This window comes from Dipodomys spectabilis, unplaced genomic scaffold (assembly GCF_019054845.1).
Source record: "Dipodomys spectabilis isolate Male_0828 unplaced genomic scaffold, ASM1905484v1 ptg000671l, whole genome shotgun sequence".
NCBI lineage: Eukaryota > Metazoa > Chordata > Mammalia > Rodentia > Heteromyidae > Dipodomys > Dipodomys spectabilis.
Window position 1 is genome coordinate 74,096 of NW_024871348.1, and position 127,348 is coordinate 201,443.

Consider the following 127,348-nt stretch of genomic DNA (forward strand, 5'->3'; position numbering starts at 1 on the left):
GCCCAGGGCCAAGAGGATTACCTCATACAAGCAAATAAATTAACCGGCTAAACGTAGTTACAATCCTGGCCACAGAGCCACAGAGGGTGACCTGGGTGGATCCTCACCCAGATAACCTTTTTTTGACCAGTTATAGGATTTGAACTCAGGGTCTGGGTGCTGTCCCTGAGCTCTTTCACACAAGGCCAGCACTCTACCAGTTGGAGCCACAGCCCCACTTCCCGTTCTCTGGTGGTTCATTGGAGATAAGAGTTTTACAGGCTTGGGCTGGGAAGGTGGCTCAGTGGTAGAGCGCTTGCCTTGCATGCTCGAGGCCCTGGGTTCGATTCCTCAGCACCACATAAGCAAAAAGAAAAAAGCCGGAAGTGGCGCTGTGGCTCAAGTGGTAGACCGCTAGCCTTGAGCTGAAGAGCTGAGGGACAGCGCCCAGGCCCAGAGTTCAGGCCCACGACCGGACCCAAAAAAAAAAAAAAAAAAAAAGAGTTTTACAGGCTTTCCTGCTCTGGCTGGCTGGCTTTGAACCTCTATCCTCAGGTCTCAGCCTCCTGCATAGCTAGGACTGTATGCATGAGCCACCTGCGCCCGGCCTTAGGTGGGCCAGAGGGCACCACAGCCCCTGAGAGCCGACAGCAGAGTTTCAGTCCCAGATCCTGGGGTTGGGAACTAAGGGTAACAAAAGGACAATTCCACAGGAAGGCCTGGACGTCCTCTGGGACAGGAAGAGGACTGGAGTGCCCTGCCCCAGAGATGGAAGGCAGGAGTTCAGGACTGAAGCTGAACCTCCGAGTCCTCCTGTCTGTATTCCCCTTTCCATTTCAAGAATGCCAAGGCCGGGGCCTTGGTGGAGACCAAGAGCCATTTGCTGTCCTCAGGGCCCGACACGAGTCCCTCAGCTCTGTTACTTAGTCATTAAATCCTTATTGAGATCCAGCTATATGCCAGGCAAGGTGAAGGGACTTGCTTGGGATTTGGTCCTACTTTCCTGATGTTTACAGCCCACAGCAAGAGTGATTCATTCATTAATGACACGGGCGAGTAACACTTCAGGCCAGGGCAACTTCCAGAGCAGCATGGGGCTAGAGTTCAGTGGTAGAGCGCTTGTGCGCAGTCCTGGATTCCATCCTCAGGACCAAAACGACAAAACCCTCTGGCCTGTCACTGGCTCCTGCCTGTCAGCTACTCAGGAGGCTGAGATCTGAGGATCGTGGTTCAAAGCCAACCCCAGTAGAAAAGTCCGTAAGACCCAGATCTCCAATTAACCAATTAACCAGCAAAAAGCTGGAACACCAGCTTTGAACCAAAAAAAAAAAGCCAAGTGACAGTACCAGGCTGAGTTCAAACCGCACAAAGGGAAAGGGAAAGAGAGGGAGAGGGAGAGAGAATATGCAAAGGGCAGAGTAAAAGTGTATGCAAAAGTCCTGAGGTGGAAGAGAGCTTAGGGAACTAAAAGGGGGCATGACAAAGGAAAGTGATAGGAAACCCTTTGAGCCTGGAGACCGCAATTTACATGAACTTACCTCTGGAAGCCAGGCCCCCACCCTATACACAAAAGGAAGACAAGTGAATCCAAGCAGTGCATTTAAAAGAGGCGTGCCCTTTGTCTCCTGCTGTTGTTTCTTTTATTTCTCCTTTTCTGATCGGCCTGGGGTTTCAGGCCCTGCCTCAGTTTCTCAGAGGCTTTCCTGGTGGTCCCGGTGTGTGTATGGGGGGGGGGAGTGGACCTAGTGCTCATTGGTGAAGGTCCAGAGAAGGTCAAGCCACCTGGGACAGTGCCATTGGATGGGAAGTGGCCACCCCAGCCCTACATCCTTGTCTTCTCTCCCTCCCTTCTTGTCTTCCTTTCTTTTTCTTTTGAGATGGGGTCTCCTGTAGCCCAGGCTGGCCTCAAACTTCACAATCCTGCCTCTTGAGGGCCAGGGTTACATCACACACCCTGTGAAGCCCATTTGCTTTTGAGAAGAGCAGGAATGACCAAGGACTCAGCAGGGAAGTACCTCAAGAAGTACCCACAGGAGCCAGCACAGTGGGCCGGGAAGTGTGGCACCACCCGGAGGGACTGTGTGGTAGAGGGCGCTATGTGTGCGAGGTGCAAAACCACACAGGAAGCCAGGAAAACCTAAGGATTGCTGTAGGGGATGGGGCTTCAGGCCCAGCAATGGTGACAGCCACAGATCCTCACATAAGCCTTGGTCTCCAGGGCAGTCCACCTGTACACGTACAACCTGGATTTCTGAAAGCGACTGCCACCATGCCAGCTTGCCCAAGCGCTATTAAGAGTCACGGTAGCAGCAGCAGCAAATCAGAGGTCACTCGCAAGAACTGACCTCTGTGGGAGATTCATCGCTGATAGCAATTGATCAAGAAGTAGACTGGAGAGAGCCACAGACCCATCCTTAAGAGGTTGGCAGAGTAAATTCTGGTACCTATTCCCAGAGCAATGCCTGACCAAGATAAAGGAGAAGCCTGGGGACCTGGGGACCTGCTGCAGTGGTCCTTTTGTTGTTGTTGGTCATGGGGCTTGAACTCTGGGCCTGGGCGCTGTCCCTCAGCTCTTCAGGCAAGCTCTCTTCCACTAGAGCCACAGCTCCACTTCCAGTTTTCTGGTGGTTCATGGGAGATAAGACTTTCCTGCCCCGGCTGGCTTTGAACTGCGATCCTCAGATCTCAGCCTCCTGAGTCGCTAGGCTTACAGGCATGAGCCACCGCGATGCCCAGCTGCTCTGATTATTTCTGAGACAGGGTCTTGGATTTCTTTGCCCAATTGGGGCCGGTCCCCCCACTTTTGCTCCCCACCCCATGGCTGAGAGATGGCAGGCCCGGGACACTGACATCTCACTGGTGCTGTCCGTGTCTGCAGGCCCCGGCTAGGGCCAGCTTCTCGATGAGCACCGAGGAGCTTGGCTTCAGCCTGTATCTCCTTCTCCTCTGGGCTGTCCATTCTCTGTCAGTACCAGGCTGAGGCCAGGAACGTGCTGGATTCCTTAGGTTCCTGTCATCCTGCCGCCTGGCGCTCTGCGTCTTCACTTCCTGTTCCTACAAGGACAGGGGTCACACTGGATGAAGGATGCTCTGGCCTCCTTGTAATTTAATAATCTCATTGGAGTCCTTCCTTTTTAACTAACTAATTTTTTTTTGGGTGGGGTACCAGCCCTGGAGCTTGAACTCAGGGCTAGGCGCTGACCCTGAGCCTCTTTCACTTGAACCACAGGTGTACTTCTGGCTTAAAAAAAAAAAAAATTGAAGATGAAAATTCCACAGACCATCCTGCCTAGGCTGGCTTTGAACCTCGATCCTCAGATCTCAGCTTCCTGAAGAGGCTGGGTTACAGGCGTGAGCTGCCACCACCCAGCTAGAACAATCGTATTTTGAGGTACGGTCAGGACTCGGGCATATGAATTGGGAGGGGGACAGGGTTCAGTCCCTAACAAGTTCTTAATGAGGGGGGGCCTCACACCAGTCTTCTGTTCCCTGGTTGAAGGAACTTGTGATTTGGGGAGGCAAAATAGGGATTTATTACAAAGCAGCAGACCAAGTGTAGACTTTAGCGTCCCCCCAAAACGTCTGAAAGCCCGTCTTACCCATGGTTAATAGGGCACAACCCCCCTCCGGGCAACCATTTATCGAGTGCCTGTCTGTACGGAGCTGTGGTCAAGGTGAGGCTGAGGCGTAGCAGAGTGCTGAGGATCATGGCCCATCTGTCCAGAAGTATTCATCGCGTGGTGGGAAGGTGAACAGACACAGCTTGATCCCACTCATGAGATGCAAGCAACTCACCTGACAACCAGGAGGACAGGGGCGGGGGATGGATGGTGTGGTGGAGACTGGGGGATGGGGTGTGTGCTGCTGGAATTGAGAATGAGGGAACAGCCCAGCCATTGCGGGGTCACTTGGATGGGAGTATTGCACAGGCTGCAGACTTTCTGTCCGGGGCGGTGGAAGCCAGTCAGGAGAGCTTCGATCTCACCAGCTCCAGCTCTCCAGGGTCACTTCAAGTTTCGGATGTGGTAAGACAGTGGTGGTGGCTCTTGGCTCTGCTACCATGGAACACCAAACGTGCCCTGGGCCTTTTCCCTGGGCCTCGCAGGGTGGGGCAGATAAGAGTTTCCCGGTTATAGGCAACCCTGGTCTAGTAGTGGTCCCTTGCCCCAAGACAGGTCCCTGAGCTGACACCTGCCAGCATTCCCACCTTACCCATCACCGCTGGTACAGATGTCTTGTTGAAGGCCTGAGATACAGTGGCTCACAGGGGTAGAGCTCCTGCCTAGTAGTAGTAAGTCGAGGGCCTTGAGTTAAAACCCAGGGCTGCTTAAAAAAAAAAAAAAAAAAAAAAGACAAGTTTTGCTGGATGAGATTCCAGCCCCACTCAGGCAAAAGTTTGCAAGACCTCATCTCAACGCCTGGGTCTGGTATGAGGGTGCACACCTGTGGTCCTAGGCGCTCAGGAGGCCCAGGCAGGAGGATGTCCCTCCAGGGCCCAGCCCAGGGGAAAACATACGAACTAATCTGCAAAATAAAAGAAGGAGTGGGGGAGCCTGTGCAGGCCGAGTGCCTGCCATCCCGGAAAATAAAGTGGTAGAGCGCTAGCCTTGAGCAAAAAGAGCTCAGGAACAGCACCTAGGCTCTACAGATGCCTACACAAGACTTGCCCACCACCACCTCCCCCACCGCCCAGCCAGCGCATCTGGGGTGGAGGACAGGCAGGCAGGAAAGCACTCACCATAAAGGGGGCATTTTATTGGGCTGCTTGGTCTGGGGAGAAGGAAATGGGCCAGAGACAAAGAAATTAGCATTCTAAAAGCCAGAGAATCTGCAAAGTGGGAAAGGAGAGAGGAATCCCAGCCTCGGTCGGTCCTGCATTCTACACCCAAAGGTCCACAATGGGGAGTCTAAGGCCCAAGACCACCTGGCTTGTAACTGGTCTGTACTTCACTGGCAGGGGATTGGCTAAGAGCTCCGTTTGCCCACAGCAATCTTGTAGTGCTCCAGCCAGCCGCCCTGAAAAGACCTCCGGTAGACAGACAACACCCCCACGCTTCTTTGCCCCCCTCAACCTCCCCTGAAATCCTCCTGGCTTTCCCTTTCCCTTCCTTTTCTGACCTTACTGGACAGGGCCAGACGGCTGCAGTGCTGGGACCCTGGCAGGCAGGACCCGGGACTCTTCCAGCATGGTGCCTGCAGAAATGAGGCAGGATTCTACAAAGGTCACCTGCATTTCCTGGTGGGCCTCCCGTAGGCCCAGCGCCCCAGGGACAGAACTTGGAAGGACACCCAAGATCCCTGGCAACCCGCAGGCCTCTGGGGAGGAGGAGGACACCGGCCACCAAAGTTCCAACGAATGTTCTCATCTCCACAAACAAACAAGAAGAAAATAACAGGCTGGAGGGAACACCAGGAGGGGAAGAAGAGCACGTGCCTCTCCAGGGTGTTTACTAACCTGGTCAGAAAGCAGCAGAGCAGGGGCTGGGACTGTGGCTCAAGTGGTAGAATGCTAGCCTTGGGGAAAAAAAAAAAGTTTAGGGACAGTGCCCAGGCCCTGAGTTCAAGGCCCAGGACTGACAAAAACAACAACAACAACAACAAAAAAAAAAACAGCAGGGCAAATTAAGCCGTATCTCAGCTTTGCCTCCAAACAATTTAGCATGCAAACATGGGATCTGAGCGCGGGGGATGTGAAGGGACGCAGGCCACCGTGCCCAGGGCAGGGAAGGCCCTGGCCAGGCTGTCTCCGCCCCGGACCCGGACGGTGTGGCTGCTAGGCGCTCTCTGGCATGGCCCGGAGGACCGAGTGCTCTGCCAATTCACATCCCAAGGCCAGCAGTGTTTACATGTGTGTTTGTGCCCGTATCAACCCAGGGGCATGCCTACCCAGCGAGAACCTCCTCTAGAAACCAGCCTGTGGGCAGAAAGCAGCCCTCTGGGCCAGGGAGGCAGAGCTCTCTCGGGTGGCTCCGCTTTGGTCTCGGGACCTGTGGCTAAAGTGAAGGACCAATAGGGCCCCTGGTTGTGTGGCCTTTTCTCCTCCCAGCTGCTTCCGTCTCTCTCACAGACCCGGGGACACAGAACAGCTGAGCAGATAAACAAGACACCACCTGCTCCCTCCTCCCCGGTGACACCCCTCCCGGCCCCGGCCCCAAGCCCCGCCCCTTCTCCCTCCACTCCCCTGAAGCCACACTGGCGGTGGCAGCAGCTGCAGCCTGCTCTCCCCTCCCCTCCCCTCCCCTCCTCTCCTCTCCTCTCCTCTCCTCCTCGCCAGCACCCCTTCCAGCCCCACAGAGCCTCCTACCAAGCCTTGCCTCCCTCCCTCTCCCTCTCCCTCTCTCTCCCTCTCCCCCCCTCTCTTCCAGGGCCATTTCAAACAAAACCATTGTGCCTGCAGGGAGAAAGCAAGGGAGGGAGGGAGGGAGGAAGGGAGGAAGGAAGGAAGGAAGGAAGGAAGGAAGGAAGGAAGGAAGGAAGGAAGGAAGGAAGGAAGAAAGGAAGGGGTTAATCTGGGCAGAGAAGCTGCTGCATTCCTGACTGAGAGGAGGCAGAGCCCAGGCAGCGGGACTAACTCCCAGAGGCCAGGAGGCCAAGGCCCAGTTGAAACCTCTGAGTGAAGGTCACCTTAGCGGTGTGGAATAGGAGAAGGCACACACACACACACATGCACACACACACGCACACACACGCGTGCACACACACGTGCACACACGCGCACACGCACACACGCACAGAGTTTTCACACCATGAACATTGTCTTTTGACAATGCCTCAAGTTGGCAGGCATTGCCAAAGGCCTCATTGGAGTTGGTGCTGTTGGCCCGAGTTCCAGAAGGCTCCTTTGGTGGGGAACAGGAGCGGAGCCCTGGCCCTCCCTCTGGGCGGCCTGCATGTGTCCCCAGCCTGGGTGATCCCCAGAGGCTGACCTCCCAGCAAGCCAGATGCTGCATCTGTGTTACTCTTGAGGAAGACCATGTGCGTGGAGACTTGGGCTCCAAGACCTATGCTTCTTCCTCAGAACACAGTCATTTTCATTTTTCCAGTCCTGGAGCTTGAACTCAGGGCCCAGGTGCTGTCCCTGAGCTTCTTTTGCTCAAGGCTAGCTCTCTACCATTTGAGCCAACGCACCACATCAGGCTTTTTCTGCTAATATGGTGCTGAGAAATCAAACCCAGGGCCTGATGCATGCAAGGCAAGCACTCTACCACTGAGCCACCCTCCCAGCCCCAAGTGGTAGAGTGCTCGCCTTGAGCTGAAGAAGCTCAAGAGTTGGCAGAACGCTGGGAAGGTGGCACCAAGTCCTGACTTTGTTTTATGCAGAAGGCAAAGGTTAGACTTGGGGTTTGACCAAAACCAATAAACTTCTTATTTGTCAGCTCATTTTTTTCTATGGCGTTGGGAATGGAACCCAGGGCTTTGTAGGACCCTACTACTGAGCCACCTTCCCAGCTTTCTGCCAACTCTTGTATTTGTCTGCAGGGCTCAGAGCCTCTTTTCTCTTTTTGTTTATTGATTGATGGATTGATTGATGGTCCTGGGGCTTGAACTCTGGGCCTGGGCGCTGTCCCTCAGCTCTTCAGCTCAAGGTGAGCGCTCTACCACTTGAGCCACAGCTCACCTTTCAGTTGGAGATATAAATCTCACGGACTTTTCTTGCCCGGGCTGGCTTTGAACCTCGAACCTCAGATCTCAGCCTCTTCAGTAGCTAAGATTACAAGCGTGAGCCACAGGTGCGCAGCTTCTATTCTTTTCTTTTGTGCTGATCCTAGGGCTTGAACTCAGGGCCTAGTCACTGCCCCTGGGCATTTTTGCTCAAGGCTAGCACTTTACCACTTGAGTCACAACTGACTTTTTGGTGGTTAATTAGAGCTAGGCATGTCATGGACTCTTGCCCAGGCTGGCTTTGAATCACAGTCCTCAGATCTCAGCTTCTGGCCAACTCTTTTATTTTTGTGTTTGTCCACAGGGCCCAGAGCCACTTTTGTGTGGAAAGCAACAGAAGTACTGAGCTGACTAGCCCTGAGCTGAGGCGACCTTGGACAAATTGCTTAACCTTTCTGAGCCTCGGTGTCCTCCTTGGAAAAACATAAACTGTCTGCCAAGTTAACTTCCTTTTTTTTCCTTGTTTCTGTATTATATTATTATTATTATTTGGTCGGTTGTGGGACTTGAACTCTGAGCCTGGGTGCTGTCCCTCAGCTCTTCAGCTCAAAGCTGGTGCTCTACCATTTGAGCCATAGCACCACTTCCAGTTTTCTGATGGCTCATTGGAGATAAGATTCTCATGGACCTTCCTGCCTGGGCTGGCTTTGAGTCTCGATCCTCAGATCTCAGCCTCCTGAGTGGCTAGGGCTGACAGGCGTGAGCCCCCAGGGCCTGGCCTTGTTTCTGTAATGGGGTTTAAACTCAGGTTCTTGCCCTGAGGACCACGCCCCGGTCCTTTTTTGTTGTAATCATTTTTCAGATAGGGTCTCATGTTTTTTGCCCAGGCTTGCCTGAACTGCTTTTCTCCGACCTATGTCTTTCAAGTGGCTAGGACGACAGCTACCATGCTCAGCCTAAACTCCTAACTTTCCAGATGACACTCAATGACCATGCACAGTTAATGTCAGAACTCGGTCCCCACGCTGCGGTCGCCCAGTGGGGAATGCTTGCCCGGCCTGCACAATGCTCTTCCTGGATTTGATCCCCAGCACTGCAAAAACCAGCGCGAAACCCTTCCGTAGTGACCCTCTTTCCTTAGCTGTATGATTATCTTTTTGTCGTTGTTGTTGTTGGGGGGTTGAACCAGGGCATTGTACTTGCTAGGCAAGAGCTTTTTCTTCTCCTGTCCCTCCTCCCCCTTCCCAATGGCCAAAACCACAGCCTAAGTGGGATATGTTCAGGATTTTCAGCTGGCGGCGGGCATTCGGCAGGAATCCTCCCCCACATCTCCTTTTCTTCCTTTACTCCTTTCCCTCTCTTTCTCCCACACCTCCCAAGTCCTCCTGCATGCCAGGCACAAAAGATCCTGTTTTTTTCCCTTCAAAGATGCCCAGGCTAGTAAAAGAGATTAAAAAAAAGAAAAAAGCTGGGCACCAGTGGCTCACGCCTGTCATCCTAGCTACTCAGGAGGCTGAGATCTGAGGATTTCGGTTCAAAGCCAGCCCGAGCAGGAAAGTCCGTGAAACTCTTTATCTCCAATAAACCACCAGAAAACTGGAAGTGGCGCTGTAGCTCAAGTGGTAGAGCGCTCACCTTGAGCTGAAGAGCTGAGGGACAGCGCCCAGGCCCAGAGTTCAAGCCTCACGACTGACCAAAAAAAAAAAAAATCTCATAGTATCTGACGGCTTCAATTTCAGTCAGACCTGAGGCCGAGGCCCCTCCTCCACAGACCACGGGCGTGGATCACTAGGGCAGACCATGGGCGTCGATCCCCAGGGCTCTTACCCCCAAGTTTCTCCATCTGCCAAGCAGGGTTCTGTGCCATGGGTTCCCGAAAGAATTCAGTGAGAGGGTTGGTCAGCAAGGTGTTCGGCACACTACGTTTGAAACGAAGGCGTTGTTAACTACCTGTACTTTTCTTTCAGGATGTTCTGCCCTGGGCATTGGGGATGCTCTTCAGTGCGCTAGGCTGGCAGGCCTTGGGATGTGGTGGAGACCAAGACAAGGGGAGGAGGCAGCTGAAGCTCACAGGCCAGGCCAGTGGAGAGATTCGGAGAACAGTCACAGCATCTGAGTCCATCTGGCCCCCACAGAGCCAGGTAGGAGGGGTCTCAACAGGGGCCTGGGTCTGGGCCGGCTCCTCAGAGCCAGGAGTCAAACCTGGGTGGTGCTGAAGCTGGCCAGGAAGCAAAGCCTTACCTACCACGGGGACACGTGTGCCGGGGGCCAGCACTCACCCGGCTGCTTTGCAGAGCAGAAGACTGAGGAAGGCTGAGCTGAGCGTGTGAGGCTCAGCGGTGAGAAGGAAGTCTGGATGTTGCGTCCAGAGAGAAAGGATCTGCTCAGGAAACGTTCCCTTCTTATTAGGCCCACAGTTTCCCTTTTTGATCTGCCCACTAGGCAGCTCAGAGACAGCTTTTAGATTCAAGTGTTGCTACACTTCCTCGACTACAGGTGGTGTGCAAATAAATTGTAAAATACGACTATATCCAGTAAGAAGAAAATGAGACTGCTTAGAAAGCTACAGCAAGCCGGGCACCAGTGGCTCACACTTGTAAGCCTAGTTACTCAGGAGGCTGAGGTCCAAGGGTCACCATTTGAAAGCCAGTCTATACAGGAAAGTCCACGAGACTTATCTCCAATAAACTACTCAGAAAAAGCCAGAAGTGGTGCTGTGGCTCAAGTGGTAGAGCACCAGCCTTGAGCACAAAGAGGCCCAGGGACAGCGCTCAGGTCCTGAGTTCAGGTTCCAGGACTGTCAAAAGAAGAAAAAGGAAGCTACAGCAAAATAGCACGTGTCTCTCTAGCTCTTACCTGGCACACAGTCGCAGTTTAAGAAACATCTTCTGACACGGGGAGTAAGTTGGAATGTTTTGTGGGAAGGGCAGCTCCCTACATATTACACCAGGGCTGACTGTTTGCCGGCTTGGGCGTGGCTCAATGGTAGATCGCCTAGATCAAGTCATCACCAGCCTCCTGCAAATGAAGGTGTGCGGAATGAATGACTCACAGGAGCTCACCACACTCACTTGGGCTCTTTCTTTGGGTGAAGGTAAGGCTTTGCTCTGCAGCCTGGGCTGGTCTTGGACTCTAGAGCCTCCTGCCTCAGTGTCTTGAGAGCTGCAATTTCTTTTTTTTTTTTTCGGTCGGCCGTGGGGCTTGAACTCTGGGCCTGGGCGCTGTCCCTCAGCTCTTCAGCTCAAGGCGAGCGCTCTACCACTTGGGCCACAGCGCCACTTCGGGTTTTTTCTGGTGGTTTATTGGAGATAGGAGTCTCACGGTCTCTCCTGCCCGGGCTGGCTTTGAACCGTGATCCTCAGATCTCAGCCTCCTGAGTAGCTAGGATTACAGGCGCGAGCCACCAGCGCCCGGCTGAGAGCTGCAATTTCAATTGACTTCTTTACTGGGAGCTATTTTTTGTTTGTTTGTTTTTGTTTTTGTTTTGTCTGTCATGGGGCTTGAACTCTTGGCCTGGGTGCTGTCCCTCAGCTCAGCTCTTTAGCTCAAGGCGAGCACTCTACCACTTGAGCCACAGCACCACTTCTGGTTTTCTGAATGGTTTATTGGAGATAAGAGTCTCACAGAGTTTCCTGCTCAGGCTGTCTTTGAACAGAGATCCTCAGATCTCAGCCTCTTGAGTAGCTAGGATGACAGGCGTGAGCACACACGGAAGCCTGGCTTGTTTGTTTGTTTGTTTTTGGGTCCGGTTGTGGGGCCTGAACTCTGGGCCTGGGCGCTGTCCCTCAGCTCTTCAGCTCAAGGCTAGCTCTCTACCACTTGAGCCACAGCGCCACTTCTGGCTTTTTTTTTCTGCTTATGTGGTGCTGAGGAATTCAACCCAGGGCCTCAGGCATGCAAGGCAGCGCTCCACCTCGGAGCCACCTTCCCAGCCCCTTGTTTTTGTTTTTAATAATATTTCCTAGTTGTTTTGGCTTAAGGGCCCTCCGTCCTTGAGTCAGCCTGAGGGACAGAAGCTTAGTTCTGTTCTTTTGTGACCTCCAGGACTGCCCTTGGCCTGGGGGTTCAGCAATCAGCCCCTCATAAACAGCCGTGGAAAGGACTGTCCCGACAGGCACAGGTCCCGGGTCTCCCCTCTGCGATCACGGTGCTCTCTCTAGCCATGTGCTGACCGTGTGTGGAAGAGCGTCGTGCCAGTGCGTGTGCCCCGGTGCATGTGCCCCGGTGCGTGTGCAGGTTCTCACCAGTGTTCTCTGGTCACCCCTACAAAAGGCACGGGGGTGGGGAGCCCTGCAGCAGGGCCAGAGGCTCCCCAGCCCGAGGAAACGGGCTGGAGCTCTTCCCCAGGTCTCTCATCAGTCACACCAGGCGGGGGTCATATTTAAAAGCTGGGGCACAGAACCTGGGCGGGACTGAGATTCTGGCCCCGCACAGGGCTCCCTCCACAGTCTTCTCCCTTCCTCCTCCCTTCCACCCCTCTTTTCTTTTTTCTTCCCTCTCCCCCTTTCTTCTCTTGGCCTCCCTAGAGAAAGGGCTCCCAGGACAGGGGACAGGGGTGTCGGGTTTCAGCTGTCCGTGTCCTGGGAAATCACCAGATCTCTCCGCCTTTGCCTTTCTTCTCGGGGCCAGGATTACACATTCAGCACCAGTTGGCTCTCCAGTGCCCAGCTGCTGCGGGGTGAGGGTGACGTCTCGGAGTTGGGCCACCCGACCAGAAGGTGGCACAGGTGGCAGAGTGGAAGCTTCCGGAGTGGCTCCTCTCTCTTCTCAATACGATCCTCCCTCCTCCATGGTAGGGACTCGGATGACCCTCTACTAGCAATTCCCAGGGCAGAGGGCATCTCCACAGCCCCGGCCATGCCGGGGTACACGCGGGTGAGCCCTCTCTGGTCAGGCGTCTGACGGCCCCCACTCCTGCCACCCCACAGACCACCAGAAGTATCTACTCCTAATAGACAGAGCTGCCTGGCGCCAGGGGCTCACGCCTGTAATCCTAGTTACTCAGGAGGCTGAGATCTGACAGCGTACTTGTCTTGAGTTCAAGCCCCAGAGCTGGCACCAAAAGAAAGCAGCAGAGAAGAAGGAGTAAAGGACAAAGGACAAAGGAAGAAGACCCCCTCCCCAATCAGTTTTCTGCTGCTCATATGGCTCCAATGACCAAGAATTCAGTCGAGGAAACAGGGACAAAATAAGGTCTTATTTAGGAAAAAAAAAAGTTTTCTGTTTGTTTATGTGGTACTGAGGAATTGAACCCAGGGCCTCATGCATGCTAGGCAAGCACTCTGCCACTGAGCCACCACCTTCCCAGCCCTGGAAACATTTTCAGAAGACCAAAATATTGATTTCAAATGTGAGAGACACACAGCCCTCCCGTCATCAATAATAAATAGAAGTTGGGCACGGTGGTTCACCGCTCAGGAGGCTGAGTCATGAGGATTGTGAGTTCCTGGCCAGCTTGGGCTATAAAGAGACCCTGATTCACAAAGACAAAACTAAAGCCAGGAGTGCTGTCTGCAGCCTATAATCCTAGGTACATGGGAGGCAGAGAGGGGTGGCAGATAGAATACAGTTTAGGGCTGGGATGTGGCTCATTGGCAAAGTGCTTGCCTAGCAAGTGCAAGGTCCTAGGCTCAATCCCAGTACCAAGAAAGAAAAGACGACAAAAAAAAAAAAAAATACAGTTTAAAGCCAGCCTGGGCATCAGAGTTTGAGAAACTGGATCTCAAATCTGTGGCTGGGCTCTGTGGCATACACCTGCTATTCCAAGCAAAGGGGAGGAGCAAGATAGCTTGGTGTTGTAGCACTTACCTAGCAAGTCTGAGGCCCCAAGTTCAAACTCCTCCTCAGGCACTAACACACACACACACACACACACACACACACACAGACACACTCTCTCCTAAAATAAATACATAGATGTAAAGCAGAGAAACGGGACAAGAAGGCTCCTTGGGGTGGTGTGCAGTCTCTGCCAGTCCTGAAGCTTGAACTCAGTGTTTGGCTGCTGACTCTGAGCTTTTGCTAGCCAGCACTCTACCATTGAAGCCACAGCTCCAAATCTGGCTTTTTGGTGGTTAATCAGAGACAAGAGTCTCACAGAGTTTCCTGTAGGCTCTGGCTTTGGACGTGACCCATGATCCTCAAATCTCAGCCCCCTGAGTAGCTAGGATGACAGGCATCATCCTAGGTTGGTGCCACTTGGTGCCTGGCAAGTGCGGTTCCGTTCTGTTCAGTTTTTCCTTACAAATCAGAACCAGTCAAACGCACTAGACGTACAGGTGCAATGGCAGGAGGTTCCGGAGGGACGCGTGGAGGCTGTATGGGTGCAGGGCTGATGGGGCCTGCACCTTGGGGCCGAGCTGGGGGGGCTTTGTAGTCAATTTGGGGCTCCTTTGTTGAAGGCAGAGCTGCGGAGTTAGCCTTCCTCTTCTCCTCCCCAGGTGCTGGGTCTCCAGCCAGAGATTCTCCTACCTGCCCCCCCCCCCCCCAGTCCCTTCTAGCACCTTGAGAAGGGCAGAGGGGAGTCAGGGGCAGAGAGGGAGGTCAGATTTCCTAACTCTCCACGGGACACAGTCTGAAGAAATTACCCTCTGGGCCCAGTTCTGTGGTTCAAATGAAACACAACACCCAGCCAGGCAGGATGCCCGGCTTCAGGCTCCTAAGGGTAGGAGCTGATCTTTCTCCACAGACACCAGCAGGGCCCTACCTAACCTCCCAGCCCCTCCCCTCCCCTCTCCTTCCTCCCCTCCCCCTCCTCCCCTCCCTATTCCCTAGGCTTAATGCCGGGTCTCACTCTGCTGAGGAAATAGTGCGCAACTTCCCAGGGTTAGGAGAAATAACTTTCCTAAGAATGTCACCAGCTGCAGACGCCCCTGTCATAAACCGTCCCCCGCTCCAAGCCCCCAAGGGCTTTTATCCCCTCCCCGTAGCTACTCATTACCCAGCTTAATTAGGCCAGGAAATGCTCTGGCAGAGGACACACGCGGCAGGAGGCAAAGCTGGAGGAGCAGCTCTCAGCAGCCCCATTTCCTGGGGCTGGGCTGGGGGCTGGGAGGCCGGGGGAGATGGCCTCAGAGGCGCAGGTCCTCAGTAGACCGCTGCCGGGAAGGAGGCCGCGGGGAAGGAGGCCAGGGTGCGCACTTCTGCTCCCCAAGTCCTCCAGGGAGCTGAGGGCTGCTCTTGTTTACGGGAACTGAACCGGATCTGAAAGCTTGGGAGTCCCAGCGCCCCTCCAGCCCCCCCTTCTCCACCCTGCCCCCACCAGTGGGGAAGAGGCCGGCTCAGCACCCCCCCTTCATCAAAGCCAAAGACCCCAGCCCCCTGACCTTCACCCCTGAATTGGCCTGGTCTTTCCCCAGAAAGATGGAATCCACGGTCCTCTCAGGGTTGGGTTTTATCCACCCCGGTGGGGGGGGGGCGCTTAGGACAGCGGTGGGGGGGAGGGGAGTCACACTATCTGGGTGTCCAAAGGATGTGAGATAGGACTAGCTAATTCCATGATTCTCTTTTTTATCTCTCCTCTCCCCGCCCCTTTGTGCTCAGACTGGGGCTTGAACTCAGGGTCTCATGTTCTTAGCTTTTTTTTTTTTTTTTGCTCAGAGCTGGAGCTCTACCACTCGAACCACACCTCCACCTCCCGCTTTTTGCTGGTTAATTGGGGTTGGATTCTCAAGGATTTGTTTGCCTAGAGCCAACTTCAATTTACAGCTCTCAGATCTCAGCCTACTGGGCAGCGCCAGCACCCCGGACAACCTGTTTTGTCATTGTAAACGTCAGTTTCTCAATTGTGAAGGTGAGGAGAGTAATCTCCTGGCAGAGAGACATGATCTTAATTTATTTATTCCTTTTTTTGTTGGTTTTGCTTTCTTCAGATGCTGGGGTATCTGACCCTAGCATCATGCATGTTTAACCAATGCTCTACTACTGAGCCACAGCTCCTACCTGTCCACGTGCATCTTTATATGCCAGAAACATCCAGAAAAAAAATTAGACACTGACGTGTGTGTGTGTGTGTGTGTGTGTGTGTGTGTGTGTGTGTGTGTGATGCAGCCCAATTTTGTTGCTCCCTCTGAAATTGAACTGCTCCTATCTTCTCAGTCTCCCAAGGAGCTGGGACTACAGGCGTGGGCCACCAGGCCTCCAGCCAGTACCAGCCTTTCCTGACTTGCTTCACCCCCACTTTCCTCCAGAGTGAAGTTCAGGCGGAGAGAACCAACATAGGAGCTCATCAGCTCCTAGGATTATTGGCTTCATAGATTATGTCGCTCATTAAATTCTCTGCAGAGGCTTCAGGAGACAGATGAGTAAACTGAGGCTCAGCGAGGGTCAGGGATCCCAGTCAAGGGCAGCCCGTCCTGCAGGGGCCTGCCTGCAGCCTGGGCCATGCCTGCCCACTGCCCCTGTCGGGTCATGTCCCCCATCCCCTGCCTCTCAGCGGTGGGCAGAGCAGACCTTCTCCCTCCAGAGGGGATTGTGATGTCTTGGAGTTAGAAGGCCATCCAAGAATGGCCCTGGGGAGCCACTGCCTCCTGCCCCCAGGAGTCTCAAATCTGCTGACCTACAAATCCTGGGGCTACCCGTGGCTGCTGCTTTGCTGTTTCCATGTGTCAGTGTTGGCTGAGAAAACGGAATTTTCCTGAAAAATAACCCCATTTCCTTCTCTTTGGGCAAGACAAAAGAAGTTTTTGGTTCTCAGATATCTTAAGGTGCTGTCATTTTTGACTGTTATGTATTCGTTCATTCCTTTAGTTATGCGTTTGTTCAGTGCTAGGAACGGAATTCAGGGCCCCTGTGCTAAAGCACTTGCTCTACCACTGAGCTCCAACTGCTATGACTCGAAATTGTATAAGCAGCTTTTTAGAAAGTGTTCTCTCATGGTTGGGAATGTGGCTCAGTGGTAGAGTGCTCCCCTAGCATGCATGAAGCCCTGGGTTCGATTCCTCAGTACCCCATACACAGAAAAAGCCAGAAGTGGTGCTGTGGCTCAAGTGGTAGAGTGCTAGCCTTGAGCAAATGCAGCTCAGGGACAGCGCCCAGGCCCTGAGTTCAAGCCCAGGACGGGGGAGTGTTCTCTCATGCTGGGCACTGGTAGCTCATGCCTATAATCCTAGCTTCTCAGGAGGCTAAGATCTGAGGGTTGAAGTTGGAAGCCAGCCTGGGCAGAAAAGTCCCAGTGAGAATCTTTTTTCCACTTAACCACTTGAAAAACGGAGAGTGGCATTGATCTCTCAGTACCACATGCCCAGAAAAAGCCAGCAACGGCGCTGTGGCTCAAGTGGTAGAGCGCTAGCCTTGAGCTGAAGAGCTGTGGGACAGCACCCAGGCTCTGAGTTCAAGCCCCACAACCATCAACCAAAAAAGTACTCCTCTTCCCTACCTGCCCACCCCCCTCCTGCCCCCCACGTGGTTTGGGGTTTGATTTCAGGCCCTCCTGTTGGCTATGCAGGGTTCTGCCACTAGAGTCACCCCTCAATCCTCTGTATCCTCTTGATCTACCCTGCCTCCCCCAGATTCCTGTCCACTGATTTTGGAGGTCCGTGGATTGGGGCACTCCTAGACCTGCTGGGCTGGCAAGGTGTTTCTCATTTGAAATATAGTAAGTCTAAGATGGTGCCCGGCTGAGCAGCCAGAAGCAGAAGAAACCGTGGAGTCGCAGCCCTGCTCTGGGGCGAGATCTTGAGTCCGGTCTAAGGGAGGCCTGAGTGGATCTGAGCCTGGCTGGAGCCATCAGGAGCCGGGTGTGCAGCGCTGGAGGGGACGCGGCGAGGGGGGAAGGCCTTGCTCCCCATCCCAGCCACCAGGCTGCTGTGGTGACAAACCCACGAGGGGGCTCCCATCGGGCAGGCCTTCCCATCCCAGCCCCGTTCAGGCCTTCATTGGCGCTCTGCTTTCTTCCCAGCCCTCCCAGCAGGCACGGTGGTGGATGCAGAGCCTCCTCCGCCCCGGAGCTTGGGGGCAAACATCTGCTGCCTGCATTGTTTCCTCTTATCTTGGGGCCAGGACCTCGCCAGGCTCTCCAGCGCCAATCGCGCACGCCCCTCAGCAGTTTGGAGAGCCCTCCTCCAGGCTGACCTGGGAAAACTGAAAACTCCCCTTCACTCAGACCATGAGGAGTTCCAGGATGTCAATCACAAGCTAAGTGTGGGGGCGGATGGGGAGGGGGGAAGGAGGAGGAACAGGAGGAGGAGGAGGGGGAGGGGGAGGAGGAGCAGAAGGAGGGAGGTAGAGGAGGGAGGAGGAGGAGGAACACAGGCATTCTGTAACATCCCCGTTGGTTCTCTGTGTCCCCAGTGCCAACCAGGCCTCTGGGATGTGACACCTTCACCTTTTCCCTCTTGCCCTTCCCCTCCACATCTCCTCCCAGGGGTCACTGAGAACCACCCGGACTGGCTGGAAGAGACAGCCTGCAGTCTTGGGTGTGGGCCGGCCTTTATCTCATCTCTCAGGGGCACTGGCTGAGTCGCCCTGAGCCATGGGGTGGGTAGGTAGAGCTGTGGGCACCAGCATTCACCTGTGAGGTGCTTAGGAAATGCAGAACTCGGTTCCACATTTGTGTGTGTGTGTGTGTATGTGTGTGTGTGCGCGCGCGCGTGCGTGCGCACCACTACTGGGGCTTGAACTCTGGGCCTGGGTGTTGTCCCTCCCCTTTTTTGCTCAGGGATAACCCTCTCCCAGTTGAGCCACAGCTCCACTTCCAGTTTTCTGGTTGTTAATTGGAGGTAAGAGTCTCCCATGGCGCTGGGAAGGTGGCTCAGTGGCAGAGTGCTTGCCTTGAGCTGAAGAGCTGAGGGACAGCGCCCAGGCCCAGAGTTCAGGCCCCACGACCGGACCCCCCTCCCCCGCCTGGGCTGGCTTCCCACCTCCATCCTCAGATCTCAGCCTCCTGAGTAGCTAGGATGACAGGCCTGAGCCACTGATGCCCCGCCAGCAATCGCTTCCTTCCCTAGCTCCGAACCTAGGAGCCCATGGTTTCCCACCCTCCCTCTCCACGTCAGCCCGCCTTGGCCGGGGTGGCAGCCCCCACCGGCCCTCCTCTCAACGGATCTCCATTCCAAACGCCGTCTTCCATGGCCAGGTCTGAGCAGCACAAACTGAAGGAGAAGGTTGGCAATTATCTAATGAGTTCACTCAGCGCGGACAGCCAATTAAAATATCCTTGACACGACATTCCCCTTCACTTTGTTTAAAGCCCAACTCCAGAGAGGCCTGCCCTTCACAAAATCTGCCAGGCCGGCGAGATGACAGGGCTGACAATAACCCCTGTTTATCTCACTAGCAAGTGACAATTGCAGCACCCTCTCCGTCTGGCTGCTACACCCCCAAATAAAAGGCAACTAAAGGCACCCACAAGCAAACAACCAAAAACAAAAAACAACACATGCACACAAACCGCTTTGTTACAGCTCCTGCGTCATTGTGAGCTTGAGTCCATTCTCAAAACAAGAATGCTTTGTAGCCAAGCACGGCGGTACACGTCAACAAAAATCAATCCCAAAACTAGATCTCTGTCTCCGTGTCCCTCTCTAGTGATCGCAGTGAGACTGGGATAAGAGAAAAAACAGCCCTAAAGCAAATGTTCTCTCTCTCTCTCTCTCTTTTTTTTTTTTGGTGCCCACCCTGGGGCTTGAAGTCAGGGCCTGGTGCTCTTGAGCTTTTCTGCTCAAGGCGAGAGCTCTACCACTTGAGCCACAGCTCCATATCTGGTTTTCTGGTGGTTCATCAGATATAGGAATCTCAGAAACTTCACTGCCCAGGATAGCTGTGGACCTCAATCCTCAGATCTCAGCCTCCTGAGTAGCTAGGATGACAGGCCACTGGTACCGGCTTTATTGATTCATTTAGTTTGAGGTGGGTGCTGGATAGGGGTCAAGCCCAGGGCCCCTAACTTGCATGTTACCAGCTGACCTCAAACTCCTGGACAGTCTACGCTACTGCCTCAGTGCCCTGGGTAGCTGGGAGCATGGGGAGGGGGTACCCCCACTTCCTGGCTAGGTTCAGGCTCCTATTCTATCCAGAGCAGCCCATAAGCCCGAGGCCCTACAGGGTGAAGGCATTCCCTCCTCAGTGCTGGGTTGTGTCTCCCCCAGGCTTCAAAGTCGAAGCATCCTGAACTATACAACGAGGAGAACGGCAGCCTTGCAGAGCACCTGTGGAAGTGAGCTAAGCGTGTATCATTGAGGTGAGGTTACCTTGTTCCAGCCCTCACTGCGGGGGTGTGGGGGGGCGGGAGTGTGGGGGGGGCGGGGGGCGGGGGGGGCGGGGGGCGGGGTGTGTGTGTGGGGGACTGGCTGGGGCGGGACTAGGGCACCGCAGGTTCTATCCACACTCTTTCGTGAAGAAGAGGAGTTGCACCCGGATCCAGCCAGGTCCTTCAGAACTGCCTTTAGCCTGGCTGCTTCCTCCTTCCCTGGAGCTCAGTCACCTTTCAGCTCTCCTCAACTTTTGGTCTTTAAAAATGTGTCCACTCCAAGCCGGGCGCTGGTGGCTCACGCCTGTAATCCTAGCTACTCAGGAGGCTGAGATCTGAGGATCGCGGTTCAAAGCCAGCCCGGGCAGGAGAGACCGTGAGACTCCTATCTCCAATAAACCACCAGAAAACCGGAAGTGGCGCTGTAGCTCAAGTGGTAGAGCGCTCGCCTTGAGCTGAAGAGCTGAGGGACAGCGCCCAGGCCCAGAGTTCAAGCCCCACGACCGACAAAAAAAAAAAAAAAAGTGTCCACTCCAAGGGCAGGAAGTGGTGGAGCACAGCGTAGCCGAAGGTCCAGGCCATACTAAGGCCTGCCCTGGCAAACACATGCGGCTCCATCTGGAAATAACCACAGCAAAAAGAGCGGGGGGCATGACTCAAGCGATAGGGCATAGGCCCCGAGTTCAAATCCAGTGCTGCCACAAGGAGTTAGGGTCTAAGGAGGTTACGTGAGTGTGTGTAAGTCAGGTGACATGGCAGCTCCAACATAGCAAGTTCTTGAAGATTATTTGAAGCTGGGTGCTGGTAGCTCACGCCTGTAAGCCTAGCTACTCAGAGACCTGAGGATCGCAGTTCAAAGCCGCCCAGGCAGGAAAGTCCATGAGACTCAGATCTCTAGTTAATAACTACTAAAAAGCCACAAGTGGAGCTGTGGCGTAAAGTGGTAGAGCGCTAACCTTGAGAGAAAACGCTTAGAGATAGCACCCAGATCCTGAGTTTAAGCCCTACGACTGACCAAAAAAAAGAAAAAAAAAATTTTTATAGATAAGTATTCTGGAAGTCAGTACTATTTACAGTTGGGGGTCATTTCCCCATCATGACCTAAAACCACTTTGTGGGCATGAACTATCCTCACGTTATACAAGGAGCAGTTTATTTCATCAGTCATCTAATTCAGGGGCTGGGAAGGTGGCTCAGTGGTAGAGTGCTTGCCCACCCTGTGTGAAACCCAGGTTCAATTCCTCAGTACACATAAATGGTAAAAGCTGGAAGTGGTGCTGTGGCTCAAGTGGTAGAGCGCTAGCCTTGAGCAAAAGAAGCTCAGGGACAGCGCCCAGACCCCGAGTTCAAGCCCCAGGACTGGCAGAAAAAAAAAAAAAAAGGTTACTCCATCCTTAGGAGAGCTATAACCCACAGGGATGTCGCATACTGGACGGTGTCAGAGACGGAGAGCAGTCAGACCGAGTGACACACAGACAGACAGACAGACGGAGGATCGAGAGGTCCTATGCTGCCAGGCATGTGCCCTGTGTGTGGCCCAGCAGGCACAATTTCCTTCCTTTCAGTCTCTGGGAAAAGCCTTGTGTGTAGAAGCTGCAGTTTGTCTTGCGTGGGTAGCTGGCAAAATGGCACCCACTCTAGCTGGAAGCAGAGGGTCCAGCAGACCAGCCAGTAGCCAGAAATAAAGGGAATCATCCCAGATGGAGGTCTTAGGGTCACTTTGCCCATGGGGGAGAGGAGCTGGCAGAAAAGTCCAAGTCCACACTCCCAGGCCCCTAACCTTACCCGGAGATCCGCTTCCTCGATAACCCATAAATCAGAGACTGTCTCAGATAAACGAGCTGGTTTAATTACCTCTTTACTGCTATCACCAGCCAGGTCCATTTTCCCAGAGAGTTTCCTTGTCTTATCACAGATCCCAGAGGTAGAAAACCCTAAATGAGGCTCACTAACTACGAACAGATGAGATGTCAAGTTGGTGACAAAGCGCAGCCCTTTCCCGGGCAGCACAGATCTGCTCTGAGCCTGCAGACTTTCATCCCACAGCCCACCACTCCAAGGTGATTTCCTTCATCCTCAGGTCCCCTTCCCTGCCCTCCTGTGTGTGTGTGTGTGTGTGTGTGTGTGTGTGTGTGTGTGTGTGTGTGTGCGCGCGCGTGCGCGTGCACAGGCACCGGCACCGGCACCGGCGACTGGAAACGCTTCGATCCTATGAGATTTGTGTCTTCAGCTCCCGCGTGGGGTATAAGGGACCAGCCACACACCTGGCTCCCACTGTAGAACAATATGTGGGTAGAGATACCAAAGTGCTGCTCCTTTCCCTCCTCCTGGTCCCCCTCACTGAATACCCTCACCCGGCATTCATATTCCTGTCTTTCCGCTCAAGCTAAAAACGGCCTTGAACCATCTCCCACGCAAAGCCAGCTAGGTGAGGCCAGTTTTACTTCTAAGAGTTGGTGTTGCCTTTGAAGTGTGACTTGGAACCCAGGCCATGGTGGCTCACGCCTGTCATCCCAGCTACTCAGGAGGCTGACATCTGAGGATCACGGTTCAAAGCCAGCCTGGGCAGGAAAGTCCAGTTAACTACTCACAAACTGGAAGTGGAGCTGTGGCTTAAAGTGGTAGAGTGCTAGCCTTGAGCAGAAAAGCTTAGGGACACCACCCAGGCCCTGAGTTCAAGCCCCATGACCACCAAAAATAAATAAATAAAATAAGTGTGTTTCAGTTGTGAGGCTTGAACTCTGGGCCTGGGCGCTGTCCCTCAGCTCTTCAGCTCAAGGCTAGCGCTCTACCACTTGAGCCACAGCGCCACTTCCGGCTTTTTTCTTTTTGCTTATGTGGTGCTGAGGAATCAAACCCAGGGCCTCAGGCATGCAAGGCAAGCGCTCTACCACTGAGCCACCTTCCCAGCCCTCCATGAGACTCATCTCCAATAAATCACCAAAAAACTGGAAGTGGTGCTGTGGCTCAAGTGGTAGAGTACTTGCCTTGAGCTGAAGAGCTGAGGGACAGCGCCCAGGCCCAGAGTTCAAGCCCCACAACTGACAAAAAATAAAAAATAAAACTTTAAAAAATTAAAAACAGGGGCTGGGAAGGTGGCTCAGTGGTAGAGCGCTTGCCTTGCATGCATGAGGCCCTGGGTTCGATTCCTCAGCACCACATAAGAAAAAAGCCGCAAGTGGCGCTATGGCTCAAGTGGTAGAGCACTAGCCTTGAGCTGAAGAGCTGAGGGACAGCACCCAGGCCCAGAGTTCAGACCCCACAACCGGACCCAAAAAAAAAATAAAAAAATTAAAAAAAAAATAAAAAATTAAAAACAATAATGAAATGTGATCTGAGGTGCTAGGCTTTTGTGCCTGCCTCCACTGAATCCTAAATTTGAACCATTAAACAGTTACACACACACACTCACAGAGATAGTATCATTCTTCCTAGCACATCTCCCCTCCCCCCCCATCCTGGGGCCTAAACTCAGAGCCTAGGCACTGTTTGTGCTCAAGGCTAGCGCTCTACCACTTTTGAGCCACAGTACCACTTCCAGCTTTTTCGGTAGTTAAATGCCAATACGAGTCTCATGGACTTTCTTGCCTGAGCTGACTTTGAATCCTAATGCTCAGACCTCAGCCTCCTGAGTAGGCTAGGATAACAGGTGTGAGCCATTGGTGCCTGGCTCTATATCTCTATTTTTTATTTGTTCATTTTATTTAATTTTTATTTTTTTATGTATTGTTGGTCCTGGGGCTTGAACTTGGGTCCTGGGCGCAGTCCCTGAGTCTCTTTGTGCTCAAAGCTAGTGTTCTACCATTTGAGCCACAGCATTACTTCTGGTGTTTCCTGTGATTAATTGGAGGTACAGCCTCATGGACTTCCCTGCCAAGGCAGGCTTCGAACAGCAATCCTCAGATCTCAGCCTCTTTTTTAAAAAATATTTTAGCCGGGCGCTGGTGGCTCACGCCTGTAATCCTAGCTACTCAGGAGGCTGAGATCTGAGGATCACGGTTGGGCAGGAGAGCCTGGGTAGGAGAGACCGTGAGACTCCTATCTCCAATAAACCACCAGAAAACCAGAAGTGGCGCTGTAGCTCAAGTGGTAGAGCGCTCACCTTGAGCTGAAGAGCTGAGGGACAGCGCCCAGGCCCAGAGTTCAAGCCCCAGGACCGAAAAAAAAAAAAAAAATATTTTATTGTGATTAAGTGGTTACATAAATTTCACAGTATGGTGAGATAGTGATACTTAAAGTCACAAACACATTCTAACCTTCATGGGGCAAATTGTCCTTATCGTCGTCTACAAAGTTTATGAGTTCTATAAGCTTGACAATACAGTTGTTTCTTCTACACGGGGTGATATGAACATCTCTTTCCTTTTGCTTAGTGTCAGCTGTTCCCTCTTTCCTGCTCATTCCCTCCCTCCCATTGCTGCCATTGAGTTGCTTAGTTTTTTCATCAATTTCCAGTGCAGTGGGTCCCACTGTTGTATGTTTCCCCCTGTTTCCCTCTATTTCTGAGTCCTCCTCCTGGTTTTCCTCCGGTGTCAGTAGCATGGGCCATTTAGTAACCATTCAACCAGGTCAGTGGAGGTCCTTTGTTTCTCCAGTCCTGTATACTTTGCTGTGTCTCCTTACATTTTGGATTTAACATCCACATATCAGGGAGACCATGTGCCGTTTGTCTCTTTGCTCTTGGCTTCCCTCACTCAAAATGATTTTTTCTAGGTCCATCCATTTCCCTGCAAATGCCGTTATTTTGTCCTTTCTAATGGCTGCCTAATACTTCATTGTATATAGGTACCGCAGTCTTTGGATCCATTCATCTGTAGTGGGGCATCTGGGTTGTTTCTGTATCTTGGTGTAGCACCTCTTTTTAAAGGCCTTTGTGGGAACAGCAAAGGAGCCAAAGTCAGGAGCCCAGAATACTCCTGCAGGAAGCCTGGCATGTCAGGCTTCAATTCGCCTCTGGTTCCCTGGTTCTTCAGTGGAAGTGGTCCAGTGTGGGCATCCAAGTGTCTTTATTGAAGGCTCAAACAACTAAAAGAAAAACACCAGGCAGGGTAGCAGACAGACATCTATAGTCTCAGCCAGGTGTGTGGCAAAGACCCTGTGTCTAGAGCAAGCAGACAGCTGACCAGCCCCTTACAGAACAGTGCTGGTGAAGCAGAGAGGGCCGGGTATCCAGGAGCAAAGGCATGGGTGCGCACAGCTGACCGCCACTCCCCCCCCCCCCCCGGGGGTGAAGAATCAGGGGACCACCTCTAGGCCGGGAAGTATCTGGCTGTGCCTCCTGAGGCTGCCCACCAAATGGACAATGCCCTAACCTGTCCTGGTAATCCAGCGACCTGCTTTACAGAGACATCCTCACTTCTATAAAAGCCTTCATTTGGCACATCACCTCTTCCAGCTGAACCCCCAACCTTGAAGGGATGGCCTTCCCGCCGAAGCAGAGCAAATTCAGGAGTACAGTAAGAGAAGAAGGAAAAGAGTCGCGGAAAAGGGAGAAGGGGGCCCTTTGCCAGTCCCCGCAGGCCAGGTCTGTAATGAAAGGGGTTCAGGATTTTTCTAGGGTGTCGTGCAGGGTGGAACGTAGTGCATCCATTTAACTGGTTTAGCTGTCTTGGCCACACAGTGTGCCTGCACCCAGGCAGAGGTTATCACAGCCATTCTTGTGCTCTGAGATCCCCAGCCTCCCTGGTCACACGTGACAGGTGACATCTGCAGCTCTTCAGTTGTTTTGGTTTTGTCGGTTGTAGGGCTTGAACTCAGAGCCTGGGCACTGTCCCTGAGCTCTCTTGCTCAAGGCTAGCACTCTACCCCTTGAGCCACAGCTCCACTTCTGGTTTTTGAGTGGTTCATTGGAGATAAAGAGTCTCACAGGGACTCTTCTTCCCCGGGCTGGCTTTGAACCACAATCCTCAGATCTCAGCCTCCTGAGTAGCTAGGATTACAGGCCTGAGCCACTGGCACTTGACTTTTCCTTGAAATTGGAATTGCTCTCTCTCTCTCTGAACTCAGCATCTGACATTGTGTTTGAGCTTTTTTTTTTTTTTTTTGTCGGTCGTGGGGCCCGAACTCGGCCTGGGCGCTGTCCCTGAGCTCTTTAGCTGTAGACTAGCGTTCTACCACTTGAGCCTCAGCCCCACTTCCAGCTTTTTCTGCTTATGTGGTGCTGAGGAATCGAACCCAGGGCCTCATGCATGCAAGGCAAGCGCTCTACCACTGAGCCACCTTCCCAGCCCTGTCCTTAAGCTTTTGTGTTCAAGGCTGGCACTCTACCACTTGACCCACAGTTCCATTTCCGGCCATTTCCAGCCTTTTTTTGAAGGAGGGAGGTAGTTAATTGGAGATAAGAAGTCTCATTCTTGCCTGGGTTGGCTTTGAACTATGATCCTCAGATCTCAGCCTCCTGAGGAGCTAGGATTACAGGCGTGAGCCACCAGCGCCCAGCTTATTGTTCAATCATTTCAAAAATGCTAATTTTGTCTTACAGTCAGATCAAAAGCCTCCCATGAAACGATGACGTTTTCAACTCATTGTGCTCGGAGCAATAAGACCTGGACCCTCTGGTTGGATGGTTGGAGCCGGCAAAGAGACTCTGTCAAGTTGGCAGGTAGGGCTTGGCGCAGACTCCACACTGACTTCCCCCAAAGTAAGGATCTGGGTTTAAGGCTCAGCAGAGAGACAACTACACATGGTTACAGCCACTTCCCGAACGACAAGATTTAATGAGCCAAGGAAACTTAATTATTTCCTAAAGTGCACTTTCTGGTTTAGATTATGGGTAGCCATTGCTACCACCAACTCTCTTGGAAAAAGGTAAACAGTCCTGGGCTCTGTATACTATCATTTCATCATTCCCTACTGTTACTGGCAATGAAAGGCAGTAGATTATTTCTTTTTCTCATTTCTTCTTCTTCTTCTTCTTCTTCTTCTTCTTCTTCTTCTTCTTCTTCTTCTTCTTCTTCTTCTTCTTCTTCTTCCTCCTCCTCCTCCTCCTCCTCCTCCTCCTCCTCCTCCTCCTCCTCCTCCTCCTCCTCCTCCTCCTCCTCTTCCTCTTCTCCTTCTCCTTCTCCCTCTTCTCCTTCTCCTTCTCCTTCTTCTTCTTCCTATTCTTCCTCCTCCTCCCCTCCTCCTCCTCCTCCTCCTCCTCCTCTTCCTTGCCAGTCCTGGGACTTGAACTCAGGGCCTGGGTTCTATTGTCCCTGAGCTCCTTTTGCTCAATGCTCTAGCGCTCTACCACTTGAGCCACAGTGCCACTTCCAGCTTATTCTGAGTACTTTATTGTAGATAAGAGTCTCATGGAATTTCATACCCTGCCTGGCATCCAAACAGGATTCTCAGATCTCAGCCTCCTGAGTAGCTAGGATTGCAGAGGTGAGCCTTAGTGCCTGGCTTCCTTCCGTCCTTGCTTCCTTATCTTCTCTCTTTCTCCTCTCTTTTGTAGCCTTGGTACAATGCCTTGAGTGTGTTGTACAGGTGTTGTGCCACTTGAGCCGCACCCCAGTCTTTGTAAACTATTAATTAATTAAATGAATTAGTTAATTTGCAGTGCTGGGAATTGAAAGTAGAGTCTTGCGTATGCTAGGCAAGGCCAAAGATATTTGCTCTGCCTCTCATATTTCCTAAGACAGTGGTAATGACAGAAGAGGATCTGGTGAGCTACTTGTTTTTTTGAAGTTGTGGGGCTTGAACACAGGGCCTAGGGGCTGTTCCTGAACCTCTTTGTTCTCAAGGTGAGCACTCTACCACTTGAGCTACAGCGTCACTTCCGGTTTTGAGTGGTTAATTGGCAATGAGAGCCTCACTGTGACTTTTCTGTCCGGGCTGGCTTGGAACCGCGATCCTCAGATCTCAGGCTCCTGAGTAGCTAGAATTACAGGTGTGAGCCACCAGTGCCCACTGAAGCCTGGCGTTTTTACCTGGGTCATGATTGAGCACAGCTTTGAACATTATTTTGTTATTTTACTACTCTTTTGTGGTGACCACAATTAAAAAAATCTTATCTGTTGAATTAGTAGTCAAAATTTTGTATGTAGATTTTATTACCCCTCCCTCCCTCCCTCCCTCCCTCCCTTCCTTCCTTCCTTCCTTCCTTCTTTTTTTTTTTTTGTGGTCGTGGGGCTTGAACTCTGGGCCTGGGCGCTGTCCCTCAGCTCTTCAGCTCAAGGGGAGCACTCTACCATTTGAGCTACAGCGCCACTTCCGGTTTTCTGGTGGTTTGTTGGAGATAGGAGTCTCACAGTCTCTCCTGCCCGGGCTGGCTTTGAACCTCGATCCTCAGATCTCAGCCTCCTGAGTAGCTAGGATTACAGGCGTGAGCCACCAGCGCCCGGCTCCTTCCTTCTTTTTTTCCTCTCTCCCTCTCTCCCTCTTTCCCTCCTCTCTCTCTCTCTCTCTCTTATCTGTTCTGACCTGAACTCAGGGCCTGGGAGCTGTCCCTGATCTCCTTTTTGCTCAAGGCTAGCACTCTACCATTTGAACATCAGCTCCACCTCCAACTTTTTTCCTCTCCGAGCCATAGCAATTACAGAAGATTCTATTCCCCTAGAGGTTGGCAGGTTGAGCCATACTACCCTTCTTGTAGATGAACCTGTCTTGTTTATTAAGAATGACTCAGAATGAAATAGACAAAACTGCTAAGGAAATTAGGTAGGAGGCTCAGGAAGGCAGAAGTCATGCAAACATAAAGCCTTGTGCATGGGTCTGAGCTTGCATATCAGCTGTGGTGACGCTGTGCAGACTGTACCTGGCAGGTGGTGAGCAAGCTCAGACACTGCTGCATACTTGGGCCTTGCTTACATTTTGGGGACTTTTTCAGATTTTTTGTTGTTGTTGGTCATGGGGCTTGAACTCAGGGCCTGGGTGCCACCCCTCAGCTCTTCAGCTCAAGGCAAGCGCTCTACCACTTCTGGCTTTTTCTGTGTATGTGGTACTAAGGAATGGATCCCAGGGCTTCACGCATGCTAGGCATGCACTCTACCACTAAGCCACCTTCCCAGCCCCAGGGATTATGCAGGCATGTGCCGACATAACCCTCTGTTGTTGGTTGAGATGTGGTCTTGCTGGCTTTTTGCCTGGGCTGTGATCTTGATAATCTGCCTCCTGCGTAGCTGGGATTATAGATGTGAACCACTGCATTTGCCCTTCAACAGCCATTATTTAAATGCTTACACTAGACCAGGTGCTGGAGAATCAAAGGCAAATAAGCAGCAATGCTTGACCTTAGGGGGATTTTCCTGTTGCCGGAGACCAGGTGAGCACCAGGCTGTTAGGGTGAGCTGTGCTGGCAGAGTCTGTTGGGAGCAGGGAAGAAGGGAAGGCTGCTGGAGCTGAGGTGTTAGGCGGAAGCTGACGTTGTTATCTCTGACAAGGAGTTAGATTTGCGTAGAGAGCGGCCAACAGTCAGGTTGCTGGCATGGAAGAAGATAGAGAGGAGCGGCGTCCACAGCAGTGAGCGCAGAGGGGCGTGTTCAGAGCTCCCTGATGGGTAGTTTCCATGGTGGCCACCTGCAGCTGCTCCCCAGGGCTGGGCTCAGCTCACTCCGCCCTGGATGGCCTAGCACAGGTCCAAGGCTCCCAAGGACGGACATTTGATGCCTCTCAGATGTGTATGGTCACCTTGGGCTTTCTGCCCTGTGGTGGCTCCTGCGCTGGCCTCTCCTGGAACAGAAACTCAAAACATGGTCATTCATATTTGTCCCCTCGTAAGGAACTTGCCCTGCCCCGGGTAGGATCCCCGGTGCCACACAGGCATGGTGGTACATATCTGTAATCTCAGCTACCCGGGAAACAGATAGGAAGGTCACCAGTTTCAGGCCAACAAAAGCAAAATATAACTGGGCGCCGGTAGCTTACGCCTATCATCCCCGCTACTCAGAAGGCTCAGATCTGAGGATCAAAGTTTGGAGCCAGCCTAGGCAGAAAAATCTGTGAGACTCTTTTTTTTTTTTTTTTAAATTTTATTTTATTTTATTTGAGAACATACTGTACAGAGGGGTTACAATTACATGGGCAGAATAATGCATACATTTCTTACCGAGCATTGCATCCTCCTCCTTTGTTTACCCTTCACCTCCCTTCCCAGCCTCCCCCCTCCCTCCCACCCAATCATACCCCCCCTCCTCCCCCCCTGTGAGACTCTTATCTCCAATTAACTACCAAAAAGCTGGAAGTGGAGCTGTGGCTCAAGTGGTAGAGCACTAGCCTTGCACACAAAAGCTCAACACCCAGGCCCTGAATTTAAGCCCCAGGATTGGCAACAAGCAAAGAAACAAACCAACAACAAAAACCCGGCAGTGGAACTGTGGCTCAAGTGATAGAGTGCCATCCTTGAGCTAAAAAGGGACAGTATCCAGGCCCTGAGTTCAAGTCCCTGGTCTGGCACAGAATAACAAAATGATGGAAAACTAGCTGTCCACCAGAGGGATATTTAAAACAAATAAATCACGGTCCCTTGCACAGTGCTCTAAGACTGTAACCAGAAGGTGACCCCTTGTATGCACTAGTATGCATAGCATGATGAACACTTTTTTTTCTTGGTCGGTTGTGGGCTTGAACTCTGAGCCTAGGTGCTGTCCTTGAGCTCTTTTTGTTCAAGGTTAGCGCTCTACCCCTTGGATCCATAGAAGTACTTCTCGTTTTTTCTGGTGGTTAATTAGAGATAAGAGTCTCGTGAACTTTCCTGCCCGGGCTGGCTTTGAACCACGATCCTCAGATCTCAGCCTCCTGAGTAGCTGGGATGACAGGCGTGAGCCACCAGTGCCCGGCTATGGCTGTCAAGTTCTTAAGCAAACAGATGAACTGAAGCTGGGGTGTGCATCAGCACCCTCGGGGAATGAAGTGGCTGATGGAGAGTGATATCCGCCCTCCCCCAGCTCTAAGAGAGCGAGTTTCAGCGGCCTCCCTCCTCCCAGAGGCGGCTCTGGGGGAGCTCACAGGAGCCTTTAATTGGCCCACCTGAGGGGAGGTCGTGGCACCTGGAGCTGACTGGGTGCCTGGCCGGCCAGGTGCCAGCGCGGCGCATGTCCCTCTGGCCCCAGCGTGGAAAATCACCAAGCCTCCTTTTCGCTTCCAAAGACAGTGGGAGACTGGTGGGAATTTGCCAGACTCCTCCCAAAAGCCAGGGGAAGCCAAAGGGAAAACAAACACACACAAGAGCCACAGACAGCAGCAGGCAGGTTTCAGAGCTTCGTGTGTGTGTGTGTGTGTGTGTGTGTGTGTGTGTGTGTGTGTGTGTGTGTGTGTGTGTGTGTGTGTGTGTGTGTGTGTGTGTGTACCTTACTGGGCTCATCCACTAGGCCATTTCCTGTTTCCTAAGGCCTTCCCCACAGGGACTCCTCTCCTGCCCTGGGCTGGGCCTGGCAAGTCCTCTCCAGCTGACCTGAAAGAAACCAAGAGCCACGCGAAGGGCTCTTCCTTCTCTCCCAACTCACTCAGAACCAAGAGACTTTCCACGCTCCGAGCATGGCCCTGCATCGGGCCTGGCCCCTCTCCCCTCTCCAGTCCTGCCGCTTGTCAGCCCGCACCAGGTGTTTGTCCAGCTCAGAGCTATTCTTGGTTCAGGTCGACGGAGCCTGGGCCACCTGGAAAACCTTCGTTTCCTGATGTGGTGGGTGAACCCCTGGCTGCGAGGAGCTTGCCTGGAGAGGCGTCTGGGAAGTGAATGGGAATCACACGCCGTACCCTACTCACAGACCCCTGCAGGCTGAACACACCCTACCTTCTCTTTTCTTTCCCTTCAGCGTGTGGGATGGAATCCAGTGCCTCTTGCATGCTAGGCAAGCTGTGTACCCCATCCCACACACTGCCTTTTGTCCTTTTCTCCCTCCCTTTCGGATACAGGTCCTTGCTGTTGTAGCCTAGCTTGGCTTCTGAACAACTCCTAGTCTTCCCACCTCACCTCCTCAGTACTGGGATGACAGATAGGTACCACCAGGCCCCATTCAGGCCTTACATTTTCGGCACACACAACCACACTGGGCTAGTGGCAACGTCTTCTTGCCCTTAATGGGATGATTTAGTCCTCTACCCCTTTTCCTCCCTATAGTAGGTATTGAATTTAGAGCCTGCTAGGCAGTGCTCTACCACTTGAACCATGCTTTTAGTTCTCTTTAGTTTTTAGACAGATTTCCATCACCTGTTGCCAGGGCTGGTCTAAGACCTAGCCCTGCCTTCCAAGTATCTGGGATTATAGGCACAAGGCATTATCCTGGCCTCCAGGCTCATAATCCTTGGGCCCACACAATACCCTCCGCTTATCTGAGCACTGAGAACCCTTTATGGGTAATTTGAACTATGTGTTTATCTTCATCCTCATTTTCCAAGTTGTGTAAGGGTCATGACCAGTGGCCATTCTAAAGCCATCTCTGTGTTCCTTAAAATCAGTACAGTTCCTAGTCACAAATGAGAAACTGAGGCAAATTACTCAAAATTTGGCAGTCTTAACCATTTATTTTTCACTGAAGGAAGCCCTTCTTTCCTTCCTTCCTTCCTTCCTTCCTTCCTTCCTTCCTTCCTTCCTTCCTTCCTTCCTTCCTTCCTTCCCCTACCCCTCTCTCTTTTTTCTGGTCCTGGGCCCTGAACTCTGGGCCTGGGCACTGTCCCTAAGCTCCTTTTGCTCAAGGGGAACACTCTGCCACTTGAGCCACAGCACCACTTCCAGTTCTCTGGTGGTTCATTGGAGAGAACAGTCTCACAGACTTTCTTGCCCAGGCTGGCTTTGAACCTCGATCCTCAGATCTCAGCCTCCTGAGTAGCTGGAATTATGGGCATGAGCCACCGGCTCCAGTCCCCCCTTCTTTTAAAAATTTATTTTATTTTTATTATTGCATGTGCCCATCTTGTGAGCATTGCTTGCCCAGGCTGGCTTTGAACCACAACCCTCAGATCTGAGTAGCTAGGATTACAGGTGTGCCAAACACTGGCCCTAGCTTATCCTGCATTCTTTTTGTCTCTTAGTTATTTTGAGATGTTGGGGATCAAAGTGTGTGTTTTACCACTGAGCTCTCCCAACTGCCTAAGTGTATCTTTAATTTTTTTAATGCCAGTCCTAGGACTTGAACACAGGGCCTTAGCACTGTGAGCTTTATTGCTTAAGGCTAGTGCTCTACCACTCAAGCCACAGCTCCACTTTTAGCTTTTTGGTAGTTAATTGGAGAAAAACTCTCATGGGATTTCCTGCCTGGGCTGGTGTTGAGCTGTGGCGATCCTCAGATCTCAGCCTCCAGAGCAGCCAGGATGCCAGGTGTGAGCCACCAGTGCCCAGCCTGGCTGCAAATTCTCTGTAATTACTTCAGCTCGGCTCTCATTCTGGTAGAGTTGCATCCTGGGTGTCTACCACATGTACACAGCACACCGTTGGGTTGTTCTCCCGGGACTGTGATATTGGGTTTTAGCCTGTGGTTTTGAGTCCCATGGGGGAAAGAATTTCAGTTGAAATGGAAATCTAGCCTTTTTCGTTTTGATCTGACGTTAGCAAGACATATGGTATAGAGCTGGAGGAAAAAGAAAAGAGGAGACCCATGAAAAGTATGAGAAAGGGAAGGAGACCCCTTTCTTCTCAAGGCCCAGATCTGGCACAGCAGAGGGGCAGGAGGTGTGCGTGTCTGCTAACGTCCAGACCAGGGTTGTGTATCTTCTGTGAAGGCCTGATCTGACACACAGAGGCACACAGGCCAAATAACCACGTCCTGCTTGCCTTCTCTCCCAAATGAAGGTTTCTGTGCTTTTACTTTTATTTTATCTTTTATTTTAGGTGGTGCTGGGACTAGATCCCAGGACCTCCTCCTTACTAGGTAAGTTTACAACTGAGCGGTAGCTCCAGCTCTTTGGCTCTTTATTTTTTTGGTCGGTCATGGGGCTTGAACTCTGGGCCTGGGTGCTGTCCCTCAGCTCTTCAGCTCAAGGCGAGCGCTCTACCACTTGAGCCACAGAGTCACTTCCGATTTTCTAGTAGTTTATTGGAGATAGGAGTCTCACAGACTTTCCTGCCCGGGCTGGCTTTGAACTGCGATCCTCAGATCTCAGTCTCCTGAATAGCTGGGATAGACAGGCGTGAGCCACCAGCACCCAGCTTCATTTCAGATTTTTTAAAAATGGTAAGGTAGCCAAGCAAGTGTGACTCTCATGTCTGTAATCTTAGCGGCTTGCTAGGTTGAGTCCTGAGAACTGTGATTCAGAACCAGCCCAGACAGACAAATCCATCAGGTTTGTCTCAGATTATTTCCAGTTAACCAATGAAAAGCCAGAAATGGAGGTTTGACTCAAGTGGTCAACCTGTCTTCCTTTATATATATGAGGCTCAGTTCAAAACCCATCGCTACCAAAATACTCCCAAGCAAACAAGCAATATGGGCCTGGTATGTAACTCAGTGACTGACATGCACAAACCCTGACATCCATCCCTAGCACTGAGAACAGCAACAAGAAAAGTGCTTCAGGTTCTCTGGAGTCTGGTGTACAAAAGACCTATCAAAGCCCTCATCTCCCTTCTGATGTCTTGTCCCTTTTCCTGACGTCTGCTCCCTCCTCCCGATGTCTTCTCCCTTCTGATGTCTTCTTCCTCCTCCTGAAGTATTTTCCCTTCTCCTGAGTCTTCTCCTTTCTCCCGATGTCTTCTCCCTCCTCCTGATGTCTTCTCCCTCCTCCTGATCTTCCTCCTTCTGATGTCTTCTCCCTTCTCCCAATGTCTTCTCCCTCCTAATGAAGTATTCTCCCTTCTCCTGATGTCTTCTCCTTACCCCCTGGATGCCTTTTTCTTTTTCTGGAAGACACTGGAATCATACTTGGAGCCTGATTTATTCACTTTCTTTGCTTCAAACCTGAAGGGGCTGTCTCAGCACTTGGGAGGCTTAGGCGGGGAAAATGGCAAGGTTGAGCCTAACCTGGGGTATACAGCAAAATACACCAAGTCCTTGCTTAAACACACACACACACACACACACACACACACACACACACACACACACACACACACACACACACACACACACACACACACACACACACACACACACACCCTGTAGGGCTGGGGATATGGTTAGAACACACGTCTAGCATATTTGGGATTAGGGTTCAGTCCCAGCATTGCAAAACCTCACATGAAAAACACCACCAGTGACTAACGAATGAGAAGTCGGGGTTGCCTCTGACTGCTTCCCTTCTTCAGCGTCTGCAGCTGTGTGGGTTGCCTCTCCTCAGACCCTGCTCTGCCTTCCATCCCTGCCAACCTCAACCTGAACCTCCTTTGCACGGATCCTGAAATGGCTTCAGGATCCCAGGCTGTCTTTCTCAAAAGGCCCAAGCCTGGCTTTCAGTCTACTTTATCCTCTTGCTTAAAGTCGGTCAATAGTGTCATCCTCAGGTGTCTTAGGATAAAGCTTAGCTGAACTCTGAACTGGGTGCTGGAGTCCCCTCATGCTCTGCAGAAACGCCACACAGCAGGCACTGAACAATGCCACGGCTGTGTTTATACCATTGTCTCTCTGTTTCCTCCTTCTCCATCCAGCTGGCACGGTGTCCTTCAAGCTCCCAGGAAGCAAACCCCGCTGTCCTCGTTTAGTTTGGCTTCTCTTCCTCTGGGCTTCCCTGCGCGCCGAGCTTACACTTAAAAGTCTAATCCTTGATTTATTGGCTCGATGTCCTTGCTTGACTTTAATTGCCGTGGTGCATGAACCCTGGTTTATTGAACTTTGTAAATCTGCACCTACAGGTGACTACCATACCCGGCACAGAAAAGGCTAAAAGTCGATGCTTTTTTTTTTTTTTTTTTCTTTTTTCAGGCTCAAGGGCTGCTCTAGGTGCTAGGAATACAAACATTGAACAATTCGGGACCAGGCTCAGTGGTAGAGCATTTGTCTAATATGTTTCCCGCTCTGGGTCCATCCCCAACCCTGAAAAATATGGTCAACAGAAAACACAGCAAGCAAAACCAGAGAGCCGAGACATCCTAGAGCAGCAGTGTATTGGGTGGAACAGGAAGAAATACGTCTTTGTGTCACTCTTTAACCGACGATAGCCAAGTTAAACTTAGGGGGGAGGCAGCTTTCAGTTCACTGTAGCCGATTCTTTGAACAGTGAGAGTCAATCAAATCTAGAACAGTCTGCCTCTTGCAGGAGTGACTCCTCAGCTGTACAACCGGAAGGTGGTCACACAGAGCCTGACAGCTCGGAACAGCTCCTGGGTGGGAGGTTGACCAGATGCCCTTCGGGGCAGTTGGACCATGAAGCTATATGATGCATTTCTAACTGTCTTCTTTTTTTTTTTTTTCCTAGGTGCATCTTTTTTGGGGTGGGGGGGCGGGAGGGCTGGTCTCATGGCTTGGGAGCTGAGTTTTGTTTTGTTTTTAACTTAAGGCTAGTGCCCTACAACTTGAGCTACACCTTCATTCCAGCCTTTTGGGGTTAACTGGAGATAAAAGTCTCTCAGACTTTCCTGCCTGGGTTGGTTTTGAACCAGAACCACATTTCTCAAGATTTCAGCCTCCTGAGTAGCTAGGATTTCAGGCCTGAGCCACGGGTGCTTGGCAAATCCCAGATCCTTTGAGCCCTGCAATATTGCTCTTGCTTTTCCTAGCAAATCTCAGTTTATGCTGCAGGTTGGCCTGGAACTTTTATAAATAACAAGTTTCTAAATTAACTTCCTTAATAAAATTGTATTAAAGGTTTAAAGTTCTGAATACAGGGAACCCGCTGTTTTTTTTCTTTCCAATTGGAGACCCTTCTTCCTCAGGAAATTGCAGCACACACGAAGATATTTTCTCCTCTGAGCTCTCTACAGGGAACAACTAGATTAGATTATTTCTAACCACTCTTTATAACTTTAACGCTGTGTATACTTAAGGCTTTATACTAAGTGGACAATCTTACCATTTTATCGATCGAATTAGAAACTTGAGAGGCCTGAAACTGATATTTCTACCTGAATGTGAATTTCAAAGTGAGTAAAACTAAGGGGGGGGGGGGGAGAGAAATTGAGGCACTGCTGAGGAGTTTGAGACCCAATATGTACAACCCTGCGCCGTTTGTCAACCAAAATAAAGTGGCCTTTAAACCGAGCAGGGATGGTCTGAGGCCAAGGAAATAACCCAGGAGCTAAAATAATTTAAAAGAAAGTTAGAGAAATTAAGGATCCTAGGCCTTTTGAGAAGAGATTAAAGGAAGAACTCATTAAGATTCACCAGCTTCTGAATGGCGCTGAGAATTGAGTTGCTACAAAGCTGTTTGACCTGTGTCAAGAACAAGGCGAGATGTCACAATGAGCTAGGCTGTGGCAGGACACTCAGGAATTCAGAGAGGAATTTTGGAGAAGCATAAACATGGACTAAGCAACTCAGGGGTAGCAAGAGGGAGAGAGTTCTCGTATACAGCTTGTAGAAGAGAATGCAACAACAGCTCTCTAGCAGGACTTTAAGGCTGGAAATATGGCTCAGTGGTAGAGTGGTAGAGTGCAGGAAGTCCTGGTTTCGATTGGTACCACATAAACAGAAAAAGTCAGAAGTGGCTCAAGTGGTAGAGTGCCATCCTTGAGCCAAAAGCAGCTCAGGGACAGTGCCCAGGTCCTGAGTTCAAGCTCCAGGACCGACAAAGAGGGCAGGGTTTGTTTTATTCTTTTGTGGTACATCATACATGCTAGGCAAGTTCTCTACCACTGAGTTCCACTCCCGACCTCCAGTCCTGAGATTCAAGGTCGGAGGTAGAAAGGAGTCTCTCAGCCCCTTTGGACTCTCTCCCGTTGAGTTCTAAGTTTGCCAACCTTTGTCATCTCTCTTTTCATGGCTGTGTGAGGTTGGGAGCGTAGTCCATTGGTAGCACGCCGAGACACTGTGTGAGACCTGAAGTTCTATCTCTAGTCTGTAAAAACAAAACAGAAACTCCACAGGACCTGTGCCCAGTCCACGCTGGTGGAGCCTGGCTGCCCGCTGCAGCCTCTCAGCAGGGTTGGGGCGGGGGGGGGGGGGGGGTTGTGCCTTGCAGTTCATGGCAATAACAAATTGCCCATCTTAGGGGCAAAGATCCATAGCCTTGGCCTACAGTGGCTTTGCCACTGTAGCGAAAACTGCAATTCACAGGAATGAGAAGATGTCGTTCTAAAGGGGCTCCGAGGACAGGTGTGTCTAAGGGGAGCCTGGCTACTCCCAACTGCTGGATGGATAATCCCTGGAAAACAGAAGCATACTAAAAGGGAGCATGAAAGGGTTAGTCAGAGGATTTCTGAGGCCAGATTGTCTATTCACAGTGATATACATACATATATATATATAGTTTTAATTTTTAATTTCTGACAGCATCTTGAGACAGCACAAGTTGGATCTGTGTTCACCAACCCTCCTGCCTCTCCCAAGGCATAAAGTCCACCATACCTGGTCACAGTGACTTTGGCTCCTACTTTTGTTCTTCGTACTTGGTAAGTATTCTACCATTAAGCTCAAACTCCATATACATATATATATATATATATATATATATTTCTTTTTTCTTCTTCTTCTTCTTCTTTTTTTTTTTTTGTTGGTCATAGGGCTCAAGTTCAAACTCTAGGCCTGAGCACTGTCCCTCAGCTCTTCAGTTCAATGCTGACCTCCACCACTTGAGCTACAGTGCCACTTCTGGCTTTTTTCTGCTTATGTGGTGCTGTGGAATTGAACCCAGGGCCTCATGCATGCGAAGCAAGCATTCTACCACTGAGCCACCTTCCCATATATTTCTTTTATCCTAAACTTTGTCAATAAATTATATCCTGTAGTTTCTAATACTTTCTTCCTTCAAACAATTCAGGGAAGGAGGGAGGCTAAGAGAAGGAGGAAGGCACTGGGGGAGAACGGAAAGGAAGGAGAGAGTAGAAGAGAGGAAGAGAGGGAGGGAGGAAGGAGAGGAGGAAGAGAGGGCAAGGGAGGGAGGTAAGTCATACTAGGCTTTGAGGAGTTTTGAATTTCTTGCTTTTTTTTTTTGTTGTTGTTGGTGGTGGTTGTGGGTCTTGAACTCATAGCCTGTGCATTGTCCCTGAGATCTTTTTGCTCAAGGCTAGCTCTCTACCACTTTTTATTTTGTCTCATGCAGCTTGAACTCCATAGCCTGGGCGCTGTCCCTGAGCTTTTTCGCTCAAGATGAGCACTCTACCACTTTGAGCCACAGCTCCACTTCTGATTTTCTGGGGGTTCATTGGATATAAGAGTCTCATGGACGTTCCTGCCCAGGCTGGCTTTGAACCACAGTCCTCAGATCTCAGCCTCCTGAGTAACCAGGATGATAGGCACGAGCCACTGGCATCTGGCCTGAATTTCTTATGGTAGGTGACATGACTCATATCATTATACAAATGAATCACTCAGTTGGCACATGTCAGGGAGGATCTCCCCTAAAAATGTACTCTACTAGAGAAGAAAGGGTAACGGCAGTCACGGTAAAAGGCTTGCGTACCACTGGAAGGAGGACACCGGAAGGGCTGGGCAGGAGTCAGGCAGGGCAGTCCCTCTGCGGGTGGCAGGGGACCAGCCCAGCCAGAAGGGAGGAGGTGGGGTAAGCCCCTGGGTGTAGGCACCAGTTTGGCAGGAGGAGATCAGCCCTGGGTTGGAAGGGCTGGGGAGGGAGGATGGCAGTTAGGAGGCCGGATGGGATTCTCATGAACAGAGGGGAGTCACTGGTGAGTGGCGGGATTGAGTTTGATCAGGTGTGTACATGTGCAGACGCAGATCTATGCATGGTGTGCACACCGTGTGGTGGTGTGGCTGTGACCACTGTGCCATGTGCAGACGCAGATCTGTGCGTGGTGTGCACACGCGTGTGGTGGTGTGGCTGTGACCACTGTGCACATGTGCAGACGCAGATCTGTGCGTGGTGTGCACCGTGTGGTGGTGTGGCTGTGACCACTGTGCACATGTGCAGAAGCAGATCTGTGCGCGGTGTGTGTACACGCATGTGGTGGTGTGGCTGTGACCACTGTGCACATGTGCAGACGCAGATCTGTGTGTGGTGTGTGTACACGCGTGTGGTGGTGTGGCTGTGACCACTGTGCACATGTGCAGACGCAGATCTGTGCGTGGTGTGTGTGCACCATGTGGTGGTGTGGCTGTGACCACTGTGCACATGTGCAGACGCAGATCTGTGCGTGGTGTGTGTACACGCATGTGGTAGTGTGGCTGTGACCACTGTGCACATGTGCAGGCAGATCTGTGCGTGGTGTGCACCGTGTGGTGGTGCGGCTGTGACCACTGTGCACATGTGCAGACGCAGATCTGTGCGTGGTGTGCACCGTGTGGTGGTGCGGCTGTGACCACTGTGCACATGTGCAGACGCAGATCTGTGCGTGGTGTGCACCGTGTGGTGGTGTGGCTGTGACCACTGTGCACATGTCCAGACAGTTCTGTGCGTGGTGTGCACACACGTGTGTTGGTGTGGCTGTGACCACTGTGCCATGTGCAGGCGCAGATCTGTGCGTGGTGTGCACACGCTTGTGTTGGTGTGGCTGTGACCACTGTGCCATGTGCAGACGCAGATCTGTGTGTGGTGTGCACACCGTGTGGTGGTGTGGCTGTGACCACTGTGCACATGTGCAGACGCAGATCTGTGCGTGGTGTGCACCGTGTGGTGGTGTGGCTGTGACCATTGAGGGGCCCTCCGAGGTAGGCGGGACAGAGGCGCTTGTAGGATTGCCTTCGCAGGCTGGGGCGCACATGGAGGACCCTGTGGGGATCTGGGGGTGCGCGTGCGAGTCCTGAGTTCAAACCGCACCCTCCCAGCGCGGGGCACGGCGGCTCGCGGGCCGGGGGTCGGGCCGGGCCGGCCTTCCCTGCCGGAGGGCACCTGGCCGCGGTCAGGCCCGGTGGGCGCCGCGGCCCCCCGCGTCCGGGCCGGGTCTGACTCCTTGCTCTTTCCGGCGGGACCCCGCCGTCCCGGGGCCGGCGCCGGCCTCGGCGCGCTCCCTCCCGCACGTGCGCGGCCGGGGGCCGAGGGAGGAGCGGGCCGACCCCGCGGGGCCTCGCGAGAGCCGGCGCGCCCGGACGACCCTGGGGGCCGCGGCCGGCGAGGGGGGGGGGACCGGCGCAGGCCCCGCCCCTTCCTGCCCTCCGCCACGCCCCCTTCCCCTCCGCCCCCGCTCGCGCGCGCCGCGCCGCGCCGGCTGCGCCGGGGGTGGGCGGGGTTGTTGTTGTGGCGCGCAGGCCCCGCCCCTCCGCGTGGCGGCCCCGCCCCTCCGCGGCCGCGGCCCCGCCCCTCCGGCCGCGGCCCCGCCCCCGGCCCCATCTGTTTTCCCCGGCGCTGAGTGGATTATATTGTGCGGGACCGGGGGCGGCCGCAGCGCCGCCGCGGGACGGGGCGAGCGCGGACCCCGCCGACAGCCCGAGCCGCGGCCGCCTGGGAGACTCGGCCCCGCCGCCGCCGCCGCCCCCCCCACCCCCGGCCCGCCGCGAAGCGGTCCGCCCCGGCCCGGCCCCGCCGAGCCGCGCGCCTCAGCCGCAGGTCGCGCGGAGCCGCGGGCGCCGCGGCGGGAGCCGGCGCGAGGCGCGGAGGCGCCGCCGCGGGGCCGGGCCGGGGCCGGGGCCGCGGCGCCCCGGCCGCCGAGCGCGCGCGCGGGCGCGGGCCGGCGCGGCGATGTGCCCGGAGGAGCGCGGCGCGGCGGGGCTGGGCGAGCTCCGCTCCTGGTGGGAGGTGCCGGCCATCGCGCACTTCTGCTCGCTCTTCCGCACCGCCTTCCGCCTGCCGGACTTCGAGATCGAGGTGAGCGGCGCGGCCGGCGCTCTGCGCGCCCCGGGACGCCCGGCGGCGGCGGCGCCCGCGCGCGGGCCGGGCCGAGCCTGCTTTTGTGGGGCCGCGGGGGAGCGGGGCGGGCGGGCGGCGCCGCGAGCCTCCCCGGGGCCGCCGGAGCTCGTCCGCCCGCAGCGAGGCGGCGGCGGCGGCGGGGCCCGGCCGCCAACTCCGGGCGGGGGGGGGGGCGCTCCCGGGGCCGCCTCTTCCCGCCGCGCCGGCCCGGCCCCGGGCTGCAAACTTGCGCGGCTTTTGTGTTGTTGTTGTGTTGTTGTTGTTGTTGTGTTGATGTTGTGGTGTTGTGTTGTTGTTGTGTTGTTGTGGTGGTGTTGATCCCCCCCCCCTCCCCCGCCCGCCCCCCGCCCGCCCGGCCCCGCGGGGGAAGCCGCGCGCCCGGAGCCGGGGCGGCGAGCGCCGGCCGGGAGAGGCGGGGACCCAGGCGCCGGCGGCCCGAGCTCCCGCGGCGCGCGGGACAATGCGGGGAAGTTGCGGGCTGCCGCCGGCGGAGGGGGGTGGGGGAGGAGGAGGAAGAGAGGGAGGAGGAGGAAGGAGGGGAGGGGGAGGGCGCTGTGGTACCGGGTGGTTTTCTAACGACTTTCCCTCTTCTCGGTGGGAGCCCCGTCCCTAGAATCCGGGCAGCCGAGGCTCGCGTGCCTGGAGTCCGCGGGAGGGAGGGAGGGAGGGAAGAAGGGAGGGAGGGAGGGAGGGGTGGGTGGGTGGATGTGGGTGGGTGGGTGGATGTGGATGTGGATGGGTGGGTGGATGGGTGGATGTGGATGGGTGGATGGGTGGGTGGGTGGATGGTGGATGTGGATGGGTGGATGTGGGTGGGTGGATGGGTGGATGTGGATGGATGGGTGGGTGGATGTGGATGGGTGGGTGGATGGGTGGGTGGGTGGATGTGGGTGGGTGGGTGGATGTGGGTGGGTGGGTGGTTGGAGGAATGGTTGGTGGTTTGTTTTCTGACAGTTACTCCCGAATGTTCTGAATTTCCTTAGTGGGTCAGCAGAAAAAAAAACACCCAGAGGACGGCCAGTGAATCAGGGCTGCGTCTCTCGTGGAGGCCGCCGGGCCCCGCACCCCGCGCACCCCCCCCCCCCCCCCCGCGGGCTCCCAGGGACCGTGGAGAGGATGCGCGGGTCAGGAGAGCCTTGGGGGGAACGCCCCGGGTCCCCGGTCCCCGTGCGCCCGTTTTGTGGATGGAAAAGGAGAGGTCGGCTCATTTCAGCCTGAAGACAGCCATGCTCCCAGCAGCCTGGGAATGGTTCGTCCCGGGTCCTGCACGTGCGTGGCTTCTGAGTGTTAGCGGGCTCCCTTCCTAAAGAGAAATGCAGATTGTTTGAAGAGGCCAAGTCTATTTAAAGGAGAAATGAGAAGTGATTGTAGCTTACACAGTGACTCGCGCAGACACCCGAAGTGTCTTCTAATTCTAGTCTTCCTTGGGAGTAACTTTTTTCTTTTCACTTAAAATATATGCAATTTGAAAAACACTCACCTCAGATACCTATTTAGATTCCAACATGTACGCCCTGTAAGTATTCTTCACACTTCTTTTTCTTTGGAGACGTTAGGCAACCTACTTACTTAAACGCTCTGGTTCTTGTATCTCTATCGGAGATCATGTGTATTTATTTTGATATGCCCCCCTTTGTGTGTGTGCGTGTGTGTGTGTGTGTGCGCGTGTGCGCGCGTGTGCACGAACTCCCTGAGCTGCTGCTTTTTTTTTTTTGGCTCAAGGCTTGTATTCTACCCCTTGAGCCACAGCTCCATTTTCTGACTTTTGGTATTTATTGGAGATAAGAGTCTTCTCACAGACTTTTCTGACCAGGCTGGCTTCAAACCATGATCCTCAGATCTCTCAGCCACCTGAGGAGCTAGGATGATGGGCGATCTGGATATGTTTTAAATAGAGCTTTTTTTTTTTGAAAAGTTGAGAAATGTTGAATTAGTTGTCTACCAAACTTTACTCAACTGTGAAGAACTGAGGACACTAATCAGTTTTGATTCAGTGTAATTGATTTTCATTCTTCTTAGGTAATTAAAAAATATCAAATAGTTTATTGGCCTGACTGTTTAAGAAAAAAATCTGGCTGAGAATGTGGCTTAGTAGTAGAGTGCTTGCCTAGAATACATGAAGTCCTGTGTTCGATTCCTCAGCACCACATAAAACAGAAAAAGCCGCAAGTGGTGCTTTGGCTCAAATGTAGAGTGCTAAGTCTTGTGCAAAAAGAAGCTCAGGGACAGTGCCCAGGCCCTGAGTTCAAGCCCCAGACCTGGCAAAGAAAGAAAGAAAAGAGTCCTAGGTTAGGTCCTAGGCCCTACAGTGGTAATGTACAGCAACTTGAAAAGATAGAAATGGTGGGCTGGGAAGGTGGCTCAGTGGTAGAGCACTTGCTTTGCATGCCTGAGGCCCTGGGTTCGATTCCTCAGCACCACATAAGCAAAACGAAAAAAGCCGGAAGTGGTACTGTGGCTCAAGTGGTAGAGCGCTAGCCTTGAGCTGAAGAGCTGAGGGACAGCGCCCAGGCCCCACGACCGGATTCCCCCCCCCCCCCCCAAAAAAAATAACAAAGATAGAAATGGTGAATAATACCAGGTAGAAGTTGGATATCATTTCTTCTCTAATGGCGGCTTGAACTCACAGCCTCTCAATTTCCTTGCTCACTGCTGGAGCTCTAACATTTGAGCTCTGCCCCAGCCTGGCTTTAAAATTTTTTTGGTGTCATTCTTGTGGTTTGAATTCAGAGCCTGGGTGCTGTCCCTGAACTTTTGTGCTCAAGGCTAGCACTCTGCCACTTGAGTCAAGGATCCCCTTCAGGCTTTTTGGTGGTTAATTGGAGGTAAGAGTCCTACAGACTTTCATGCCCTGATTAGCTTTTAACCAGGATCCTCAGATCTCAGCCTCCAGAGTAGCTAACAAGCCAGCCTGGCATGGTTATAGTAGAAAAGAGTCTACCACTTGAGCCACAGCGCCACTTCTGGCTTTTCCTGTGTATGTAGAACTGAGGAGTTGAACCCAGGGCTTCATGCATGGTAGGCAAGCGCTACCACTGAGCCACCTTTCCAGCCCGTGTTTTATTTTATTTTATTTTAAAGGAAGCCAGTTTTCACCTGTGGGACAGATCTCTTCCTCTCTTTTTAACTCTTGATCACCTGGCTGAACATTTGGATTTATAGAACGCTCAAGGACTTGGCTTCTATTTTATCTAATGTGAAGCAATCACTCATATTTGAAGGGCTGATGTTTTTATATTGGCATGCTAAAAATATTTTTACTTCGTTAGCAGCCTTGAATATAGAGGATTTCTTGAGGAAAGGCAACATACTTTTTTTTCCCCTGGTGCTGGGAGCTGGGAGATTGGACACATGGTCTCATGCTATCGAGGCTTCTACCATTAAACTCCTTAGCCTCTTATCATTTGGAGATTTTTTTTTTTGGTTGATCCTGGTGCTTTGAACTGTGGGCCTGGGTGCTGCCCCTGAGCTGAAGGCTAACGCTCTACCACTTTGAGCCACAGTGCCACTTCCTGTTTTCTGGTGGTTAATTGGAGATAAGAGTCTCAGAGACTTTTCTGCTCAGGTTGGCTTTGAACTGTGATCCTCAGATCTCAGCCTCCTAAATAGCTAGTATTACAGGCGTGAGCCACCAGCACCTGGCTTGGAGATATGTCTAAGGACTTCAATGTTTCTGTGCCCTAAATAAGTGTTTGTAATCATCAGTCCAGAAATCTGAGTATACGGTTAATGATCCTTTACATTGTTTAATTGTGGTTTAAAAAATAATAATATAAAATTGCCAGGTGGTAGTGGCTCACGCCTGTAATCCTAGCTTCTCAGGAGGCCAAGATCTGAGGTTAGTGATTCAAAGCCAGCTGGGGTAGAAAGTCCGTGCAACTCTTATCTCCAATAAACTATTTTAGAAAAGAGGGGGCAGAGGCTAGAAGTAGAGCTTCGACTCAAGTAATAAGAGTCCTGACCTCAAGCAAAAGAAGGTTAGGGATAATTGCCTGGGCCTTGAGTTCAAGTCCCAATATGGGCACACATACAAATGCATAAAATTATATAAAGCTTGAACGTTATAGCAAAAAAACGTAAAAATTTGAAATAACCCACTATCACCCATGAGATTAAAAACTTGTAACGTTGTAGCCTATTGCATATTTATAAGTTCATAAATATGTTCACAATGTATTTGTGTCATACAGTAGGGATTTTTTCATAGGAGACTGAAGTTTGCGGGTGGTTAAGACAGTGGATTAGTGACACTGAATTAAATCGTTGGCATCATTAAGTACCTACTGTGTGCTTTATATAGAAGTAGATAATATCAGTTAGGCTCATAACTGTCCTGTCTGAAGATTGGCAGTTAATAAGTAGCTCAGAGCAGGGTGCCAGTGGTTCAGGTCTGTAATCCTAGCTACTCTGGAGGCTGAGATCTGTGGATCTGGATTCAAAGACAGTCCCGGCATGATAGTCCCTGAGACTCTTACCTTCAGTGTACCACCAGAAAACCGGAACTGTGGAACAAGTGGTAGAGCGCTGGCTTGAGCTAAAGAGCTGAAGCGCCCATGCCCAGAATTCAAGCCCTAAGGCCAGAAAAAGAAAAAAGTAGCTCAGAGCCACAATTGTTTGTTTGTTTATTTATTGTACATGGGGCTTGGGTGCTGTCCCTAAGCTTTTGTGCTCAAAGCTAGTGCTCTACCACTTTGAGCCACAGCTCCACTTCTGATTTTGGGGTGGTTAATTGGTGATAAGAGTCGCATGGACTTTTCTGCTTAGGCTGGCTTCAAACTGTGATCCTCAAATCTTTCTTCTGAGGAGCTAGGATTATAGGCGTGAGCCACCCGGCTTGTGCCCAGCTTGTATACTATTTAATCTAGCATTATGTAATTGCTTAATATTTTAGTGGTTAGGTTGGCTAAGTTTTGTTGACTCCAAAGAGAAAAGTTAATTGGTCTCTTCTTCAAAGATTTAGCACGTTCCCCTAACCAAGTTGTCTTGTCAGAAACTAGTGCCTTACTTGATAAGGGAGATTTTTCAGTGGTCTGATCCAAGGTTTATCACAAAGTGTGTCTCAGTACCTCTAGGGAACTGGAAATGTTCATGTAGAATCATTTATGTAGTTCTTATGGTAGCAGGATAATGAAAATTAATGGATTGCTTTCTTGTATCTTTTAATGAGCTTCTTGCCTTTGAGAACCTAATCTTTAGTTTTGCTGTGTCTCTTTCTAGTTCTTTCTTTTTTGGTTAGTACTGTGGCTTGAAGTCTGGGCCTTGAATCTTACTAGGCTTTTTTGTTCATGGCTGGCTCTCTATCAGTGGAGCTGGAGAATTGGAGATAAAAGTCTCTTGAACTTTTCTGCTGGTGTATCTGGTTAGCTTGTAACCTTGATTCTCAGCCAGCAGCTTCTTGAGTAACTAGGGTTATAGATGAGCCACTGGTTGGTGTTGGGCTCTGATTGTGGTTTTATGTGGTTTAAAGTCCCTTACTGAACCCGCACGATCACCTGGGTATAATATGCTGAGTCTTGAATGTTATACTTGGTATTTCCTTGGATTAACTCCTTACTGGGAGCACAAGCCATGAATTTGCAGATTAAAATAAGTACTGAATGTGGCTCAGTGGTAGAGTGCTTGCCTAGTGTGCATGAAGTTCTAGGTTCCACTCCTCAGTTCCACATACACAGAAAAAGCCAGAAGTGGTGTTGTGGCTCAAGTGGTAGAGCGCAAAATCACCTCAAGGACAGTGCCCAGGCTCTTGAGTTCAAGCCCTAAGACTGGCTCCTCCCTTTTTGCCCCCCCCCCCCAAAAAAAAAGACTAAAGGTTAGGAGGAACTTAAAAATACAATCAACAGTTCCTAAACATGGTGCCAAAGGATGGGCGGTAGATTTTTGAGTTCGTATACTTATACACAGTCTGCTGGCAGTGTGTTTGTGGTTTAACATTTTAATCAATTCTGAAGGAGGTTAAAGTTTAAGAGGCCTCAACTACAGGAAATAATAAGTTAACCCTGATTAGGGTATTCATTTCATGATGACTAGATGTAGTGGACTGAGTGAGGAAACATGTATTTTTTTTTTTTTTTTCCTGGCAGGACTAGGGATCAAGAAAGAAGGTCTCTAGTGTACTAGACAGGCAGGTGCTGTACTGTTGAACTATTTTAATTGAAACTATTTTAATTGAAACATACTGGCCTTTGTTTTTGTACTGGTGCTCGGTGCTGTCTCTGAGCTTTTCTTGCTCAAGGCTGGTGCTCTGCCACCTGAGCCTCACAGACTTTCCTGCCTGGGCTGACTTTGAACTATGATCCTCAGATCTCAGCCTGCTTTGTAGCTAGGATTGCAGGCCTGAGCTCCCAGAGCCCAGGTGTCCTGTCCTGTCTTGTCTCTGTCTTTCTCTTCTCTTTCCCCTCCCTCTCTCTTCCCTCCCTCCCTCCTTCCCTTCCTTCCTCTCTCCCCCTCTCCTCCCTTTCTTTCCTTTTTTCTTTTGTGTATGCTGGTACTGGAGCTTGAGCACTGTCCCTTAGTCTTTGGCCACAGCTGGCACTCTACCACTTGAGCACAGCTCTACTTCGTGGTTTTTGGTAGTTAATTGGAGATGGGTCTCACAGACTTCCCTGTCCTGGCTGGCTTTGAACTATTATTCTCAGGCCTTAGCCTCATGGGTACCTAGGATTATAGGCATGAGCCACCAGTACCTGGCCAGAAGATCTTTTTTAAGCCTTCTACCGAAACTGAGTACAGGGGCAAGATCATGTTTCTTCCTCTCTCTTGTCCGCTCTCTCTCTCTCTCTCTCTCTCATTCTCTTCCTCCCTCCCCTCATCTCCCTGACCCCTCCCCTCTATCTTGTCCCCCTATCCCTGAGCTCTTTTGCTCAAGGTTAGCTATCTTCTCCAAGGTGCTAGTGGCTCACATCTGTAATACTCAGGAGGTTGAGATCTGAGGATCAAGGTTTGAAACCAGCCCAGGCAGGAAAGTCTGGGAGACTCTTACCTCCAATGAACCACCAGAAAACCAGAAGAGGTGCTGTGGCTCAAAATGGTAGAGCTCTAGCCTTGAGCAGAAAAGATCAAGACTGTATGGGAGGCCCTGAGTTAAGAAGCTTCACAATTGATTAAAAAAGTCTCCTGGATTCTCCTGCCTGAGGCTAGCTTTGAACTGCCATCCTCGGATCTTAGATTTCTGAATAACTAGGATGATAAGCATGAGCCACCACCATCCAGCTGAGTTCCTATTTCTTTGGTGGTGGTTGTTGTTGTGGTTGGTCTTGGGGCTTGAACCAGGGCCTGGGGCACGGTCTCTGAGCTCTTCAGCTCAAGGTGACCTTTTTACTACCTGAACCACAGCACCACTTCCAGGTTTTCTGGTAGTTCCTTGGAGATGAGAGTTTCGTGGAGAGGCTGGGAATGTGGCTTAGTGGTAGAGTGCTCGCCCAGCATGCATGAAGCCCTGGTTCACCTCCTCAGTACCACACACAGAAAAGCTGGAAGTGGCTCTGTGGCTCAAGTGGTAGAGTGCTAGCCTTGTGCCAAAGAAGTTCAGGGACAGTGTCCAGGCCCTGAGTTCGAGTCCCAGGACTGGCAAAAGTAAGAGTCTCATGGACTTCCCTGCCTGGGCTGGCTTTGAACCGTGATCCTCAGACCTCTGACTCCTGAGTAGCTAGGATTACAGCGGGGAGAGTTGATGTTTCTTTCAGCAAATATTTATAAAGCATCCTTTGTGTTTTAGGCCGAGTAAGTGCTGGTGTGAAACTTGTAAACACAACACAAAAAATAACTGCCTTTTTCGTAGAATGAGCCAGATAATAAGCAAATCAGTAAGTCCTGGATGAAGTCTGTCAATGGGTTGTAAGAAATAAAGCCCAGCGTTGCACACGGAGCGAGGCCCATCCCTTAGTCACTGTAGTTTAATTTATGGTGCTGCTCCTCACTAAAAGGTATATCTGGCCCCAAATAGCATTGCTGAGGAAAGAATCACAAAGATCCTGAGCCTGTTCCTTTTTTTTTTTTTTTGCCAGTCCTAGGCCTTGAACTCAGGGCCTGGGCTCTATCCCTGAGCCGCTCTCTGCTACTTGAGACACAGAGCCATTTTTGGCCTTTTCTGTGTATGTGGTACTGAGAAATCAAACCCAGGGCTTCATGCATGCTAGGCAGGCAGTCTACCACTGAGCCACCTCCTCGGCCTAGACCATTGCTCTTTTAACAGTAAGAACTACTGAGAAAGACACTGAGCCCATGTTTTCGACAGATGTGGGCTAGTGTTTGCTAGAGGCTAATATGAAGACAGAACAACAAAAAAGCAATGAACAGCACCCAGTGAAAAATGAAAATATGAGGGTGGGTGACACCATTCTCTGGAGAGGTCCCAGTTTCATACTTGAGGTTGCAGCATGGAGGATAGGCAAACCACAAACTAGACCTGGGTTTATTCTTGGTTCTATGTACGAGAATCTCAAATACAACAGAACAAGGAGGAGTGAAAGAAGGGCAAAAGATAGTATTAAGACATTTGTCCTCCAGAATTCCTCACAATTTTAGGTTTACTTGAGGAAAAGGTTAATCTTTAAGCCTCGGAAGCTATTTTAAAAGTAATTTGGACATTGAACAGAAAGAAAAAAAATCCCTAGTTCAGATGTGCCGAGGATGGATTTGTAGGTTTCATTTGGTAGAACGTTACTTGGTGGTATGGATCCTGACCAGGGTTCTCCACCATGCTTGTTATGCATGCTCAAAAACACTCCTAAAATCACGGAGTTTGGGGTCTGTGAAATACCTAGAGTTCATCTAACATAAAATTCTTGCACGGATGAGCCATCTGAAACCCAGACTCAATGGCAGAGAGATGACCTGCAGTCCAGTTGTGGTTCCTTTTCAGAGTGAGCTCAGGGACAGGGCATGTGGCAGAATGGTGCATGTGCGACCGGAGCCCTGAAAGAAAGGGTGTGTGTCACACCAGCTAGATGGAAACCCATTTGGCTGGTGGCGCGCCCCCCCACCCCCCACGTCTCTGCGCTGCACATGCGTGTTTCTTGTGCTTGGCCAGTCCTCATTCTGGACCCTTAGCACACCAGGAATCCAGCCCTGAGCCTCACCTGGTCACAGGGCAGATGGTGGCTTGTACTGAGCCGCCCAGTTGTATTTTAGGCTGTCCTGATAGTGTTCCACAAAATTAAGCAAGATAGAATTCACATCCGTGTAAAAGCAAGCCAGATGCCAACATGAGATGTCCTCGGGGGTGGGGGACTGGTCCCTGGCTCTACACTACAAAACAGTGATATCCCCCTTCCCCCCATTCAAACTCTTCAGTGTTCGCATTTAGAGAAATTGAAGGAAGTTGTGAGGCTTCCAGATTTGCATGCTGTCAGTGGTTGTACAGGTCAGTAAACCTGGGAAACAGATGTTAGGTTTTATTCCTTTCTTGGGGAATCATTAAAGAAGCGTGTTTAGGAGCAGTAGGGAGGGAGATGTGAAGCTGCCTGGCTCTTTCTATAAAGGCCTTCGCGGCAGGCTGGCTGCTTTGTGCTGTTGCGGCCTTGCGGCCATTGCCCGCCAGCACTCTTGTCAGCCCTGGAGCCGGTGCCCTGGTGGACCTGGGAGGGGGTTCAGCTCAGCTGCAACCAGGTCAAAAGTTCAAGACTTGAGTTGGAGAGAGAGAGAGAGAGAGAGAGTGAGAGAGAGAGAGAGAGAGAGAGAGTGTGTGTGTGTGTGTGTGTGTGTGTGCGCGCGCGCGCGCGCGCGCGCGCGCGCGCGCGCGCGGTGGTGGTGATAATATGTGTTCCGGACACATAACACATTCATTTTCCCATCCGTTTCAAAATGACAGAACTCTAATAATCGTTCATGATTTCTTGAATGTCGTTGGGTTTCCAGGCAAAGATACCAAGGTGGTATCTACCCTGGGTAGATGGTGTCTAGAGAGGATGGCATTGTGGTGGGGACCGAGGCAGCCTAGTGTACTTGTGCGAAGAGTTTGAGCTTCTTGAGGGAACATATTACAGAACATCAAGGCAGTATTTTCCTCTTACCCGTGGCTCTTGTCTTTTCTGGAAGCACCTATCACCTAGTCTTGTCTGGGCTATTTCATTTGGTCCTTACAGATGAAGGCCAAAGGCTTGGTGCTGAGTATTGAATCCAGGGTCTTGCAACTGCCAGGCAAGCATTGGCCCTCTGAGCCACAATGCTGTTCTCTCTCTCTCAGCTGGGGTTAAGTCCTGAACCCCCTGCCTTTGTTTTCTCTTCACTCCATTGTTGTGTTCTTCTCCTGATGTCCTGGGACTTGCTCTGGGGTTGGTGGAGGAGGGGTAGAGTTCTGGTCTGCATTAAGGTGCTAAAATCCTAGAATTTGTGTAAATAGGCTCGTGTGAAATCAGTTACTTTCACAGCCAAAAGCAGTGTTTTCTTCACAGAGCAAGTGACCCCTTACGGTAATGCTCTTGTGTGCTGTGTGGTATTTATGTATGCTGACTTGAAATTAGTATACAAAACTAGATGGAGGATAGTATTTATTTTCTCGTTTAAAGTTCCTGACACCATGCGACCTTTATGAGGTTTACATGATGTCACTTTCTTGTAAATCTTACGCTGCAGTGGACAGCTTGTAACCTTGACAGGCAGCCCGCACTCCTTAGGCAGGTTTTCTGGAGTAATTGTGTGACTTGGCAGTAGGTAACCTGAACCTAACGTGATAGCAGACTGCGCCTGGTCTTTCATGCCCCTCCGTCCATCCATAACATCCCCCCGCCCCCCAAAAGAGTGAAAATAGGGGAGTGATGGGGCCATGATGATCCTTTCTTCATATTTTATGTTAAACTTTAAAGTCCCTCAGAGTAACTCACTTAAAATTGAGAAACTTTTAAAGCTGGCTTGTTTGCTGTGTTTTCCCCCTTCTGACCAGTCCTTTTTAATGACTACCTTTTCCCTGAGTGTTGGTTCTATTAGGCAGAATAAATAGCACACTAGGAATAGTGGATTTGCTTGACAAAGTCTGTTAAATTAACAGATCTACTTTAAATCCTTTCTTCCATTTCCATTGTGTGTTCTCTTTTCCCGAAAGATTGTTTGTAAATAATCCTACTTATGGGAGTCGTTTGGTACACCTTTACGGAGGGAAAGGTGTTCAAAGAAAGATTTCTCAGGTTGCCATAATGAAAAGTTTCCCACTCCTAGATTGGTATTGATTTGAGTGAGTATCTTACACATGTACTGATTTTTATCTATTGTTTCTGACCTTCTCAATCTCTGTGTGTTACAAACGGCACCCAGACCAGCTTGCGTCATGCTGGGATCAGGAGGGAAAAGGATCTACTTGACAGCCTCCTGACTGGATTTTTCACATTAGTGATGGATAGATACCATCTTTATTCCTGTATTTCCATTTCTGTAATATGAAACTTTTTTTTTTTTTGGTCAGTTCTGGGGCTTGACCTGAGGGCCTGGGCACTGTCCCTGAGCTTTTTTCTTTTTTTTGCTCAAGGCTAACTCTCTACCACTTGAGCCATAGCACCACTTCCAGCTTTTTCTGTGTATGTGGTACTGAGGAATCAAACCCCAGGCTTCATGCATACTAGGCAAACACTCTAACCATTGAGCCACATTCCCAGCCAATATGGAACTTTTTAAAGTAAAAATGGAATTAAATCTTTCTCTTTTCCATTCTTTTCATTATTAATGCTAAAGTTGTACGGATTATTACCGTTGCCTTGGGAAATTTATCAAGAAGGGTCTGTTACAATATAGTAGAAAACCCATGTTATATCTATAAAGCAACCAGTAGCTCAGGGGGAGGCAATGATGATGAGTGAAGAGCTCCCGGGACTCAGGAGTTCGTGGTGTGCAAGTTAGCAAAGCTGGCAGGATCAGAGTTATTTCCTTATACAGACCGGTAGAAAAAGAGGTCGAGAGAGAGACCACGGAGGCATTGCTGTAGTAAGCCTTGCGTATCAGCTCGCTGTTAGTCATGTTTCTTCATGTAGTGGAAAAACTTTTAAAGTTCTAGACTAAGAACTCTTGTGTGCCCTGTGTATAGGTTAAATCTAGCACTGGTTGCCGGGCTGGAACAGAGTGAAAGAAGAAGATCGTCATTTGCCATTGAAACACTGGGTAGAACTAAATGATCGACCCTGTGCACATTGAACTCAGAAGTGTATCAAGTATGATTTTTCTGGCTGCAAATAATAAAATGTCAGTAATCACTGCAGATTCTCCTCTACCCCTAAGCTCCTGGTAGGTGTGGTGGCTCCAATGATGGAAGTCAGTAAGTATTAAGAGCAATTCTGAGCCGGGCGCTGGTGGCTCACGCCTGTAATCCTAGCTACTCAGGAGGCTGAGATCTGAGGATCGCGGTTCAAAGCCAGCCCGGGCAGGAGAGACCGTGAGACTCCTATCTCCAATAAACCACCAGAAAACTGGAAGTGGCGCTGTAGCTCAAGTGGTAGAGCGCTCGCCTTGAGCTGAAGAGCTGAAGGACAGTGCCTAGGCCCAGAGTTCAAGCCCCACGGCCGACAAAAAAAAAAAAAAAAAAAGAGCAATTCTGCTGGGCTCTGGTGGCTCACGCCTGTAATCCTAGCTACTCAGGAGGCTGAGATCTGAGGATCACGGCCAGGCAGGAAAGTCCGTGAGACTCCAATAAACCACTAGAAAACCGGAAGTGGTGCTGTGGCTCAAGCAGTAGAATGCTCGCCTTGAGCTAAAAAACGCAGGGAGAGCGCCCAGGACCAGAGTTCAAGCCCCATGACTGACCAAAAAAAAAAAAAGTGATTCTGCTCCTTGTCACAGGATTGGCATTGCTGAGTAATAATCCAGACACAGGAGAATGACAGTGGAAAACAGCCATTGGGCATTGAGGGGTCAAAGATGACTTGCAGACGGGTATTTGAGTCACTGTGGCACCAGAGGAAAGGAGGGGAGGGCTAAAACTTCTCTTTGGAAAGAACTCACTCTGGGAACAAGTTTGGGAAGGTGTTGAACTTTTTCTTTTCCCAAAAAACCACCAGAAACAGCTGAATTAGTTCCATTTCCTACGTAGTTAGCATTTTGGCAGACTGAAGAGTTCAATTGTAGGGTCCCCTTCCTGAAGCCAGCCGGGGCAGGAAAATCCATGAGACTCTTATCTCCAGTTAACTACCAGAACAAGCCGGGAGTGGAGCTGTGGCTCAAGTGTTAGAGCAGCACTAACTTTGAGCACAAAAAGCTCAAGGACAGGGCTGGGAATGTGACCTGCTTAGCATGAATGAAGCTCCAGGTTCGATCCCTCAGTACCACATACACGGAAAAAGCCACAAGTGGCACACACTGTGGCTCAAGTGGTAGAGCGCTAGCCTTGAGCTGAAGAGCTGAGGGGCAGTGCCCAGGCCCAGAGTTCAAGTCCCATGGCCAACCAAAAACAAAAACAAAAACAAAAAAGCTGAAGGACAACAGGCCCTGAATTCAAGCCCAAGGACTGGACATACAAACAAGTACAGAGCTGTGTGCCCTTTCCTAGCTGGCTGCCCAGGCTGCTGTGTGTATGTGGGGGATGTTTCATATGGTTTAAAGGGAAGCATCATAGGAAGTATAAGTCCACAAATAATACAAACGTAAAACTGCATACAGTCCTTCAGGTGCTAGTAATTGATGAAAGGGAAAGGCCCTAAGCTGTAAAAGGCACAGATAATGTGCTGAGCAAAATCTGGGCTGGGCTTTGAGAATGGAAGTTGTCTGGGTGTAAGATGACCTTACCATAAAATCAGCCAGCCTTTGTTTCATATAGATGGGCTATCAAGATACAGAGAAGCCAGGTCTCTTCTGACAGCACCGTCTAGAGGCAGGAGTATTTTTCTCACTCTGGAGAAGTCTGTGTGTGCTGACGGCAGAGGCCAGGGGTAGTGCCAGATATCTTACAGTCCATAAAGGCAGCCCTCCAAAACACAGAACTCTGACTCAGATGGCAGTGGTGATGAGCTTGAGAAACCCTGTTCTACAATACTCCTGTCTGGAGTTTGGTTAGAATGTGAATCTCCAGAACTGCTCCCAGCAATTTATACAATCTAATTGCATTATCATCATCATCATCGTCATCAGCATCATCGCCAGTCCTGGGGCTTGAACTCAGGGCCTAAGCACTGTCCCTGAGCTGCTTTTGCTCAGGGCTAGCTCTCTACCACTTGAGCCACAGTGCCACGTCCAGCCTTTTCTGTGTGTGTGGTGCTGAGGAATCCAACCCAGCTTTCTTACTTCACCTGAAGAAGCTGCGTGTTGGTGGTACGCATCATCTCCCAGTTAGTGCAGTACTATTGGGGCCCAGGTACAAAACCAGGCAGCAAGCAAGAACCAGATAAAACTAGCACAAATGAAAAAGGACTGAGATGTGGAAGGTAGCGTACCTGCCTGGCAAGCACGAGGCCTTTGAATTCAATCCCCACTCCCTTCACCATAAACAAATATAAGTAAATGAAGAGAACAGTATTTCCCACCCGTAAGCTTCCATCATTACTGATATCTCTTATTTATGGTCACCAGGCTTAAAATAGCATTCACATCTCACCTTCTCCCTGTTTTGCCAACTCATTTCTTCCTGCTTTTTCTCTTCAGTTCGTCTGTTTTCTCTTGAAGAAAATGATTCTCTAATAATATGGGTCCTATCGGCAGGGATCTTATCTCCTTCACACTTATATCCACAGGATCTGTCTGTCATCTTCTCTGTACATTGACTCAGAAAATATTTACTGACTGAATGAATGAATGAACAAGTGAAAGAAATAATTTCCTAAAAGCAGAGCTGTGATCACTGTGGGTGTAGGTATATGTCTGTGACCCAGCAGTTACTAGGGAAGTTGAGGCAGGAGGGTTGTGAGTGTGAGCTTCACCTAGGCTACTACATAGTGAATTCTAGTCCATGTAATGAGACCTTGTCTCAAAGCAAGAAGCAACAGCTGGGCCCTGGTGACTCATGCCTGCCTAGAATCCTAACTACTCAGCAGGCTGAGATCTGAGGATTATGGTTCCAAGTCAGCCCAGGCAGACAAATCTGTGAGAGTTCTATTTCCAAATAATAGGCAAAAAGCCGAAAGTGGAGGTTTGTCTCAAGTGGTAGAACGCCAGTTGCGAGCAAAAGAACTGAGTGAAAGGCCCTGAGTTGGAGCCCCAGTACTGATAATGCACATGTGTGCTTGGATGTGCTGGTGTGCACATGCATACACAGAAAAACAACAAAAACCACCAGGAACTGCAGGTTGTATATATTGATTGATTGATTTTATCTGAAACAGTATCTCATGGTGTAGCCTAGGCAGTCTTTGAAAACTTGAGGTTGTCCTGATGGATTGAGTAGCCCTACACCCCATCTCTGCCCCCAGTGACACCATTGCTGGACTCTCACTTGACGTTGAATGCTCTTTATTGTGTACAGGCAACCCCAACACGTTCTGGAGTCCGGCAGACAGTAAGAGTCGGAAAAGATGTTAGAAATAATTTGGGTTTAATGTACAGCTCACACAACAGATCGTGGCTTGAATTGGGAATAGAACCAGGAGAGAGCCAAGCCTAGCCGCAGAACAAAGATGGCCTAAAATGATAATTTTCTCACCATTTCATGACAAGTTCTGTGTCATTAGTGACCGAGTACTGTACTCTAAAGTGCCTTGCATGGTACTTTTGCTGTTAAATACAGAGTAATGTTTTAGGATTTAAAGAATAATGTGAAATAATGTTTAGTTGAGAATAATTTAATATTATATTTATTTCTGCCTTACGGGAAGGAGCTAGGTGCAGGACAAATCTTGGTTACTGGTGCAATGGGTATATAAAAAGATTTCGGAATGGGACAGATGAGATGGAGGGAATTAACAGAAGGCTGCAGATGGTGGCTTAGTGCTTTGGAACAAGTCCATCAGTCCCTGCTGTCCAATCTAGTGTAAGGGTCCATCTGGAGCTCCCCTGAGCGCAAGGATGTGATGCAATGTGCGTCGGATGCGAGCGTAGGTTTCCCTGCAAGTCATTATTACCGTCGATCACATACTTGAAATGTTAGCTGTAAGACAAGATAGGGAAATCCGAAGGCTGACGTTAGGCTCTCCATTTATCTTGTAAATTCCAGACCACTGCTAAAGTACACGTCAAAATTTAAAACAGCCTTCTCTTGAAAAAGAAGTTCATTAGAAACTTGTCAAGGTTGTGGCAGGTTGTGAAGGCTGATGCAGGAACAAAACGACGTTGAGAAAACAAAAGCAAGACATCAGTGGAGGTTTATAGTTAGGTTGAGTCTGTGTGTGTGCATGGCAGTGCCGTGGTCCAGACTGGCCTGGTGGTGGTCTTGCTCCAATGGGCTGGTACTCTACCACTGCCAGCTACCGCCAGCTTTTGCTCCCTCTTTGGAGATCCAGTCTTAGACGACTCTGATCTAGATTTGAACCTAGATTCTCTCATCTCTAAGTAGCTAGGAGTTTTTGGTTGTTGATGGATTCATTGCTTTGGTTTGGTGCTCAGCCACTCGAACCATACCCACTCTTTTTCGGGTTAATTTAGCGACGGTCACCTGTATTTGCCTGCCTGCTGGGGACTGGCTCCGTCCTCAGATCTCAGCCTCCAAGTCAACTGGATTATAGATGTGAACCACCAGTGTTGGCTAGTACTGGTGTTCTTACCTATTATAACTAGAAATGCGGAGGCGTAAAATACAAGTACTGGGCCTCACCATTGGATCTTAACAATGTGATTAAGTTTGTAACATCCCCTCCCTTCTTCTCCCCCCCCCCCCCCCCCCCTTTGTAGTGCTGGGAATGGAACCCAGGGCCTTCTGCATTTTTTTTTTTTTTTTTTTTTTTGTCTGTGGAGCTTGAACTCTGGGCCTGGGTGCTGTCCCTCAGCTCTTCAGCTCAAGGCGAGCACTCTACCACTTGAGCTACACCGCCACTTCCGGTTTTCTGGTGGTTTATTGGAGATAGGAGTTTCACGGTCTCTCCTGCCTGGGCTGGCTTTGAACCGTGATCCTCAGATCTCAGCCTCCTGAGTAGCTAGGATTACAGGTGTGAGCCACCAGCACCCGGTGGCCTTCTGCATATTAAGTATACATTCTCCTACTGAGCTACATTCCCAGCTCCTGATATTTAGTTTCTGAAATGTGCCTATTGACAGTTTTTTTGTTTTTTGTTTTTGGTCGGTTGTGGGGCTTGAACTCTGGGCTTGGGCGCTGTCCCTTCACTCCTCAGCTCAAGGCGAGCGCTCTACAGCTTGAGCCACAGTGCCACTCCCGGTTTTCTAGTGGTTTATTGGAGATGAGAGTCTCACAGACTTTCCTGCCCAGGCTGGCTTTGAACTGTCATCCTCAGATCTCAGCCTCCTGAGTAGCTAGGATTACAGGTGTGAGCCACTGGTGCCCGGCTACATTGTCTCTTATTTGGGGCATAAGGAATTCTAGTATGATGGTCAGTTAACTCATTTAGTACTCACTTGTACTGGTGCCTACAGAACGTGGAGTCTTTCCATGCAGTCTAGACTGGCAACTTGAATTCCTAGGTTGTAGTGACCCTTCTGCTTTGGCTCTTGAATAGCTGGGACTACCGAGGAATGTCATAATGCCTGGCTAAAGGAACAACTTACCTGAATTCTGCCAGTCCCGAGGCTTGAACTCAGGGCCTGGGCACTGTCCCAGAGCCTCTTTGTTTGTTTGTTTGTTTGGGTCCAGTCATGGGGCCTGAACTCTGGGCCTGGGTGCTGTCCCTCAGCTCTTCAGCTCAAGGCTAGTGCTCTTCCACTTGAGCCACAGCATCACTTCCGGCTTTTTTCTTTTTGCTTATGTGGTGCTGAGGAATCAAACCCAGGGCCTCAGGCATGCAAGGCAAGCTACTCTTCCACTGAGCCACCTTCCCAGCCCTGCCCCCACCCCCCTCCCCCCAGCTTCTTTTAGCACTCTACACCACTTGAGCCACAGCTCCCCTTTGGCTTTTTCTGTGTATGTGGTACTGAGAAATTGAACCCAGGGTTTCGTGCATGCTAGGCGAGCACTCTGCCACTGAGCCACAGTTCCATCCTAGCTGTTTTCTGGTTAATTGGAGATAAGGCTCTGATTTTAGGTGCTTCGCCACTCTGTGTCTCACTCACGTCCCGGGCTTTATAAAGCTCTTGCCTCCTTTCTAGATGAAGGAGACATCTGTCCTGCCTACCACGCTCACACCCCCCACACATGCAGACAGGCTCCAGCTCCAGGAGCTCTGGAGGCCCTCCTCCCCCAGACTTTGATCTGTGATCCTCAGACGGCTGCCAGGCCCCCAGCGCCCAGCTCACGGTCTTCAGCAGAGCCTTCCCAAGAAACCATGCAGGGGGGTCTCTCCAGAAGTGACCCTGCCTGAGCTCCCTGCTCCTCCTGCATGGCTTCCCTCCCTTCCTCATCTGGCATGTGCACCCCAGCCCCTCTTCTTCACAACCCTCCAGCAGTCAGCTTACTCGCAGCCCTGGTAGTTGATCACATTTGGTTGTCTCTGGCCGGCTCCCTCAAGCTGTGATTGATTAGCCTTCCCTGTTACGTGGCCTGCTCTCTGGGCAAGGCTGCTGCTTCAGATTTTAATACCCGGGATTAAACCCCCCACGCCTGCATGATACCGTGTGTTGGTATTGGAGCTTCCAGTCAGGGCCTCACACTCTTGCTTGGCAAGGCTGGCACTCTACAACTTGAGCCACACCTCCACTTCCATCTTCTTGCTTGTTAACTGAGGATAAGAGTCTGATGGACTTTTTGTCTGGATCCTCAGATCTCGGCCTCCTTAGTTGTTAGTATTTCAGGTGTGAGCCACTGGCGCTCAGCTGAGTGTCCCATCTTAAGACTATTGTGTTACTCCTTAGTGTTACAGGTGAGAGAAAGTTATCTGTTTGGGGAGGGGGCTTGAGGAGGAGCGGGCCCATATGGGAAGAAAGGGGTATGAATACCTGTTTAACTTGAAAAGAACATACTGAGCACAGTTCAGGATGAGTTCCCATTATTGAAGTTGTGGATGTGAAAACTCACCCTCAGAGCTGGATAGGTGATCTAGTTTGGGAGTAGGCCCGATGTGTTAGTTGGTGAAATGGAGTATACATTTTCATTTTAAAAGACCAGTCACTCATTAGCCTCTGTGGGATCTGGTCATGAACAACCATGAATCAGAATTAGAGCTTACTGATTCTTCAAGGGATGGGAAGGACTCATTTTTTTATATAAACTTTCCTCGTTTTTTTTCCCTTCAACATCAGATAACCAGTTGAAAACTTAAAAGACGAAACTGTAGACCAGATCTTACGTTTCTGCTCGCTAGTCTCTTGCAGTCTCCTATGCGTCGGATGAATTTGATTAGTTGAACAATAAAATCTCTTGAAGTTCTGAGATTCTGTGATTAGGAATGCCAGCTCCCGAACTGGAACTCACTGTTTTCTTTGGTGCCAGTCCTGGGGCTTGAACTCGGCCTGGGCGCTGTCCCTGAGCTTTTTCACTCAAGGCTAGTGCTGTACCACTTGAGCCATAGCTCTGCTTCTGGGGTTTTTTTTTTTGGTGCTTAATTGGAGACAAATATCTAACTTTCCTGCCTGGGCTGGCCTGAGTGGTCATTTTTCTTTTAATCCATTAAAATTCTAGAAAGGCCACAGATATGCTCTCCCTATAATAGATTCATTAGCTCTTTTTCACCCTCAAGAAACTAACAACTTAATCCATCTCAATCCAGCAAAATAGTGATTTCTTTTTTCTCCTGGTGGTCACATGCCGTTAGAGTATAAATACCTTGCTGGTGAGTAGTTATTAAATCTGATGTTCAGAACCTACAGTAATAACTTAGATCAGGCCGGAGCATAAGTTTATTTATTTATTTAGTTTTTTTTTTGGTCGGTCGTGGGGCTTGAACTCTGGGCCTGGGCGCTGTCCCTCAGCTCTTCAGCTCAAGGCGAGCGCTCTACCACTTGAGCTACAGTGCCACTTCCGGTTTTCTGGTGGTTTATTGGAGATAGGAGTCTCACGGTCTCTCCTGCCCGGGCTGGCTTTGAACTGCGATCCTCAGATCTCAGCCTCCTGAGTAGCTAGGATTACAGGCGTGAGCCACCAGCACCCAGCTAGTTAGTTTTTTTTTTTTTTTAATTTTTTTTGTCGTGTTATACTTAATTGCAGGTAAAGGTCAATGTGGCTTTTAAAGTTTTCTGCACAATAATACAACATATTATTATTGTGTAACAGTAACTTTAATACATAATGCTTTATTTTTGTTGGTTGTACAGCCTGAACACAGGGCCTGAGCGCTGTCCCTGAGCTGCTCTTGCTCAAGGCGAGTGCTCTATCTCTTAAGCCACAGCCCCACTTTTAGTGGAAATGACTTTCACAGAGCTTTTTTGCCAGGGCTGGCTTTGAGCCGCAATCCTCAAGATCTCAGCCTCCTGAGTAGCTAGATTGTGGGCGTGAGCCACTCGTGCCCGACTTAATGAAGGACTCCTTCATGCTGCTTGCTTGTTCCTGAACGTGCAGTTTTAGGAAACTTGCTTTACTATTCTTTTATCACACGCTGACTGCTTGATGAATGATTCACTATCCTTTGGATAGCTGTTTTCAAGGCTGGCATTTATACCACAGTCAATTCTGATAACATTTTTTTTTCAATTGGAAATGCCTTATGTGCTGACTTATGAATTCATAGTCTGTGTTGACTGAGTGTCATCATCAGTAAAGCTCCCCAGCAGAGAGGTCCTGTGGAGCCAGCCAGGGTTAGTCCTCTGTTAGGAAGAGTTGTGTAAACAATGACAGCATGGGAAGAGGAATTGAAATGATGGGCCTCCCATGTGATTTAACATCTGTCTGTCTGTCTGTCTCCCTCTCTTTCTCTCTCTCTCGATGGCAATGGATATTTCCTTAATTTGAGCATGAGCTTTCAGCTCCCGTACTTTGACTCAGTTCTGACTCAGCAGTCTTTAGTGTGCTCGGGGCATTGAAGGAAGGAAGGGACTTTGTATTTAATTCCATCCCCAGAACTCAAATGAGCATTATTATTATTTTTATTATTACTATTGTTATTATTTTGGTCAGTCGTGGGCCTTGAACTCTGGGCCTGGGCACTGTCCCTCAGCTCTTCAGCTCAAAGCCACAGCGCCACTTTTGGCTTTTTCTGCTTATGTGGTACTGAGGAATCGAACCCAGGGCCTCATGCATACAGGGCAAGCACTCTACCACTGAGCCACCTTCCCAGCCCAGACAAGCAGTATTTTCTTAAGTTTGGACTTGGAGGTAGAGAATAGAGGTCTGGGAAGGTGGAAACGTTTTCCTTAAAGTCCAAGTGACTTGGGAGGGACCAAACTAGGTCTCTTGTGACATGGTAGCATTAAGCTCCAGTTTTGTGTGCTGTGGGGTTTTGCAGGGTTTACTCCTAAAGTGTTCTGGTCAGGTGTTTGTGTGACAAGGAGGTGGTGCACCTGTCTGTCACTCTGCCTTCCTCCATTTCCCCTGCCCCCCAGGCCTCCTAAATTAGATACATTCCCCTTCTGCTCCCAGACATCTCCATCTCAGGGTCCCTTGACAGAGCAGTCATTTATCACATTGTCTCACCCAGGGTCGGGAGGGGCCGTCCCTTTGTTGCAGCCCGGCAGGATAACGCAGCTTAGACTCCAGCCAACTGCTGAGAGTCGCCGGACCCGGAGCAAATGTTGGAGAGGCCCCCTTTCATCTACCACTGCAGTTTCAACCTTCATTTTAAAACTGCAGCTTACTGGGTCTGTAATCACTCTGTACTAGAACACACACACTCTCGAGATAGTGTGGCTTATTTTTCCCCACAAGGTTCTTTCTTGTCTTTAGTCATTGTGATCTGGAAATGGAGTTTTATTCTTTCTTTGTATTCCTTTCTGTTCTCCAGGGGTAGGTTATTACAGGTTTCTAGCAGGAGTGCTTGCCTTTTTTTTTTTTTGGTTCCAGTTGCGGGCCTGAACTCTGGGCCTGGGCGCTGTCCCTCAGCTCAAGGGTAGCACTTCACCACTTGAGCCACAGCACCACTTCCGACTTTTTTTTTCTGTTTATGTGGTGCTGACGAATTGAACCCAGGGCCTCATGCATGCAAGGCAAGCGCTCTACCACTGAGCCACCTTCCCAGCCCAATTACCTGAAAATTTAAAGTCTCCCCTCTCTTTTTTTTTTGTGGGTTGTGGGTCTTGAACTCTGGGCCTAGGCACTGTCTCTGAGCTCTTCAGCTCAAGGCAAGTGCTCTACCACTTGAGCCACAGCACCACTTCTGGTTTTCTGGTGGTTCATTGTCAGTTAGAGTCTCATGGGTAGAAAAGCCTTTCTTGCCTGGGCTGGCTTTGAACTGTGATCCTCAGATCTCAGCCTCCTGAGTAGCTAGGATGACAAGCGTGAGCCACCAGTGTCTGGCAAATCTCCCCCTGCCCTTTTTTTGTTTGTTTGTTTTTTGTTTTTGGTCCATTGCGGGGGGCCTGAACTCTGGGCCTGGGCGCTGCCCCTCAGCTCTTCAGCTCAAGGCCAGTGCTCTACCACTTGAGCCACAGCACCACTTCTGGTTTTCTGAGTGGTTTATTGGAGATGAGTTTCATGGACTTTTCCTGCCTGGGCTGGCTTTGAACCGTGATCCTCAGATCTCAGCCTCCTGAGTAGCTAGGATTACAGGCATGAGCCACCGGTGTCTGGCTATGTCTTCCCTATTTTTATGACACAGAACTGTGCATGTGTGTGTGCATGCACACACTAGTTCTGGGGCTTGAACTAGGCCTGGATACTGTCTCTGAGCCTTTGTGCTCAAGGCTAATGCTCTACAACTTTTAACCCACAGTTCCATTCTGTTGGTTTTGTTTTTGTTTTTGTTTTTGTTTTTGTTTTTTTGGTCCGGTCCTGGGGCCTGAACTCTGGGCCTGGGCGCTGTCCCTCAGCTCTTTAGCTCAAGGCTAGCGCTCTACCACTTGAGCCACAGCGCCACTTCTGGCTTTTTTCTTTTTGTTTATGTGGTGCTGAGGAATCGAACCCAGGGCCTCATGCATACAAGGCAAGCGCTCTACCACTGAGCCACCTTCCCAGCCCTTGTTTTTGTTTTTGATAAGTTAATTGGTGCCCAGCTCTATGACACAGAACTTTCCTTTCCTTTTCCCTTTCCCTTTCCCTCTCTCTTTCCCTTTCCCTTTCCTTTCCTTCTTTCCCCTTTCCCCTTTCACCTTTCCATTTCGTTGGTTGTGGGGTCTGAACTCTGGGTCTGGGCGCTGTCCCTCAGTTCGTCAGCTCAAGGCTAGCGCTCTACCCCTTGAGCCACAGCGCCACTTCTGGCTTTTTCTGTGTATGTGTGCTGAGGAATTGAACCCATGGCCTCATGCATGCAAGGCAAGCATTCTACCACGGAGCCACCTTCCCAGCCCTTTTTCTTTTCTCTTTTCTTTCCTTTTCTCTTCTTTTCCTCCCTCCCTCCCTCCCTCCCTTCCAACCCCCCACTCCCTCCTCCCTCCCTCCCTCCTTCCCTTCCTTCCTTCCTGCCTTCCTGCCTTCCTTTTTTTGTGCCAGTCTTGGCTTGAACTCAGGGCCTAGGTACTGACCCTGAACCTTTTTTTTTTTTTTTTTTTAGCACTTTACCACTTGCTTTTTTGATGGTTAACTGGAGATAGGAGTCTCAGAGGCTTTGCTTCCCTGGGGTGGCTTTGAATCACGATCCTTAGCTCTCAGCCTCCTGAATAGCTGGGATTACAGGAGTGAGCTGGTGCTTGGCTGACACAGAACTCTTAGGAAAAGACGGGAACTGCCTTAGATAAATGATGACTGTCTTTAGGACATACATGATATAAATGATGGAACTGAAATTTGTCTTGAGTCTAGGTCTGTCCTTACGCTCTCCAGTGCATAGTACGTTGTCTGATGCTTGTCTCCTGACACTCTAGGGCTTCCCTTTTAATCTGGTACACGTGTATGTAGCTTTCCTTGTGAAGAAATAAAGAGGGAGTTTACGTAGCAAAAATGAGAAAAGGAAGAAAAATTTAAACTTTAATAGTTCAAATACTTGCCTGGCTGACGTAGCTCTCAGATTCATGTTGTTTTAGTGAGAATCTCTCCTTGGTGTACGTTTACATTTGCATTGAGTGCATTATGCACAGCAGTGAACCCAGCGAGCTTTGCCTTCACGCATCTGAACGACAAGGCATTCCAAGTTTTGAGGGAAGAGAGTGGTAATGCAAATATCTCCAAAATGCTGGAGGGGGTTAGGGTGAGGGGCACAGGTTTTGAAGGCCAGGATAATTTTAGGTGTAGCAAGTTAATGGACTGAGAAGGGAGTCCAGGTGTAAGTCAAGGGAAATAGCAGGAACTGGAACCAGAAATTTGTGGATACTAGATCATGAGGACCTTGTAAGCTACAACAAGTTGGAATCTTATTGCAAGTGGGGGCAATCATAAAGCAAGGGCCATTGGATATTTATCACATACAAAATGATCAAGATGTTGGCAGACTGCCCAGAACAGCAGAGGAAAATCACAACAGAAGCACGGGTGTCTGTCTGTCCCATCACAGGCTAGTTGGTTTCTCCAGCCTGATCTGCCCTCTGGCCAGCCGGTCATTCCTCACCCAGTTTTACAGGTGGGGTGAAGTAGTATGTACGTTTATTTTCCGAAGCTTTAGTAAATGGAATACCTCACGTTCTGGTGAGTTTACGGCGTTTGGAGGCCTTTGGCGGCAGGCTGTGGAGGACTCCAAGCTCCCCGCCTGTGTGCCCAGGTCTCTGCGCAAACTCCCAACCTCACCCGCCTCCAGTGCCTTCAGACACCATCGAAACAGGGATGTAGGGACAGGGATGTAGGGACTAGGGTCCCAACACATCTAACTATAATGGGGAGAAATGGTGGGAGACAGGGTGAGGGAAGGAGGGAGGGAGACACACAGAAGTACACGAGCGAGTGGGGAGGGAGGGAGGGAGACACTGAACTACACGGAGCGAGTGGGGAGGGAGGGAGACACTGAAGTACACGGAGCGAGTGGGAAGGGAGGGAGGGAGAGACGGGGAGGGAAGGGAGGGAGGGAGACACACTGAAATACATGGAGCGAGTGGGGAGATAGGTAAGGGCGATAACAGTGCTTCTGACTGAGCCTCTACCACATGGGGTAAGGTGCCCTTGGTGCGAGGGAGAGGAATGCTTGTGATGTGATACCTGTTGTTTGTTTACCCTGTGTTTCCTGTCTCTGTAGATCAGCTGTGTGCCCTGTGCTATCTTCTTCCTCCTCTTGCCTTCTGTACTGAAATAGTACTTTTGCTCATTTCAGATGAGCATGTCTGATATCAGTGATGGTGGGAAATAAACTTATGAGAAAACCAGTTAAAAATTGGAACAAGAGGGGCTGGGAAGGTGGCTCAGTGGTAGAGCGCTTGCCTTGCATGCCTGAGGCCCTGGGTTCGATTCCTCAGCACCACATAAGCAGGAAAAAAAAGCCGGAAATGGTGCTGTAGCTTAAGTGGTAGAGAGCTCGCCTTGAGCTGAAGAGCTGAGGGACAGCACCCAGGCCCAGAGTTCAGGCCCCACGACCGGGCCCCCCCCCCCCCCCAAAAAAAAAAAAAATTGGAGCAAGAGTTAGATCTCAGGAGAGCTGGATTCGAGTAATGTACTTATTGGCGCTAGTTAAACTATTAAGACCGGATGGTAAGCCTCCTTAGTGATTAAAGAAATAAATAGAAGGAGACAGCTCTAGTGATTCCTTACTTCAGTAGTTTCCAGATGAGACTCATCATCCGATTTACTGTGCACTTGAAAAGCACAGTCAGGAGTCTAGAACCCATTCGTTGTATTTCCTGACCAAACTTTACTTGAGCAACTTCAGGAAAGTTCTAGGGGCCAACTAGTAATAGGAAAATAGAACAGGGTGTAGAATTACAAATCTGCCATTTGAGGACGTGGTAGAGAGCCAGCCTTGAGGGAAAAAGCCAAACAAGAGCAAGAGGTGTGTGTGTGTGTGTGTGTGTGTGTGTGTGTGTGTGTGTGCGCGCGCGCGCACACACACACATTTGCACGTGTGCACGTGCATGCATGCACGTCCTGTCCTCTGAAGTGTGAAACTGGGAAATCAGACAAAATTTGATTCTGCTTTCCAAGGTGGTTTAAGTTTCGGTCGCATCTAGTGTCACCCAGTTACAAGAAGGTAGAGGAGAGACAGAAGAAAGGAGGCGATTGGCTCAGTGTAACGGCTGAAGGCCCAGGAAGGCAGTTCATTGATAAGTCCAGAACAAAGGCTGCTGTGGCACTGGCAAAGCCTTGCCTTTGCCTTTGCCTTTTCCCCTTCCCCTTCCTTCCTTCCTTCCTTCCTTCCTTCCTTCCTTCCTTCCTTCCTTCCTTCCTTCCTTCCTTCCTTCCTTCCTTCCTTCCTTCCTTCCTTCCTTTCTGCCAGTCCTGGGGCTTGAACTCAGGGCCTGGGCACTGTCCCTGAGCTTCTTTTCCTCAAGGCTAGCACTCTACCACTTGAGCCACAGCACCACTTCCCACTTTTCCTGTGTTTGTGGTGCTAAGGAATCGAACCCAGGGCTTCCTGGATACTAGGCAAGCACTCTACCACTGAGCCACATTCCCAGCCCTTTTTCTTTTCTTTCTGATTTCTATTCTAATTTCAGCACATCATGGTTTTTTCCCCCCTGAAATTCACAGCTAAGTACTGGCGCAAGTCTGTTACGTAGGGAGATGAGGGGATCTTGCATTAAAAAGCAAGTAAGACCCCATCTCAACCATTTCTTCAGCCTGGCAGCAGATACCTGTCATTGCTGGCAATATGAAGCCCAAGTAAGAGGATTGTGGCTCATGCTGGTCTAAACCCTATCTTGAAAGTAAACCAAGGCAGAAAAGGGGTTTGGGGCATGACTCAAGTAGAAGAGAACTTTCCTCACCAGCACGAGGCCCTACGTTCAACCCCCCAGTACCACCAAGCGGGGAACGTCTTTGTCTGGTTAAGGCCTTTGTCCATGGGAGCACTCAGCTTTAGTCAGTAAGAATGTTTGCATCACCACTGAGTGCTCAGCAAATGTTGGCTGACTAGCACCTGCCCTTGGTTGTGCAAAACCTGTTTAATGTGGCGCTGTGGCTCAAGCGGTAGAGCGCTCGCCTTGAGCTGAGGAGCTCAGGGACAGTGCCAAGGCCCATGACCGACTGAAAAACAACAGTGAACAAACCTCCTGTCTGTGTCCTGTGCACTTTGCCTTCTCTAGTCTTTCTTTCCCCAGCGAAATCATCTGTTCACCAGTTGTTTTGAAAGTGGTCACTCTGATTATATTATCCACCTAGTTGAATGTCTGCTAAATGTGTCTTGCTCTATCACGATTGCCTTCAGATGACTAAATTAGTCCCTGAGCTCTGTAAGTTAAAGTTCTTGTGCCAGATACGGTAGTGAGCTGCCATCACCGACATGAGCACCTGTAATCTCTGCTACAGGAAGGCAGAGGTGAGAAGATTCTACTGTGAGACAGTCCAGGACGCCTGAGCCTCTACCAGACCCAAAATTGACCAAAGCAAAAAGGGCTGGAGGTCAAGTGGTAGAGCTCGAGCGTAATACCCTGAATTCAACACTCCAGAACCACCACCAGCACCACTCAAACAAAAATGCCACTTTTTCCTTTTTTGTGGGACAGACTATTTATTTAAAATACATAGGCTGCCTTTGGTGGCTTTCATGTTCACACCTGCCAATTCAGCACAAGCTGTATTTCTAACACAAGACCTGCTTACTAACCAGAATCAAGCATACTAGTGTTTTGTTTTTAATATTTTTTGTTTGTTTTTGTTTTGTCGGTCGTGGGGCTTGAACTCGGCCTGGGCGCGGTCCCTCACCTCTTCAACTCAAGGCGAGCACTCTACCACTGGAGCCACAGAGCCACTTCCGGTTTTCTGAGTGGTTTATTGGAGATAAGAGTCACGGATTTCCTTACCTGGGCTGGCTTTGAACTGTGATCCTCAGATCTCAGCCTCCTGAGTAGCTAGGATTTACAGGGGTGAGCCACCAGCGCCCAGAGTTCAAACCCTACAACCAATTTAAAAAAAAAAAAGAAAAAAGAGGTAATATGCAGAGGGGTTATAGTCACATAAGCCAGGTAAAGAGTACATTTCTTTTTGGACAGTGTCACCCCTTCCTGCATTTTCTCAGCTTTGCCTTCCCATAACTACCCACAGGTTATATAGTTCATTTTCAACAGTGTCTAGTGAGTACTACTGTTGCATTTACTCACCCTCTGTCCCTCTATTTCTGTGCCCTGCTTTACTCTCCCAAAGGCAGATGAAGTAACAAGACAAAAAGAAAACAAAAACAAAATCTCTTGTTTCCATTTCCTGGAGTTCATTTTGATAAGTGTTATGTGATCAGATGCACATTGATGTGCCTGTGTATTCATCTACTAGAGTCCTGTATAGTTTATCATGTCCCCGTGTATTTTAGGTCTAGCTTCCTCATGTGGGAGAAGACATGCACCATTTGTTTCTCTGAACTTGGCTTACCTCAGTTAACGTGATTTGTTCTAGAGCCATGCATTTCCTGCGATATTCTTATGCCTGTGTAAATTTCCATTGTGTATAGGTACCTCTTATTTTGATCCATTCCGCTATTTGTAGGGCATCTGGGTGGTTTCTGTAGCTTGGATATTGTGAGTCATGCAGGAGTGAACCTGAACGTGCAGGTATCTGTATGGTATCCTGGCTGGTGAGGGTCGGGTAGGTGGCCAGTGGTTATGGCTGAGTGGTAGGGAGGGTCTGACCTCCAGACTGCAGTCCAGAATAGTTAGACTACTTTCTAGTAGTTAGACAGTGCAGTAGGGTTCCCTTTTCCCCACATCTCCCCAGCATTTGTTGTTCGAAATCACAATGCTGACCAGTCCACCATGGGTGAGATGGAATCTCAGAGTTGTTTTGATTTGCATTTCCTTTATGGCCAGGTCTGATGAGCATTTCCTCCTGTGTTTGTTTACCATTCTTACCTCTTCAGAGAAGGTCTCTCCTTAGCTTCGTGATTGGTTTATTAGCTTTGGATGGGGTTTATTCCTTGTATATTTTCAATATTAGGCCTTTGTCAGATGTATTGTGTTAAAAAGATACTGGTTTTGAGGGAATAATTTCTCCCAGGGCTGATGAAATAGTTCTCCCCCCCAACAAAGCATCTCTCCCCCAGGATAAGGTTGGATAAACACTGCCAAGTTGTTTTGTTTTTATCTTGGGACCTTTTTGGCAGTGTAGATAGCATGCATCATATCTGGATTCTAATAATTCTTTTTTTCTTTTTTGTGTGCCAGTACTGGGGCTTGAACTCAGGGCCTTGCTTGCCTGCTTTTGCTCAAGAATGGCACTGTACTACTTGAGCTATTCCTCTACCTTAGGCTTTTTGCTGGCTAATTGGAAATGAGACTCTCACAGACTTTTCTGCACAGGCTGGCTTCAAGCTGAGGTCCTCAGATCTTAGCCTCCTGAGAAGCTAGGATTACAGGTGTGAGCCACCATTGCCTGGTTTCAGGTTTTTTTTCTTTGGGTGCTGGTTGTGGGGTTTGAATATACTGTCCCTAAGCTTTTTCACTTGAGGTTAGTGCTCTACCATGAAAGCCACAGCTCCACTTCAAGTTTGTTTGTTTTTCTTTGAGTTTGAGATATGAGTCTCGTGCTTGGTCTGGCTTGGCTTTGAACCGCCCCCCTCAGATCTCAGCATACTGAGTAGCTAGGATTCCAAGTTTGAGCCACCAACACCTGACGGTAATATTAACATTTTCAATACTATCTGTGTTATTAGTTAGCATTCTGTCTCTGACCTGAGATAAGCAAACTTACAAAAGAGGATTTGTTTTTGCTTTTGAGTTCCGTTTATAGTCATGTGGCCCTGTTGCTTTGGGCCTGTGGTGTAACAGTCCATCATGGCAGGACTACCTACCTACCCAGCAGAGGGTGAGAGAGAGAGAAGAAAGGACTGGAGTCCTGCCCATCTACCTCCCTCACCAGCCTCCCTCCGCTGTCTTCCACTACTGCAGTGCGGGGGCTAGGCCTTGAACACACTGCAGATTCAAACCGTAGCACCGTTTTCTTAGAATCATATCCTGGTGATTCCTAGTTCACATTACTGTTCCATATCTCTTGGAGTTCAGGCATTCCTGAGAACCTCCAGTCACACACATCTTTTCAGAATGGTTGCTACTAATGTCCAGTTTGTTTGCTTGGTGAACATCTGTGACCAATTGTTCTGTGAAGGCACTGGTCAGTACCAGAATTTAAGCACAGGATTTTTTTTTTATTTTTTTTTTAACTGTATTTTTTTGTCTTTTTTGGTACTGGGGATCGAACCCAGGACGTTGCACTTGCTAGGCAAGCGCTTTGCCACTGAGCTACATCCCAGCCCAGCACAGGATTTTTAAAAAAGTATTTATATTTATTTATTTTTGGGCTGGTCTTGGGGCTTGAACTCAGGACCTGGGTGTGGTCCCTGAGCCTCTTTGTGCTCAAGGCTGGTGCTCTACCACTTGAGCCACAGCGATGCTTCGGGCTTTTGCTGAGTAGTTTATTGGAGACTTTCCTGCCTCTGGCTGACTTCAGACTGAGGTCCGAGGATCTCAGCCTCCTGGGTAGGTAGGATGACAGGTGTGTGAGCCACTGGCACCTAGCTAAGCATAGGATTTTATTAGTTTAAAACATGGTTTGTCTGGGTGCTGGTGGCTCTTGCTATAATCCTTAGCTACTCAGGAGGCTGAGATCTGAGGATCGTGGTGTGACGCCAGTTTGGAAAGAAAAGTTCATGAGATCTATTAACCATCAGAAACGACTGGAAGTGGTGCCGTGGTTCAAGTGGTGGAGTGCTAGCCTTAAGCAAAAAAGTTGGGGACAGTGCCCAGACTTTTGAATTTAAGCCCCAGGACCTGCACATAACAAATGCGAAGAAAAACACTGTTTCAATATTTCATTCTTGGAGGTGACTTGTGTGTCACTAAGTGCCTTTCTGTTGTCAGCCTGTGTCCACTGCCGGCTCCTTATTCACCCCCACAGTGCCATTCTGACAGAACCAACATTGTAGTGTCCTTCCATTGAATTGCCAGCCTTACCTTGCCTTTCTTTTCTTTTCCCTCCCTCCCTCCCTCCCTCCCTCCCTCCCTCCCTCCCTCCCTCCCTCCCTCCCTCCCTCCCTCCCTCCCTCCCTTCCTTCCTTCCTTCCCTTTCTCCCTTCCTTCCTTGCCCTCCCTCCCTCCTCCTTTCTTCCCTTCCCTCCCTCCCTCCCTCCCTTCCTTCCTCCCTCCCCTCCCTCCCTTCCTTCCTCCCCTCCCTCCCTCCCTTCCTTCCTTCCCTTTCTCCCTCCCTCCCTTCCTTCCTTGCCCTCCCTCCCTCCTCCTTTCTTCCCTTCCCTCCCTCCCTCCCTCCCTCCCTCCCCAGAGCTGAAGACTGAACTTAGGGCCTTACATTTGCCAGGCAAGTGTTCTTCCATTGAGCCGAATCCCATCCCAACCTTTCATTCTTGATCAGTGTCCCATCCCAACCTTTCATTCTTGATCAGTGTTATGTGAGAGTAGGTTCTCTTTTTATCCTTCACATACACACAGTGTGTGTGCGTGTGTGTGTGCACGTGTGCATGTGTGTGTGTGTGCGCGCGCGCGCGTGCCAGGCACTGTAGGTGCCTTTCCACAGTTGAGGGAAGCACATCTGATTGCGTATGTTTTCATTCTTACACAAGAGTCTGGGACGTGAACAGCTGAGGTTCAGTCGGGTGTGAACAACTGTCTGTTCAACACTACACGATTACATCTCACTGTACACACTGAGAGGACTTTTTTCTCCAGTGTAATTCTTTGTTATCACTGCCACCCCAATCTAGCCTTTTCCTTGTTTACACTTACCTAGCTCTGTTTTTAGACGGAATTAAAACTCAACCTAAATTTTCTTGTCCTTTTTTCTTTACCTACAAGTAGGTGCCAAGCTGTTGGCTGTGCTTCTGACATGCTTCCCTTTCATCTCTCATTGCCTGTTCCACTGTATCCCTCCAGCAGTAACCAACCTATCACTTCTCACAACGACTGGGGCTCTCCCTTCACCTTCCTGCCGTCCCTCACAGTGTCCTGTGCATACCAAACGTAGATGCAGATGCAGACCAAACATAGATAAACCTTTGGGGTTTGGTCAGCCTTTTTTTATTTTGCTTTGTTTGTTTGGTCATTTGTGGGGCTTGAACTCAGGGCTTGGGTGCTGTCTCTGAGGTGGTTCCCCCCCCCCCCCCCCCAAGGTAGCACTCTACCGCTTTGAGCCACAGCTCCACTTCCAGTGTTTGAGTGGTTAGTGGGAGATAAATCATAGGAACTTTTCTGCCCAGGCTGGCTTTGAACCACAACCCTAGATCTCAGCCTCCTGAGTGGCATGAGCCCCTGACACCCAGCTCCAACCTTTGTTTTAAAAGTCAAGAATTTGAGAGGATGGCTCTGGGAATGTGGCTCAGTGGTAGAAAGCTTGCCTAGCATGCATGAAGCCCTGAGTTCAACTCCTCAGTACCACATACACAGAAAAAGCCAGAAGTGGCGCTGTGGCTCAAGTGGTAGAGCGCTAGCCTTGAGCAAAAGAAGCTCAGGGACAGCGCCCAGGCCCTGAGTTCAAGCCCCAGGACTAGCTAAATAGATAAATAATCTTAGAGCATCTACCTACTATGGGTGCTACCTCCTAGAACTGCAGGAAAAAAATGAAAATGTGTTTCTGAGCAACAAGCACCAACAATAAAACAAAAAGGCAAATGACTCCAGGAAGCTGTGCTGTTTTTACCTCCTGTCTTAGGTGTGGAGCCCCGATGGGAGACCTTTGGCGGCTGGCGAAGGCGGGCGTCCAGCTGGACCCGCATAGAGCATGTGTGTCCTGGCTGGGATCGGCCTTTCCAGATTTCTTTTCTGTGTAGCCATGCTTGTCCAGCTTAGTGCCTCCCACCCCAGCCTGGTAGGCATCACACTCCCTGCTTTTTCAGTCATTGGGCATTGTTTGTATCATGATATTTTTGTGTGTGTGTGTAAGATTAGGCAATTTTGAATACTTTTTTTAAACAGCCTTTGGAGCCACTATTCCTAATTGAAACATTTGCAGAAAAATCATTCTAGTTTCACACATTTATTGTGTAATTAACATTTTTCCAGTTGATGACTTTGAGTTATAGTCCACACTGAGGGAAGGAGCTGTTTGGTTTCCACAGCATTGTAGCCGGTGACATAGCCGAGTCTGGTCACTGCATACAAAGCAGCAGAACAGACCTGCTCGCCTTTGGGGGCTGTGCAGATAAAGGTTTGCCCACTGAACGTGTTACGTAGCTGATTTCAGGCCCCTCGGCAGTGCAGTTGCTCCGGCTGATTTATACGTTCCTGCTAAATTGGCATGCCACATGCCTTTGGGGTTAAATTAACGTGTACCAAGTTAGAAAGCATCAGCTGCCAGTCTGGGTGCCTTCTGGAGGCTGGTGTGCCTCTCCTCCATGTCCTGAGCCGGCACTCCAGGCAGTCTCTGTAGCCAGCAGCTGCGAGAGTCCCTCAGGGGCCCGCTGCCCCGCCTTTGTGCATGAGGGGTTCTGGTCCCACAGGGGGCTTTCATCTAGATGTACATTGTACTCAGTCCTGTGCAAATCAGGAAGATTTGCAACTCCAAAAGCAAATACAACCAACATGACTTTATTCCTTAGCCACTCCCCCCCCTCCTCTAAATAAACTCAAAGGAATTATTGTGACCAAATGGCGGCAGTATAAATCTGTATATTGATTCTTGGAAGTTGAAGAAAAGAAACAAATTGGTAAAAGGTTAAAGAAAACTTACACAGGGAATAGGTACGTGTTACAAAGGGAAAATGTCTAGAGTGTTATTTAAGAAAAGCTACAGTCGAGTGACTGGCTATATTAAGGAAATTTCATGTTCCGTATGTCATTAGACTGTCCTTGGTCTGGAATCCGGCTGTAAGGCGGGCAGGACTTTTTAAAGTGAGCAGTTGTTCATCCTTAGCAAGCATGTTTTCTAACCACTGTCTTCTTCCCCTTCCCCAAGAGGTAGTCTGGGTGTCCCTTGCTCAGTCCGGAGAGATTTGTTTTCGTGTGTGTGTGTGTGTGTGTGTGTGTGTGTGTGTGTGTGTGTGTGTGTGTGTACGTGTGCACACGTTAAGCAGGCTTTTCCCTAATGAGCTGTGGCGCCAGCTGCAAGAGAAGCAAATCCTGTTACTCTCCGCAGCTCCTCTGAAGCCACAGAGCGGTGGTAGGAATGGAGTCTCCTTTCACCCCTTTCTGCTGTTTTCTTTCCCCGTCCTCTGCTGTCCCCGAGCATCTTGGCAAAGTTCAGATTTCTGTGCTCACAGTTCAATGCGCACAGTGAAAGGAGAATACAAAAGGCCCAAGGAGAGAAAGTGAGAAGAGGAAAAAAAAAAGCTTGGGGTGGATGTCTTTAGGAGGAGGGTCCCTTGTGCCTTAGTCTAAGACTTAAGCTCTGGGTTGAAACCTTAAGTAGTAAAGCTTTGAATAACCTGGATCTCTGGACTCTCTTTGGAGACAGTTTTATCCGTACTCAAAGCAGTGGGTTATGTATGAAGAGAATTGAATTCCTTATTCCAAAATTTGTGAAATTTATGTAATTTGAACGGGATACTGGTATCTCCTCAGTCTTTGCTCTCTTTCCATAGAGGAAGATGAGATAAATGTAATATTACTTAGTGCAGCATTTGTTTTGTGTATCACGGGTGGTATTTACCTCCCTTCTTTGTCCATACCACCCCTTGGAGACCACATACTTCTTGTGAGGAACACACAACATCTTGCTGTGAAAAGTATTTTTTAATTGTGGTAACAATTTTAAAACATTTATATCGTTGCTACAATTAAAAGTTAACCCATTAGTCGGGTGCTGGTGGCTCACACCTGTAACACTAGCTACTCAGGAAGCTGAGGTTTGAGGATCACAGTTCAAAGCCAGCCCGGGCAGAAAAATCCCGGGGCTTGAACTCAGGGCCTGGGTGCTGTCCCTGAGCTTCTTTTGCTCAAGACTTGTGCTATACCACTTGAGCCACACCTCCGCTGCTGGCTCTTTCTGTGTATGTGATACTGAGGAATCAAACACAGGACTTCGTGCATGCTAGGCGAGCACTCTACCACTAAGCCACATTCACAGCCCCCTATGAGATTTTTTTTTTTGGGTCCGGTAGTGGGGCCTGAACTCTGGGCCTGGGCGCTGTCCCTCAGCTCTTCAGCTCAAGGCTAGCGCTCTACCACTTGAGCCACAGCGCCACCTCCGGCTTTTTTTCTTTTTGCTTATGTGGTGCTGAGGAATCGAACCCAGGGCCTCAGGCATGCAAGGCAAGCGCTCTACCACTGAGCCACCTTCCCAGCCCCCCCCTTTGAGATTCTTCAGTGAACCACCCAAAAACCAGAAAGTGGAGCTGTTGCTTAAAGTGGTAGAGCAAAAACCAAAAGAAAAAAGAAAAATCATGAAAATGACTTTTTTTTCCTGTTAACAAGTTTTCATTGTACAGTAATTAATTACCATTAGCCATCAGTGTGTTTCCGTAGTATTATTTTCATTGTTATATTCAGTAATGTATTTTTGTGATTGTGAAACAAACATATCTCCAAAACTTTTCGTCTTGCACAACTCAAACTACTCTTTAAACAGGGATGGGGAAAGTCTGGCCTGTGGCCCACTGAAGGCCTAGGAAGTCAGTTGGTGAATGAGGGGACAGACAGACAGGAATGTATCTGCTCTGATTGTACTGATAACCTTGTGTGGCCCATGATGATGTTATAAAAGGCCATGTGACCTTTGGCAGGAAAATACTTCTCCACCTTTGCAAAAGCTTCTTTTTTTTTGTTGGTCATAGGACTTGAACTCTGGGCCTGGGCACTGTCCCTCAGCTCAAGGTGAGCGCTCTACCACTTGAGCCACAGTGCCACTTCCTGTTTTTCTAGTGGTTAAACTGGAGATAAAAATCTCATGGTCTTTCCTGCCTGGGCGGGTTTGAACCCTGATCCTCAGATCTCAACCTCCTGAATAGCTAGGATTACAGGTGTGAGCCACCTAGGCCTGGTTTGGGTCTAATGATAACTTAAAAAAATTGTTGTTACAAGGGTGACCGGTTACATTTACATAAGTCAGGTAATGAGAACATCTCTTTTGGACAATGTCACGCCTAATGATTTAACCATCTTCTTAGCTCAGGTCTGCATTTGTGCGTCCATGCCTGCATGCCTCTCCCCCACCCTAGTATATTTCCAGGTGGCCTGCTGTTATATTAAACATAGTATTGTAGAATTACGTTTTAAAAGGCAGTCTTGTATTTGAACCTGTTTGTCTACAGACTGTACTGAGTTATTTACCATATTCTAGGACCTATGGTGAGGGGGGGAAATGGGAGGCAAGGAAAGGGGCTGGAATATTGTTTGAAAGACAGCATGGGCCTGTTCATTTCTCCTAATCCAACAGTCCAGACGCTGTATCCTTCTATTGTACTTATCCTATAAGAAAGCAAACTTTTCTCCCAGGGAGAAGCCTGAGAAGCCTCTTGTCTCACTTAATAGTTGACTGAAGATCATTTATGATTTTGTTCCCCCTTCATCTTGATTTAGGGAACCTGGGGGCGAGCTCAGTGGTTGAAGCCTTCTCTACAGGTGCCAGGCCCAGGAGCTGTCCTCAGCCAAAAAAGTTAATGCACATCTTACATTCTACTCCAGATCATGATTATTTTTTAAAAATAAAATGTACATTAAATGTTTTCCAAGTCTGGTCTCTAAGAGATCACGCATATCCTATGTTAGACTTCTGGCAGTCTCTCTTGAGCAGTGCCCTCCTGGTTCTTGCCTTATGTTCTCAAGTGTGGCTGTTAAAACAACTTAATTTGGTATGTCCTCTGTGTGTGTGTATGTAGACACACTTGCACGAGTGCACATTTGCCTGGGATTTGAACTCAGAGCCTGGGCATTGTCACTGAGACTTTTTGCTCACGGCTAGTCTAGTGCTCTGCCACTTGAGCCATAGCTCCAGTCCTGGCTTTTTGGTGGTTAATTAGAGTCTTATGGACTCCTGTCTGGGGCTGGCTTTGAAGTTCAGTCCTCAGATCTCGGCCTCCTAGGTAGTTAGATTACTTGGCAGAGCCACTAATATATTTGGTAATAATATAAACTGTAGGAGACGTTAAATAGTTCAGTCTAAGCACCTCTAATGAAAAATGAGCATTTTTGGGCTGGGACTTTAGATCAGTGGAATAGTACTTGGCATGTGCAAAGGCCTGGGTCCCATCTCTACCATTCTTCAGAATTAGAAGCCACACTTAAGAGCAAGCAGGTTGCGCTTTTGATGTACTCTGGGAGAGGAGGGACTCGTAGGCAGGTGTGTTGCACGGTACATAGCTACTGTAGTTCAGGCATCGAAATTGGAGGATTGGCAAAGTGAAATTCACCTGGGAAGACCATAGAGAAAAATCTTTGTGCCTGGTGCTGGTGGCTCACGCCTTTAATCCTAGCTACTCAGCAGGCTGAGATCTGAGAATTGTGGTTCAAAGCCAGCCCAGGCATGAGAATAGTCCATGACACCCTTAGCTCCAGTAAACCACTCAGAAAACTGGAAGTGGCACTGTGGCTCAAGAGGTAGAATGTTCACCTTGAACTGAAGAGCTGAGGGACAGCACCCAGGCCCAGAGTTCAGGCCCCACGACCGACCAAAAAAAAAAAAGTCTTTGTGTGATGTACAGTTGGCCCAGAAAAGGGATTTACAGGCCCTAGACTGTACACATGAGTGCTTGGAAACGTAAGCAAAACAAATGCATCGCACCAAGGCATTGCTCTCCAGATGATGTAAGAGCCGTCTTATTCTAGCAACCTCCTCTAGACATGTAGGAGTAGCATCATTAAAGTAAAAGTTGCCAAATTTCTTCCTCCCAGTTCTCTTAAGTTCAAAATACAGTGTTGCAGTTGGTTTATTTGTTAAAACGGTTATATAACAAAGAGTATTTGTAATTGATTATAAAGCATTTAATGCTCCTGTGTTTTGTTTTGCCACTAAATTAGAAAACTATACGATATGCAAACTAGTTGATTATACAGCTAGCATGGCTTTGCACCTGGGATTCAGTGGTTCACACCTGTATCACAGCTATGGGCTAGGCTGAGACCTGGAGGATTGCGGTTAGTAAGTAGTCAGCCGAGGCGGAGACATTTCTAAGCTCCATCTCCAAAATAGCCAACAAAAAAGCAGGCTGAGCCGGGTGCCCGTGGCTCACACTTGTAACCCTAGCCGCAAAAAGGGCTGAGAGCTGAGGATTGTGCTGCCGAGCCAGCCCGGGGGGAAAAATCCCTAAGACTCAACTCCAGTAAATTACTCAGAAAAAGCTGGAGGTGGTGCTGAGCTCAAGTGACAGAGCGCTAGCCTGGAGCAGAATAAGCTCAGGACAGCTCCCAGTCCCTGAGTTCAAGCCCTAGGATCGACATACACACACACACGCACACACACATGCGCGCGCACACACACAAACACACACACACACACACACACACACACACACTGGGGCTCAAGTGTTAGAATACAGTTCTAGCAGGTGCAAGACCCTGAGTTCAGTCCCTGTCCCCCATTACTGTCTTCCCAGCCCTCCCCAAGAACTGTGGGTCTGTCTTCCAGAGTGTAGACAAAAGGAATGGGGGGGTGATAGGGGCAGTAAGAGAAACTCTAGGAAAGCCTGCAGGCTCTCATCGCTCCTCTAGCAGCAGTAACTGGGGAAGAGGGAAAATGGCGGCAAGCCCTTGGCTTCATTGACCAGCCATTTTCTGTTGCCTGGGCTCTGTGTTTGTGGTGGTAGTGTGGATTTTAAGAAGTCCGAGTATTTGATCTCTCTCTTTCCTCTTCTCTCTCAGGAGTTAGAGGCAGCTCTTCACAGAGATGACGTGGAGTTTATCAGTGATCTGATTGCCTGCTTGCTTCAGGGCTGCTATCAGCGAAGGGATATCACGTGAGTAACTAACAACTGTGCTCTCAGTACATATTTACTGCACAGGGAACTGACTAGCCAGCCGTAGAATCTACCCCTAGTCTGTATAAGACAGTATACCCTAATGCATAGTATGCAAATGAGCCCCCAGGCTCTGTGTCTGCGCTTTTTTTTTTTTTAATGGGGTCCGGTCGTGGGGCCTGAACTCTGGGCCTGGGCGCTGTCCCTCAGCTCTTTAGCTCAAGGCTAGCGCTCTACCACTTGAGCCACAGCGCCACTTCCGGCTTTTTTTTTTCTTTTTGCTTATGTGGTGCTGAGGAATGGAACCCAGCATGCAAGGCAAATGCTCTGCCACTGAGCCACCTTCCCAGCCCCCACTTCCGGCTTTTTTCTTTTTTCTTATGTGGTGCTGAGGAATCGAACCCAGGGCCTCAGGCATGCAAGGCAAGTGCTCTACCACTGAGCCACCTTCCCAGCCCCTGCTCATTCTTTACTGTGATGGTTGAGTTTGCTTTTCACAAAGCTGTATCAGTTACTCGTAGCTACACCAGCTGCCACTCAAGTGTAGAATTTTTGTCTCTTGTTTGTGCCTATTTCTGATTTTTGTGTGAAATATTGGTGAAATACTGCCTAACAAAACGATAGAGTTTTCTATATTTCTTGCACTTGTGTCTTCTGTTGTCCACATAACCTGGTAGCAGTAGCATAATTTACTTGGAGCCTCTGGGCTCTCTGATGCCGTTATAACTGCCAAATAAATAGCTCTCTAGTGCCTGTGAAGGCTCTAGCAAGTAAATTTGATCAACGTTGACAAAACTGTTTTGTACTAAGATCTGTTCTCTTGGTGGTGGTTGTCTTTGGAGCCTGGGGTGGGCTGTGTTGTACAGGCTAGTCTAGAACTTCTGGGTTCAAGGGGTCCTCCTTGAAGTTCTCACCCTTCTGGATAGCTGGACTACAAGTATGTGCCACTGCACCTCACCTTTCCCTTATTTTTAGAAAAGAGCCCTGACATTTGTTAGCTTTCCCTTTTGTAGAGCCCCTGCCTAGCATGCATGAGGCCCTGGGTCCGTTTATTTCCTCTTGCTGCACAAATAAACACGCCCCAAAGTAGAGACGCTGGATTCTGAGGAGGGTCTCATGGTTCTCTGGGCCCTTGTGGACTCTCTGGAGCTCCTTGGTTGTGCTGGGGTGCACGGCCGTGCCAGGCCCATGTCCTGAGGCCTGTGCCCCTCAGAACCGGGAGCAGACCCGCCCCGGCCGTTACACACGACAGGTGAAAAGGTCGAGCAATCAGCACAAGTTGCAAAAGCATTATCAGAGATGTATTTTTATAAGTACAAAAGAGGGAAAACTGAGGATACATGTAAATGGACAAAATGTACAAAGCAGTTGACAGGCTGCCTCACACAATTCAGGAGCGCTGTTGTGTCTCCTGGGCAGGGAGAGTGTCGGTGTTCACATTGATGGGTGATTGGGGTTATCTGCACTGTGTGGGCCCAGCACTTGCACTTGTAGAGCAGGGGTCTGAGGTTACATGCTTTCAGAGTCGCAGGAGCCAACGGCTCTGGAGCACGCCCAAGTTCTGCTGTTCCCCAAGGTTGATGATAAGCACCTGGGTTCTCCCGTTCACTCTTGCTGGGGTTTCTTTTTCCATTTTCTTCTCTAGTATACACAGGGGTGTTTTTGTTGTTTTTGTTTTGGCAGTCCTGGGGCTTGAACTCACTGTCCCTGAGCTTCTTTTGCTCAAGGCTAGCACTCTTATCACTGAGCCATGACACCACGTCCAGCTTTTACTGTGTGTGTGGTACTGAGGAATTGAACCCAGGGCTTTATGCATGCTAGGCAAGCACTGTACCACTGAACCACATTCCCAACCCCATTTTCTTTGTTTTGTTTTGCTTTGCTTTGCTTTCAAAAACAAAATCTAGTACTGAAAGTGTGTCCTTTAAACATTATCTCTTTGGAAATCACAGTGCTCCTGCTAAATGTGTTTATTTGAACTTGTGACATCATGCAGTAAAATCACATATCTTCAGCATACAGGCCATTTCTGTGTATGTGCATGACTGGGTCTGTGCACTGGTTTGGGGGCCTGAACTAAGGCCTAGGCACTGTCCTTTAGGTTTTTTTGCTCAAAGCTGCCTATCATTTGAACCACAGCTCCACGTCTGGCTTTCTGGTGGTTAATTGGAGATAGGAGTCTCATAGACTTTTTCTGCCAGGGCTGGCTTTGAACTAGGAGCCTCATATCTCAGCCTCTTGAGTAGCTAGGATGACAGATGTGAGCCACTGGCACCTGGCAGGCCAATGGATTTGAACAAATGAATGTGCCATGTAGTCATCATTCTGCTCAGAAACATAGAACATTTCTATCTTCCCAGAAAGTTGTCTTTGTAGTTGCTCTCCCATGTAAACTGGTCTGGCTGTCAGCGGCCTCAGTTTTACTAAGATACCTTGTGGTAGTGTTGTAGAATTTGTGCTAATGGGACAACACACTGTCAAGTCCAGCTTTTTTCATTCAGTGCAATGTCTGCAGAATTCTTTGGGATTGCTGTTTGTATCAATTTGTTCATTTTGGCCAAGTGAAGGCTTAAATTGTATCTAGTGAAAAATAAATTGCAAGCTGTTTATCCTTCCCATGTGTTGATAGGGGGATGTGTGTTGCTTTTGAGGTTGTTACGATAAAGCTACTGTGAGTATTTGCATGCAAATGTTGCTGTAAATGTGTTTTCATTTATTTTGAGAATTCCTGAATCTTATGGTAATGGTATGTTTAACGGCAAGAAACTGCCAAACTCTTTTTCCAAAGTGGTTGTGACATTTTATATTTCTACTAGTGAAATAGGAGAAGTCTAGTTGCGTGCTCTATATCTTTGCCAACATTTGCTCTTTTAATTTCACCGATTCTCTTGTTTTTAAGGTAGTAGCTCACTGTCATTTTAATTTGTATTTTCCCGATGACCAGGAATGTTGGACATCATTCTTGTTCATTTGTACATCTCTTTTTGCTGAAATGTTTACTCACATCTTTTGATTACTTATGTTCAGTTAGGGATATTTACTAGTTTGTAGATGGAACTGTTAAGATTTTTTATGCAGTCTGGATGTAAGTCCTTTGTTAGACATACAAAGTCAAAGTGTAAATATTTGCTCCTAGTGTGTATTTTCCATTTATTTATTTATTGCCAGTCATGGTGCCTGAACTCTGGGCCTGGGCACTGTCCCTCAGCTCTTCAGCTCAAGGCTAGTGCTCTACCACTTGAGCCACAGCGCCACTTCCAGCTTTTTCTGCTTATGTGGTGCTGAGGAGTCGAACCCAAGGCCTCATGCATGCAAGGCGAGCACTCTACCACTGAGCCACCTTCCCAGCCCCCTCCATTTATGTTTTTAAAGAACAAAAGTTTTTATTTAGCCAGGCACTGATGGCTCACACCTGTAATCCAAGCTACTCAGGAGGCTGAGATCTGAGGGTTGTGGTTCAAAGCCAGCTCTGGCAGGAAAGTCCTAAGACTCATCTCTCCAGTTAACTACCAGAAAACCAAAAGAGGCTTTGTGGCTCCAAGTGATAGAGAGCTGGCTTTGAGTGCTAGCCTTGAGTGAAAGACCCCAGGGACAGTGCCCAGTGGCCTCCCTCCCTCCAAAAAAAGTTACATTTAGTCCAAGTCTATGTAATATATTTTTTCCTATATATTTCACATTTTTTTTCTGTGTGTGAAATCAGTGATACTACAAAAGGATCATTTTCACATGCTTTCTTTTAGCGATTTTTCCAGATTTAGCTTCTTATAAGTTGTCTTCTCGCTGCATTTAGGGCTAGCATTTTCTGCTGAGATAAGCAGTCCCAGGATTTTTTTCCTTTGGCTGTCTTGATTTGGAGCCCTACTGTTCCAGATCTTAGCCTTCCTCAGAATTGGGATGACAGGCATGGAATGCCCAGTTCTGTGTTGGTTGCTTGGCTGGCCTCAAACCGTGGTCTTGCCAGGTCATCTCAGCCGTGTGATGTAGCTCGGGGCAGCACCTGTGTGATGTCTTGTTAGGTGTTTATAGAACTTCTCTAGGTATTCTTGTCAAATCATCCCATTTATTATTGCAGAATTCCAATTTCAGTATTTTTTGAGTTGGTCCTAAGATTAGCTCACAGCTGGTGCTGTACGCCTTGAGCCATACCTCCCTCTAGGATTTTTTTGCTGGTTTTGTTTTGTTTTTTTTTAGATAAGAATCTCAGGTTGTCTGTTGGGCTGGCTTTGAACCATGATCCTCAGATTTCATCCACAGGCTTAGCTACATTGTAAAGTCCTGTCCAAAACAAAACAAAAGATCTGTTAGCTATTTTGGCCTAGGTTCTGTGATCTTAAAGAAGAAACACTTTCAAGCTGGGTACCTGTAACTCAGGAGTCTGAGATCTGCAGATCAAGCCAGCCTAGGTAGGAACCTATGAAACTCTATATCTCCAATTAACAAGTAAAAGTCCCAGAAGTGGAACTGTGGATCAAGTGGTAGAGCCCTAGCTTTGAGCAAAAAAGCTCAAGGACAGCACCCCCAGGTCCTGAGTTCGAGCCTCAGGATTCACATCTACCCACACAAATAAAGGATAGACACTGTCAGTCAGTGGCTGCGGCTCCAGTACTGGGGATGGACTGCTGCGCTCTACCCCAGGCCTCAGATTATCTTATACAACCTCTTCACTTGCTGATTTACAAGAATTCCTGCTAAATATGGCCTCATCCATCATGTGCATGCATTAGTTAAACCTCACAAATGCTTGAAGCGTGTGGAAGGAGGCGATTCTACTTTTCACTTAGTCTGCATTGTGTATGGTTCTTTGCCTTAGTAAGGAGAATGGATACCTTTTCATGTCCCTGACATGTGCTTCTAAGAGGTCAGTAGCTGCCTGTTTTCTATGATGTCCCAAACACATTGCAGCTGTTAAATCAGTTGCTTTGCCTAGTCATGAATTCTGCCAGTTCCAGCCAGCTGACCCTTAAAAGCGGCCAGTACCCCAGCCCTCTGCCTCTGCCTGTGGGCTGGCCAATAGAAGGGAAGTGTCTTCTGTCTGAAGCTGGCTGAAGAGCTCTTTGCTGGCTTCTAACAAGTGGCCAACCTTGGGTGTTAGAAAGCAGTTGACTCATCCTTGTTTTCATTCTCTTTCTACTGCTCTGTCTTGCTTTCTCTGCTATAAGAAACAGGTAACTTCAAGTAGGTCTTCGTCTCTTTACTCACGCAATACTAACTTATAGCCAGTGGTCTTTCCTAATATTTTGAATAGGAAAGTAAAGAGAAAATGGATCTTTAAGAGTATTTGGAGGCTGGGAATGTGGATTAGTTGTAGAGTGCTTGCCTAGCATGCATTTCGATTCCTGAGTACCACATACACAGAAAAGGCCGGAAATGGCATTGCGGCTCAAGTGGTAGAGCACTAGCCTTGAGCAGAAGTTCAGGGACCGTGCCCAGGCCCTGAGTTCAATCCCCAGGCCTGGCATGCACGCATGCACGCATGCATGCATAAATAAATAGGATGAGCAAAAGGTTAGACAGTCGTCTCCCCCTCATAGTTTGCTGTTGACGGGCGTGTGCTGCTGCCTGTGTTTTAAGAGTTCTCCGTGGGGAGCTCTTAGGACACGTTTATCTTCTTTGGAACTTCATGTAGTTGGTCTGATACATAAAGCAGCCAAGACCATCAGATCCTCCTTGTTGCCGTTGATAAGTTTGTCAGCTCTCAAGCCACAGTTCTGTATACATTCATGTATTTTTGTCTGGGCCTTATGGGTAGGCCTCAGACATTCCACAGCTACCTGGAAGACATTATCAACTACCGCTGGGAGCTTGAGGAGGGGAAACCCAACCCCCTGAGAGAAGCCAGTTTCCAAGACCTGCCTCTTCGTACCCGCGTGGAGATTCTGCACCGCCTCTGTGATTACCGGCTAGATGCAGATGATGTCTTCGATCTACTCAAGGTGCTTCCCTGAAAGCCCTTTCTCTAGAGCAGTAAAAACCCAGTAGTTGAGAATGGAACTTTGAAATCAGAGCCTAGACACTGTCCCTAAGCTTTTTTGCTCAAGGCTAGTGCTCTACCACTTGAGCCACAGTGCTACTTCTATCTCTTTCAGTGGTTAGTTAGACATAAGAGCTCTTGGATCTTTTTTTTGGGGGGGGGGTGGTGGTGGTGGTAGGAATTTGAACTAGGGCCTGGACAGTGTCCCTGAGTCCTTTTTGTTTTGCTCAAGGTTAATGCTTTACTACTTGAGCCACAGTTCCACTTCTGGCTTTTTGGTGGTTAATTGGCGATAAAGAGGCTCATGGCCTTTCCTGCCTGGGCAGGCTTTGAGTCGTGATCCTCAGACCTCAGCCTCCTGAGTAGTTGGGATGACAGACATGAGCCACGGATGCCCGGCTGGCAAGTGTCCGGCTCATACAGGATTAGAGCTGGTGATGACTTCTAGTCCTTTCTTGGTCCTGTCATTTAGAAGTACTCTTCGTTCAGGACTCCAGCCTAGGTCAGGCCCTGGGGTAAATTGGGAGTCTCAGCTGGAGCAGAATGTTGCTGTGGGTTCTGACTGAGCTGCCATAGTGGATCACACGGGACAAAGCCTTAGAGCATCTTATCCTACCCACTACCTTTTGTGTAGTGTGTACATCTAAGCCAGGTAGCCAGACCATTCATTGGAATTCCTTTTGGTTTCTCCATTTTTGGAGGGGTGGGAGCCATGGTTGGGGTAGGGAACATTTCAAGCATTTCTATATCTTGTTCTTCGAAGAAGGTACCCCCATCCCATTCTGTGTTTTATCTGCCCAGATGGAAAAATGATATCCTGTACTTGGCATTTTGAAACAGGTGATAGATTCGTGTATTGAAGTTTTCTTCCATTTATTTAGTTCATTGTTTTCCCCAACCCTCCTTCCTTTTCTGCCAAGGGTTTGGATGCAGACAGTCTCCGTGTAGAACCTCTAGGGGAAGACAATTCAGGGGCCCTCTACTGGTATTTCTACGGAACACGAATGTATAAAGAGGATCCGGTACAAGGGAGGTCTAATGGAGAACTCTCCTTGAGCAGGTAAAGTCTTCAGTGTCAAGGCTGTAATAGCTACTGTAAAAATGTCTTTAAAGTTAAACGCATCAGTGCTGGGTTGTGGCTTAAGCCATAGAGCACCACTTTGCAAACCTTACGCCCTAGGCTCAAACCCTGATACCACACATACATGAAAGAAGAAAGCTCATACAAACAAACAAATTGACTGTATCAGCATTCTTGAAGGGAGAGTAATTTCATACACAAATAAAAAGGAGCAGAGCACCAGTAGCTCACACCTGCGATCCTAGCTACTCGGGTGGCTGAGATCTGAGGATTGCAGTTTGAAGCCAGCCCAGGCAGGAACTTTTATAAAACTCCACGAGGGAAGTAGTGCTGTGGCCCAAGTGATAGAGTGCTAGTCTTGGGCAAAAGAAGCTCAGGGACAGTGCCTGGGCCCTGAGCTCAAGCCCCAGGATTGCCCCCCCCCCCCAAAAAAAAAAAAAAAAAAAAGGAATTGCTCCAAAGTCTCTGCCAGAAGGCTGTGGTAAAAGGAGAATGTATGAAGTTGTTGGTGAGATTGCTGGGGAGTAGCAATACCATACCACAGACTTGACTTACATAGCAGGACTTTCTTCTCAGCAGCGTGAACGCTTGCCTGTAACACGCTTCGTCTTTGATAGTCTGTTAGAGTGAGGCAGAACTGTAGCTAGCTGGCTGAACACTTCCTGAGGAAGACAGGCTGCCCTTGACTTAGTCATTTATTTATTTATTGTGGGGAGTTCCTTACTGCTAGAAGCAGTACTTCTTGTTAGGAGGTGTTAGCTTTTAGAGCTCACTTAGTTTTGTTTTTTTTTTTTAATATATTTTTATTGTGAAAATACTGTACAGACGGGTTACAATTACATGGGTAAGATAATGAGCACATTTCTTATCAAGCATTGTAGCCTCCTCCTTTGTTTCCCCTTCCAGTCCCTTCCTTCGTACCCTCCCACCCCCCATCTCCCCCACCAAAGTTGTAAAGTTCGTTTTCTACATAACGACTTGTACATCTCCTTGTTGCAGTGGGTCCTCCTGTATCCCTGTTTTTACAATTTGCTTTTTCCCTTCCCCTCCACATATACCAACATCATATATAGTGAAAGCAGGGGTTCTACCATGGGGGAGGGACATACAAAGCAACAAAGACACAATCTTATACATACGTTAGAAACAATCGCATGAAAGATCTCTCTCTCTCTTTTTTTTGTCAGTCCTGGGGCTTGAGCTCTAGGGCTGGAGAGCTCACTTAGTTTTTAAAATTTATTTTTAATAGTTACGCAGACAGCTTCAATTCCGTAAATCAGACTATGGGTATAGTTGTCATCCCTACCATTCTCCCCTGTCTTTCCCCATTCATTTTTACTTTGTGCCAGTCCTGAGGCTTGAATCCGGGGCCTGAGAGCTCTCCCCGAGCTTTTTTGCTTAAGGCTAGTGCTCTACCACTTGAATCAAAGTCCTACATCCATCTTTTTGGTGGTTAATTGGAGATAAAAGTCTAACAGACTTTCCTGCCCGTAGTAGCTCCAAAATGCAATCCTCAGAGCTCAGCCTCCTGAGTAGCTAGGACAACAGGCATGAACCACTGGCACCTAGCATTTTTTATTATTTAGCATTTATTTATTATTTATTTCCCTACTAATATTGCAAAACGTTATTTTTCTGTGGGTTCTACATTTTAATAATGGATAATAATCTGTCCTTTTCCTCTTCTAAATGATTGTTTTTTTTAAGTGTGGCCAGAAATTACAGTTACTAACAAAATCTTACACAATTCATCAGTTCTGTGCTAGAACATTTCTATTTAATAGTGCTATTTCTTAGGGAAAATGAAAAACAAAAAAATGTCTCAAGTGTTCCTGGAAAAACAGGAAAAAGAAGAGGAAGGCCCCCAAAACGGAAGAAACTACAAGAGGAGATAATAGTGAGGTAAGAAAGAAAGCCTGTGGACACTGTCTTTTCAGGCTGGAACCAACCTTATTTATTTATTTATTTATTTATTTATTTATTTATTGTCAGCTGTGGGACTTGAACTCTGGGCCTGGGCGCTGTCCCTCAGCTCTTCAGCTCAAGGCGAGCGCTCTACCACTTTGAGCCACAGCACCACTTCTGGTTTTCTGGTAGTTAATTGGAGATGAGTCTTACAGACTTTCCTGTATGGGCTGGCTTTAAATGGTGATCTTCAGATCTCAGCCTCCCCTTAGTAGCTAGGATTACAGGTGTGAGTCACCAGCGATTGGCTTATATTTTCTTAATTTAATTGCATTTAGTAAAGGATCTGATCTATCACTACAAATCTGTGAGGTCTTGTTCTTAAAATTTCTAGTAACAAGCTGGGCGCTGGTGGCTCATGCCTGTAATCCTAGCTACTCAGGAGGCTGAGATCTGAGAATCGCGGTTCAAAGCCAGCTCAGGCAGGAGAGACCGTGAGACTCCTATCTCCAATAAACCACCAGAAAACCGGAAGTGGCGCTGTAGCTCAAGTGGTAGAGCGCTCGCCTTGAGCTGAAGAGCTGAGGGACAGCGCCCAGGCCCAGAGTTCAAGCCCCATGACCGACAAAAAAAAAAAAAAATTTCTAGTAACAAAGTACACAGCTTCTTTGCACTAAATTTAGAAATTCTAACTCATTCTAAATGCACTTAGATTTAGTAGATCAGTCAATCAGAATTTGATTTGTTAACTTCCATTAGTGTTCTTTTTTCTTTCTTTTCTTCTTTGTGCCAGTCCTGTGGCTTGAACTCAGAGCCTGGGCACTGTCCCTGAGCTTCTTTTGCTCAAGGCTAGCACTCCTCAGTGCCACTTCTGACTTTTTCCTGTTTATGAGGTGCTGAGGAATCGAACCCAGGGCTTCCATGCATGCCAGACAAGCACTTTTCCACTGAGCCACCTTCCCAGCCTCAGTATTCTTAAATGGTGAAAAATGTGGCTAAAGTGGAGTTGTGTTTCTGACAAATATCCTAGTCACTTGTCTGCACATACAGCGTCTGGCCTCTATTCAGAAGCTGTTTTAATTACTCTTTCTCCATTACCAACCATTAAAGTCCCATAGCACACATAGCTTAATGCTGCCCTCTACTGGCACCTTTTTATTTTTTGTTTTTGCTGGTCCTGTGGCGTTAACTCTGGGCCTGAATGTTGTCCCCAAACTTCTGTGCTGAAGGCTAGCATTCTACCACTTGAGTCACAACTCCAATTTTTTGGTGGTTAATTGGAGATAAGTATCTCATGGACTTTACTGTCTAGGCTGGCTTTGAACCGTGATTCTCAGATCTCAGCCTCCTGAGTAGCTAGGATTTACAGGTATGAGCCACCATTACTTGGCTCTCCTGGTGCATTTCTTATCTTAATAACTTTGCAGCTGGAGCAGTGTTTAAATATTTTAAAGTTTTGGGTTGGAGGTATGGCTCAATTGGTAGAACACCAGCCAATGAGCAAAACCTCAGGTACTGAGTTCACATCCCAGTCTCTCAACAAAAAAAAAAGAAAAAAAATTTAAGAGAAATTTAATTCCAATTTTAGATTTTATTTAAGTTATAATATGTAAATTTACTAGCCACATACAGGTTTTAATAGCCACAAATAGTTCCATTTCAGACTTACAGCAAACTATCCTGTTATGAATGCTTACAAAAAAACAAAGAACCCAGAGTTCCTTCTTGTCTTCGGGATGTTGGTTAGCCATTGTGATACGATGTTGTGTATTTTGTAATTTAATCCGATGTGCCTGGTGAGTTAGGAACTATTAACAACCCCCATTTCAGGAAAGTTAGTTTTCCTGAGGGAGGTCCCATGCAGTCCAGCTTCCCAGCCCACGTTTGTAGTGGTAGATAAGGTAAGGGTAGCCCTGAACTGGGGAGGGGAACATGGAGCGCCCAGGGCTCTCTGGATACAGCTGTTAACAACACTTAGTGAGTTAATGTTTCCCTGCGTATTGAGGCTGCGGGCACCTGTGTCCCTGCACTGCCGCTGAGCAGCTGCCCCCTCACAGGTATTCTTTTTCCTTCATATATGGAGTCCACATTCTGGGGAAAGTATCAAGCAATTTTGCACTTGCCTTTTTAAAACATTTTTTAATATGCCACATCATTTTCTTATGTTTCAGTGAAAAGCAAGAAGAAAACTCCTTAGTCTCTGAGACACAGACAAGAAACGGTAATGACCCTTGTGGGTGTTAAGACTCCCCCTGATTCATGTCTGTTATGATAGTGATTCTTTTTTAATCATGCAGAGATCTTCCCTCCCTCCCTCCTTCCTTCTCCCCCTCCCTCCTTCTCCCCCACTCCCAGTTTTGTTCACCATTTTTCGTCGTGTACCCATCTCCCCCAGTCCACGCAGTTTAATGCCAGTACTAGGCTACTCACAAGTGTCCAGGAACCTCACATGTGGTGAACAAGAAGCTTCTCTCTGTAACGTCAGTGTTTTATGACATACTGCTTTCCTACTTAGATTTTAACTCTGTTATCCAACTAGCATAAATTTTGGGTGGGAAATTGCTTACAATATCACAATATAAATGATGTGAAAGCATAAACTTCTGCAAAAGCTCAAACTCACACTTTTTTAAAGAAAAGTAAACACATTTAAGCATTTCTTGGAATTAAGCTCATTAAAGCCACAGTATTTAGGTTTGTGTTTTCTCTACACATTGTTTTAGTTGTACACAGTAACAGGAAGGTAAGTAAGTATACATTATCACCTGGGCCTGGTGATATGTGTACACACACACACGCACACGCACACGCACGTGCACGCACACATAATCCTAGCACTTGGGAGGCTAAGGATGTCAGCAGCTCAAGAGCAGCCTCAAGATCTCACCTCAAAATAAAAGAAGAAAACATCTGGGGTATGTGTGTCAGTGTCTTACACCTGTAATTCTAGCTGCTCAGGAAGCTGAGATCTGAGGATCTTAGTTGAAAGTTAGTATGGTCAGGAAAGCCCGTGAGCCTCTTATATCCAATTAACCACCAAAAAGCTGGAAGTGGAGCTGTATCTCAAGTAGTAGAGCACTAGCTTTGAGGGAAAAAGAAAAAGCTCAGGGACAGAGCCCAGCCTCTGAATGCATATCCCAGGATGGCTACTCCCCTGCCCTTCTCCCTCTCCCTCTCCCTCTCTTTCTCTGTTCTCTGCTGTCTCCTTTTAGTCATGACCCCGCAGGGTAGTAAGCAGGAAATCATGACAGTGAACCACCCTTGATTTTTAGGGTCCCACAGACCTGGTCAAGGCTCATGGTGGCTTCTGTGCCAGACGGAAGAGGAGTGGAGACAGGTCACCGAGAGTTTCCGAGAGCGGTCCTCCCTCCGAGAACGGCAGCTCTACAAGCTCCTCAGTGAGGACTTTCTGCCTGAGATCTGCAACATGATCGCCCAGAAGGTATGTCTTCCTAGGGACAGGCCTGTGGACACACGCCCGGAACCGGAGGAGGCTGGGGTGATGCTCTGGCCTTCACGAAGGCCTGCGTTCCTGTCCCTCACCAGGACGCTGAATGCCTTTTCACAGCAAGATGAGTGGAAAGAGAAATGTGGGTGAATACTCAGTGTGTATGCATGAAAATGGAACCAAGAAACTTGACGGGCAGGGGCCGGATAGTTTTGGGGGGGATGATAGAAGGGGGTGACTGTTTAAGATGTATTATATACATACATGCACATGTTACATTGAAACTCCCTTATACAACTGTTGAACATAATTAAAAGAATTAAAAAAAAAGGGCTGGGGAACTGGGCGCCAATGGCTCAGGCCTATAATCGTAGCTACTGAGGAGGCTGAGATCTGAGGATCATGATTTGAAGCCAGCCTGGAGCAGGAAAGTCCCCATGAGACTCTTATCTTCAATTAACCACTCAAAAACCGTAAGTGGCACTGTGGCTTACACAGTGCTTGTCTTGAGCACAAAGAAGCCCAGAGACAGCTCCCAGGCCCTGAATTCAAGCCTCAAAAAAGGGGAGCCTTGGGGCTGGGAAGGTGGCTCAGTGGTACAGTGCTTGCCTAGCATGCATGAAGCCCTGAGTTCAATTCCTCAGTACGACATACTGAAAAAGCTAGCAGTGGCATTATGGCTCAAGTAGTAGAGCTAGCCTTGAGCAAATGAAGCTCCGTAACAGTCAGTGCCCAGCCAGGCCCTGAGTTCAAGCCCCAGGATTGGCCAAAAAAAAAAAAAACCTTTGTTTTAGAGGGAGGAAGCCTGGCACTGGTGTCTTAGGCCTATAAATCCTAGCTACTCAGAAGGTTGAGATCTGAGGAGCGAGGTTTGAAGCCAGCCCATGACACACTTATTTTCAGTAAACTACTTAGGAAAAGCCGGAAGTGCCACTGTGGCTCAAGTGGTAAAGAAAGCAAAAGATGCTCTCATGGACCGTGCCCAGGCTCTGAGTTCAAGCCCCAGGACTGGCACCAAAGAAAGAAAAAAGAAAAAAGGAAGAGGTAAAATAATGAATAGATGCTTCTAAAAGTCTTGTCTGTGAAATTAAGATAAAATGGTAAAAGATAATTGGTTTTCAAATGAAGAGGTGTTACTTTTGTCTAAAAAGAGGAAACTGGAAAAGCAGATGCAAGTTTAATAGGTGTTTATGTGAACAAATTGCAGAAACCTTACCTCCATAGGGTCTTACAGCCTATGATTAGCGAGTAATCACTATTTGAAGAGTACATAATTTCAAAATTCTTTGTTTTGACTGTGGGTGTCCCCCCCCCCCCCCCATTTTTCTTTTATCTAAGACCTAATTCAAATGATGCTTTCACTCATTGGCTGGTGCTCTACCAACTGAGCCACGCCCCCCCGTGTGTGTGTGTGTGTGTGTGTGTGTGTGCGCGCACGCGTGTGCGCGTGTGTGTCTGCACGTGTGTGCGTGCGCTCATATGTATATATGATGGTCCTGATGCTTGAACTCAGGGTCCAAGTGCTGTCCCTGATGTTTTTTTTGTTCAAGGCTAATACTCTACTACTTGAGCCACAGTTCTACTTCTGGCTTTTTGGTGGTGAAATAAAGATGAGAGTCTCAAGGGACTTTCTGGCCTGGACTGGCTTGGAACCATGATCCTCAGATCTCAGCCTCTTGAGCAGCTCAGATTCTAGGTGTGAGCCACTGTCACTTGGCTCTGTGTTGCAACGATGAAAAATGTCTTGTCAGACGTAGCAATTGAAACATCAGCAGAAAAGAATATGATGCGCACATTAGACAACATTAAACTAACATTTTAAGCAGTAGAAAGGGGAGGCAGGCACAGAGACTGGGTTCCTGGTAAAGGGTTTATTCAGGTAGTAGTGTGTGAAGAACTGGGAGCTTTTCTTCAGATACACCTGAATCATGGTTCCACCCTATTCTGTTGATCCCTTGGAGAAGATAGGTCATATTTCTGAGATTCATGTCTGTTTGCCACCTGCAGTGTGCTGTCTTCATAGGAAGTCTGGTGGGTATTAAACAAAAGAACTTACGTTAGTGTACATAGCACTTAGGAGGCATGGAGTCTCGTGCATTGTTTGATGATGATGATGATGATGGGTAACTGATGAAGAATCTCAATTGGAAGGTAAACCCACATTTCTTAATAAAATAAAGACAGAAGATTTGATACATCTCTGGAGGTATGTTAGTAAACTGGAGAGAATTAAGGAGGTGAGGCCTTTGAGCATATAAAAATGTTAGTGGCCGGGAGCTGGTGACTCAGGCCTGTGATTACAGGCTACTCAGGAGGCTGAGAACTGAGGATCACAGTTCAAAACCAGCCCGGGCAGGAAAGTCCGTGAGACTCTTATCTCCAGTAAACCACTAGAAAACTGGAAGTGGCGGTGTGGCTCAAGTGGTAGAGCGCTCACCTTGAGCTGAAGAGTGCAGGGACAGCGCCCAGGCCCAGAATTCAAGCCCCCGGACTGACCAAAAAAAAAAAAAAGTGATACAGAAAGTAGTATTTAGTCTAAAAGTTGTGTTTGGGACAGCTCTTAAACATTAGACCTTAAATAAATTGGTTTAGACTGTGTACACAAAAGGTGACAGTATGTATGTCAGGACACTCCTCTGTGCCGAGAACAGGATGGTCTTCCTTAGTCACTCTTCTGTGATGTCACAGTGTTGGAGTGAAACTGCTGTTGGCTTTTTGTGCTATTAGCATGGTAAATCGATGTGCTAAGTCTGTGTTTAAAGTTTAAGAGATCTTCTCTTAATGTCTTGAACCTTATAAACTGCTGGGGTAGCTTTTGCGGAAAAGGAAGAAGGTCACAATACTTTGGATCTTGTGATTGAATTTACACAGGACACCCCTCCCCTCAGAAAAGGTGTCCAAACTGCTGACCCTTTCCCTTTGCAGTGTGCCTAAACCATATGAACTATTCCTTACTGTTACTCTGTTGTTTGATGACTTACATCATTATAACTTGAAGAAGTCTTGAGAATTCTTGAGAGGAAGATCAGGATTCCAGAATGTGTCCTGTATTTGTTGCATTCATGGAAGTTGTTGGACTATCTGACCGAAGGCTCTTGTCTAGCAGGCTACAAGGTGGCTCATCCACCAGAACTCCACAGGCTGCATGCACCTGCTAATACAGTGTCAGCTAGAGTGCACGCCTAGGTGTAGATCATCTCCGAAGCTCCTCCTTTGAGATTTCCCAGAGTGGTCGCTTTCGGGCTGCTCAGTTTTCTCAGCGTTCTTCGCAGATGAGCTTTCTGATGTCTCCTTGCTGCGTCTTCTTCCCACTTTTACTCATTCTGGACTCTGCTTGGGCAGCTGCCCTCCCTCACTTCTTCCTACTGCCACTGACTGACCTTTAAAAAGGCTTTCTGCTTCCAGCTGCCTTTTTTTTTTTTTTTTTTGTGATGCTGGTCCTGGAGCTTGAACTCAGGGCCTGGGCACTGTCTGTCCCTGACTTTTTTTGTTTTGTTTTGTTTTGTTTTTTGGTCAAGATGAGCGTCCTGCCACTTGAGCCATAGCTCTGCTTCTGGCTTTTTGGTAGTTTATTTTGGAGATGAGAGTCTCACGGACTTTGCTGTCAGGACTGACTTCAAACTACAGTCCTCAGATCTTAGCCTCCTGAGAAGCTAGGATTGTAGGCATAAGCCACTAGTGTCCAGCTTCTTAACTGCTGTTACTGTGGTAAGACAGAGCTTTACCATTTGTGTGAATTTGGGTAAGGTACCCAAAGCTGGCCTTGAACTTGGAGTCTAGACATGTACTGTTGTTTTGTTTTTTTTTTAGTCGTGGGCCTTGAATCCAAGACCTAGGCACTGTCCCCAAGCTCTTTTACTCAAGGCTAGTGCTCTACTGCTTTGAGCCACAGCGCCACTTCGAGGTTTTGATAGGGACTTTTCTGTCTAGCCTGTTTCTATCTGCAGTCCTCACATCTCAGCCTCCAGAGTAGCTAGGATCAGGCATGAGCCATCAGTGCTCAGCGGAAAAATGTTCTTAAGATTAATTTTTTTTTCTTTGGTAAAGGTTGTCATGGGAGATTCTTGGCTGTTTTGTTTAATATACTGAGCTTGTAATGTTAATGTGCACCCTCATCCTAACTACTGGCCGGAGCATAAGGAGAGCAGGATTATGGTCCAAGCCTGTCCCCTCACAAAAAGGAAGACCTTATCTCAAAAATAGCCAGCACAAAAAATGCAAGAGGCATGGCTCAAGTGGTAAAGAACCTGCTTACCAAGCTGAAGATCCTGAGCTCAAACCTCAGTACCACCGAGAGTGACAGTAGTAATTTATTGGCTTAGAACCTGGCATAGCTAAATGCTTGTTGTCCTGATCGTCTTACAGATCGTCACCATTGGCGATTTCCTCTGTGCCTCCGCGGTTCTTTTTCTACCGGTGGCAGCGGCAGTGGCTGAGAGCTCCCTAATCTGTCTATCCCTTTCTTTCCCTCACTTCTAACTATAGGGAAAGCGTCCACAGCGCACAAAGGCAGAGTTGCAACCTAGGTGGATGTCAGACCACCTGTCCATGGACTCCATCAGACCAGAGGTGAGTGTGTGTGCAAGCAGAGAGACAGAGAAAGGGCAGCTCCCTTTCACGTAGCTTTTGTTTTCACTTCTTTATTTTTCTTCATTTAAGTCTCAAAAACTTTATTAAGGATTTTTGCATGTAAGGCCCATTTCTGTAAAGAGAATATGGAAATAAATGGTTACATCATAGTCTCATCTCCTTGAGTGATAGGTACATCCAGTGGCTAAGTTGTAAAAATAGAGGTAAAAAGTTTATGGACGCAAAGCAAAGAAGGAAGGATTTGGGCAGTGCTTGGCCTGGGCTTGGGGGTGGCTTAGATTCTGGTAGTTGGCGGGGAGAGTGGTAGAGCTGAGCGCAGTCTCTCCGTGGCAAGGAAGCACACGGCATGGTAGAGAGCCGTGTGTGGTGCATGCAGCTGGGCAGGTACGGTACGTGGTAGTTAGAGTGCAGATTAGGGCTCTCCAGAGTCTCCTGTTTATATCTTCAGTAGGCACAGAAGCAAGTTGCCATTTGCTTTTGGAAGAATGCTCTCTGCTTACTCCATATACAGTAAATGCTTTTTGGGGGGTGGGAGGGAGGGTGGCTCGTGGGGGTGGAACTCTGGGCCTGTGCATTGTCCTTGAGCCCTTGAGCTCAAGGCAAGCACTCTACCACCTAAGCCACAGCACCACTTCTGGTTTTCTGGTGGTCTATTGGAGATAAGAGTTTCATGGACTTTCCTGCCTGGGCTGGCTTTGAACCACAATCTTCAGGTCTCAGCCTCCTGAGTAGGATTATAGCCATGAGCCACTGGTGCCCAGCCTAAGTAAATGCTTTTATAAGAAAAAAACGGTGGTACTAAATAGTAGTTACAGCAAGAGGAAGTAGAATTTTTGCTGTTTGAAATATCTAGAATGGAGGAGATAACCTTTGGGGAGAAATTGTTTCCTTAGAGAATGGTAGGAATGGAAGAAGCTAGTGAATAATAAATAAAGAGGTAGGCCAGTGAATAAAGGAATGTCTTGAGTGGTCACCATTTACCAACCTTTTGGGAAATTGAGCAGTGAAAGCAAATGAGAAGTAAAGAAAGCTGGTGTTGTGGTAGATGTTTGTCAGAGCCAGAGGCAAGACAATCCTGAGTTGGAAGCCAGGATCGCCTACATAGAACCAACCAGTCTTATTTCAAACAATAGTGGAAAGGAGAGTTCACAGTTGGTCCCTATTTGGTACAGTATGGGCCTGAAATGGCTGTGAATTGGAATGGGATGGATATGCTGTCTCTCTGCTGAGATGAATTGCCCAAGTGACAAGGTCTTGTCAGAAAGTCTGTTGCTCACATTTCTCCTAAGACATAAGGGCTTAGATAAACAAAGACAGTTCTCTTGAAACACAGGAAATTTTTTGTGTTTATAATCAGTCCTATGAGTAGAAAGCGTATCAGATGGGAGTCTGAAGGACATTGTTAGCTGAAGAAAATGGGTAAGAAATGGGTATTACTAAGAAAGTTTCCAAGCACCATCCACGACTAATGAGTCGTATGGTTCCGTGTTTTCCTTTCATGACATAACCTTTGAGGTGTGAAGTGACTTTGATCTAGCGCCACACTGTGGGGAGAGAAATTTCTGATCTTTTCATTCACTGAGATTGACCAAGTGGAGAGGTGACTGGGAAAGGATTTAGGTGGCCGGTGCAGCTCTAGGAGAGCCGAGCAGGGGGATGTGAGGTGAAGAGGCTGAGCAGGCCATTTCTTCCCAGCCCGCTTCTTGCTCCCAGGAGACTGCCTTTGTGTTGGCAATCCTGCAGTGCCTGCTCTCCACCTCCCTCCTTTCCTCTTCCCATCAGGGCCACTGGCTTGTGAAGGGCCAGCGGGACCAGCCGGAGTTCTCAGGCGTGTTTCTTTTGCTAGGTTCTCCCTTTCCCCCTTTTCCCTCGATAGTCAACACCTCCTTGAACACTGCTATGGGGGCAGCTGTTTGTTCAGATTTGCCCATAATCTAAGTACCCTGGAAGATTCTGCTGCAAGCAGACGTTGAGCATCAGACAGCGACATTTCTTCTATTTTGGTAGGGTTTATTTTTAAAATTCTGCTATTTAGCTTGAAATACAGGAACCACAGTACGTAGGAACACAAACAATACTTGAATACCTGTTTAAGAATCAGATGTTTTGGAGAAATCTTAATGATAACATGAGCTTCCAGAGCAGATAAATTTTCAGGCCTTTTAAGCACATGACCACCCAGGGACTACAGTGCCTCAGAAGACCTTTTAATGTGACCCCTACGGGGAAGATCAGTGAAGGGGCATGGTCTCTCTGAGCCTGAGGATTAGGGGTGCTGAGTGGGGGTGGAGGGAGGTGGGAAGCGGGGAGGAGCCCAGTGGACCAGCCGGGTATCTTGCAGTGAGGAGCCAGCACTGCATTAACCTGAGAGAGGTTTTAGTTCACAGGCGTTTAGAGGGTTCCACAATGATGTTTCTAATTAGCCTCTCATTAACACACCCTCTTGATTCTAGAAGGACTTTTTCTTATAGAGCATTTAAACACCAATCCCTGTTCCATTTGCAACTGGCTTTTTACATGGTACCATTACATATTACTTCACACATACCCTTTTTAAATGATAACCTAGCCGGGCTGCCTCTTAATCGAAGAACATTCATTAAATAGAAGTAAAAAGAATTCTGGTTTGCTATTGTATGGTATAGTGACTGCAGCTAGGGTTTGTATATCATATACGGTCAAAAAGAATTTTTTTGCTTTTGTTATTGGCCATGAATGATAAATGTCTAAGAAAATAGTTACGTTTAACCTGACGACAGAATATATCTACGTATACTAAAACATCACATAGCACCTTGTTGTTACATATGTTTTGGTGACTATACTGAGAATTGAACCTAGAGCCTTTTAGGCAACCACCCTATCACCAAATGCATCTAGAGTCCTTCCTTGCCATTCTCCCCCTCCTTTTGTCAGTCTGGGCCTGGGCACTGTCCTTCAGCTTTTCAAAAAGCTCTTCCACTTTGAGCTATAGCACCACTTCTGGTTTTTGGTTAATTGGAAATAAGAGTCATGGGAGCTAGGCGCCGGTGGCTCACACCTGTCATCCTAGCTACTCAGGAGGCTGAGATCTGAGGATTGTGGTTCAAAGCCAGCCCAGGCAGGAACGTCCGAGAGACTCTTATCTCCAATTAACCACCAGAAAATCAGAAGTGGTGCTGTGGCACTGTGATAGAGTGCTAGCCTTCAGCTGAAGAGCTGAGGGACAGTGCCCAGGCCCTGAGTTCAAGCCCCAGGACTGACAAAGAAAAAAGAAAACTTAGAATATCAAAAAAACTTCATGATATATAATTGAGGAATCATTGCCATTTACAGCTACCCATTTGCTTCAGACCCTTTTTGGGTGCATTTATTACAAACAGATCTCAGTGAACATTTCTGTACCGTGTGTGGTTTATTATCTTCTGTGAGTTGCGTATTTGTTTTCAAGTGGGGGTCTGTTAAGAGTTCTTTACGTGTTTGCAGTGTCTCTTTGTTTTGTTGAGTGGCTGTCCTCCTTCCCACCCTCGGCACCTGAGCGTGGCTAGGTGTGTGTGGAACGCTTCAGGGCAGTTCTTGTGTTTGTTTGCAGGTTAGGTCTTCAGTGGTATTTTTTCTGTTCATAAGTGATTGATTTGCATTTCCTCAGGAAAGAAGCTAATCTTGGGGGATAGCTGGGTAGAGTGGTTGTATAGCACTCCGGAGACCCTTGACCCAGGTTGGGCCCCCAGAACCAGAAACGACCCCAAACAAATGCTCGTTCTGTTTAGTATACCCTGTAATGGTAAAGGAAGAACGGAAGAATATTTCACAGATATTTCAGAATATTTGTGGCGACAAATGTACACATACATTGTAAGTTATTTAAATAAATTGTGGTCATTTAAGATGCCCAGTTTTTTTTTTCTCTTACTTTTGTGTCCAATGTGAAACTGGTGTTCTTGTTTATGTGTGGTTCTGGGGTCAAACCCTGGACCTTCCTGCATTAGGCAAGGGGTCATTTGTTTTGTTAGAATGAAGTAACTCCATTGACAAAGCTGTTTTCCTCTTTGTCACTTTCATTTGATGTCTTACACACATTGTCTGGGAATCACTGTACAGCTGTCTTGCTTTGGTCTCTGTGATTTGGTGTATGATACGTATTCAGGCTGGGATACAGGATTGCTGGTGGGATGCTAGGAAGAGGCTCACTGGCGTTTATTTAGGAGGGCGATGGCGTCTCCCAGGTAACTGTCCTTTGCCAAGTGTAGAAGCACACCAGTTCCTAATCATCGTCTGCCTGCCTGGGTTGTAGGGAGATGGTGGTTTTAGGACTTTGTTCTGTGCAGCCTGCTTACGAGTGCAATGTTAGATATACAGTCAGTGATAGTTTTTAATTTTTATTCCTCTCTGTTTATTCTAGAGTTTTACTTTGCAAGCTCTTTTAACATGAGGGTTAAAGTGGTAAAGTGACTTTGAGAAATCTACTTCTAAACTTTCTTTAACCACAAAAAACAACCCCCTTACCTCCAAAACAAACAAACCAGGCTGGGCACCGGTGGCTCACGCCTGTCATCCTAGCTACTCAGGAGGCTGAGATCTGAGGATCATGTTTCAAAGCCAGCTCAGGCCGGAAAGTCCGTGAGACTCTATCTCCAATTAACCAACCACTAGAAAACTGGAAGCGGTGCTGTTTCATGTAGTAGAGTGCTTGCCTTGAGCTGAAGAGCTCAGGGACAGCGCCCAGGCCCAGAGTTCAAGCCCCGTGACCAACAAAGAAAAAAAAAAGTGGTTTCCTTGTTAAATACAATTTGTCTAAATGGCGTTGCCATTCTTTGCCCTTTGAGGTCCTCCCCTGTTTACATTAACTAGTCAGGGCAGGATGTTGAAGTCAATAACTTGCATCTTCACTCTGCTTCGCGTTTGGTCCATTGACTCTACACCGCCTTGGCTCCTCACAGGGGACTCCTGTACTTGCCAGGATAGAGAAACAGAAGCGCAAGGAGGAGGAAGAAGAGCGTCAGATTCTTCTCGCCGTGCAGAAGAAGGAGCAGGAACAGATGTTAAAGGAGGAGAGGAAGCGGGAATTAGAGGAAAAAGTCAAGGCAGTGGAAGGTATGTGAGACTTCCTGCCCCGTCATGAGATGTACACGCGTGAGGTGAGGCCGCCCACATCCAGGTGGGGATGAAGCCAGGAGTTCATGGTTCACCTGAGCTTTTGCTGATCAGACTCCTGCAGTCATACACATACATGAAAAAGCCGAAAATTCTGAAGTACCGATCATAATTTGTTCCATACTTTTTGGGGCAGGCGGGCGGGCAGGACGAGGGGTTGACCTCAGGGCCTCACACTTTCCAGGCAGGTGTGTTTGCATGTGCGTTAATCCTGGGGCTTGAGCTCAGGGGCTGAGCACTGTGCCTTTTTGCTCAAGGCTGGTGGCCTACCATTTTTGAGCCACTGTGATTTCAGGCTAGTGGCTGTTTAATTAGAGATAAGAATCTCACGGAGGCCCAAGAAGGTGGCTCAGTGGTAGAGCACTTGCCTTGCATGCATGAGGCCCTGGGTTCCATTCCTTAGCACCACATACGCAGAAAAAGCCAGAAGTGGCGCTGTGGCTCAAGTGGTATAGCGCTAGCCTTGAGCTGAACTGCTGAGGGACAGCGCCCAGGCCCAGAGTTCAAGCCCCATGACTGGGGGGGCGGGGGATGGAGGGAGAAGAATCTCACAGACTTTCCTACCTGGGCTGGCTTCAAACCACAATTCTCAGATCTCAGCCTCCTGGGTCGCTAGGATTATAGGTGTGAGCCACTGGCACCCGGCTGCTTTAATTATTTTAGCCTCCAGCCACAGTCCTCCTAGCTGTACCTGCTGTGTGGCTGGGATGACTGGTGCACACAACTACGTTGAGCTTGTTTGTTGACATGAGGACTTTCACCTTAGTTGGCTTCAAACGCAGTCCTCCTGAACCCCACCTTCCAAGTAGCTAGGATTACAGGCTTGAGCTCCCTCCTTCTTCCAGAAATGTAGTTATTGCCTTTGGACATTACATAAGTCTCTGTTCCTAAGTACCAGGATTGGAACTGAGCAGAGAAGCAGCCCTGATCTGTTCGAGCATCATAAACTCCATGTCTAAGGCTCCTGAAATGCAGTGTACACAGGAACAGCTAGAATTGTTGGGGGAGGCATTTCCTCTTCACACGAATTGGCTTCTTTAATAGTGCCAGTCGAACCAGGGTTCTACTTATAATCAACAGAGTTGTTTATGACAACCTTGGGATTGGTAGAACTAGCTAGCTTCTGTGGGTGCCAAGAGTTCTGGGGTTAGAATGTGGTGTAGAAGACTCTTCAGTATAACACTGTAGCCCCTTGCATCCTCTTACTTGACATCAACAGTCACCATGTGCAGAAAAAGTGCTGGTACAGGTATGGGTCTCAACACAGGGGGAATGCCTGCTCACCCCTCACCCAGTACAAGTCCCAGGCCAGTGGCACAGCTCCCAGCCCACAAAGGTCTGCCACGCAGCCCTGTGCCTGTCGCCCCGAGACAACCACAGGCAGGCGAGATTGGTATGTCTGCCCTGCCCTTCCCTTTTGCAACTTATTTGGCCAAGTAGGGAGTAAGTCAGGCCTCAGTTGATTGATAAAGGGAACCATGCAAGAGTTTTCTTTACAGTGACAGGTTTGTCTGAGCAACCATTCTGTGCCAGCACCGTTCAGAATTCAGTAATGACACAATAAATCATTCACTTTGTGGTGCTCCCATTCGGGTGGTAAGAAGATGGAGAATGATTAATGTCAGGTATCACTGATGCTGATAAGCTTTCTGAAGGAAAGGAAGGCAAGTTTGTGTAAGGAGTGACGCGTTCAGAGTGACATGTGCAAAGGATTATGCTGAGCTTCTGCGGAGCCAGCAGAGGTTCCGCAGGCCTCTCCAAGGGGAGATGGCTGGAGGAGCGGGGTTGCAAGCACAGTGCTCACCGTCACGTCCGTGTTCCCTCTAGATCGTGCCAAGAGGAGAAAGCTCAGGGAAGAACGGGCATGGCTACTGGCTCAAGGCAAGGAGCTTCCCCCCGAACTGTCCCATCTGGACCCCAGCTCTCCCATGAGGGAGGAGAAGAAGCCTAAGGACCTGTGAGTAGTAATGGCAGCAAGCCTTGTCACAGACCTGTCTGTGGGAGCATGGAGAGACCGCAAAGAACAGGAGTGGGTGTTAAACCCACGGGCCCCCCGCATCGCCCATGGGCACACAGATCCCCTGCCCTGCTCTGTCACAAGCACAGAGACCCTCCTCTACAAAGCTCTGTTACGCTGAAGAAACTAGAATCGGATTACTTCTAAGAATCTGATTATTTTGAAAGTACAGAGAACGTCTTTTTAGTTTAGAAGAGTGGAGATTTTTTATTTTTGGGGATTAGCCTCTCCTCCCAGTATCTTTCCATAACCTTCTGGCTTGGAACTTGAGATCCTTCTGCCGCAGCCTCCTGAAGGCTGGTATCACAGGCATTCCCCACCATGCTCAGCAAACAGCTTAACTGTTTCTGTTTTTACTTCCAACCAAGCAGGATGGCACGTGTGTGGAATTCCAGCACTAGGGAGACTGAGGCAGGAGAATTGGTCATTCAAAGCCTGCTAACCTCCTGTCCCCACGGAAATGAGAAAGGAATGTGCTGATGAGTCTCTTGAATTAGTTTAGAGATGGGGAAATCTGATGACCTCTCTATTGCTAAGAGATGATGGTGAATTAGTGCTAATGTGTTGTCTTACAATTCACAGCTTTGAGTTAGATGACGACTTCACTGCCATGTACAAAGGTGAGGACCCACCCTCCATACCCGGGCTCTGATTCTGAGAACCTCCTGTGTGAGTGTGCGTGGATTGCTTTTCTCTTGTTTCTTTCAGTTCTAGATGTGGTTAAGGCTCACAAGGATTCCTGGCCCTTCCTGGAACCTGTAGATGAATCGTATGCCCCTAACTATTACCAGATTATTAAGGTATGTTTGAAATCTTCATTTAGTATCTATTTTGCTGGAATTTTCGTTTGCTTATCTATCGTTCTCCCTCTCCCCCTTCTTCTCCCCCTCCCCCTCCTCTTTCCCTTCCCCTTCTCCCTCCCTACCCCTCCCTCCCCCTCTCCCCCATCGAGCTTGCATTCTCTTTAATGCCCCCCCCCCCCCCCGCCCCTTCCTTTTCCCCTCCCTCCCTCCGTGCCTCCTTTCCTCTTTCCCTCCCTCCTTTTCTTTTGGGGTTTGAACTTGCTCTCTCACTTAAATGTCTTTGCTCAAACCTGGAGCTCCACCACTTGAGCCATGCCCTCCATTTCTGGGTAACTAGAGATAGGAGTCTCTAGGGTTTGTCTGTCTGTGCTGGCTCTGAGCGTTGATCACTTAGATGAAAGCCTGCTGAGTAGCTAGGATCACAAGTGAGAGTCACTCCTGGTGATGGTACTGGGGATTAGACTTGGTAGGCAGGCCCTCTACCACTCGAGCCACACACACCTATGCTCCTCGAGTTCATTTTGTTATGATTTTCTCTTCCCTCCTGGTGGTACTGGGGTTTGAACTGGGTGTCACGTTCATGTGGCTGCTTGCTTGCTAGGTTGGTGCCCTGCCACTCCCATCAGTTTTTCGTTTTTTTGTTACTGGGGGTGGTCATTGTGGAGCTTGAAGTCAGGACCTGGGCACCATCCCTGAGCTCTTTTGCTCAAGGCTAGTGCTCTAACCACTTGGAGCCACAGCGCTGCTTGCAGATGCTCCACCACTCTCGTTTGTCATTCTTACAAATGATACCATTCTCTTAAGCATTTTGTAACGGCATGAAACCTTTGCTCCAGAAGTGCTGAGTGATGTTCTATTATGTCTTCTATGTTAGATCCCCATGGATATTTCAAGTATGGAGAAGAAATTGAATGGAGGTATATATTGTACCAAGGAAGAATTTATAAGTGATATGAAGACAATGTTCAAGAATTGTCGAAAATATAATGGGGAAAATAGTGGTAAGTGAGGAATGAAGACATGCTGAATACTGTTACTATCAGATTAATATACCTTCAGCTGGGGACCAGTGGCCCATGCTTCTAATCCTACCTACTCAGGAGGCTGAGATCAGAGGATCACAGTTGTGGCAGTTTGAAACCAGCCCAGGCAGGAAAGTTTGTGAGACTCATATCCCCAGTTGAGAAATAAATTAATTTATACACCCCCCCCCCCCCCAAATTACTGCTAGAAATAATATGGTCAAAGCTAGGCATTCTTTTTTTTTCTTTTTTGGTTGGTCATGGGGCTTGACCTCGGGCTGGGCGCCTTCCCTCAGCTCTTCAGCTCAAGGCGAGCACTCTACCACTTGAGCCACAGCGCCACTTCTGGTTTTATGGTAGTTAGTTGGAGATAAGAGTCTCACTGACTTTTCCTGCCTGGACTGGCTTTGAAACACAATCCTCAGATCTCAGCCTCCTGAGTAGCTAGGATAATGGGCATGAGCCACCAGCACCCGGCCAAAGCTGGAAAACTGGGCATTTTTGTTTTCCTCTGGGGCTGGGCGCTGTCCTCAGCTCTTCAGCTCCAGGCTAGTGCTCTACCACTTGAGGCATAGTGCCACTTCCGGCTTTTTCTGTGTATGTGGTGCTGAGGAATGGAACCCAGGGCCTTATGCATGCAAGGCAAGCACTCTACCACTGAGCCACCTTCCCAGCCCCATGCTGGGCATTCTTTTTTTTTTTTTTTTGTCGGTCGTGGGGCTTGAACTCTGGGCCTGGGCACTGTCCCTCAGCTCTTCAGCTCAAGGCGAGTGCTCTACCACTTGAGCTACAGCGCCACTTCCGGTTTTCTGGTGGTTTATTGGAGATAGGAGTCTCACGGTCTTTCTTGCCCAGGCTGGCTTTGAACCGTGATCCTCAGATCTCAGCCTCCTGAGTAGCTAGGATTACAGGCGTGAGCCACCAGCACCCGGCTTGCATTCTTGAAAGGCTAACTTTGACTACATAACAAGACCTTGTCTCAAAAAGTAAAAAGGAATAATTCAGGAGAGCCAGGTATTAGCTACCCAGATGGAGGCTGAGATCTGAGGATCATGGTTTGAAGCCAGCCCCAGCAGGAAAGTATGTGACTCTAATCTCCAATTAAACACAAAAAGCTGGAAGTAGAGCTGCGGCTCAAGTGTTAGAGCACTAAGCTTGAGCAAAAAGAAGCTCATGGACTATACCCAGGCCCAGAGTTCAAGCCCCAGGATGGCACAAAAAACCAAACCAAACCAAAAAAATTTAATCAGGTTCAGCAAATCTTAGTAATTTGTTTTAGCTTAGCTTAACAGAATCAGACTTTCACTCATTTGAGGTGATAGTCCTGGAGTAGCCATTTAACCTTGGGCAGAAGAATATGGACAGAAGCATGTCTTCATCTTATGTCCATAGCTCTATAATTTAATATGCTTCCAAGTTGAACTAAATTAGAAATGTAGCCAGATGGCATTTCTACTGCTTATTTTTAGAAGCACTTAATGTTTTTTGTGTGTGTCCTATCAAAACTACCTGGAAGTCAACCCTTGTGTCTTCCTTATAGAGTATACCAAGATGTCTGATAATTTAGAGAGGTGTTTCCATCGAGCAATGATGAAACATTTTCCTAGTGAAGACGGAGACACCGATGAGGAATTTTGGATCCGAGAGGATGAGAAACGAGAGAAAAGACGAAGTCGTGCTGGGCGGAGTAGTGGTGGCCACGTTTGGACACGCTCAAGGGACTCTGAGGGGCCTGGCAGGAAGCAGCCGCCCGTGGAGAATGGAGGAAAGTCACTGCCACCGGCTCGCCGCAGCGTCTCCTCTGGGGACAGTCAGAGCAGCCGTTCTGCACAGCCTCCTCGAGAGGTGGGGACTTCCAACGGCCAGGGCTTTCCCCGCCCCTTGCATTGCGGTGGACTGCCCAGCCAGGAGCCCCTTTTCAACCAGACGGTAAGAAAAAGCTGTTCCTTTTCAAGATAGGTGTGTGAGTGCTTTCCTTTCTGCCAGTCATCCTTAACCTCTTTTTATTAGCCATTTGGGGTTAATAAAAGGCACGTGTCTTTTGCTCAGGTGCCTTTAGATATAGGCACATTGGTGACATGTGTATAACTCAGCTACTTGGGAGTTCAGGAGTTTGAGACCACTCTAGACAACATCAAGAAACTTCTCTCAAAAAGGAAAGATAAAGAAATGTTCCTCTTTTAATGTCAAAAGCCCATGTATACTGCAGTACCTAAGCTACCCAGAGTATCTGAGACTTTACAAAATTTCATAATCAGGTACATTTGGAGCAGACAGGATGCCCACAAAGGTATTGTGGAGAGCAAATTTGTAAAAAGATGGAGAAAGACTGTTTTTGGTTTTTTTTTTTTGGTTTTGTTTTGTTTTTTTGGTTGGTTGTGGGGCTTGAACTCTGGGTTGGGTGCTGTCCCTGAGCTGTTCAGCTCAGGTGCACTCTACCGCTTAAGCCACAACCCCACTTCTGGTTTTCCAGTGGTTTATTGGAGATAAGAGTCTCACAAGGGGCTGGGAAGGTGGCTCAGTGGTAGAGCGCTTGCCTTGCATGCATGAGGCCCTGGGTTCAATTCCTCAACACCATATAAGCAAAAAGAAAAAAGCTGGAAGTGGCGCTGTGGCTGAAGTGGTAGAGCGCTAACCTTGAGCTGAAGAGCTGAGGGACAGAGCCCAGGCCCAGAGTTTAGGCCCCACGACCGGACCCCCTCCTCCCCCCCCCCCCCCCCCCCCCCAAAGGAAAAAAAAAAGAGTCTCACGAACTTTCCTGCCTGGTCTGGCTTTGAACCACGATCCTCAGATCTCAGCCTCCTGAGTAGCTAGGATTACAGGCATGACCCACCAGCACCTGGTAAAAGACTGGTTTTTGTTTGTTTTTGTGCTGGTCCTGGGGTTTGAACCCAGGGCCTGGGTACTGTCCCTGCGCTTTTTCACTCAAAGCTTGTGCTCTGACACTTGAGCCACAACTCCACTTCTGACCTTTTGCTGGTTAATTGGAGTTAAGAATCTCATGGCCTGGGGCTGGGAAGGTGATTCAGTGGTAGAGCCCTTGCCTTGTATGCATGAGGCCCTGGGTTCGATTCCTCAGCACCACATAAGCAGAAAAAAAAAGCTGGAAGTGGCTCTGTGGCTCAAGTGGTATAGAGTGCTAGCCTTGAGTTGAAGAGCTGAGGGACAGCACCCAGGCCCAGAGTTCAGGCCCCACAACTGTACCCCCCCAAAAAAAGAATCTCATGGCCTTTCCTGCCCAGGCTGGCTTTGAACTACAGTCATCAGATCTCAGCCTCCCTGTGTAGCTAGGATTACAGGTGTGACTACCAGGGCCCAGCAGGAGCACATTTTTATGTTTTTGTTTTTGTTTATTTTTGGGCCCGGTCGTGGGGCCTGAACTCTGGGCTTGGGCGCTGTCCCTCAGCTCTTCAGCTCAAGGCTAGCGCTCTACCACTTGAGCCACAGCGCCACTTTCGGCTTTTTTCTTTTTGCTTATGTGGTGCTGAGGAATCGAACCCAGGGCCTCATGCATGCAAGGCAAGCGCTCTACCACTGAGCCACCTGCCCAGCCCCAGGAGCACATTTTTAATAGTCTTCAAGACACCCTAGCCTCTCCTGATAGCTGTATCTTTTATTTTTCTTGTTTTATTTGCCTCGTAGAGGCCAGCAGTACCAGGGTTACTTGGCCCTCTTCAAGGATCAGATCCCACCAACTTGTATGGCTCCTCTAGAGTCCTAGAAGTCCCCCCAGGAGGCCCCTTGCAGCAGCAGCCCCCCTTTGCCATGCAGGTAATCAACTTCGTAGACAGCAGAGCTGGGAAGGGTCAGAAGTGAGGCCTCCTCCTACATTGAGTTTAACTCATTGTCTTCTGTCCTGAAGAGTGTCCCAGTGGGTGAAGCGTGTCCACCGTGTTCTGTGATTGTTACCTGTGTTTTCTTGTCTTTTGTTCCCAGCCTCCAGTTGGAGGAAACAGCAGCCACCGGGGCCCTCGGCTTAGAGCTCCTGAGGAGACGCACGTGTGTGGTGGGCTGACACACCTTTCCCACGCAGGGCCCCAGCCCCACGCCTTGCCGCTCGGGCAGATGAGTTGCCCCGGTCAGGATGGAAGCGTGTATAGCCCAGGCCCATTCCAAGCAGGATTCGTTCCCCCCAGGCACGGTGGAGCTCCTCCAGCACGACACCCAGACTTCCCCGAAAGCTCCGAATTTCCTCCAAGCCACATGTTTCGATCCTACAAATACCTGAATCGAGTGCGCTCAGCTGTCTGGAATGGAAACCACGGTGCTACAAACCCAGGACCTCTGGGGCCAGATGAGAGGCCCCACGTGGGGCTCGGGCCCCCTCACCAGCCACACACCCTTGGCCACATGATGGATGTCCGGGGGATGAGACCGTCTGTTGCCCCAAACCAGTGGACTAAACAATCAAACTTCCTACCTCATGGAGTTCCTTCCTCAGGGTACATGCGACCCCACTGTGAGTCTGCAGGACGCCGGTCACAGCCACCTGCGGCCTCCACGCCCAGCCCTCTGTTCGGAGGGCCTTCCCAAGCCCTCCGAGGGGTGCCAGGCGGGGACTCCATGATGGACAGCCCCGAGATGCTCGCCATGCAGCAGCTCTCCTCTCGCGTCTGTGCCCCAGGTGTGCCTTACCACCCCCATCCGAACCCCCCGTCCCCGCTACCCAGCCCGTTCCCACAGGCGGCTCCGTCAGCAGCAGTGAGGGTGTCAGTCCCCACGCCCGCCTTGGTCAACCCCGAGAGGACACAGGATGTCAGTGAAACACAGGAGTCTGAGAAGGATGGAGGTAATCTACCTTGCTTCTCTTTCCTGATCCTTCACTGTTCACACAGAGTGTGGTTCTCCTGCACTCGCCCAAAGTACGCCCATTGGGCCAGTTGAAGTACTTAGTGTAAACTCCTATACTGCTGTACCACAGGGCACTTAGAGTGTGTGACATTCTTTTTGTGATTATCATATTGATTATCATCAATATCCCTGTTTTTTTTACAGATGGGAAATCCAAGGCACAGAACGATTTGCCCTTTGGGTAGAGAGTAGCCAAACAGACTAGGTCCAATTATTCTTGACCACAGTGTTCCCTCGCTGCCGTTTGCAGGTGGATGGTGGGTCAGGTGGAGACGGCTCCACCTCACTGCTTGAGCTCAGACTGCCCCCAGCCCACCTATTTCTGACTGTTCCTCGCAGGTCTTCTGCCCCACTCCCACACACCTGCACATAAGCGTGAAGAGTTAGCAAATGTGAGGAAAGCTCGGAGCAGTTTCTTAGCAGAACCAGAGGAGAAGTGTGGATTTTCTTCAGTATATGACTGGAGAATGGAGACACTTTTACTTTTTTTTTTAAATTTAGGTAGTTGTATAAAGGACACTTTTATAAAAGATGTTAAAGGTTTTTTTGTTTTTGTTGTGTTGGTGGTCTTGGGGCTTGAACTCTGGGCCTGGGCACTGTTCCTGGGCTCTTTTTGCTCAAGACTAATTGTTCTACCACTTTGAGCCACAGATCTACTTCTGGTTTTTGTAGTGATTAATTGAGACAAGAGTCTCACAGATTCTCCCTGCCTGGTCTGGTTTTGAACTGTGATCCTCAGATCTTGAGTAGCTTGGATTACAGGCGTGAGCCACTGGTGCCTGGCTTCATTATGAATCTTAAATCTTGTCCTCAGTCTGTTACCAGACTCAGATTTTGATCACACTTGGACAAGCCCTGTCCTCCTAGAAACATAAGTGCGTGTACGTGTGTATATAGGTAGGTTAGAGAGGTGTCATCCATATTATAATGTGTATATTTGCATATAGTATTTGGTATTATAGTATATTGTATATAATGTAGATATTTCATTCATATTAATGAATTGACGTAGTGAAGCCCTGGAGGTGTAAACTGTAATTATTCAGTGTATTAAATTGTTGTATAGTTGGGAGTTTGGTGGTACACACCTATGTTTTCTGAACTTGGAAAACAGGTAAACAAAAGATCTATAACCTGGCCGGGCTCCGGTGGCTCATGCCTGTAATCCTAGCTACTCAGGAGGCTGAGATCTGAGGATCACGGTTCAAAGCCAGCCCAGCCAGAAAAGTTTGTGTGACTCTTATCTCCAACTAACCACTAGAAAACTGGAAGTAGTGCTGTGGCTCAAGCGGTGGAGCTTCTCCTTGAGCTGAAGAGCTCAGGGACAGCGCCCAGGCCCAGAGTTCAAGCCCCACTACCGACCAAAAAAAAAAAAGATCTATAACCTGATAAAGATGCCTTTGAGGGTCTGGGAAGGTGACCCAGGGGTAGAGTGGTTGCCTTGCATGCATGAGGCCCTGGGTTCCATTCCTCAGCACCACATAAGCAGAAAAAGCCGGAGGTGGCGCTGTGGCTCAAGTGGTAGAGTGTTACCCGTGAGCTGAAAAGCTGAGGAGCAGCGCCCAGGCCCAGAGTTCAGGACCCATGACCAACCAAAAAAAAAAAAAAAAAAGATGCCTTTGAGTTTTTGTTGCAGCTGGTTTTGTGTGTGTGTGTGTGTGTGTGTGTGTGTTGTATGTTGTATGTGTGAGTTGGGGGTTTGAACTGGGGCCTGAGTGCTATCCCTGAACCCTCTTGCTTATGGCTAGTGCTCAACCAGTGTGAGCTACAGCTCTACTTCTGGTTTTCTGGCAGTTAATTGGAAGTAAGAGTCTCATAGACTTTCCTGCCTGGGCTGGCTTTGAACCATGATCCTCAGATCTTAGCCTCTTGAGTAGATAGGATTATAGGAGTGAGCCACTTGTGCCCAGTTTTATTATATATATTATGTATTTTGAGACTTCCAAACAAGAGTGTTGCTCAGTACTAAAGTGTATGCTTAGTCTCATAAGGTTCTGGATTCCATCCCAAAGCCCCTCAATAAAAGGCCCATAATAAGTGTGTTCATTCACGGGTAGTGATTCGGTCTGCATTTTCCAAGTACTGAGAACACTTGCTGAAAGCGGGAGCCCCGCCCCCTGCTAGGGAGCCTCTGTTCTGAAGGGATGGAGTACTTCAGTGCTTCAAGCTTTCTTATAGGGGCAGCAATGCTGATGACAGCCGCAGTCTCCTGCTGTGTTTCATGTGCATCCACCTAGAGCCCATGAGCTCTGATCGTCTCTCAGTCTCTTTCTAACCTGACCAGCTGCACAGGGGGGAGGCCTTAGGGGATAGCGTTAGAGGTGCTAGGTTCCACCTCTAGTTCCACAAAAGAGAGCATGCAAGCCCTGACATTTGGGCTCCTCGGGATCCTCAGCCCCTATTATTTCACTCTTTTTTTTTTTGTCATTCTTTGCAGAGTCCTTGCCCGGGCTTGAAGAGAAATCAGTCGGCATTAGTGCTTCAGAGAGGGTCTACCTCAAACAGCTACCTCAGGCTACACCTCCCCTGCAAGCTGACTGCACCAAGCAGAGCCCGGCGCAAGAGAGAGAATCGGAGGGCCCACAGCTCAAAGGCGACTCCTCAGAAGCTGACAACACCTGCAAAACAGCAAAGGGCAAGAACGCCTGGCCTGTGGATAACAGCTACTGTAGCCCAGCTGCCCAGGGCTGTGTGAGAGACCTCTCTGTGGTGTCAGACAGAGGGGCTCTACCTGAAAACGGGGCCACTGGTGAGGCTTCCCCTTGCGGCTCAGACGGAAGGGGCCTCAGTGGCACTGGTTCAGAAAAGCCCCTGTGCCCCAGAGGCAAAACAGCACAGGAGACCTTGCCGTGCACAGGGCAGAGCACAGTAACACCGTCCTGTGCAGACTCCGGTTTAATGCCAGGCTCTGTGAGCCAGTTTTCCCCCTTGTACATGCCTGGCCTAGAATACGCGAATCCAGCTCCTCATTATCACGTCGGCCCAGGCCTGCAGGGTTTGGGCCCCGTGATGGGGGGGAAACCTTCGGTGTCACATCCTCAGCCTTTCCCCCCCAGAGCCTTTCAGTCCGCCAGCCCCCATCCTGGCGTCTTTCCCAGGTTCCGCCCCCACCAGGGAATGAGGTATTCTTACCAGCCACCACCTCAGCCTTCCTATCATCACTACCAGCGAACTCCTTACTACCCATGTCCACAGGGCTTTTCTGACTGGCAGAGACCACTCCATCCCCAGGGAAGCCCAAACGGACCCTCAGCAAGTCACCCTCTGCCCCCGCGGCAGAGTGCTATGGCCGATCTGCAGGGCTGTGAGACGCTGAATACTGCCTTATCTTCTCCAACTCAGATAGATGCTGTGGCTGCTAAAGTTGTCCCAGCCGATGGGCCAAATTCTGGTCCTGAGGAAGAAAAGCTAGATGAGTCTGTGGAGAGGCCTGAAAGTCCCAAAGAGTTTTTAGATCTAGACAACCACAATGCAGCTACCAAGCGACAGAGTGCGCTCTCATCCAGTGACTATCTCTATGGAACTACCCCACCTCTGAGTTCGGGGATGGGTTTTGGTGCCCCTGTCTTCCCACCTCATGGTATGATGCTACAAACTGGGCCTCCGTACACGCCTCCGCGGTCAGCCAGTCATTTCCAATCCAGGGTGTACTCCTCCCCTGCAGCCGCGCATCCACCTCGCCATGCAGCGGCTGCCCAGCCCAACGGCCTCTCTCAGGAGGGCCCTCTCTATCACTGTCAGGAAGAGGGCCGGGGCCACTTCCAGGCTGTGATGATGGAGCAGATGGGCGCCGGAAGCGGGATGAGGGGGTCTTTCCAAGAAGTGTGCAGACCATCCGGGTAAGAGACGTAGTAGTTCATAGTTCAATCGCTTGTTTTCTTATCTCTCAAGACATAACACATGTTAAGTTTGAAAAGAAAAAAAGGAAGATTTAAAGCTCTAGTGGTTCGGGACTGAGAAACACATGTGAACCGTTCGTGGCGTCTCATTTTGCTCTTGTGACCGTTTTTCCCCCTTTGTGAAAATGAGTTGGCATTGTCACTTCGTGTTCTGTTTTGAGACAGTATTATTTCACTCTGTAGCTTGGACTGGCAGGAACTTGCTCCCTGTAGCCTCTACTTTGTCCAAGGGGTAGGACTTGAGGTGTGTGCTGTCGTGTCCCATTTCATACTTTTCATATTGGCTTGACGCATCTGTATCTCCTTGCCTTTTGTTGCTTTTCCTCGGCCAGGGCCCATTCAGATATTACAACATAATTGAAAGGCCACACAAAGCAGCAGATCGCCTCAGGCACCCATGTCCTAAAGGATTTCGAGGCTGACAAACCACAAGTTCTGTACCCATGTGCCTAAACCATTGGAAATTAAGTTTCAGCATTCAGATCCTTCCCACAGCCAAGTACCTCAGCACTCCTCTCCTAAAAGTGAGGAACGCCCTGCAGCGTAGTCTCAATACTGTGCCACCCAAGGGAAAGAACCCCCAATACAAAACCCTTCCTGCCTTTCTCTTATCCTTAAAAGTCTTTCAGAACTAACCTTTTCCTATTTGTTTCTGACCTAAAATCTGTTCAAGGCTCAGAGTTGACTTGTATTTAGTCTCTTTTCAGAAGAATCATTCTATCTTTATTTTGCTTTTTGTGTGTGTGGGGGGGGGAGGGGTCCTGTTGTGGGTCTTGTACTCTGGTCCTGGGCATTGTCCCTGTGGTCTTTGGTTCAAATAGCGCTCTACCACTTGAGCCAGAGCACCACTTCCGGTTTCCTGGTGGTTCATTGGAGATCTCAGCCTCCTGAGTAGCTAGGATTACAGGCATGAGCCACTGCCACCACCCAGATTCTAGCTCTGTCTCTAGAAGGCTCACACTATCATTTGGTCCCAGGATTGATGATTCCAAGTTGAATCACCCAGATAGTTCAGGCAGCAGCAGCAGCATGATGAAAATGTTTTCTTTGGGAACTACTAATCTTCACTAATTCTTCACTGTTCCCTCTTTATGGCTGTAGTATATACATGCCTCCGGTCCCGTCACAGTCCTCATTCTCAAAGACCCCAGCACCAGCAGCACCACCAGAACAGTTGTCATCGCATAAGCCCCCATCGCTTCCGCTGGGTCAAGTAAGAATTGGTGTTCATTACTCCTCCAGGTCTGGGACATAAATACAGACTACCTATTCCTTCCTCACAGTGCTTGGCCCTGAGGTTTTCTGACTTTGGAATGCTGGTTGGTCACACCAGTCTGAATAAGCTTGGAATGTTTCACAGTGAAAAACTTGAGTGTTGGTATTCAAAACGTTTGGGTCCAAAACATCTTAGGCTGTGGTAGATTACTTGCCTAACATGCCTTAGGTTTTACCTCTAGCGCAAGACTGATGTACTTGTGCATGATCTCATTGCTATTCTGAGAACAAGTTGTATAGGAGTAGTAGGGGTTTGGTTTGTTTGGTCTTTTGCTGTGCTGAGATCAAACCTAAGGCCTTTGAATTCTAGGCAAGTAGTATACTACTAAGCAACACTCTGTTGGTTGGGGTCTTGGGGGGTAAACTCAGGGCCTGGGTGCTGTCCCCTTTCACTCAGGATTAATGTTCTACCACTTTGAGCCACAGCTACACTTCCAGTTTTCTGGTGGTTCATTGGAGATAAGAGTCTCACGGACTTTCCTGCCTGGGGTTGGCTTTGAACCACAATCCTCAGATCTTAGCCTCCTAAGCTAGGATTACAGGCGTGAGCCACGAGTACTGGGAAACAATATTAATTTTAAGGTATCCTGTTAATACAGGAACTTTTTCTAAAGAGTTTTCCCTGTATTTAGGCAACAGGGTAGAACAGGATAGTCAGCCCTGTGCTCCTAGCCCAAGCCCAAGCAGAGTCTTGAAGGGCCTTCTGATATTACATGCTCCCCCCCCCCCCCCACTAGTCTTTTTGGCAACCACCTAATTATAAGAATTTATGCAAACCCCTTTTTTTGCTCATTTCTTTTGCCATAGTCCCTTACCTGTCTTAGCCTACTCTTTGTGGGAGAGACTAAAATGACAATAGCTATTACTTATTTTCTATTTGTATTTTATTGGGGGGGATTCAGTCTTGAGGCTTCACTGGGCCTGGGCGCTGTCCCTGTGCTCTTCAGCTCAAGGCCAGGACTCTACCACTTGAGCCACAGCGCCACTTCTGGTTTTCTGGTGGTTTATTGGAGCTAAGAGCCTCAAGGACTTCCCTGCCTGTGCTGGCTTTGAACCGTGATCCTCAGATCTCAGCCTCCTGAGTAGCTAGGATGACAAGTGTGAGCCACCAGCACCCCGCTGACAATAGCTGTCTTTGAATTCTGCTACTTCTCTGCCATGTGCTGGGGGGGGGAGGGTCCCACACACTGTTCACTCTCCCATTCACTCTCATCCTTGATACCATAAAGAAGCTGTCAGCAGCGACTGTATTTCCCAGCACGCAAGAAGTCTGCAGTGACTGAGCAGTGGGCGGGGTCTGAATCAGGGCCCAGCACTTGCAGGACACCTCTGGGAGTGACATTGTTTTTTAGCAATGTGAAATCCTTTGTTTGTGTGTTTTAAAATATTTTCATTCTGTTTGTTTCTCTCAGAGCTAGTCCAAGGAGAACATAGCCCCCGATGAAACAAAGCTGCGCATGAAGACTGAGCATGGAGGATCTGGGGAGTGACCCTCGCCCATCTCTGCCCGCCGCCCTGCTATCAGCAGCTGGAGCCTTCGACAGGCCCTCTAGATGACTGGCTTGCAGCGGTCCCGGGTTGCCACCTCAGCCCGAGTTCCTGCTGACTTCTCCAAGTCCTGAGACTCGGTCAGGGAAACGCGATTTAAACTTGAGCGGGGCTCTTGGAGTGGTGCTTTTAAACTTTATGAACAGCTCAACTCAGGAATATATTTTGGGAAGGGACTACTTGTAGTATTAATGTTTTTGGAGCTGGGTCCAGTTTACAGAATTTTCATGTTGCCTTTTAAAATACTTTTTGTTGGTGGTGAATGTATTGTACATAAAGTGGGAAGGATGGGTGGGCGTGTGAAGGAGACAGGAGTCCCGATCGCGGCGGGCACACAGCACTGCCGTGGTCTCTCTGTCTGTTTACAGTCACGTCACACACGAAATGCTTTGGGGAACTTGGGGAGAGGGGAGGGGAAGTTTCATCTTGTTACACATCACAGCCTCTGTTTCCTTAGTGACCGGCCTGTCCAGCCTTGGACAGAGAAAGCTCTCCCTTGAGTCCGGTGTACTCCTCATCAGAGTTCACTCCTCATCAGAGGCATTGGGACCTTCAGCCCCAAAGGCAGGTGCTGGCGCCCAGATGACCTAAGTCCTGGACTTGTGAAAGTGGTATTCCATCCTGATTTTTCAGATACTGTGAACTGGTGTCAGGAATTGGACTGACGGCAGTGTGTCACTTACTAGAGGCCTCTTGGGGGTGCTGTAGAAGGGGTCACACAGAGCTTTCTAGCACAAACCACATTTGGTGAACACGACTACTCAGGTTTGTATGTGTTAGTCTCAGTAAAGAAATTGCACAGGTTTGAATAAAAAAAGTGTATCCTATAGATATACAGTTTGAACTGAAGAATATTTCAGTATATAGTTTTTATTCAGTTAAGTGAATCATAGTATAATCAGCTATGGTGATTTAAATTAGCTGTCAAATATAAATTATTAGGAAGCATTTTGTCATATCTGATAGGAAACAATTTTACAGTATTAAATTGTTTATTATGGATTTACAAGTTAATTACACTGGATCCTCCCTGTTTAGCATTCTGTGTTTTATTTTAGCTAAGATGCCACCCAAGTTTGGGCCCATCTTTAAACTTTTAAATATCCCACAAGGAGAGACAGGAAATAGCCTGAAATTCCAGTTTAGTAAGGAATAGCATTTTTTTGGAAGCATGCTTTTGGGGTTAGTAGAAGTCTTCATAAAACGTGCATCTTTAGTTTCTTACACACTTAGCTGTGCGCAGGATTGGTAGAACCCTTCCCTCCAGTTCCAGTTTCCTCAATAAATGGGGAACTGATAAGCTAGGTGTGGTGGTTCGTGTCTGTAATCCCAGCAAGTGGGAGGCTGACGCAGGAGGATCGTGAGTTCAAGGCCAGCCTGGGTTAGGTACATGGTGAGGCCTTATCTTTCTTTGTTTGTTTTTTAACTTGAGAACTGTTGTTTACAATCCGCTAAATATGCGATCAGAAGGAAAGGAGCTAGACTGGTAGCATCCAGGCTCTAGAAGTGAATAGACGCAGCATCCACACTTCTTGAAAATTCATCCCAGGAAGTGAACGCTTGCTAATGTAATGTGGTGAGATGGAGAGGGAGGAACACAGATGGCCTCTGAGGTATGTAGCATATGAGCGGTTTTCTGTAACAGACTTCATGTTACATTTGTTACACCTGTGAGTCAGTTGAGTTGTGAGGCTGAGTTCTCAGGTAGGTGGACGGATCAGTTTGCCCTCAGGCTGGCCTGTGCTGGGATGGACAGAGCAGCTACTCCAGTTTGTGCAGGGCGCAGAAAGCATCTGTGTAATCCTGAGCCTGAGCCCAGTCGTCCTGCCACAGACGGGGCTTTGTCCATAGCGCTAAAGCTGTAGGTACACTGTATACACACCACATTAGTTGCCGCTTCCCCCTCGCTCCCGGAGTGCTCTTTCCCCGTGCTCTGCTCAGAGATGCTGTGATGAACAAGTTACTTCCTCCTGTGTCCCCGGACCCCCCTCCCCTCCCCCAGTTTACAGGCAACTGAGAACATGCTGCGAGTAGTAGGTATCTGCAACACTATGAGCAGGAACAGCACAGTGGCCTCGGATGCATCCTGTTTGCGCACTTGGTGGCCGTCATCCCTGTCTGGGCATGTCTCCCGCTTGTAGTGGTCTTTGGAGAGTAGGATCAGCTGACAGTTGCCGGGAGCCTCTGAGAGTCCCACATTCAGTCACCCCCCAGACAGGACCCCTCATTTTACCTTTCTCCTCCTCCGGCTTTTCTCTTTCCAAGTGCACTAAGCAGATGTGAGAATAGTGGGCAAAGCATCTTCCAAAGGACATGTACCCTACACCAGGCCACCTGCTGTGGTCCCTGGGGATCCTTGGAAGCACTGTCATTGCTGTTTACCACTCAGGATGAATAACTTAGAAACTGGTTCCTCAAACAAAGCCACGGAGAAACAAATATCCAGAAACAAGTCGAGCCTTCCAGGTTTCTGCCCCTTGTCAGTCGGTTCATTTAAAAAGTAGCAGGAAGTTTTGGCCACGATTTGTTGTGACAGATGAATATGGAGAAGGATATGCAAGATTCTTTGATTATTAGTTTCTGTTTCTCTCTCCCCTGCCGCTCCCACTCCCTCCCCCCAGCTACTAGGATTTTAAATTCAGGGCTGCGCACATCCTCTCCCGTCCCTGCCCCCTAGCCGGTCTGATCGTTAAAGCTGCTCCATCTCCTGCGTCGGGCTGGTTTGGTTTTGTGGTAGTGCCGCCGAGTCTGTTTAGCCACCTTGTAGTGTCGCGTGGCATGCGTCAGGCTGTCCCCTCAGAAGGCAGATTCCTGCTGGCTTTTATGAAACTGTTGGTGGACTTTCTGCTCTGTGCTGCCCATCTTAGTCATGGTCAGTTCACTCTAGCCTTCCTGTGGAATTCTCTCCTGACCTTTATAGTTACCTAAGGGTAAGCTAAATGCTGCCACAAATACAGCACCCTGGTGCTGGCGTCCCCATGGTCAGCACGGAGAAGCCTTGAAGTCATCCCGCTTGGCCGGGCTCTCTCTCTCCCCTCACTTCTCCTCCCCCATCTTTCTTATCCATGAGTGGCACACATCTCTTAAAAACGAATGTGAAACTCCACCCAGAGTCTTAATCCAGAGTTCCAAGAGCAGGGTATGATGACCTTAGTCACCGCTGGCATTTACCTATGTCTGCCCCTTTATCCGCTTGTTCCGGTCCTCATGGAGACCCGCTGTGGACGAGTTGCCACCGCTTACTGCTGGAGGTTTCTGGAATGTAGTCTCTCAGCAGATAGCATTTTGGACAAAACTTGTAGTGAGGACAGTGGCATTTGTGCCAGCAGGCAATTGTCATTTCTAGTCCCATGTCACTGGTCACCAGGAATGTGGCCGAGCTGCGCTAGGTGAGAAGATAACCAGGGTAGATGTTTTTGTCCAGTGGCTTCAGATCTCCCTCAAAGCTTTAGCATCGGAGCTTTGCCTTTCCACTGGGAAGATGCAGTTAGAGTCTTCTTTGCTTATGTCCCAGCTCTCAGAGAAACAGGACACAAGCTTTGTCTGCAGCCCTCTCCGCTAGCTAAGCACACGTCTTCCCTGGCTTGGGTTCGGCACCTCTTGTTGTTCGTTCTGACTTAACTCTTTAGTAGTAGACATGCCTGAAAACCAGCTGTTTGCCCTGGGGGCGGGGTGGGTGGGGTGGAGGGGTGGGAGGGAACAGGTCGCCCCGCATCAGGTGCCTTGCTCACCTACCTTTTCCCTGCTCCACCTGCAGCGCACACACAGGGTCCGTGTACACTCCTGCTGTAGAAGTGAATGCCCTGGTGAATTTTCTGGCCAGTACTGGAAAGGGGAATGCTATTTATTTTTTTATTTGTGTATATTTTGTCGTGGTCTGCTGATTCCCTGTTTCACTGAGAGCGACACTTACCTCAATAGTTAGTTCAATATTGTGTGTTGGATAATTTTTTAAAAGAACTTTTTAAAAAGCGTTTTGATCCTCAGAGGTCTGTAGATTTATTTCCATATGAACTGGTTATTTTGTATAAAGTACATTCTTAAAATAGCAAGGATCTGACTTGTGTGTCCGTGCGTGACTGTGACCATTAGGGCAAACTCCAATTCCACCAGGACCCCTGAGCCGTCTCCTGAACTTCAGTGTCACCACCTCTCTGTGTTCTGGTTGGTCAGAATCCTCTCAAGGGCTGACCAGTTGTGGTGGTGGATGCCTGTATTCACAACCCTAGAGAGGTAGAGGTGGGGTGAATGCCATACAGGCTATATAGCAAGTTCAGTTCCAGCCTGAACGACATGACACACTTGCTACTCATGGCGCTGAGATCTGAGGATCATGGTCAAAGCCAGCCTGACTTATTCCCAATTGATCACCAGAAAACTGGAACTGGAACTGTGGCTCAAAGTGGTAGAGTGCTAGCCTTCAGCAAAAAAAACTCAGGGAGAGTGTCCATACCCATAATTGAAGCCCCACAACTGACCAAAAGATAAATCCCAGTGCTTTATTGCTTTGTTGTCAGGGATAAATAGATGATGTAGCCACATTCTTTTTTTTTTTTTTTTTGGTCGGTTGTGGGGCTTGAACTTGGCCTGGGCGCTGTCCCTCAGCTCTTCAGCTCAGGGCGAGGCTCTACCACTTGAGCCACAGCGCCACTTCTGGCTTTTTTCTGCTTATGTGGTGCTGTGGAATCGAACCCAGGGCCTCATGCATGCGAGGCAAGCGCTCTACCTCTGAGCCACCTTCCCAGCCCATAGCCACATCGTTTACAGTTGGCTGTGAGAACCAAGATCTTGTCACAATTATTCAGCAAAAAGTGGGAAATGATGGTTTGTCTCGTGTGGTGGATGGTGAAAGCAGAAAGCTCAGAGATCAAGTCGCAGTACTGACTTGCCCGCGTGCGCGTGCACACATGCCTTGACAAGGTGCGGTAGAGCTGGGCCTCGTCTAGCCGTCCAGGTACATGCCTTACACAAAGATGGTCGCGTCACCATTGCGCTTCCATAACATGCAACACAGAAAAGGGTGGGGAGGAGGGGGGAACAAGACCTATTTTGCTACTGTGGATTTGCCCAGAATTCTTTTTTTTTTTTTTTTTGTGGGTTGTGGGGCCTGAACTCTAGGCCTGGGCGCTGTCCCTCAGCTCTTCAGCTCAAGGCTAGTGCCACTTGAGCCACAGCACCACTTCTGGCTTTTTCTGCTTATGTGGTGCTGAGGAATCGAACCCAGGGCCTCATGTATGCCAGGCAAGCGCTCTACCACTGAGCCACCTTCCCAGCCCTGCCCAGAATTCTTATCAACTTTCTGGTTTGACATTTGGAGACATTCAAAGGTGCTTGTTACAAAAAATGAACTCCTTGCCTCTAAAACAAAAAAGACATTCTTGGCGTTGTGAAGTTCCCCCTTCTGGCAGTTGGTCATCTCCAGAGTCGAGAAAGTAACCCAAGTGCTGCTTCCTCCATCCCAGAGTGGGTGAGTGGCCGAGGACATGGATTTGTTATGCAAGAGATGGTGTTGGCAGGAAGGGCTCTGGGCCATTTCCTTCTGGGTGGCTGGATTCCCTGCCAGCTCACCCAGAGACATGGAGCTCCGGGTTCCCGTGTCACAGCTGCCCGCCGAACTCTTCCCCTGCCCTGCAGACCTGTCTTCCAGGTTCTTCCTTGGGACTTTAAAGGATATTCGTGCATTTGTTTTATTCTCCTTATGCTATCAAGATTCACTCCTCTAATTTCCTTGGGTGATTTTTAACAAAAGCCTTAGTGAAGAATGAACTGTGCAGAACCAGCCAAGAAGGCAGCTGGGAAATGCCCAGATCGGGCTATTGTAAGCCAGAACCCCCCCCCCCCCTTGCATAGCCGTGATGTGCATATCAATGCAGGTGGCCTGGAGACTGAATCCTGGACCGGAGCCTCATTCCTGATGGCATAGAACAAGGATGAATTATCTTATTCTAGCAAAAGCTGTGCAGAACTTTAAGGGCAGTAGAGACATTTTCTCAGGTTTTTGCTGTGGGAAGGAATTGAGTCTTGAGTAAGAAAGCAAAGGCAAGACCGAGTGAAGTCTGACCCGGAGCACTCCAAGAGCGAAGATGAAGAGGGAGTAACCGGCAAGCCAGGGCTCCAGTAAGTACAACAGACCTTGGGACCCCTGGGGACTGATTTCAGGGCCCGCAAACCACAGACCTGCACGTTGCTTATATAAGGGGCTCTCAGAACTCCGTGCATATACCAGTACTGAGGCTTAAAGTCAGGGCCTGGGCATTGTCCCTTAGCTTTGCACCCAAGACTAGTATTTTGCCATTTTGGTTTTTTTTTTTTGTAGTTGATTGGGGATTAAGAGTTTTACAGATAGACTTGGCTGCCTGGGCTGGTATTGAATCCCAATCAGATGTCGGCACCCTTTGTAGTTAGGGTTACATGTATGAGCCACCAGCCCACCCAACTCTTTTTTTTTTTTTTTTTTTCGGTCGTGGGGCCTGAACTCTGGGCCTGGGCACTATTCCTCAACTCTTCAGCTCAAGGCAAACACTGTACCCCTTGAGCCACAGCGCCACTTCCAGCTTTTCTGCTTATCTGGTGCTGAGGAATGGAACCCAGGGCCTCATGCATGCCAGGCAAGCACTCTTACCGCTGAGCCACCTTCCCAGCCCCATCACCAACTCTTAGATAACTTAATAACCTCATCTGATGGTACTGACCTAATACATCAGGGTCCATAGTGTCTTCCATTGACTTCGTCCTTCTGTCTCCAGTGCTGTGCATTCCTTGTCGCCCTCTGCGTGATGAATCTTCATGACACCTTTCCAGATTCCAATCTTAACAACTCCACCTGCTGCCATGGTGGTTTTTGTTTCATATTTCAACTTGCAATACTAAAATGATTTACATCTTAATGTCCAGAGTGTTTCTCATAGTAGACATACATACATATAATACCTTGCCTGCTTTTAAAATCCTGTTTTACGTTGCATACCTCACTCCTCAGGGTGCCATCCATTTACACGTCACGCACTGCTGCTTGCTTGCCTCACTTGCTCATTGGCTTGCTTTCGTCCTCTTATAATAATGGTAAAGTCTTAATCTTCTGACATTTCATCTCCAACTGAAACCTGGTACCCAGTGTCTGCTAATCCACCTCCCCCTCCATAGCCCCTGGTAACTGTCTCACTGCTGTCTTTGAACTTGACTATTCAAAGACTGGAATGGTACAGTATTTGCCCTTTCCTGGCCCGTTTCCCTTGGCATGATTTCAAGACCCACCTACCCATGGCCAGTGTCAGTTTCCTTTCTGAACAGGACTGTGTGCTGCCATATTCGGCTCATCCAGTGTTCCCTTAGGGTACCTTAGTGTCAGTATCTTCCAGGGTTGACAGGTTGGAGAGAGGGGCTCTGTTGGTGCCAGCCAGTGAGAGAATGTCAGCCACCGCGTTTGAGTTTCTAGTCTTGGACCTTAAAGACAACTGGCCTATAGAAATGAGTGGGTAAATACTTATGCAGATCTTCTGGGTCTACACCCAGGTTGCAGTTGCTAGATCTTACGCCAGTTCATACACCCAGAGTTGCAATTGCTAGATCTTATGCCAGTTCATACACCCAGGTTGCAGTTGCTAGATCTCACGCCAGTTCATACACCCAGGTTGCAGTTGCTAGATCTTACGCCAGTTCATACACCCAGGGTTGTAGTTGTTAGATCTTAGGCCAGTTCATACACCCAGAGTTGCAGTTGCTAGATCTTAGGCCAGTTCATACACCCAGGTTGCAGTTGCTAGATCTTACGCCAGTTGTTCAATAGTGTAAGGAGCTGCCATACTCTGAGCTACCGTCACATTTTACATCCCTACCAGTAAAGCCCAGGAGCTGGTTTCTCCAGCCCGCACCGTTTGGGCAGGGCTTCTCACAAGGGATGCTCTGGGGTCAGAGGGGGTGCTCCCACCGCAAGGGAAGACTGCATGAGTGGAATGGCCGCTGGGAAAGCGAGCGGACGTGCCAGGCCTGAGGCCCCGGTTCCGTTCCCACCCCTGCACAGAGAGGACAGGAGGCAGGTTAGCTTCTGGCCCTGCTGCAGAAATGTTTCCATTGTATCGATTCTCCCTGGTTTGTCCACCCCTCTGAGTCTTGGCCAAATCACTGCCCGGCTAAACAGAACTTTTGTGTGGAGCCCTACTTCAGCGAAGTGGGGTGGCTGCCTGCCAGGTTGGGGGGATCTCACGAGGCCGTGCGGCCTCTCTGGGGTTTGATTCAAATCGGACGGAGGGAGTGGGGGAGTGGAGGTGAGGCTGGGACGCGGAAGGGAGGAGGAGGCCACCCAGGAACCAGGAGGGCGGGACTGTGGACAGGACCCAGGGACAAAACAACCCTCCCCACAGCACAGCGGCGAGCTGGAGAGCTCCCTCCCGGAGACAGGTAAGCATTGCCTCTTCTAGGTCAAGGTTCCAGTTGGTTGGAAGACTGTCCTCCTTTGGAGAAAGGCCTCCGGCCTCCCACAATCGAGGGGGCGGGAGGGAGTCCCCTGCCTGCCAAGGGCATCCTGGGTAGAATCCAGGCCAGAGGGCAGGGTACTTCCGGGTAACGAGTCAAGAAGTCACTTGTGCTGTGAGGGCCTGGATCAGACACCCGACCCAGCCCCTCAGTGTGAGCTCAGGGCATGGAGCAAGCACACAAGTCTTGGGTCAAGCAGGCAAGGGGCTACCTGGACCACACGTAGTTGGCCTCCTCCACAGCCCCCGTTGGGTGGGGAGTCAGGTTATAAGCGGCAGGAACCCGGGAGGCATGCTGGGACTTGTACTGGGCAGGATCCCAGAGGGCAGGCTAGAGCAAGGTGTATTGGGGGCCATGACGCCAGCCTAGATGCCACTCAGAGGCCCGAGAACAATTTGTAACTTACCCAAGGTTGGGGAGAGAACACCCGTGCAGCAGGGAAGGATGCGGGGCGGGGAGTGGTGGGCAGTGCCGGCCTGGCAGCTCTGCCCTGGAGGGCCTCGGGGGGGGGGGGGGGTGGCTCTGGCATGATGGGGGGAGGCAGGGGACTTGGCTCTTCTGCCTGCAGCGCAGGAGCCAGGCCCGCCCTTGTATTGCTAATTACTACGTAGAGTGAATTACTTAAGATCCTAAGCCCACATTCTACCACTCAGTACCCTACACACAAAAGATAGAGGTCTGGGAAGGCGGCTCAGTGGCAGAGCGCTTGCCTTGCACGCATGAGGCCCTGGGTTCGATTCCTCAGCACCACATAAGCAGAAAAAGCTGGAAGTGGCGCTGTGGCTCAAGTGGTAGAGCGCTAGCCTTGAGCTAAAGAGCTGAGGGACAGTGCCCAGAGTTCAGGTCCATGACTGGCAAAAAAAAAAAAAAAGTTCAAGCTGGAGACCCCAAAAAACTCCTAGGCCCCACTAGTTCTCTGCACTAGGTTGACTAGCTCTGTGGAAGTGAGCGGCCTTTGGG

At 49.1% G+C, this 127,348-nt stretch overlaps 1 protein-coding gene across 2 annotated transcripts; it reads left to right on the plus strand.

The window, feature by feature from the left end:
* Positions 1–41,341: 41,341 nt before the first annotated feature.
* On the plus strand, positions 41,342–121,574 carry LOC122101668 (cat eye syndrome critical region protein 2). Of its 2 annotated transcripts, XM_042672141.1 has the most exons (19): positions 41,342–41,467; positions 80,279–80,373; positions 86,123–86,306; positions 87,265–87,404; positions 89,223–89,327; positions 91,502–91,551; positions 92,603–92,772; positions 97,264–97,347; positions 102,288–102,441; positions 104,329–104,458; positions 105,101–105,138; positions 105,227–105,318; positions 106,196–106,322; positions 107,884–108,272; positions 109,986–110,114; positions 110,280–111,132; positions 113,632–115,033; positions 116,195–116,306; positions 117,781–121,574. In XM_042672141.1, exons 1-19 carry the CDS (start codon positions 41,342–41,344, stop codon positions 117,784–117,786), a joined length of 4,386 nt encoding a protein of 1,461 aa, XP_042528075.1. In that variant the 3' UTR covers positions 117,787–121,574. The 2 variants fall into 2 exon arrangements, with proteins under 2 accessions (XP_042528075.1, XP_042528076.1); XM_042672142.1 differs by lacking the exons at positions 41,342–41,467; positions 80,279–80,373; positions 86,123–86,306; positions 97,264–97,347 and having other exon boundaries at positions 87,273–87,404.
* The last annotated feature ends 5,774 nt before the right edge of the window (positions 121,575–127,348 follow it).

What these genes read in the sequence shown, in the direction of transcription:
- LOC122101668 (XM_042672141.1), top strand. Translation starts at nt 41,342, where the DNA reads ATGTGCCCGGAGGAGCGCGGCGCGGCGGGGCTGGGCGAGCTCCGCTCC. An exon ending in TATCAGCGAAGGGATATCAC is followed by an intron (nt 80,374 to 86,122) that starts GTGAGTAACTAA and finishes CCTTATGGGTAG; the next exon opens with GCCTCAGACATTCCACAGCT. An exon ending in GGAGTCTGAGAAGGATGGAG is followed by an intron (nt 111,133 to 113,631) that starts GTAATCTACCTT and finishes CATTCTTTGCAG; the next exon opens with AGTCCTTGCCCGGGCTTGAA.